The sequence below is a fragment of the Eupeodes corollae genome, chromosome 1 (assembly GCF_945859685.1).
Source record: "Eupeodes corollae chromosome 1, idEupCoro1.1, whole genome shotgun sequence".
NCBI classification, from domain to species: Eukaryota; Metazoa; Arthropoda; class Insecta; order Diptera; family Syrphidae; genus Eupeodes; species Eupeodes corollae.
In genome coordinates, this window is record NC_079147.1 from 273,327,013 (window position 1) to 273,460,013 (window position 133,001).

The following is a 133,001-nucleotide window of genomic DNA, read 5'->3' on the forward strand; positions in this document are numbered from 1 at the left end:
AGAAAATGTTGTATCTACCGAAACTAAATCATCTAATCAGTTGAAACTTCCAAAGCTTAACATTCCTATTTTTTCAGGTGAAGTTACCCAGTGGCTATCCTTTCACGAAATTTTCAATTCCCTAATCCACAATAATTCCTCATTAAGCAATGTCTCCAAGCTACACTATTTGATTTCCTCTCTATCTGGTCAAGCTGCGAGGACAATACAATCGATGACAACTATGAAGTCGCTCTCAATCTGCTTATTGAAAACTACGACAACAAACGTGTGATTGCCACTGAACACATTAAAAAGGTAATGATGTATCCAGCTATTCGAAAACCTTCATCGTCAAGTCTACGTCAATTTTGTGATGAGATCAACAGTCATCTTCGTGCTCTTACTACACTTGGACGTCCTGTAAGCCAATGGGATGACCTACTAGTTCAAATACTTCTCCCAAAACTCGACAGTGCAACACTTAACAAATGGAACGAAGAAGGACCCACCGAAAGAATGCCCAGTTACCAGGAGCTTATAAAATTTCTTACCAAACGCACCCTGATTCTCAATGACGACACTCCTCAGGCAAGTACTGCAGTTCATGTTAAAACTAACCAAATTCATCGCTCTAAAACCTTTTCTATTCAACATTCAAATAATAAAAATAACACACGATCAATTTGTTTATTTTGCAAAAAGCCTAACCATAATATTTACAAGTGTTATCAATTTCTTACTCTGCCTGTTGCTCAAAAACAAAGTTTTGTTAGCGGGAACCAACTATGTTTTAATTGCATTAAGCCCAATCATGATGCAAATAATTGCCAAGCATCAAAATGTCGCAAGTGCAACAATTCACATCACACGCTGCTTCATGACGATAACGTTATACGCATCCCTCAGGATGTTCCACAATCGGCTTCATATAACATTGCATCAACTTCAAATGGCCAAAGACCTACCTCAAACAATGTCGCAAATTCGTCCAACAGCCTGACTTCGCCGATGATCCAGCCATATCCCCAAACATATCATCTTCATGAAAATACGTCTCCAGCTGCATACGATACACAAAGCCGTCCAGCACAAGCCATTCTTGCCACTGCAGTAGTTTTTGCTCTTGATAAACAAAACACACCAGTTCCTTGCCGAGTTTTGCTTGACTCTGCTTCTCATGTCAGCTTGTTAACTGAACGATTCGCAAACCTTTTAGGCATAAGACGTAAGAATAAAATAATGTCCATCTGTAGCATCGGAGAAAATTCATTAACTTGCAAACATCAAATTAGCTTCACCATCAAATCGCGATTTAATAATTATGCTGAAAATATTGATGCTTATATTGTGGCCAGAATATCAGAGTTCCTTCCTGATGCTCCCATTAATACAAACGGTTTGTCTATACCATCCAATATTAATCTCGCAGATCCCTTATTTGGAACCCCAAGTCGAGTTGATCTGTTGATAGGAGCTGAATATTTTTTTAGTTTATTATCCATTGGACAGATTAAGCTAGGCCCTTGGCTTCCAACTCTTCAAAACACTGTATTTGGCTGGGTGGTGTCTGGCAGCATTGCACAAGGAGAATGCAAGAAAAAGGTCCATTGCTTGGTAAACGATTCTGATGAAAATAGTGAAAATGAAAATATTGCATCAATGCTTACCTCCTTTTGGGAAATTGAAAATCACGAACAAATTGAATTGCCATTCACGAAAAATGAACAAATTTGTGAAGAACATTTTCTTAAAAATGTGAAACGTCTCAGAGATGGCCGAATTGAGGTAAGATTGCCTTTTAAGCAGAATCCAGAATCATTAGGCAATTCTTATGCGACTGCCCTTCGAAGATTTTACGCATTAGAACGTAAATTGATAAAAAATCACGATCTCGCAGTGCAATATGTTTCATTTATGAAAGAATACAAGCAACTGAAACATATGGTGGAGATCAAAAATCAAGATTTTGGTAAATTGCATTATTATATTCCCCACCATTGCATAACAAAACCTGAGAGCTCTACTACAAAACTAAGAGTAGTTTTTGATGCTAGTGCCAAATGTGATAATGGTGTGAGCTTAAACGACATCTTATACGTGGGCCCAGTCGTGCAGCCTGACTTGTTTTCTTTACTTATCAAATTTAGATCACATAACTACGTGTTTACTGCTGACGTAACTAAAATGTACCGTCAAATTGCTCTCAATGAACAAGATCGAGCATTTCACCAAATTTTGTGGAGAGACAGACCAGATGAAGAGATAAAGACTTATATGAACTCTGCACTGTGACGTATGGTACGGCCTCAGCATCTTTTTTGGCTACAAGAGCGCTTTTGTACTTAGCTGAGGAAGACTGTGATAAATTTCCAGTAGGAGCATCAACAATCAAAACAGAATTTTATGTCGATGATATTCTCACTGGGGCTAGCACGTTAGAGGAGCTCGAATGTATCAAAAGAGAATTAAGAGGAATATTAGATCGTGGTGGATTAACGCTAAAAAAATGGTGTTCTAATAATAATAGCTTGCTACAAGATATACCACATGAAGAAAAGGAACAATTTTTTCAACTTAAAAACAATGATGTCATCAAGACACTCGGTGTAGTGTGGGACCCAAAGGCAGATACTTTTTTCTACAAGGTCAATGCTGGTGAAAATAAGCATATTACTAAACGCACTGTGTTAGCTGATATAGCACGTTTATATGACCCTTTAGGACTTATAAATCCTGTTACTGTATTGGCAAAGATTTTTTTACAAAGGCTTTGGAAGCTGAATTTTAACTGGGATGAAGCTCTTCCACAATCACTGCATCAGATGTGGCTACAATTTAGAATGGAATTATCAAATTTGGATAAAATATCAATTGAGAGACAGGCTATGTGGGGCAACGTTGATAAAGTAGAATTACACGCCTTTTCTGATAGCTCCGAGAAGGCATACGGAACCTGTATTTATATGCGTTCTATTCTGTCCAATAGAAAGGTTTCGGTACGACTTTTGTGCGCTAAGTCTAAAGTAGCACCTGTAAGGAACGTTTGTCTTCCACGACTTGAATTATGTGCTGCGCAGTTGATGGTACAATTGGTAAAAAGGATTCGTCATATATTCCAAGATAAATTTGAAAGGGTGTATTATTGGACAGACTCCAGTATAGTCATCGCATGGTTATCTTCAGAATCACATCATTGGCAAACTTTCGTCGCAAACAGAGTTGCAACAATACAAAATCTTTCATCCATAGATCAATGGCGTCCTGTAAGCACCAAGCAAAATCCGGCTGACATTGTTTCGAGAGGAGCATTTCCTGGTGAATTGATGAACTCAAAGTTGTGGTTTCATGGCCCAGAATTCTTATACCTTTCTGAAGAACATTGGCCTAATTCGAAGTCTGTAGATTCAGTTGATGAAAACCTTCTTGAGCGCAGACCTACAAAACATACCTTTTCATTACAAGAAGATACCGATTTTGTGATTAATTTGAAATTCAACAATAATCATCAGAGAACACTCAAAATAGTTGCTTATATTCTAAGATTTTTCCACAACTCTTTAGCGTTATATAGAAAGAAGGAAAGAGTAGGTGGGCCATTTACATTGGAGGAAATGGAGAACGCTCTTCATTGTCTTATAAAGATGATACAGCAATCGAACTATGGATCCGATATCTTACTTTTGAAACAAAAAAGATCAATTTCTCCCAAATCAAGCATTTGCTCCCTCAATCCATTCATTGATGAAAAGGGAATACTTAGAGTTGGTGGAAGGATAAATAACGCTGATGTTGGGTATAAGCATAAACATCCAGCACTTCTTCCAAAGAATCACCCGTTTACAAAGGCTTTGATAAGAGATATTCATATAAAATATCATCATGTAGGAGAACAAGGATTGCTGTCAATCGTTCGTGAACAATATTGGCCTGTGCATGTGAAGCCTCTTATACGACGAGTTATCAGACGATGTATATTATGCGCTAGAGCACGTCCACGTTTTGAGCATCCGCAAATGGGAAATCTACCAGAGTATCGTGTAATGCCCTCACGTCCTTTTACAACTGTAGGAACAGACTTTTGTGGACCTTTTATGGTTCACTCTCGGCGTCGTGGGACAGCGGCCGTGAAAGTATATGTAGCGGTATTTGTATGCCTTGTCAGCAAAGCTGTTCATCTTGAACTAGTTGGAGATCTCACTACTTCTTCGTTCTTGGGTGCTTTGCGGCGCTTCATTAGCAGGAGAGGCCTTTGCCGTACCATATATAGTGATAATGCTACAAATTATATTGGCGCACGTAACGAGCTCAGGGCGCTTTATAAGATGTTTCAAGATCAACAGTCTAAATCCGAAATTATGAAAACTTGCTTAGACGAGGGCATCGAATGGAAGCACATTCCTCCTAGATCTCCACATTTTGGTGGTATTTGGGAGGCAGCCGTAAAATCTGCAAAACATCATATGAAACGAATTTTACATCTAGCGGCTTTGACATATGAAGAGCTTAATACTCTTATTATCCAGATAGAGTGCATCCTTAATTCCCGTCCTCTTTCCCCTCTCTCTGAAGATCCCAATGACCTTAAACCTTTAACCCCAGGCCATTTTTTAACAGGTTCTTCACTTATTGCAATTCCTGAGCCAGATCTGTGCGATAAAAATTTATCCTATCTAAATCGTTGGCAGCGAGTGCAATGGCTTATGCAACAATTTTGGCACCGATGGAAGAATGAATACCTCCACACTTTGCAACAGCGGAATAAATGGAAACGAAATAAATTTATTGGGCTTCAATTAAATGACATTGTCATAATAAGAGATGATAACCTTCCTCCGTTGAAATGGAAGCTTGGTAGAGTCATGGAATTGCATCCTGGTACCGATCACATCGTTCGAGTGGTTACTTTGAAAACTGCCACTGGAATTTTTAAAAGAGCAGTTGCTAATCTCTGTCGACTACCGGTCGTTGAAGCACCTCCGGACGCTGAGGCATCTTCAGTTGTTGAAGCACCTTTAGTCTTTCAAGACGGGGAGAATGTTCAGCCTATTTTAGAAAATAATGCTGTTTTATAAAATTTTAACCATAATTGTACACTAAGCGCATTTTATATTCTTTGTGTACTTGTACTTTTACATAGCCACTGTGTTATCGAAATATAAAAGTCAAATCATATAACATCAAACCTCAAAACCACATGGCTCAAAAAGACTAAATTTCCGTCTTGCTCGCCATTATTAAAATACTTGTCCTCCAAAGAGGTTATAAATAAATTCTTTATAAATCATTAAAGACTCTATTGTTTTATTCAAAGATCAAATAAAATTAATAAATATAAGAAATCGAAAACGCTTGGTTTCAACATTTCATGTGTGAAGAATTGCAGCTACTTCTTCTTGAGTTGCTAACATATTTTGTGGTGTGTCAAAAATCATCTGGTTTAAGTTTTGAATAGTTTTGAATAGGTGTTGTCCTACAGAATGGTTTTGGGAGAAACTAAGAGCAAGAGCATTAGCCTTTTCCAAATCCGTATAATGGATTCTTGAATCGTTTTTCAGAAAAGGAACCTGTCGATGTTTGTTTTTTACAATTTTTACAATATTCCAGAAGGGTTTTGCATTTTTCTCTAAGGAACGTAGTTTATTATTCCAAACAAGATTTCTTTTGTTTAGTAATTCATAAGAGATTTGGCGATTCAAATATCTAACGTTATCACGAAAAATAGGTTGGCGATATCTTTGCCAGTTTCTTCTTTGAATGTTCCTATTTTTTATAAGTTCCAATATATGCGGCGAGAGACTTTGGTGAAATGGTTTTTTAATAACTTTCGGAACACATCGATTAACAGAGTCAATAATGTCTTGAGTAAAGTTATGCACACTGTTATCAACTTCATTCTTGCTGCTTTCACTTTCTAGACCAGTAGGAATATTACGAAGTTTACTTTTTAAAATTGACCTAAAACGTGTCCAGTTTGCATTTTTGAAATCTAGGTAATGTAGTTCTTGTTTTATTCCCGACCAAAGAAGTTCACATAATACAGGATAATGATAAGAGCTGAGCTCATTTAAAGTAATAGGTGAGGTTAATTGGCTAGACACATTTGTTACAAAAATATCGAGAACAGAGGGACTTCCACGAGAACTATTGGGGACATAAGTAGGGCTGGGAGGAAACAACACATTTACTGGTAAAGTATTGGACAGATCATATAAAATATTTCCAAAGGAGTTTGCCCTAATGCAACCCCATTCTGTGTGTTTGCAATTGAAATCACCACCAATAAGAAAGTCTCCATCCACAGCGAAAAGTTTTCTCAAGTCGTGATTCAAGCACAATCTTTTTTCCAACGATGTTGAGCGACCTGGAAAATACACGCAATATATTTTGACTGTCCTACGATTCATTAATTGGACTTCAATACCAATATTTTCTATTAATTTAAATGGTAAATGGAATATTTTTGGTTTCCATTACAATTTGCACATTTAGACATTGTGGGGTTGACGCATTCAGCAGTCTTATGTGAGCCAGCGCAGTTTGCACAATATGTTTTTACGTGGCAGTTTCTTTCGCCGTGACCAAACATTTGACAGTTGTGACATTGCGTGACTTAACCTTTAAGCTTTCTTTGATATTTCCAACTTATCTGGGTATGGAACACAGAGCGATAGTTTTTTTTTAATTTATTTAGCTTGATTGTACCATTTTCAAGTGATATTATGTAGAAGGTGTCTGTATAAGATTCATATTTTTTAGTTATGGCTTTAACATCTAAACACATAAGACCGAGTTTAATGAGTTCAGTTTTAAGTTCATTTACATTAATTTATCCCAACCCGTAGAGAATAACTTTGAAAGCTTTGGCGCATTTGAGATCATGCGAAAAATATTGACAATTTTCGTCTTTTAATTTAGCCAACACTTTTAAATACGATTCTAATAAATCACATTGAATTTTGATACCGATGGATAGATTTTGTATGCAATATTTTTTAATGTCTATGAGCTCATCATTTTGTGAACATAATCACTTGATTTTTGCAAAAGTTTAATTGGTGGCACACACAAAAATACGAGAAATTAAAAAAAGCACTTTTAATATTACTACCAAAATGATCAGCCAAATGAAGGCGCCATCTTTTTTTTGAACTTCCCTTTTTCAATGAATTTAAAAAGGGTATAGACAAACCTATAAAATTAGTTTAATTTTAAGGTTGTAGAATTAATAACCATATTTCATAAAACATTTTAACTAACTTACAGAACAAACAAATTAAATTTACAGAAGTTAAGCAAATTGATCTAAATATATATCAGGGTATTTTTAAAAGACAATTGAGAAAACAAGTAACAATATTCTTTCAGGAAAATCGTTTTTCTCTGATTTCATTTCTGAAAAAAATCAAAAATCATAAATAATACAAGAATGCAAGAATAAAAAACGGTTTTGTAGGATTTAAATTTTATTCAAAACAAACTGTTTGTTATTTTTTGTTTATTTAAAAAGATGCCAATTTCGCTGTTGCACATTTTATACGTTGATATTTCATTCTTAATATTTTATATCATGAAATTAAAAAAAATATAAAGAGTCTTTAAATTAGACAAATTTAATTTAATAAGAAAAAACCAAAATTAAAGTACATAATTTTATATGTGTATGGACTGATAAGAGACAATTAATTTATTTATTTTTTTGATAAGTTAAGTATATTTTGTTTGAAAAATTGACACCAAGATAAGTTATTTAAAAAGTAATAATTTTATTTTTATGATAAACATCTAGATTTTTTTGTAATTCATAAAATTCCATAAATGTACGCTTTATTAATATATGTTTGTCAATTTTATGGATAAAAAGGTAAAAATACAAATAGGTACTTCACATAAATATACAAAACAGAAATATATATTTTTTTTTATAAATATATAATTTGTATTTGTATAATAATTATATATTGATTTAAATAAATAAGAATAAGGTTGACTTTGAGTATTTGTTTTTTTATTTTTTTTTTGAATGAGTTTTTCATAATAATATATCTAAAATAGCTAATTCAAAAACTTAATAAGTTTAATAAGTTACAAATGCAACGTTTATACTCCATATGTGTAAACTAATATTGTTTTCTTTTGTATAATAATAATATTTTCCACAGTGGATATAATATATATATTTTTTTTGTTTTTGTTTAAATTTATAAATACATTTTTAATTTTACTTTAGTTTTATTTATATTTATATTATGGAAGACATTTTTCAACTTTAGTAAATTTCATATTTTTCTATGCATAAATCTATAATTTAATGTAAAATATTATAATTTTAATTTCATTTATATAATATATAATATTTAAACATATTTATTTATTTTGTTTTGTTTAAAGAATGAGTGTATAATATAATATGTATTTATTTAATTTATGTAGTTCTGCAACAATCAGTTTGGTTGCGTTGATGAGTCACTATTATATGCTTTAGATACTTTTTTGAAGAGCAAACTATAAGCTTCGGAATATTGAACTTTATATGTTAAATAGGTGATAGAAGCATAAAACCATACTTATTTTATTTTTTGGCAACGAAAATGTACGCATCATCATCATTTTTAGCAGAAGCAGGTACCTTTTGCTCTTGCTTAACAATATTTTTCAGCAATGTTTGTGTTCAAATAATTTTGTATAGATTTGCAAATGAGAAAAATCGTTTAAATAAAAATTTAAATCTGAACACTTCGTAGGTTTTTGAGTTAGACGCGTATACTCATTTTTAAATGTTATTTCTTTTCAGAATCTTATAAATTTAGCAAGAACTTAAAAGAAAGGAAAATTGTGCACAGTTAACAAGTTAGTAAATCATAAGTTTAAAAAAAAGGAAGTTAGTTTGTTTAAAGATAAAACTCATATTTGATGTATTTTTTTCTTTTTTGATTTAAGGTGCTGTCGATTTGAAAAGTTGTGTTCAAAATGTGTGTTTTAAGAGCTTATTAACAAAAAAACAAAAAAAAAATAAAATTATCTACTATCGAGACTTTGTAGTTTATAGTCCTGCACTTTAATATTGTGTCCTTACTCCATTGTTCCATATTGCACTTTCTTTATCTTGAAATACCTAAAAAGGAAATTACAGTATTCATCAAAAGTCTTTTATATAATTTAAGGAAACACAATTATTATTACCTCCATCCACCGTAGGCAGCAATTGTTAGTAATACTGAAATAGCAAGAGCAGTACCAACAGCAAGTGGCATTGTTTCGTCACGATATGAACCTGTGGCACTGCAATGGAACGACGGACCCCACTTGCCACTATCTTTAAACATAAAACTTTGCATCCGAAGTTCTCGTAAATACAATCGAGCTATGTGGCCAGACTTATCACCGGATTCAAGTGGGGCATACATAATTATACTTTGTTCCTTATCACATACATAAGATTTTCCAACTGGTGTTGGGAAGAACATTGGAGTCCTTGCGGGTGAATTAAGTCTAACGTCCAAATTTGGTCGATCGATATGTTCGAAGAGTGGATTTGATGATGAGTAGGATAGTTCGACATGATTGATATACCAACGTTCACCTCCCGAAGTCTGAAATTTAAAAAGAAACAAAAGTTATGAATTATTGAAGAAGATTGAAGAATTTTTTAAGTTATAAATAAATAAATACTTTTCCAGATAAGATCAAGAAAAAAAAAGAGGCTAGGATGCGACCCACGCTGATAACTTCCCATCCTGTCTGTCGATTTGTCTTGCTTAAAAGGTTTGTGGGTTTTCGTGTTTTGTTTAAAAAGGTGTCAATTGAATGATTTAAACATTAATATCAATATTTTGCATATGATGAAATAGTTTGATTTCAAAATCTATTTTTGTTTTAACAAGATTTCTTAGTCGTTAACCAATTTTTACCAATTTTAGTAGCATTTTTTTAAAGTTTTTATCCTTTATATAAACAAATACAAATTGGATGAATGAAATTGGTTTGAAGTCAATACCTTCTTTTGTTTACGAGATATCAAGAACCGAACATAATTTTTACTAAATGTTCGTACTATTTTTGGTAGAATTTATTTTTTTATGAAAAACAACCGGACTGTTGTATTTTTATCAAAAATTCACTGAATGTTGAAAACAATATTTTATATGAGATAAAATAAGTTTGAAACCAATATTTTTAATTTTTGAGAAGCTATTTGAGTCGAAAGTACATTTTTAGCAAGTTTTAGTATTGTTTTTTTGTAAGTTTTTATGTTTTGTTAAAAAACTATCAATTAGATTTTTCTCAAAATGGTATTTAATTTTGGAAAAAATATTTAAAACAAAATAAAATTAGTTTAAAGCGAATATCTCAAAGTTTTGAAAACGTTATTTGGGTCCAATATCAATTTTTACTTAATTTTATTAAATTTTTGAGGTTTTTATTTTTTGTAAAAAACTGTTAAATCGATTTTTCCCAAATTTTACCTCATATCAAAAACGTTATTTTTCGTTGCACAAAATAGTTTTGTAGATAAAACCACTTTTTGTTCATAAAATTTTCGAAGTGACAACATTTTTTTCAGGATTTTCGATTTATGAAAAAACCGTTAATTGGATTTTTTTCTAAAAATAAACTTGTTTGATATCACAATACAATACGAGTATATCATACAAAATTTAATTCAAGTTTCTAGCGTTTTTGGTTCGTGAGATATTTAGGGTTAAAAAAATTTTCAAAAAGTGTTATATTTTGTGTGGTTTGACATCAATGTCGGATACAAGGGGGGGGGGGGCTTTTGAACTCCCCTGGGAGACTATTTTTTTTAATTGTCGGAATTCCCTTGAATTCAAAACTTATCGTATTAGGTTAATGGATATGACACCCCCTTTTTACCTTTTGGCCATTAGTCTATTGACAGGAAGAGCCATAAAGCTTATACAAGTTGTATAAGTAAAGATTTCATCTAAAGATGAGTACCTATAGATTTGTAAGTAATTTAAAGACATTCACCAAAAAGTGGTTTGCAGTCAGAAACAACTAAAATTTTTGTTTTCACGCAAATTAGAATTTGGGAAAACCTTAATCATGCTTTTAATTATTTTCATAAAATTTTGTCCTAGATAAAGAGCAAATATTCAAATTCTTAAGAAGAAACCTTAAAAAAGAGATCGTCAATTTTATATTAAGGTGCCTTTAAATTCCTGAAACTGGCCTTCAATTCCATCTTATTTTTTGACGCACATAAATAGTGAACATTAAATTGTTTTTACTTGCGTAATATAGAAACTTTATGTCAAGTAATGCATTGGTAAGAAATTTCGAGCTCAAGCTTTTAATCAAACATGAAATTAACATGGTAGGAAATTCGAAAAAACTGGGTCCCCCGATTACGTCCGTCTGTATGTCTGTTCTGGCCCCTATAGCCCAAACCATTGTGTCGATTGAAATTAAGGTGTTTTCAACCGTTTTCTTAATTTTTTTAATACGAAAAATAACAGCAATCTCCATACAAACTTGTTTTTAAGAAATCGAAAATTCGTTTTTTTTTTTTCAAAAATGAACCGACTTTCTGAATGAAAAAACATTTTTTGGTATTCCTCCAAAGGAAAGGGTTCCTTTCATAAAATCGTTATTTTGTTCCTTAAGTTTTTTTTTAAAAACGGGCCGATTTCAATTATCTTCTCTTTCTGTGCAAGCTCTTGTTAATGATCAAATTGATGATGATGATGATTTGTAATGATCAAAAATGTCAATGATTAAAAAAAAAATATAAATTTTGTTTTACAAAACTATTTATCTCAGAAATTAAAGAAATCTACCTTTTAAAGTGACTTAGAACTGAGAATTAAACATGAATCTGATGAATATAAATGTCCTAACGCAAAAAGCCAGACAATTCTTGATATCAGATTTTTTCTCATTTTCTGGGTTTTTGAATTTTTGTAGCGTTTTTCGCATTAATAGAAATGGCAACAAAAAAGAATATATTCCTTTTTGGAGAAAAGCTAAGTCTCAAAACAATTTCTTACATTTCTGCGTGAAAGCAACAATACCCTGTTAACTATTTTGTTTTGCTCTTAAATATGGCATACTTAGAAAATTGTTGGAATCTTGGAATGCTTTCATGTATAAAAAGTCAGCCAAATTAAATAACTAGACTATACCTTGCTAGACAGCAACGTAGTTTAATTACTAAAGTTGTCACTTTAGCCCTTGAAATGTGTACATTTAAGGTTAAGACACACATTATTTTATTTATAATTTATTAGCATCGTTACAGAACATCAAAGAACATTTTTAAACGGTGAGTAAAAAATCGTCTATATATTTTAAGCGTGTGACTCCCCCCCCTTATTAAAAGTCTGGATCCTTCCTTGAAGCAGACTGAATTACTCGCAGTAATTGCGTTAATAGAAAATACGCAAGAAGAATACTATGGTTTATTTTCTTAAGAAAAAATATCTTTTTTTTATAGCATTCTTCGCATTTATAAAAATGCCAACAAAAAAAGAAAAAGAAAGCTTTAACACATTTCTAACATTTCTGCGTGAAATGCACTAAAAACTCTTAAACTATTGTAATTTATCTCTTGAAATTTTTCATATTTAAAAACTGTTGGAATCTTGGAATACTTTCATATGTAAGGATTCGTACAAATTATATTATAAGACCATATCTAGTGTTCTAAGATAATCTTATAACTTAAGTTGTATCTTTATCTCTTGAAATATGTAAATGTAAGGCTAAGATACACATTTTGTAATTTAAATATTGTCAGACTCCTTTAGAGAAAATTAAAGAACATTTCTGAAGTAGTTTTCAAAAACTCGACCTTATGTTAAGTGTTTGACACCCCCTGATTAAAAGTCTGGATCCGCCTTTAACTGATATAAGAATTAAAGTAATTTTGCAAAAAAGTTGACTTGATCCCTTGATACTCTTGAGGTGTATTAAAGACGGATATTTAAAGTTCTCTGCCAAAATTCAGGTTTGTGTAATTTTTTCTAAATAAAGCCATTTTTGTATTTTATTTTCCTGGACTACATGAAATTTGGCTATACATAAACCACGTTTAGTTTTTTGTTTGCCAATTCGAAAATCTCTTATATAAGATATGAAGCCTTGATTGGTTCAACGCCCTTCTGTTAAAATTCTATTTTATTTTTCAAAATTCTATTCTGTTTTTCTCTAAATAAATGTTTAGTATTTTGAAAAGCATAATTTGTACATGAGTAGGTATGATTTTAAAAAGAAGATTTACAAAAACCAATAAAAAGAACCGCTCACGAAAATATCAAAAAGCTTTCACTATTCAAATTATTTATTACTTTCCTATCACTTTTGAATTTGTTTTTATAATCCCAAAAATACACATATGTACATGTGTTTGTAGACAAACTAAAAGATCAAAAGTTTTCAACTAATTTGCAATTTATAGTGTCAAACCACAGTTCATTGCTTTTTTCTTAAAATAACATAAAATTCAAAATATTTTATTTTATGTTTACCCTTTAGTTGAAAATATGCATATTACGCACATGAGATGTTATCCATTTTCTAATTTGACAAATTTCTGGTGTCATTATAGCTCATGTTGTTAATTTGTATTAATTATTTAATTTTCAAAAGAAAAAACAAATTTAAGTGTTCCAAATTTGATTTAAACATTGACACGTGCTAAAAACTAGGAGAGACTTTTTATTTTGGAAGTAAATTTGCCGATAGTGTTGAAGGCTCGTTAAAAGTTATTCTATTATTCTGGTCAGTCTTGTCAGTATCGTCAATCGGTTTTTAGTCTCTTCAATATATGTATGTATGCACTTCTTTGTTTAAGTCAGTCAGTAAGTCTTGACAATCCTTTCAGCCTTGTCAGTCTCGTCAATCTTCCAAGTGTTGTTGAGTTCTTTAGTTTTAACAGACAAATTTGTTTTTGAATAAATTTGTAATAAGGAAGCAATGAACTATCAATCGTCAATAATAGTTTATGACGATCTGGTATTCACCCTGAAGCACTATTCACATGATCACGACCAACGAATGAACGAATATTAGTCGATTTTGACATTTCTTTTACATGAGAGTTTTTAATTCGTCCCGAATGAAGTTTGACTTTGAAAATTGTTTTTTTTTTTGTGTTTATCATTATTATGTTTTGCTTTGCAAACAAACGATTGAGAAAATGTGGTCAAAGCTATATTTGTTTAAAAAAAAAGTTATTGGTGAAGAAAAAGATTTCATGTGCATCCATTTAAAACAAATCGGAAAATTGAAGGAGAATATGTTTCCTTAAGCATCTGTGGATGTTCGCATATTTTGACTTTTATTTCACATGGGCTTTATTTCTATTCGCAGAAAATGACGAATTGAATTACCCTTTTCTCCAAATTTTCCTCAATCATGATCTTTCACACAAAAACAAAACAAGTGTGGTGTAATTTGGGGCTATGTTGCGCGCGAACAATTTATTCGTTGCAGTGTGGATGGTATGTGGAACGCGAATAGAGTTTGACGGTTCGTAGCAACCTCAGTGCAATTCGTTATTACCAAATTGTTTTTACAAAATTTTCTCATTTTAGAGAACAAAATGCAAATTTTATTATCCTAACATTAGTGAAAATTGGTTTCTTATAAATAAAATGTATTTTTGTTTGAAATTTATTTTTTGAAATGTGTAAAATCACATTTGTTCGTCCATTCGTTCATTCTTTGTTCGCTCTCATGTAAAAGGCGCTTTAATTAGACTGCTGGAAAAATGTCCAGAGAACTTCTTTACATATTTAAGAATGTCAAAGGAAACAGCCGAACATTATTCACCACCGAAACCAAGAATGATTTTTTTTCGTTGCTAGTGTGGATAATGTGAAACGTGAATAAAGTTTGACAGTTCGTATCAACTACAATTTTTTCGCGACAAATAAATTTGTTTTCTTAAATTTATTAATATGTATGTATGTGATAATGAAAAGTAAAAGTATGCATCATAAATCAAATAGAAACTATATTGCTATCGTTTTGTTAAGAATCTGTGGTGAAATATGTTTTCGAACGTATATAAACTCACATTTTGTAATTCATTCGTCGTTCGTTGGTCGCGATCATGTGAATACTGCTTAAGACATTTTTTCCGATTTAATCTTTTGGATTAGGAAACTTAAAACTGTTAAATTCCATTGATAGATCAAAACGGTTTTAGTGAATTAAAAATTCTCGGAACATTTTATAATAATTTCATTGAAAAATAATTTTTTTTTTTCAGATTTTATTCGTTGTTTTGCTTCGAAGAAATATTATAGTAGATGTTAAAATATGGTTTGTATGGCTTATTCTTGATTTATTTTACTTTAAAATCAGTTTAAAATATTCATGCAACACTTAAAATGATCAAGCAATACAAAATTATACTTAAAAAAACATAAATGAATTCTAATGCAAAAATAAAAAGGAGACAAAAATTAACTGTTCAAAAATATCAAAAGCATGAGTTGAGCTTTTCTTACATTATTAGAGCGTTTGCAAAAAGAATGAGTTTTTTCTTGAGCATATATGTGCATATATCTTAAATCGTAAAACGAAGTGTTACTGGATGGTGTCTTCAATATTTAATTAAATTTAGTAATTTATATTTTTAAAGTATTTAAACTCTTAAAGGTTTGATGTTGTATGGACTTTGAAATGTTCCAAAATCGTCTAATGAATCTAAATTTCTTGCCAGATTTAATTTGTTGCTCCATTAAGAAGCAATCTTATCGACTTAGGGAATCATTTTTGTAACAAATTAATTGGATTAGCGAATATTACATGATTTTCTATTAACAGGTATCATTTGGAATTCCCTGCAATTTAGGTGGCTATAAATCTTGAAGATAATACCTTGACAATTAACAACTAAGCCCTTACTTTAAATGTCGTATATTTACCGAAACAAAATTAAAAATATTGTATTTTTCTTTGTTGAAATTTTTGTTTGAGTTAGGTTTATAAAAATATTTTCTATAAAAAAGTTTTGAAGTGATAACGGTCATTGTTATTGTATGACATCTCGTCTTCTATTAATAACATTATTTGATTTTTAAAAACATTAATTGGTGTTTCAACTGCAGGTACGATATCATGGGATGAACTTTGATCACTGTGATGAGACGCTGATATTGAGTTAACTTGTGAAAATTGTGGGGAGCGAGAAAGTGCATCCGCTACCTCATTACTCTTTCCTGGTTTATAGTGTAACTCGTAGTTATACTGCTCTAAGATGACCTAGGAATGATCTTAATTCTTTTAGAGTGGTCGGGATCGGGAAATCGTTGATGGCTTTAACTTTATTGGGGTTTGTTGTTAAGCCCCTTGAGGATACAATAAAGCCCAAAAATTCAACTTCTTCCTTAAGGAAGTTGCATTTGTCTAATAGCACCTTCATATTAGCTTCCGCTAACGTTGGAAAAATTAAATTGACATGCTTAACGTGCTGCTCTTCTGTTTTACTAAAGACGATAATGTCGTCAATATAAACATAGCAGATTCTCCCAATATGGTCCCGTAATATATCGTCTAAGGCTCGTTGGAAGATTGCTGGTGAATTTTTCATCCCGAAAGGGAGACGGAGAAACTCATATTCCCCCTTATTAATAGAGAAGGCGGTTTTCTCAGTGTCCGATGTTTTCAAAGGAATTTGGTGAAAACCGCTCTTGAGATCTAGTACCGTAAAGAACTTGGATTGTCCTAACTGGGCTATAAGACCTCACTAATTTCCGGGTCTTCATTATTTTCATTAATAGCTAGAGATCAAAAGATCATTTCGGTAAATGGTAGGTATGCCACGAACAAAAATAAAAATTAAATATATACCAGCAGTTGAGCGGCTAGCCTGACATTCTTGCAGTATCGAAGCTGAAGAGCTGCTAGTGATAAGGCAATCTTTTAGCTCTCCTATTATCCACATTTCGGCATTATTTGCTTGACTCTCAGTACCAAATCCATTTTTTTTGAATCGTGGATCCAAAAAGGTTGACTTAGCTGCTGTTCTATTGGATGCATAAACACCAAGACGCTTCTCAATGACTCTAAGCAGGTTTCCTTTCAAAATCTTAGCTGTCTCTGAACCAAGATTTGTATTGGTCACACTGCTTTGTAGTCCCTCCACTAATGGAATAATGCATGATAATGAAGAATATGACTCTCCACATAAAATAACTGATATTTTTTGAACGGTTGTAAGAGTGCCACCATATCTTCCACTAAAATTCACTCGGTGAAGTCGAGATTACATGGTGCCGCCTCTAAAAGTGGCGATGTTGCGGAAAGAGGCTCCTTAACTTTTAACAACCGCTCAAGCATATAAAAAGTGCTGTTCCACCGAGTCCGAATATCTTGTTTAAGAATAATTGTGTCCAATTTCATATTTGTTTGCATATCGAGCAGTGCATACGATGATTTGGCACTATGCTTGAAATGCGATACTATGCTTCTGCATTTGCTCAAGAGGTGTGGCATTGCAATTGATGACGGCTCATCCACGGGATGCTCATCCAAACTAGACTTTTCTATGCAGTCCTTTACAGCAAGATTCAGTGTATGCGCAACACAGAAATGATTGCGTTTATTTAGCATTTCACTGACTGCTTTTTTCATGGATGCGGCGTTATCTGTGACAATGGCCACAACCTTTGCACCTATTTCCCATTCATCTAGTATACTTTAAATTGTTTTCGATATATTTTCGGCAGAGTGGCTCTCCTGTAAGTTGTTTCGATGTAATTAGCCGTTATGCTTATAAAACACTTATTGGCATCGGATGTCCAAATGTCTGAAGTTAATGCTATGAAGTCGATGTCCTCTAACTTCCTCTTTAACAGTCTTGTCTCAATCTTGTAACCCTCATCAAGCATTTCCGTAATTTTTTTTCGAGACGGAATAATGTAGTCAGGCTTAAGCATTTTAGAAAATTTTCGAAAGCCATCATTCTCTACTACTTGCAGCGGTTAAAAAACGAGCACTATTAAGTCTAGCAATGCATCATCTCCAAGTTTTTGGCATATTTTTGAAGGCACTGATATTCGCGTTTGTTTGTTCGGAATTTGATAACAGTGGAATACCAACACCAGATACTACTTGGTTGGTTGAAGTTGAAGGATGTGTTGTTTCGATGATAATACTGTTATTGTCTGCATCAGTATTAACAACTCCATCTGTTATGGCTAGAAACTCACCTGGATGTTTTTTTTTAATGTGCAACATCAATGTACTCGTATTCCCTGAGCATTTATATGCAGATGAACATTTTTTACAAGTTACCTTTACTGCTTCTGTTTTATCAAAAACCTGCCACACTTAAGACTTTTTTCTGGGGCCAGGCATATTCACATAAAAATAAACGAACTACAGTAAAAAACGAAATCAAAAATAAACTAACAACAATAACATCAGCAAAATACGCTAACTAAGATTTCACACACCGCCACATAAGAAGAAACTAAACAAAAAACGATTACGAATTCAAATACCTAAAATACCTAAAATGATTGCAACTCCTGAAAAGTAACTCTGTATGACTAAAACTTTTAATTCCATACAAAATCTCTTTTCGTTTCGAACCGAGTTACTTCACTGGACTTTTAAACGAAAACATACGACAATGAGTGAACTAAACCGAAACCTAATGCGCAGTGCAACTCGACTTGTCTTCAGTCGGGTTATTTTAACGCAATTTAACTTCTTACCCGAGTAGGTAAACCAAATATTCATTCAAACTGAGTCATAGTATTTAGTTACAATCTGCACATTTATAAGTTATATGTGTAGTGTATGCTTGCGCCCAATTCGCCCTTCTACTTTATATGTGTGAGTGTATTATGTTTGGTACAAACCGCAACTAAAAGAGGGTAGTTTTGATTATATTCTAGTCGGTTTGCATTTATTCATTTATTCGCTTGTCAGTTCGATTCCAACTCGGGTTAAAAAAATGAAAACCGAGTTAGCCCGGTTTGGCCTCAATTCGGTTTGATTCGGTTTATCAAACCGAGTTGACACATCACTAGTTGTTAGCTTCCCAGTAGATGTTTATGTAATCGGGCCTATTTGTCCAATTGAAAATGTAGTTTCAACGTCTCTAGATTCCAAATATGTATATGGCTTAGTAGTTTTATAGATTAAAATGTTTCATAATGTGCAGAAATGATTTTAAAAAAAAGTCCGTCATGTGGTTATTTTTTGAAAAAGAAATTCAGAAAAAGTGGTGAATTTGTTTAATCCCAAATATCCCACAAACTGACAACGCTATCATTATGATTTACTACAAAATCCTACGAAAACAAATACTATCCCATCGCGTTTTGCGATTTGTCTTGCTTAAAATTTTAACATTTATATTCATTACAATATTTTGTGTGATATGAATAATTTTAATTTAATATCTTGCTTCGTTTTCAAAATACTTATGCAAACCCATTTCTTATAAGCTTTTTGTTCTTCTTGTAAGTTTTTCGTGTTTTTTTTTTAAAAATTGTCATTTATATTTAACTAAAAAATTAACTTAAAATGTACATCAATACTTTGCCATATGATGAAATAGTTTAATTTGAAAATCTATTTTCGCTAAAGTGATTTTTAGTCAAAAGCCAATTTTTACCAATTTTAGCAGAATTTTTTGAAAGTTTTTATTTTTATATAAACAAATACAGATTGGAATTTTTGTAAAAAAAAAGCACAGAATAATTTTAAAGTCAACACGTTCATTTATTCACTTCATATCGAGAATCCAATATAAATTTTTACCAATTTGAATTTTTATAAAGAAACAAACTACTATATTTTAATACAAACTTTATAACGAATGAAATTAGTTTGAAGCCAATATTTTTAATTTTTGACAAGATATTTAAGTCGAAAATCAATTTTTACCATCTTGAAGTATGTCAATTCGATTTTTATCAAAAATTTACCAGATGTCAAAAACACTATTTGACGTTGATTCATTAAAAAAAACCTTTGATTGTTATTTTTAATTGAAATTTGATCAGTTTGGTATCACGTCACAACATATAATTTAAAATTTATTTCAAGTCACTAGCATTATTGGTACGTGAGATGTTTTAAATTTCTATGGTAAAAATACAACCGCTCATTTCTGAATCTCTCTGTGATATTATCTGTATAACAAACTTTGTGTGAATTTGATATCTCTACTGGTTCTTGAGATATGGACGGTGAAAAAAGCTTCCCGAACGTATACACGCGCTACCAAAAATCTCTCTAAAAATCTTTGATTTAGATCAGTGTTTTTCAATCCCCTAGGTGGACACGAAGCCTTTTCAGAGAGGTCGCGAAGGTTCTTACGAGGAATTTCAAAAGGTTGAGTAAATACTGCAGTTTAACAAACCAATAAAGTTAAAAAAGGTTTATTAATAAAAATTAGAAACTAAAGAAAATATTAATTAATAAACAAAAAATAAAAATAACAAAACAAAAATATTTATATCAAAATAACAAAAGGTTATTTTTAATGCGAGGGTTGCGCTTGTTTTTCAAAAATCCATTCCTCCCAACGTGGGTTCATTTTTGCTACATCGAGAATTAAATCGTTTTCCAAATTTAAGCGATTTCTTTCCTTACTTTTATCTTGGGCCCTTAATGCAAATGTCAACTCGCACAGGTACGAGGTGGCAAATGGAATCAAACACTTCAAAGCCTCTTATGTAAATCCAGGATATTCTAATATCCAAATTGAATTGCAGCATTCCATCGGCAGATAGATATAGCAGACTTTCCTTGAGCTTGATTGCCAATTTTGCCTCATTTATAGCTTCATTTAAAAACGGATTAAAGATCCACCTTGGCCCAATATTCTTCGATTAAGAAGTAATGACACATTTCTTCTTTCAAATTTTCTATCACCATTTTCATTGATTCCTTGATATTTCTCTCACATCTGACTTCTACAACAAAAGATTATGTCGAGGAAAATGAATCTAAGTGGTTTCGATCAAGCGACGATGACCAAAATTGAATTTTATTGGCAAAGTCATGGATTTTGTCTTTAGCAGTGATGACATTTTCATCCCGCCCTTGAAGACTTTTATTCTAGATATACATTATACAAGCGGAAAAGTTCGAGATGTCAAAGTAAAAATGTATGAAAGAAAAGCTCTTAAGACTGTTGCCTTATTATTTTCATTAAACAAAATTCGAGTTATCGAAGTTCGAACTATCAAAGTTCGACGGTACGGAAAAAAGCAATGGATTGGGGGGATTGGGGTTCGTTTCATGTAAAAGGTTGAAAAACACTGATTTAGTTTAAAGGGACCTTGAAACGTCGAGAAATGTTAAAATTTTCAGTACAAATAATTCTCGATTAATTTTTTATAAACAACGTTCATAATCTTTTGTTTTAAATTTAAACCATTCTATAAGGGTTTAGTAAGAGAAATTTACATTAGGGAGCGTGCTATACAGTCAAAGTTCATTGTGTAGGTGTTTAAAAATGTCAATTCAAAGGTTTCCGTTTGTCCAACTATATACAATGTGGGTCGAAAAATGTGAATAAATCTACATTCTAAATTAAATAACTGAAAATAGAAATTTGTTCAGAAAGCAATGATAAATCATAATTATTCAATATTCATGTGTGATTAACACATCGTGGGATTTTCTTGCATAGAGCCAATAATGCCCTCTTCAGATTTCTAGTAAATATTATCCTAAACTCATTAATTATACCGTAGGGAATTATGAATATAAATTATAGCCTACATGGTATTATTCCTAAAAGCCCCCAACATTTCAACCTTAAATAAACTTTAATTACTTTGGAAGGCCAGTTCAATTATCATCAACTTCATGTATGTAATTTATTATCGTCAGTTTTCTTAAACACAAACATTTTTACAACCAAATCAGACGTATGTTCGTGTTTTCCCATTAAAAACAAAAACCCTTTTCAAAGTTAATTAGCTATTTTAGAACATTTCAAAATGCAAAAATACTCTCATATTCTATAAATACATATATACACTCTCCTCGACAATGATAAATAGGTCAAGTGTCACAAATGGCGCAACACACGGGTTATTAAAATAGAAGAAGAAGACACACACGACAAAAAAAAAATCTGCCCTATTTTGGGTCGATACCGTTTAATTAAAAGGTCATATAGCAGAGCAACGTCATCTTTTCTTCCCCCAAAAAAATTTCGATAGAATCACATACCTTTTTGAAGATAATGCTCAACGTGAATCCTTTAAAGGTCATCGTGAACAATTCCGAATTTGACTCGACACACTCGCCCGAAAGGACCGGGTTATCGGGCAAATATAGGTCTGCTTCGACATCCTCGTTTAATTTATTTCGATATTTAATGCTTATAAGGCCGTCTGTGCTAATTAGGATACAAGTGATTCCATTGGTTGCATTCAATCTGTACAATGAAGTTGTCGAAGCACTTGATGCCTATATGAAAATAAAAATCCAATTTTATAAAGAATTTATTTAATTTTAAACAAAAAGAAAACTCACTGCAGGAGACTTTGTTGTGTATTTAGTGACCCTTGGAGTTTTAGTTGTAAAAGCACTTAATTGCAATCCATCACATAAACTGAGAATATGTACTGCAAGTTTGTTCAAGAAAGAAAAATCCAATTTTATTTGGGTAGGTATTCATCGATTATTTCAAAAAACCTACATAATACGATACATCCTAGTGAAAGTAATCTCCATCCTGATAGATTTAACATTTTCAACTTTAACGATACTTCTTGCGAATAAGTTTAGGATTGGAATATTTTTTAAATTATGTTTATCACTTTCTTTTACTTTTAATATTTTTTAAAAATCTAAATCGAAATCAAAATCGAATCAGGAGCTTTTGTCCGAGAAAATTTTAAGAGAAGAATAAAATGACATCGACTTATGTATACAAGTGTAACGCAAAGAATGTTACATTAAATATTCAACGATGATATAAAGAAGTTTTCTTAAAATTTAACGAAGATAAAATTTAACACCTGCGAGCTGCGACTGAAAAATTGTATGAGATTTCGTAATTCACGTGGCTTCCAATCACAATCACAATCACATATAGCTGTATAGTGATAATGAAATAAAAACACGAGGATATAAAGCCATATAGAAAAGACAATGAGTGTGATTGCGATGAGAGATGCTGAAATTATTTTGGGCGCATGTCCTTACGAAAGTCAATGCCAAGGAATCGATGAGAATATAGCTTTCTTTAAATTGTGAATCAAGTTCTGGAAACTGTGAAATGTTATTAAAATTGTGTGCTATTGTGAATGAATAGTTCAAATTTAATCTCAAGACTGTAAACAAAAATAATGTTGGTTTATAAATTCTTTTTGATGTTAGATATTAAGTCAGAAACAAACTAAATGAACTTAAGACTTTTATAACAAAACAAATATGAATATCTCTTTTTTTGTCATAAAGACTAAATTAATAGCATGTTTAGCAGTTATTATAGGCTCAAGCTGTTAGTATATTAAACGAAAGAGACAACAAGCCAAAAACCTAAAAATCCAGATTTAAACTAAACTTTCGGTTCACGTTAATATTTCATTTAATTCAATTTGTAAATTATTCAATTTTCGAATGAATATCCTCAAATTTTTTATTTACATACAAATTTCATGTTTTGACAAAACGGTATTTTTGAAAATATTTCTTAAGAGTTTTCGAGTAGCCTTTCCCTTTTGACTGGTAACAAAACACAAACTTTTTTGCAGATGAATAGAAGAAAAGATCCAAGTTCAAAATGTTAAATTTGTATCGATAGTTAGTGACGATAAAAATTAGTGGCGGCAAAATTGGCAAACAAATTTTTTGAGTTAAGGTAAGCTTGCATGATGAAATTTAGAATAAGAAGTAAAAAAAATGTACTAAACATTAAATTCCGGAAAAGTTAGTACTTTTTTCAAAAAAAAGTGGGGGTTATATTGTAATAAGAGGAGAACCAAATTCGAAATTATCAAAAAAGATGAAGGCCCTTACTTAAATTCGTGAAGGTTTCTGTTACTGAGACGGCAGATTCTACTACTAACTCAATTGCACAAACTCAAGAACAACTTGAAACAGCTGTTGCATTTGCCACTGGGCATCTGGATCCAGAGTAAAATGTTCCATCGCTTTGCAAAATTCAACTCCATCAACATCTTGTCAATTAGAGTCTGCGTCTGCATGTGAAGCCATATAAGAATATCTTGGAAATGGAGACGAAAATGGCGTTGCCTAGTTTTCAACATGGGAACCTGAACGAAATGGCCAGTAATCATAGACGAAAACATGTAATTGTACCTCATTCAGCAAGGACATGAAATAATTCAACAGATTAAATTTGATTTCGTCGACGCGTCACGTTCAGCTACGTCTACTTTATAAAAGGAGATACAAGGTGGATTATCAAAGAATGGTTTGACTGCAGATGGCCAAACGGTGAGATGGTTTTGACTCTCTCAGGAAGGCATCACTATTTTGTGTTTGATACTGCCGTTTATTCGAGGACATACAATTATCGACTGGTTCAAAGTTTTGCTCATCTGAAGGATTTATTTTAATGTGGAAATTAAATCCTAAGGTTCAAACCCATGAAAGCAGTACAATTCACCAGCAAAATTATTGTAAACGGTAGGAATTTTTGAGTAGACAGAAAATTGACTCTCAATACATGGTGGAAAATGAAACCAAAAAATGGCTGGAAATTCTTTACAAAATTTTTGACATCATCACATTTCTTTCAAAAACAATTGGTCTTGGGCAGACATTTAGAAAATGAACCTAGTACAAATAAAGGAAACTTATTGAAATTGATAAATTTAATTGCTAAATATGATCCCGTTTTTAATGAACATCTCGTAAGATCTAAAATGTTTCCACAAACTTCATGTCACAACTTAGATGTCGCCGGAAATTCAAAACGAATTTATAGCCATTTTGGCAAACAACGTTCGAAAGTAAATAATTGAGCAAGTGCAAAAAGCCAGATACTACTCTATTATATTCAACAGCACTCCAGTCATTTCACATAAGGACCAAACAAGCCAGGTTTTGAGATACGTTGTGGTTGAAAATCAGGAAGTTCGTGTAGTGGAGTCCCTAATAGATTTTATAGAATAAAAATTAATAAATTGGGTCCCACTACAGTCCGTTGATAGCTAGGGCCTATTGACTCACAACTCTCAACCATTCCTTTGTGCGAGTACTGTTGTCAGGGATGGAGGTGACCTACAGTTTTAAGCCGAATCCGAACGGCAAATTTGAGAAAGCATTTTTCATGACAAGAATTACTCTTGGAAAATTTGCCAATTCCTAGCAAGAGGCACTACCCGTGAAAAAACTTCAGATGGCATGGGCAGGGATCGGACCCAAAACCTCTGGCATGACAGTCCAACACACTAACCTTTCTAAAATTTTCTAGAAACAAAAGCTAAAATGGCCAAAGGAATTTCTACTATGATTTTTAGCAAGCTTGAAGCAGATTCATTTGATTTGAGCTAATGTAGAGGTCAAGCGTATGATAACGTTGCTGTTATGCCTGGACAGCTCCTAGAAGTTCAGCAAAAGATAAAGAATTTAAATCGAATAATTGAATTTGTGCCTGGCTCCAATCATTTGTTGAACCTGGTTTTGTAGAAGCAAGTTCAGTAAGGTCTGATAAAAATTACGGGAAAAAGCTTGAAGAGGATACAGGATACGCGATATAGTGCAAGGGCTGATGCTGTAAATAAAAAGAGTCTTCTTACCTTTGAAGAACTGACAGAAACAGGCAATTGTTTACAAAATCTTTTTGAAACAAAAAAGCTGTCTTTTTGAACAATATTATTTGAATTGACAGGCGAAAGTTTGAGCACAAGAACCGATGCAGGAACCTTGTCTAGTTGTGATGCAGTCGTTTTCCTTTCTTTGTTTTATGGGCTTGCGGAAGCCCATAAGATAAAGAGTTGGGACAAAAGCTGTTTGTATGTTTTGATGGAATTCTTCAAGAAATTCGTGAGCGTTTCAAACAACTCCACAATTTGTCCGAAAAGTTTGTTTTTTTAACACCAGCAATTTTGTTACACTCAGAAGACACCTAATGTAATCTGGACCATGCTTCTGCTGAAATACGTAGACAAGAGTTTCAACTGGAAGGACATCGGGTGCAATTCTTCTTTGATGTCACAGAAAACAAAATTAAATTAAGTAATGCTGATCCTCTTGATTTATTAAAGTTCTTTTAAAGATCAAAGGTTGAGGAATCTGTGCCACTATAATTATGCTCAGAATATTTTTTAGCAATTGCTATTAGTAATGCAAGCTGTGAAAGAAGTTTATCACAGCTTTCTTTACATACTTGTTTTTTTTTATTTATAAACTGTGCCCTGTTATCTTCACCAAAAGTTGTAAGGAATTAGTGTCTACTTATTTTCCTTTTTCTTGAAGTTCGTCATATTAGGAGCGGCAAACATTTCTTCCGCCCGGGCGCCAAATGAACACTCTATGCCACTAAAAGGAAGCTAACAAACATTGAAAGGGTAAAAAAAGGAACATTGACAAGTTGTTTGACATTGAATGCGAAGAAGCTTAAAAAAGATCTTTTGGATGACTGAGAGCGTTTCAAAAAATACAAACTTATGTGCCAAAGGAGGAAGACATTGTTTTATGAAGCAAGAGCATTACAACTAACTCAATGGAAAGAGTCAGAGGAATTCTCGAAAACCTCAAGGAAAACACTTACAAACCAGTGTTAAACTATTTTCCAATGTTTTAAAAGATTACTTTCAAAAACTTTGCAACAAAACAAACGATGCAATATGTTTCATTATGCGATGCCTTTTATTGGAAACGATATGCTGACTTTTGAAGAAGAAGTAAGTTTAGAGATGGAAAAGCTCCAGGAATGGATAGGATCGTGGTTGAGTTTCTTAAATATGGAATTGTTGAACTCATTCAAAAACTTACAAAAACTTACTGGGTATACAAAAATATACTACAAATTGGAATCATACCGAATCAGTTCAAGAAAGCGATAATATTTCCAATCCATTAAAAGGCGTTATTTCTGATATAGAAAACCACCGTAGAATGTCCTTTTTTAAATAGTTTTTATACCACCCATGGATAGTGGCATTGGGGGAGGGTTACACTTTTGCGATAGTATAGACACCGCTTTAAGTATTCGAAGCATTAAATTCAACATAATTTTATATTCCTAATTGAACAATGATGTCCAGATTGAATTGATTGACTTGAATGAGCTCATCATACGCTGCCGTTGGTAGTCCACATCTGATCTGAAGAACAAGGATGAGAATCTTAAAACGAATATGAAAATCTGAGGGTACTGTCGTCAGCGAGGCAGTTTAATAAGATCGACAAGAGATCGAAATAGAGAGGGGGGAATTTATTTCATGATTTTTTAATCCGTCGAAAATGAGATTCATCAATACCTAAAGCACGAATTTTCTATAATTTTTTGGCTTGATGCCAAACTCTATGAAATGCCTTCGAAATATCTTGCAATGTTTGATTTGTTCCACTTATCGGTAAGATAATTTAGTAGATCACCAATTCACCTATTGCTACGAAAACCAGATTTCCGGTCAATAAGAAGCTATCGTTCTTCAAGATATTTCTTAAGCTGAAAATTGATCAGCGTTTTCATGACCTTGGAAAGAAGGGACGTAAGTTCAATTGGACGAGGTTTCCTTTTATCAGGAACAAGCTGGACCAAAGATTTTATTCATCCAATCGGAAAGAGACTTGTAGAATAGGACTGGTGGAAGAGCTTTCGCAGTGATTATGCCAGCGTTGAAAAACACAAAATCTTTAAGTAATCTAGCAACTGCACGAGTCAGAAGAAAGATTCGTCCCATAGAATCGATCTTTTATGCTTTCAAGTACAGGAGGAGCCATGCCACTCATGGGCTTTATAGAATCAACAGCCAGCTATTCTCCAATCAAATTGGCTTTATCAACCGAGCTTACAAAAGAACTGTCATTGAAAACGAGCATCTGGACCGACGATGACGTAGTGTTACACACATTTTTCACAAATTGTAATCCAAAAATTCTTACACTTATTTTCTTGGACAAAATGAACACTACTGTCAATTTTATTTGCATGTTAAAATATTTGAGAATATTAAAAACGTAGCTCTTGTTATACTTCTGTTTATTATTGCATTTAGAAAAATGTACACCACTGACCGTTTTTGGATATAACAAGTATTACCAAAACCGTTGTTACTATATTTCAATACCTTAACACTATGCTGAATAAAAGATAACAGTTGAATTTCTTCAAAAAGTTTCTTATTAAACCTATAATTTGTTCGCCTTGATGTAATGCTGCAACTTGTTTACTAGCTGTGCTTGAAGAAAAGTATACTAGCTGTGCTTGAAAAAAAGTATACTACAATGACTAGCTTCAATCACGAATTAATAGTTAATAAAAATAAAAGTTTAACATGTAAACAGACAATTGATAAGAGTTTTTTATAATTGCGAAAATATTCAAGGCTTTGTGTAAATGTAATGTTATCAATAATTAAAAGCTTTTTGATTTCTAAATAAATGAAATCTTAAAAGATCGATACTTGCGATAGTGGTGTATCAGCTTAAAAATGATTAGATTTTTCAATTAAAAATTGATGACTAATGCGATTTTCACTGCATTAGTGTTAAATTGACATTAGCACATGTCAGTTAAAAAGCTGAAAGTAACCTGCTCACTTTTTACATGTTACTTCAAGTAAAGAAGAAAAGTCCCTCAAAAAAATATCATAAGTAATTGGAATTAAATTTATTTATTTTATTCACTAAAATCTACATTGTGATCAGAATTTAAGAATTAAATAAATTGCACTATATAACCAAAACAATAATAATTTTTTCAAGGTTACTTATTTTTGCTTAAATAAAAATAAATTTTAAAAATTTGATTTAAATTTGTTTTTTTCTTTTTTTTAATTTGTTTAGTAATTTTTTTATTTAATAACTTTGTAAGTAGATATATATCACTTTAAGTAGTTATATATGTTTATTATAGTTTTACCCATAATGGACCTCATTTAACAAATTTATCTACATAATTCATAAGTTTATTTATGTACTCGTAATTAATGTATGTATGTATATCAATCTCTACTATAGCTTGGACTTTTTGTTTTTGTTTTTATTTGTTGTTTGATTTTGTTTTTACTATAATTAAATTTATGTAGTATTTACAACCATTTTAATTGATTGATTTATTTATTTATCAAAAACAATAAAGAAATACTAGATAAAGGAAAATTTAATTTTTAATTTATGAAATTTTAATTTAAGGAAAAATTTAGTCCAAATGCTTGTACATATCTTCCAATTGGGGTTTGAAGTAACTTTTAAGTTGCGGCCTTTTTGTTTTGTAGGTTGGTGTAAGTAATCCGTTTTGAACAGAAAATGGATCCGGATGCAGGTAGATGTCTTTCACCTAAAATAAACAAGACAAAAATATAAACAAAATAAATTAATAAAATCAAAAATTTATTACAAACCTGTTCAAATGATTTAAGTCCTCCTTGTTTTCCCCATGCAATCATATCGTTCATGATAAGGTTCTTCACATCTGGATTATTGCATAAAACTGACAGTGTGCCTTTAACTGCGTTTTCTTGAGCCCATGTTTTAAGAACGTCTACGTCAGGAACCACTACAGCAACTATACAGCTCTGTAATTTTTGATTAGAAAACATTAAAAATTTTAGTGGAATAATATTTTGTAAAAACAAATTAAAATTTGATTTGGTTTGGGTTTACATAAATATTGTGTTTTAGATTGTGATTTTTCCATCCATTATCTTTTTAAAGCCCAATTTCCAAAATGTACGATTTCTGTGATAAACTCTAAAGTAGTACCATAAACATTTTTTTGTAATAGAATGTTTCGGAAAGAAAGTCATCTATTGCAAAAACTGACTTTATTTTTATAAATGAATAACACAGTTTTTAATATTCAAAATTTGTAATTATAGGATTTTTGTTATTAAGAATTTTTCAGATTAAATTGACGATAATCAGAATTTCGAAATAAATCCTCTGCTCTGCGCTAATTCGAAAATCAAAATTTTAACATAAATAAAAAGAAAAATATATAAAATTTAACTTACAATGAAGGAACAATTTAAATGAGAGAGACAAATAAATGTATGCTCAAAAAAAACTTCTAAAAATTCCATTTGATAAATTGTTTTATTTAAAATATTAAACGGCAGGCTAATAATGCGGATTTAAATCTTGAAACACAAACTGTGCTTCAGGCATTTCTCGCAGTAATAGAATTGGGGATAAAATTATCTCAGAAAGAAAACAAACTCTCAAAATGTCTGGAACGGTTTTCGCACCAATTTGCATGAGTTTGGACTATTATTTTAACGTAAAAAAATATACGCGAGCAGAGTTAACGAAGATCATTGATAAATTTTAATCAACTTGATCATAAATAAGAATCCAATAAAATAAATATCAACAAAAGTAAACTTATATTTATTTTCATAAAAATAAAATTATTCCTCATATTGTGAAACTTTCAATAAATATTGACAATTATTCATATTTTTTGTACTACAAATTTCTTCTTCAGTAACAGTCATTGCTGGCTTTGGGGTATAACGACCCAGGCGATTGAGAGGCGCCCGCCGGCCGTGTCCGCAAGCATTTTTAAATTCCCATAGAAAGTAATTGTAATGGGTCCGATTTGTCAAATTGAAAATTTTGACATTGCTCGACGTTTCAAGGTCCTTAGAGTCGAAATAAAAGATTTTTAGAAAGATGTCTGTGCGTGCGTGTGTACGTACGTTCGTACGTCCGTACGTCCGTATGTCCGTACGTTCGCGACGTTTTTTTCGTCGTCCATAGCTCAAGAGCCAGAAGAGATATCGATTTCAAATAAATTTTGTTATACAGATAATAAGGCAGAAAGATACAGAAAGTGCTTTCAAGAAAATTGCGTTTGTGGTTTTTTTACCATAGCAGTTTGAAAAAAGGTGAACCTTTTTGGTTAACCCTAAATATCTTACGAACCAAAAACGCTAGAGACTTGAATTAAATTTTATATAATATATTGTAACGTGATATCAAAGAAGTATATTTTTTGAAAAAATCCATTTCAAAAAAAATTTGTCAACTCCAAAATTTTACGACTTAAATACGATTTTGTGCAACGAAGAATAATGTTTTTGACATCTGATAAAATTTTGAGAAAAATCGAATTGGCTTTTTTTTTATAAAAATAAAAATCTAAAAAAAACATTAATCAAAGTTGGTAAAAATTGAATGTCGATTCAAATATCTTTTCAAAAACTTGAGATTTAGGCTTCAAACTTATTTTATCCCATAAGAAATATTGTTTTCAACATTCAGTAAAATTTTAAAAAAGTCGAATTGACAGTTTTTTACAAAAAATTAAAAACCGAAAAAAAAAATTAACAAAAGTTGTTAAAAATTATTTTCGAGTCAAATATCTTTTCAAAACTTTGAGATATTGGCTTTAATTTACTTTTATCTTTCAAAAAATATTGTTGTCAACATTCAGTGAAATTTTGAAAAAAATTCGATTTGACAGTTTTTTTTACAAAAAATTAAAAACCGAAAAAAAATTAACAAAAGTTGGTAAAAAATGATTTTCGACTCAAAAACCTTTTTAAAAATTTGATATAATAGCTTCTTACTAATTTATACTTATAAAAAATATTGTTTTCAACATAAGGACAAATTTTGAAAAAAATCGAAATGATAGTTTTTTTTACAAAAAATAAAAACCTAAAAAAAATGTATAATAGTTGGTAAAAATTGATTTTCTACTCCAATATCTTTTCAAAAATTGTAGATATTGGCTATAAACAAGTTTTATCTTTTAAAAAATATTTTTGTTAACATTCAGTAAAATTTGGAAAAAATCGAATTGACAGTTTTTATACAAAAAATTAAAAACCTAAAACAAATTTAACAAAAGTTGGTAAAAATTGATTTTTTGACTCAAATATCTTTTCAAAAATTAAAAATATTGGCTTCAAACTTATTTTATTTCACAGAAAATATTGTTTTCAATATTCAGTAATTTTTATATAAAAATCCAACAGTCCGTTTTTTCATAAAAAAAAAAACTTCCAAAAAATAGAGCGCAAATTTGGTAAAAATTGATACGAGTACACATAGACAAACTTTTAAGCAAGACAAATCGACAGACGGGATGGGAAGTTATCAATGTGGGTCGCATCCCAGCCTCTTTTTTTTTTTGTAACTTACGACCAATGGTAGACTGTAATACCACCGGCTCATCACTTAGTGCAGTGTTATTTGTTAGTAAGCAAACATAACATAACAAACACTCACATACATGAACATAAACAAGACAGTTTACAATACAATACAAAACATGGCAGTTAGAAATACACGATGATTTGGTTTCGTTAGCAGAGAATTGCAAAAACGATGCTGTGACTCCACACGAAGCAACCACTTTGGCTGAAAAAATAAAGGACTTCAGCTTAGTAGTTTGGTATGGCGTTCTTTTTGAGTTAAATAGTGAGAAAAGCAACTCAGTCACCAAAAATAAGCTTTCTCCAGTTCACCAAAATGATAAGTAACAGTTGTTCTTATTTCGAAACATACAGTCAGGCTTTGTTCATGCTCTTGTTACAGGTACAGAATTAGCATCGGCAGTTGAAACGCAACCACTTTTTGAACCACAACCAAGACTAAGGCGCATTAAACGCCGACCGTTAGAAGCTGATGTTAATGAACAGGAAAAAAAATTTTGAAGTCGAATTTTTTAATGCTCTCCTAGACACTATCCTGGAATCTACGAAGGAAAGATTTCAGCAAATGAAAGAGTTTTCGGAAGCATAGAACTTTTTGCATAATATCAAAATAAATGTAGATAATAATGAACTCATTCAACATTGTGCCTTAGTGGAGTGGATGCAGATTTGTTGTGCAGTAATATTTTAAGCATTCAACATCATACTTAAACAACATCAGTCGAAGTATTGAACTTTATTAAGGAACACAACTTTCAGGAAATATATACAAACATTTGGATTGATTCTCGCATTCTTTAAGCCACACAAGTGACTATGGCCAGTGGAGAAAAGAGTTTCTCAAAACTAAAGTTATCAAAACTTATTTGCGGTCAAGTACGTCTCAAACAAAGCTGACAAGCTAAGCTTCGCTGTCGATTGAAAATAAAATTGCAGAAAATATTGATTTCCCCAGTCTAGCTTGAGAGTTCACTGACAAAAAAGTAAAGATAGCTCAGTTTACATTTTTTGTAAATAAGAATTATAAAAATAAATCTAAAATACAAAATTTAAAAACATATAAAAACGATAAGCCCAGAATATTTCTAAAAGTTAAATTTGTTGTTCTTATTTTCTTGTTAATAGATAAAATAGATTCTGATTGAGAAAAATCGTCGAAATAAAAAAGAAAATTAAGTGCAACATAAATCTATTCTTTTTCTTTTTGCAGAAAAGCTCAAAATAACTTACAATCAAATAAGAATCTTAGCTTCTATTAAAAAGGAGAGATAGATTATTTCTCTACATTTAGCTGTTGTTATAATAAAGTAAGGATAAGAGGATGTTTCGATCGATGCGATGGTGTGTATTTGTTTTTGAAATTTTTGAAGAAAAAACAATATCAATACAAACAGAATAAAAATAATTAATATTACTGAATTATTTTTAAAAAAAAATGTAAGCAATGCACTTATCCCTAACGTGTAACTTAGTGACTGGAAACAATTTTTCGTAAATTCTACTTTTTCATCAATTTGCAATTTTATAAGTGAGATACAAGCTATCCCTTCTGATTTTGGAGAAGAAGGTTTTATATTTTTGTAATTGAAAAAAGGGAGACAAATATTTGACTCGCCTGAGGTACCAAGCTGGCTTAGGCCGGACCTGGTAACAGTTTTAAAAAAGATATACATTTTTTAAAATTTATTTGACTAATTGAAGGAAATAGAAAACAATATTCGATATTTACCAAAACTTAAATCGAATTTGACAGCCAGCCCAAAAATTTCCAGAAGAAATTCTGTCAAAAAGGAGAATTAGCAAAACTTTTAAAGTGTGGAACCACTTCGGACTTAAAATTACTAAAACTTTCAGTCTGAAACAGTTTAAAACTAGGTCTGGAACACAGCTACTATCTCATCCAAATGTCTTCCTTTAAGTTACACGCACTGTTCAAAACAGAGCCTCGTTCACGCTGCAGTAAACTTGATTTGATTGCACTGATTTCTAGACGAATGATTGCTTTTAGGTTAACTAAAGTTCAGGCATTGTTGCTGTAAACTCTTTCTTTGAGGTAGCCCCATACAAAAATCCATTGAAGTTAAGTCGGAGGACGTCGGTGGCCACAGGATGTCCCCAAAGCGAATAAGTTTTTTCAACTGATTTTATGAGGCAAGCATGTTCGAATCGCTTTTACACTTGCCGAGCACATCATATCATTATTTTGAGAAATCAAGTGATCGTTCGACCAAATCGACAGCCACTGGCGAATAAAAGTGTAGTAAAGTACCTTGGCATCTGGTTGGATCAGTTCTTGTATTTCGAGAAGCATATTAGTGCTGCTCTGGCTAGAGCTAGGGGGGCATTTGCCCTGAGAAAACTGTTGTTTTTTAGCAGCCGTCTTGACAGCAGGGTGAAGGTGATTTGCTACATGGCCCTTATCCCGCCGATGATTGCCTATGGGTGCCAAGTATAGTTCAACGTTGCCCATCTCAAATGGAAAAGATTCGGGTGTTTGAGAGACAATATCTGCGACGTTGCCTTGGACTGCACAAATCACCAGAGTCGGAGTACAAACATTACTATTCCAACCAGGTTCTGTACAACAGAGCCAACATAAACAGAATAGATAATTTCTTGCTGAAGCTTGGTAGGGGTCACATTGGGAGAACGAGTCACCGACTAAGTACCCCAAACATGAGTACTACGGGCACTCATTCCGCCCGAAGCTTTTCTCTATTGAGACAATCGAGGGCTGATACTAGATAGGGAGGGGGTGCCGCTAATCTATCAAGTCAGCTGTAAAACTATAGATAGGCGACTACAGTCGAAACGTCCTCGTACCAAGTTTTTTTTTGTATTTTCTTGGTTTAAGATTAAGTTGTTGTTATTTAGTATTAAAGTTGTTCTTAGACCGAAAGGCAGTAGATATAAGATAATTGATTAACTTAGAGCACCCGCTAGGGCCAGTAATATATATTTTTTAAGTTTTTAAAATTTACGCTAGTTTTTTTTAAGAATTTTTGTTTAGCTTAGTTAGCTTTAAGATTTTGATAAAATAAAAATAAGACCACTAAGTTTTTGAGGAAAAGCTTCCCCAAACACATTAATTGAACCTCTTGTGTCCGGTCGTATCATCATGTGAAAACAACATGTGATGTGATGAAAAAAATGGATGATTTTGCAGGTTGGCTCTGAGCATTCTCGAAAAAAAGGTCGAATAGTTAAATTGGGGCAATGGCTTTTGGTGTTTCATTCGAATGTTATGGGTCCTTGGAGCCCAGTAACGACACTTTTGTTTGTCAACGTGGCCTTTTAAATGATACAAAATGGTATTTACAATACGAAAACATCGTCCCAAAAAAATGTTTGTGTAAAACAAAATCACTTTCTTTGAATTCTTGAACGATTTGAATTTTGATGGAACTTTAAATCCTTTTTTGAAAATCGCTATGATTTTTATTTAATTTTTTGCATATAACAATTTAAAATTTTTGCTCAAAAATATTGTTGGTATTCAATTATTTAGAATATATTAACATACATTTTGTATTTGATTTGGGTAGAAAGAATTTTACTCGGTTTCGAGATATCGATTTTTGTAAAAAAAATATTTTTTTTTAATTCAAACAAAAAAATGTATTCAAAAATGATTGAAATCGATTCACGAGTTCCTGAGAAAATTCAAGAACAAAGTAACAGTTCATTGGGGATACCCTTCTGGAGCAATACAAATAATTTTTTTCTAATGAAAGAAGCCAGGTCAGGATCACAATTTTGAGAGAATATTTAATAAAAGTGTATCTGTTGGTTTTTGAAAAAATTCAAATTTTCAATTTTTGACCAACAAATTTGTATGGGGACTTCTACTATCGAGAATATGTTTAAAACTTTAGTTTCCAAGTTTATATGGGCGATTACAGACAGATAGACAGGCGGACGGAATCGGGGGACCCGCTTTTTTCTACTTATCATGACATCGTACATCGTTCTTGAATAAAATTTCGAGTTCGAATTTTTTACGCAAGCAAAACCTGCCATTTACCTCCCATGTAAGAATTTCATAGCTTCTGTCATAACAAAATTTTTAAGCAGAATAAGGGATTAGATATTTCAATTTCACATTTCAAAGCAAATAATTTTGTTTCAGTGAACGCTATGACTCTTTTTTTGTAGACAAGTACAATTAATTTGTATTTGTGTCGCAAAATAAATAACTTTTAAAATTTTTAAGATTTACCTTTAAACTTTCACCATACACAAATACTTGATTAACGTATTGACTTGTTGTGTAAATATTTTCAATTTTCTCCGGCACAATATATTCACCCTGACTTAATTTGAATATATGTTTTCTTCTGTCAATAATCTTCAGTGTTCCATTTGGTAACCATTTACCAACATCACCAGTATGATGCCATCCTTCAGAATCAATTGCTTCACTTGTTTTTTGAGGATCTTTAAAGTATCTATAGCAAAATGAGTTTTTAAAATATTATTTTTTCAATTTAAAATAAAATCAATTATTTTTATTCACCCGTGGAATACATTTGAACCTCGAACACATACTTCGCCTGTGTTTTGGGAAGCGAAATACTCCATTTCTGGAACGTCTACAAGCTTCATTCGAAAATAAGAAAATATAACAGTATTAAATTCCAGGTCTTAAGTTTTTCTTGAGACAAATAAGTTTACTTTAACAGCATTACAGGAAACTGGTGGGCCAACATGTTCTGGGACAAAGTCTCCTTGAACAGTAAGGGTTATTGCTCCAGTACATTCAGTTTGGCCATAGCCTTCTACAACGAGGCATCCTAAGGCACAACGTATGAACGTCAGTACATTTCCAGCAAGAGGTGCTGATCCGACAACCATCAATCGAAGATTTCCTCCGAAAGCTTTACAAAAAAAAAAAATATTTAAAGAGTAGAAGTTAAATGTATAAAATAGAAGCTATTGTATTTTGTTTACCTTGGTGAACTTTTTTAAAAACTAACTTATCCCAAAATCCATTTCTCCTCATGATACCTCTGCGAATTTCGGCCTCTTTGGAATTCAAAGCCATTCGGAAAAGCATTCGTTTAATTGACGAGTTTGTTATGTCCACTTGAATTTTATCATAAACCCTATTCAAGAGTCTTGGAACAGCAGGCATTACTGTTGGCTTCAAAGCCTTCAGGTCATTGGTTAACTCTTTGATATCGCCCGAATAGAATCCTACAGCCCCACCAACATAGTAAATTCCATTTTCACAGCATCTTTCGAACATATGAGCAAGTGGTAAGAATGAAATCATAATATCTCCAGCACGTATTTTGTGATCACCTTTGCAGAAAAATAACACAAATCAATACTTCAGTATATACTTTTTTTCAAATTTCAATTAACATTTCTAACATATTTTTCTATTCACTTTAAATTTTTTACTTACTTACCAAGTTGTAAAATAACTGAACACACTCCAGCCACAACATTTCCATGTGTCAACATAACACCCTTTGGATTGCCTGTTGTTCCAGAAGTATAACAAATTGTGCATAGATCCTCTGGGGTTGGTGGTACTTCTAAATGAGCACCTTTTGCTCCTAGTTTCTCAACTTCATCGAATGTAAATATCTGAACACCACGACTTCTAGCTCTTTCCATAGTCTTTTGTTTAACTCCTTTAATTGTAACCAATATCTTCATGGTACGTGGAGCCTTTTCTAATAGCATATTTGCCTTGCCATCGTCTTCTACAACTATAATTTGCATTTCTGTTTGACGGATAATAAAAGCACATGCATCTGGTCCAAGGGTATCATATAAAGGAACTACCACCAGCGAGTACGAATAACATCCCTGCTCGAAAAGTATCCATTCGGGACGATTTAATGAGTAAATACCAATTAGTTGTTTTGGTTTAATGCCTAATGAGATCATTCCGGATCCAAAATTTTTGGCCCGTAATAGAGCTTCATCATAATTCATCCACTGTAATTTAAATATACAAAATTAATCGTGTTACAGTTCAGGGAAAACATTGATAAATGTTTTCTGGCAGACTTACCTGGTAGTTTGATGATAATGTCTCTCGCCATCCAAGACATGGCCCATTGTTTGATGCGTACGCTCCCTCTCGGAAAGTCTGATAAAGGGTTCGAACATTCTCCGTAATATAACTTACGAATTTGCCGTTCTTGGATTCCTTATAGAATTTTGAAACGTGAATTTGATCAGGACCCTGTAAGTTTGAACAAACGAAAATAGTTTTTAAATATACGTTAAGACTTGAGTTAATTATCAATGATATAGGATGCCATTAAACAATACACTTGTGATCTTTTCTTGAAAGATATACATGACTTATAAACATTTATGTAAATGTAGCTTTAATGTATTTGAAGTTATAAAACTGAAGACATTGTAATACGAACATGCGAATCATATCTTAAATGGTTGTTTTTATCATAATCCTAATTCATATTCATGAACATGTTCGTGAGTCATTTGAAAGAATTGGTTTATTTTCTTAAAGGAGTTATCAAACGAGCGAACTCAACTGCAATGATTTTACACATGCTTAAATTTGAAATGAGATTCATTGTTCACAATTTTATTCATGAGGCGCTAACTTTTATAACACAATGTTAACTTTGATTAACTTAACAAAACAAAATACAATTTGGTTAATTAATTTGGTCGGTATAATTGATATGGACTGAATACTGAATCATGTTGCCACTTCTTTTAACCAAAGTTTTTTCCCCGAACATCTAGAGTTGTACAGTGATAGCGTCGACTCAAGCCTTAAGGTAGACAATATGGTCTGATACTTTTTGAAGTACACATTACTCTTTGTCTTTATACAACTATAAAACTTAAAACTAGAGGGGTAGATGTTTAAATCCAACAACTATTTCGGTTTTTCTGAACAAAAATGGTTCAACGAGGGTTTTGCCGTAAATGCCTAGTAATCCTACAAGTAACAACTTATTGGTTTTAGGGCAAAGTTATGTTGAAAGGTCTTTTATAGCGACTCTTGTAAATCTCTGTCATTAAAAAAATATGTCCTCATTGAAATTTTTGCCTGACAATCTTTCATCGGTTGTACCCGTGGTGTGATGGTTAATGCATTGGACTTATAAGTCTTCTTCCGAGCATCAGCAAAGTTTTCAAAAAGATCATCAATAGGGTTCTGACTAAGTGGGCTGCGGACAACAAAATAAAACAGATACACAGTTCGGGTTCAAGGTTTCAACTCGTTTCTGATATCCGATGGAATAAATCAAAACAACAATAAACAGGTGCTGTTCTGGTTGATTTGGAAAAGACCTTTGACACCGTATGGTTAGAGGGACTTTACCTAAAACTGTACAGGCTTGGCATAAGCAAGACCCATTGTTGTATATACTATATAATATGCTTATAAAGTTAGAAAGTTTGTTGTCATTCCCAAACAAAAATGGTCTTCAACAGGGAACGGTGAATTCGCCGATTTTCTTCAGCATTCACACCAGCTATCTGATAAGTAGTCTAACAAATGCAATTGCGTAAGCCGACGATCTAATGGCGAACGGCCCGAAAGGCTGGGGTTATTAGAATTTTCTTGCAGCTTGATTTCGGCAAGATTCAGCGATGTTGCGACCATTAGAAACTGAAAATTAACGTGCAAGAATTGGCGCAAGATGATCATTTTTGATCTTCAAGGGCAGCGATTAGCGAGCAAGTGAATGATGTACCTTGGTATCTGGTTAAATCAGTATTTATATTTCGACAGACACATAAATGCTGCTCTGACCAGGCCCAGAGGACCCTTGGCCTTGACGAAACATCTGTTTTACAGCAGTCAGTCGGCTTGACCCCAGGGTAAAGCGGGGCTCGAATCAACCGAATTGACAATTTCGTGATAAAACACGTTCGAAGTCACATTGCAAGAGTTTGACCAACAATTTCATTTGCGGGCGTTCTATAGAAACGATGAGTATTTAGAGAGTGCACGCTTGAGCGGCTTCATACCACCGGAACCATTGCTCCTCTTAGACAAATGCGGTCTGACACAGTTTTATTGTCAGTTTCGCTAATCTACCACGTCAGAAGAAGAACGGTGGATAGGCGACTTCTGTACAATCGGGAGGCCTTGGCACAAGGCGGAGCATAGCGCCTTCGGTTCAGTAGGGCTGTGTCCGAAAGGGACCGAACTGATAGGGTGAAGCAGGAGAGCCAGTTTTGGTGGCTTCAAACGGCACTTGATATTGGGTAGTCGGGATGGGGTTTTAAGCCTTGGCCAGCTTACATATTTGTTTTATGGTTTTAGGGCTTAGTTTTAAGTAGAATAGGCATGGTGGCACAAACAAAATATAAAACAAAAAAGAAAATAAAAAAAAAAACATGGAATAAGAAAAAAAAAGTTACAACAAAATATGAAAAATAAAAAATGTTTAATAGTTAGATTTTCTGGTGTGGTTGTTCTAGTTTTAAGTAGTTTACAGGTAGAATAGGTAGTTTAAGTTATCTTTAAGTTTTATATTAAGGACCTTATTTTCAGTAGTTTTAAGCACAAATAAATAAAAAAGGATATTGCTTTTAGATTTTTTTTCAAATTTTCTAATAAATACAAAAATAAATAAAACTGAATTGAAGTAAATAGATCTAAGCTCCGAAAGGCATTAGCATTTAGTATTGTTTAACTAACAGTGTTCGTATGGGACCAATAAGTTAGTTGTAAGTTATGGATAATTAAGCTAGTTTTATGAATTTTCGTTTGGCTGTAAGATAGTTTTAAGAATAAATTAATAAAATGATGAATTTAAAAAAGAAAAAAAGTGCGTTGGACTGTCATGCCAGAGGTCTTTCGTTTAGACCCTGTGCCATCTAAAGTTTTTTTTCACGGGTACTGCTTCCTGCGAGGATATTGACATAACCTCCAAGAGTAATTCTTGTCATGAAAAGTGCTTTCTTAAATTAGCTGTTCGGATACAACTTTAAAAAACTTCTAAGTCTCCTCCATTTTAATTCGAAAAAAATGAATAAACTGCTAGAAAAAGCGAAAGATTTTAAAGACCTTAGATTTAAACAGCTGACGTTACTTTTTCCCGTTACTAAGAAAAAAGCTCATTTTAAACGCTGTAAAATGCACTAAGTTCTTAAAACAAAAAAACATTATAAAACAAAATCCAAAAGTATTGAAATATTATAGAAAAAGTCCAAGTCCTCCGATCAAGATCTTAAAAGTTGAAGTTTGGACCACTATAACTTAAAGAAATAATAAGCGTAAGCAAATTATTTATCAAACTTTGTGATAAAATAATGTTTTCGACCGATTTTCTTCAAATTAATTAACTCTACGAACAAAAGTGTTATAATCTATAATGTGTTCGTACACATTTGAAAAAACTTATATTTTCGCGTAATTTACAAAATTGTATACTTGGCAGTCTTTCAGCACCCCTTTCCTAAATTTGTTTTCTCTTTTACAAAAGGTGAGGCTGACAAACTTAGTCACAATGGCCCTTTGTGATACCACATGAATCTTATTATCTTCTTCTAAGCTCATTGAAACCAGTTTGAGTCCCTTACGAAACGTAAAAACCTGATTATGTTAAAATGATTGGGATCATTTAGATCGTCATAGAAGACTTCTTGTAGGTAATTCGTGCGTTTTTAAACTAGAGCGGAGCATGTACAGAGGAGGTTAGGGACTGTTTCCTTTTCTTCCTTTTTCATACAGGACCATCAAGTTAAAACCACGCACACATAAGTAGTCGTTTTCGAAGAAGTAAGGTCCAATCACACATCCGGACCAAAGAGCGCACCAAACAGTGACTTTTTGTGGATGTAATGGCCTATCTTCAAATACTTGAGGATTTTCAGAGGCCCAAATACGACAATTTGAAAAATATGACCGAGTGAGAAATGGGCTTCGTCACTAAAGAAAATTTGGTTTGAAAAATCGCCGCCCATTGCACCGCCTGTTGTTCAAGCACCCATTCGACCTATCTACGATGACGCACGTGGTAAATGGTGGAATGGAATGGGCTCCAGTTACTATGTGATCTGGACTTTATATGGATGAAGGTGTAGATCCAAATGCAAAATACGCCATAATGTGCCTTAGACAGCCCTAATTTCTCTTACAGAAGCTTTGTTTTTGCAGTGGTATGATGAAACGATGATGCACAGGCCTTCCAATATCTGTTACCAATTCAGTATATTCAAATTTCTTCACAATTTTGACAATTGCTTGAGAAGTTGGGCAATTATTTGAAACACTTCTCATATCTCGCACGATATTTGGCTGTAGGAAAATCACCATTTTCGAAGTTAAGCGATCCACTTTCGTAAATGTCGAATTCCAGCCTTGCACTTTTGAAACCGCAAAATGAAGCCGCAGATGGGTTCGTGCGGAGCGATCCGATTATATTTACATACGTTCGCGACGTTTTTTCTTCGTCTATAGCTCATGAACCAGAAGAGATATCAGATTCAATAATGCAGAAAGATGAAGAAAGGGCTCTCAAGCAAACTGCGTGGGTGGTTTTTATACCATAGCAGTTGAAAAAAAGGTGAACATTTTAGTTAACCCTAAATATATCACAAACCAATGACGCTGGATACTTGAATTATTTTGAAAAATACGGGTTCGGAGATAATTTTTCGTACTGATTCCACATCCAAACGTTATTATTAACTATTTGCTGATGTGTTAAAAATACGCGTTTTTGACATTATTTTAATATTTTTTTGCAAGAACAAAGTATGTTGAAAACCATATAAGCATTAAGCTTTAAAGTTTCTTTCAGATTTTTGCAAAACAGATAAAATCAAACATCTTAAAAAGATTTTTCATATTATATTATATGAAATAATATAAATATAATAATAATAGATTTGTAAAACCATCACTGATTTTATTGAAGCTTCTACATGCATATCTTCAGAACCTAACGTGATATATTAATTTTAAAGTCAGATTTGTGTTAAGGTTATCAAAACCTATTGGTAAAATTTCTTTGAAAAAAATTTCGATTTTTTCTACAAAAAGTTAACACCTTCAAAAAATACGATTTAACTTTAATTTTTGTTTAAATTCTTTTTAAAGTTTATGGAATAGCAATTTTAGTTGTAAAACAAAAACTGTACTGTTCAAAACTTCTGTAATCGCTTGTATTAAAAAAAATAAACAATTTAGATGATCTCAACTGTTTACTCATAAACGCCTTTTTTCAATCTAACCTAACAATTATTTGTTCAATTTGAAAAAGTTCAAACCATGTTAACATTTAAAATGAATCAATCTGAAAAGAAAAACTATTTATAAGAATGTTTAAACTTTTATTTTTGATAAATACAAACTCATTCAAATGTCAATAATTCGAATTCAAAACAATAAAACAAATTTCAATGCAATCTAAACTTCCAATGCAAATCCTATAAATAATTATTATTTATTTTGTTGCATGAGCAAAGAATATGTAAATATTTTTAGCAATTTAAAAGTCAAATATTTTTGATAGAATGTTATTATTGTTCTATTTTCTGGAAAAATATTTATTTGTATAAAAACTGCAGTGATATGGCATTTTAGTGATGACTGAAAAAGAGAGTGCTGGTGTTTATTTAGAAACACAAAAATTAAACAGACTGAAATATCCGACACCCATTTTCTATTTACATTGCAACATTTTATCACACATCACATCAAGATAAAAACTTATTGAAAGGCAAAGTAATTTTCATCAATGCAAACAAAATTAAATATTTGTGCAAAATTTTTAAACTGTTTATATCTTTCGTTCATTCAAAATGAAGTCTGACGAGGTCAGTCAAGTGCTGAATTTTTCAAGAAACAAAAAAGAAGAAATATCTAAATCCATAAATAAAACTAATTTTCACGCCACGCCGCCGCCGCCCAGACACCATCAGGCTGCCTATACTGTCGTCCATAGAGACACAATTTTGAAACAAAGATGCTCTAAAAACTCTGCAAGCTTTTTTTCAAAAGAAGAAAAAAAAATAAGCGTATAAAATGTGGTCCCGAACAAAACGGGCGGAGACGACGTTTTCGAGATACCCACTAAACATTTTGGTATTATAAGAAAACCACGCACAAAATCGTACACTCTCTATCGCTATTAATAAAAACTGATCAACTTTTCAACTCAATACACTCGATTGAGTTTGGTCCAGTTTTTCGTTTTCTAAAAATTTACGTAATGAAATTTATTTACATGACGATTTGTTGCAAACTTTAATAACCAATAAAAATTGTTTTAAGGTTTTCTCAAAACGACCAACAATCACTTTCGAAAAATAAGTGTTTTTTTTGTTGTTGTTTGTTTTACTTTTAGTGTCCAATTCCATTTCTAATTCAAGTGGTCAATTAAAATTGTTTCGTTTGTTTTTAGTTCCAAAAATGTATTTTGAAAAATACTTTTTTGATGTTTCATTTTGAAATTCCACATCCATAAGAACCATTAACTTTTAAGTATAAACAGAATTTTGTTTTGTTTATATAAACTATACTAAATACCTATGTACAAAAATACATAAAAGTCAATGTCAATGTTAATATAAAAATAAATTTCATGTTGTCATTAGTTTTTTTATTTTTATTTGTATATTTTTATCCAGTAAAATTTAAAGTTCTTGGCAATGAAACAAAAGGAAATATACCAACCTTCAGTTTATTTTAAGTAAAATGCATTTGACATTTTATTTTTTTTTAAAGAAATTTTCAATTTTTATCTAACTGAATAAAAAACGTGTGGTAACATATTTAATGTTTATAAAAAAGTTATTAATTTTCCAAGAGAAAAGGAGGTGTGTCTGTAGACAAAAATCTTTTCTGTGATTTATGAATGTCATAAAAATACAATGTTTTTTAAAGCATTATTTACAGAAACAAATATCGCAACTTATTCATATTTTTTGTTTTAAGACAAATTTAATAATGTTTTACATAGTTTTGAATACATTTCTTGTTACATTGGTGACCTTATATAAATTGACATTGATGTAAATTTTTAGGAGCGCTATTTTTAAAATTAGAAATCGACATTTAATTTTAAGACTTAAACGTTTCAGTCGATTTATAACAGATTGTGATTTCCTAGAGAATAAAATGTTATTTTTTTCTGCAGCAGGCAGTTTCGAAATACGAAAAACTATGTTTTGTTCTTTAAACAAAAACTCGTATGGGACAGAATTATAAAATTTATTTAATTTTATAGAAAGAAAGAATTTCCTCAGACATTTCTGTAACAATTATAATTTCAATTGTTTGAATTTGTTTAGAGACGTGAATGTTTATATTATACAAAACATTTTAAGAAAATTGTATTTTACCATAAATTACAACTTTTTTAGAAGATAAACATTATTAATATAGTTGATTTGAGTTACATTAAATAAACAATAGAAATCGATTTCACATTTCAAACATGAAAATTAATTATCTACATTTTTAAACAATCTAAAAGAATTTATTAAAAATGTTTATTAAGAAATATTTGAATATCCCACAGTTATTTGTTTATTTTGATTACAATAATGAATTAACCAATCTTACTTCATTATTTGGGGTAATCAAATCAAATTTAGCAACAAAAAACACTCATACGAAAGAGTTTACTTTTTCATTTCAATAATTCAACTTCATAGAAGTATAAATAAAACATTTTTATGAAACATTTAATTACGGAAGGTGAAAAAATAAGGTGTAATAATTCAAAGTATTGAGTTAATTTACTTAAATTATGTTGAAACATTTAAATTTTGTTTTACTAACTTGCAATAAGATTTACGATTTTTTATGAACAAATTAGATCTGATTTGTTTATTTTGTTAATGTTTGTTTGAAATAATTGCTGAGCATATTTAATTACTCAAAAAAAATATAGAGATAATACATAAGGCGCCAGTTATGTCTATTATTGAAACTTATCATTGAACATTTTGAATCTCAATTTTAATATATTTAAGAAGCAAAATATGCAATAAGATAGATAGAGGCTATTACGATAGGTCTCTTCTTTTGCATAGATTATAATTTTGTTTGAGATCTGCTCTGTGAGGTATAAAATTTAGATTTAATAACTCCATCTTTGCTTTAAAAATGGTGCTTATCCCCTCAGTTACTATTGAAATATTTTTTTTCAAATAAGCAATTGATGTTTGAAATTCTACGCCACCATAAAAAAAAACAAATGTCAACATCACCCCAATACCTACAGATCCCACCGGAACTCCCAATATACCTCAAATCGTTGCCTCAGATTTAGCTTCCAATAGTGACACCGTTACAGGAACTGTAATAAACAACGTCATCCCTATCAAAGCTGTCTCGAAACCAAAAATAATTTTTATATCTCGTCTGGACCCAGTTACTACGCCAGAAGATATAACTTCCCACTTATAGTATCTACCAAGAGCATACCTTCCAGCTCATCTATCAGGTGTACTAAGATCAGTAAACCAAAAAGTTTTGTTTCCTCTTTTAAATTAATAACGAATCCAACTTACTTTGATTCTATTTGCGACCCAAATGTATGGCCCGCAAAAATTTTAGTCAAAGAATTTACTCAAAGTCAAAAACAGGGTGTTTCATTGAAAAACAAATCAAAAAACTTGACAGGCTTGCGCTGTTCTACCAAAACGTAAGGGGACTTCGTAGCAAGACTACTGACATTTTTCTTAACTCCCAATCATTTCCACACGACGTATTCGTTTTAACAGAAACGTGGCTTAATTCAAGCTTTTCCTGCACAGAACTTGTTGGTCAAGAGTTCGAAGTAAAAAATACATATTTCTCTTCTTCTGTATCTTTTACATTTGTATTATCAATTGAACTGGTATGTGTAAAGATAATGGTACAGACTAAGACTTTTTTCATTTTAAACGTTTACATTCCTCCAACAAGTTTGGAGTCTGTTTATAACGATCTATCCTTGGCATTAGACTATCTTATAAATTTAACCAGCTCTGACACCAATATCTTACTTCTAGGTGATTTTAATTTACAACACATTGACTGGATTCCATCCGAAGACGGATCCTGCCTTGAAGCCTCTCCTTCTTCTTCACAAATGGAACTATCTCTTCTCGATAAAGTCCTTCTTACTGACTTACAGCAAACAAACTGTATTAAAAACTCAAAAAATCGAATTCTCGATTTAGTCTTTTCTTCTGACGGTATTAGAACTCTTGTTCTAGAATCTAGATCAGGAATTACTAATGTTGACAAATATCACCCCCCTTTGACATTTTTTTTTTGAATTAAGTAATCACCTTACTAATCACAGTAATTCTTTTGATTGCTTATATAATTTTGATTTCAGAAGAGCCAATTTCCAGCAGTTGTCTGAAGATTTAACCATTTCTGGAATTGCTGATACACTAGCATTTTCTAACATTGACGAAGCAGTTTAAACTTTTTATAGGATCCTTAATTATTGTTTTGAAAAAAATGTACCGATAAAGAAATCAAGAAATACAAACTTTAGCCATCCTTGGTACACGAAAGAATTGCGTTTACTGCGTAACAAAAGAAATAAGGCATGGAAAACGTATCTCAAAACTCTGTCTCCAGTCAACTTCTCTTTTTATGTTGAAGTCTTTAACCAATTTAAATCTCTTTCTAATTTTTTATATGCTTGTCATGTTACTGATATGGGCACCTCTTTGAAAGAGAATCCTAAAAAATGTTGGAATTTTGTAAACTCAAAGAAAAAATCAGATGGCTTTCCAGTTAACTTCACTTACAAGAACCTTTCGTTAGATACAACTTTTGATATCTGTAACGCTTTCGCAACGAATTTTCGTGAGTCATTTGTTAATAGCCCTCAAGAAGTTGATGAAGTATGCTTTCATAATCTTCACTCCTTATCGCAAACTAGCTATAGTCACATACCTGTGCTACAGAGTACGATCCTTGAACTTTTATCTGTGTTGAATGATGACTGCTCAGCCGGTCCCGATGGTTTTCCCCCGATAGTATTAATATTTGAACCCCAAATTTCCCAGTATATGGAAGAAGTCATTTCTAACACCAATTTTCAAGAAAGGTAACAGGGCGGATGTAAGCAACTACAGGCCCATTGCAAAGCTTTCTTGCATTCCTAAAGTATTTGAACAAGTTGTTTGTGAAAGCGTAGCATATTTTATTAAAAATATCATTTGCGAACAGCAACATGGTTTTGTGAAAAAAAGATAAACCGTTATTAATCTCCTCACATTCTCAAACATATGTTCAAACGTTTTAGAACAAGGTTATGAAGTTGATTGTGTATACACTGACTTTTCTAAAGCTTTTGACCAACTTAGCCACAGAATTATTTTATTTAAACTTAAGGCTCTTGGTTTTCCACCATTTTTCTTAGCTTGGATTAGGTCATACCTTGAAAACAGATCCTACGAGGTAAAATTTAGAAATTGTCATTCTGAACCTTTTGTTGCTCAATCTGGTGTTCCCCAGGGAAGCCATCTTGGCCCTTTTCTGTTCAACGCTGGGCAAAGGAGTTCAATGATCCCTATGTTACCCTTTCTTTGTATAATTGCCATGTTCGTCCTCATCTTGAATATGCTTCGCAGGTATGGACTCCCTATTACGAAATTCATAGAAAACGTATTGAATCAATTCAACATAATTTCATTCGATTTGCCCTAAAAGGTCTTCCTTGGGAAGATCCCTGCCTCCCTATGAACATCGTATTCTACTTCTTCAAATGCAATCTCCCCATCAAAGGCGTGTTAATAATGACTTTGTATTTTTTCATCAACTCATTAATGGAGAAATTGATGCATGCACCTTATTTGCTATCTTGTGTACATTTGAATTACCGGGGCGGAACTCATCACCTGCGCACATTTGATTTTATACATATTGACTTCCATAGAACTAACTATGGGAAGAATGAAGCTTTAAGTCGAATTAGCATTTTATATAACTTACACTGTTCATCGATAGATTAAAATTTAAATAAGGTGGGATTAAAATCATTGTTTAGAACCAGTGCTCCACTATCGTAAACGTTCTCATTTTATTTTTTGTTCTGTAATAGTTAAATGCTAATTTTGTTTTGTATTTTGTGCGTGTGTTAGGCTATATTTGTATTATTTTTTACTAACAACTAACACATGCACTTATGATGAGCCTCTGATCGTAGTTTGACGCTTGCTATAAGCTTACGACTTTCTGAAATTCTGAAGTGTAAAACATGCACGTCTTGATAGTAGCGTTAAAGACTTTATTTATATATATAATATTTAAAGGCAAGATCAATGTTTGGATTTGCGAAAAACTTCGATCACATCAAGTTGATTGACAAATTAGCTTCTCTGCTTTTCTTGCAAATTTAGGTTTGATGGTAACAATACGGTATTTGAATTCGATCAACACTTCTATCCGCTCATTATTGAATCACCAAGATTCTTCCCGTAGTATTCCTGTATATCGATTTTCAAGGATTTTCGTTTTTAATATGTTAATATGAAGAGTCAATGTCTTGCAATACTTTTCTACTCGATTTATTTGTAGTTGAAGCGAAAGTGGATTATCTTGAATCAGAACCAAGCCATCTGTATGGAGAAGAACGTTTATGAAATCTCCAGCAATATCAGGTAGAATATCAGCTATATCATCAATGTACAAGTTAAACAGAATAGGACTGAAAATACATCCCTGTGGTACACCTGTAGACGCACAGAACCATTTATATCCCATATAGCTGCCCTCGATGACGACAGATATTTAATGTACAAATTAAAAAAATTTGTAGAAACACTGTTCGATGTCAGTTTTTTAATCAATGCCATCCTATTGACCATGTTGAATGACGCTTTAAAGTTTAAAAACCACACATACTTATTCTTATTCTTCTCGATATATTTTCTAGAAATGCTAGTTGTAGCAAAAATATGATTTGTGGGTGAAAATCTAGGGCGGAAACCAGTTTGGAATTTCCTGAGCTTGTTATTGTTTTCAATCCAAGTTAAGAGTCTTTCATATTAAAATGTGGAGTAAATATTTCTCAATGTACTGAGAATACAAATTCCTCTATAATTTTCAACCTAGATTGCATCTCCTTTTTTAATTATAGAAAATATTTAATTAATTAATAACTACTAAAGTTTCATCTAAGATCAATCTGCTTTATTGCTTCGTTTCCAGTTATTATATAAATCAACAACATTTTTTAACTAAAATATAAATTATACTTTATCTATTTATATTCAATGCATTTTACGGAAAATTGTTTTCGAGTTGTTTAAATAAGGCTGCACTTCATAACTTCCTATGAAATTTATTGCTTCACTCTAAAGTTAGGGTTTTAAAAATATCCACTTAAGTTCCACTTTATAAGATATTCGGCGATATTCATCATAAGATTTTAAATCGGTGTTCGAATTGATATCATTTGATATTTTTCAAAACAATTAGAGCATTTTATTTTAGATTTTTTTTTTCAAAACCACGCGTAATGTCAAATCAAATCACATAAGAAATAGAAATTTATTGAAAATATTTGAACTACATTTCTATGATAAGGATTTGTACTTTGCAAGTTCAATAAACAATAATTTTTTTGTAAGAACTAAAGAATGGTTAAATTTTGTGGGCCGATGTTGAATGTAAAGCATACCTAAACCTCAAGTTTTTTTTCTGCATTTTAATTAATATTTCTCAATTTAGGACTTATTCATTTTGAATAATGGAAAGAAACACAATTGAACGCAAAGCTTATTATGAAAAGGGGCGTTCAAATCAAAATGCACATATTGCAATTTTTTCGTTCAATTTAATCGTCCAAATTTGCGTACAATCAGTAAATTTGCAGGTTCTATAGGAAATGAGAAAAAACCAGTGCATTTCCCTTAACACGCTTACAAGCTGCAAGTGACTCAAGAACGAAAACATCTTGACCATTTCAAGCGTCATCAATGGTCAGAATGGTGGCAAGAAATGGCAACTGTGGATGATTCATTTTCGAAGAAAATCATCTTCCATGATGAGCCACATTTCCGACTCAATAAATTGGTCAATAAGCAAAATTGCAGAATTTAGACCAATGTTATTACAAGAGTGATTGTTCAAAACAACAAAGAGTGACTGTTTGTAGGCCTGGCAGAGTCATCGGACCGTATTTTTTCCAAAGTTAGGCTGGTCAGGGAGTAACTTTTAATGGTGTTCGCTATCGTGAGATGATAACGATCTTTGTATGGCCCAAGTTCGGTGATATGGATGTGGACAATAAGTGGTTTCAACAGGACCGTGTTTTGTTGGAAAATCTATCAATAGTATAGTAAAATTTTACACGAATAACAAATCAATATCCGCAGTATGGATACTATCCATAAAAGTTAAAGAAGAATCCTACTACGGATGGGTTTTTTTAGCATTTGTACGAATCTCGAATGGATCTTATGTGATTTGGCTCTCAAATTTTGGTACGATTGATATTGTATTAATTTGTATCTCGATGGCTGCGTTCGTTGAGCAGTTCTGCATTTGGAATCATATGTTTTCCATTGGGGTAAAAATCAATTTGTTACTGTATATATTATTAAGTTTTGTTAATGAAAATGCACTAACTGGGCTTATTTCGCAATGGAAAACAATAGAAAAGATAATATAGTTTTGCTATGTTTCCACCAAAGGTTTATCTCAGTTTAGATTAAATACATTTTTTTTGTGTTTCCACGACACAAGAAGATTTAAAAATGACTTAGTTTGACAGCACTTTCTAAAATGCAAATGGTGTTTCGATGTTTCTTATGAAGTGCAAGTGAGATAGTTTGATTCGTGTTTAACAATGAAGAACCATATACACGAATATGCTACCAACTTCATGTGCAATTTTTTTTTATTTGATTAAACTAAAACTATATACCAACTCCTCCACACAGGAGGATTCCGGTCGGGGATTCAAGCTTATTTTAACTCGGTTCAGGTATATAAAGAATTGAGGCGAGCTACAAGCTCGCTTCAACACCACCTGTTAATGTAGTAGTCTTCGAACGAACCCCCTTTTTGAAGTTTATAATTTATGCCAAAGCTGCAATTGTTAAATGAACTTTTTTTATAGAATCTTAATTTCCATAAGTTTTCTTACCATTTCTTCTTGAAAATTGTTCATTAGTTTTAGTTAATTTTAACTTTTGATTTTTACAAAACTTTCTTCTATTTGTGTGTTTTTTATTATTCTGATCTGGCTATTGCCAATGCGTTTTCTTGGGAATTTTCTACTATATTATTTATAGAATGCCAAAAAAATGGTTTTATTGCCCGCCAAATTCAATAGCCCTGTTACTTCATTTTATGGCTATGTCAACTGATTATTTGAACGAAAAGGTGTAACTGTTGCTGGCTTATCGACAAGCAACAGTTCAAAAGCTAAAGGATGGGATAGAAGAACCTCAATTATGCCTCAGCGTCAACGAAAATTTGGATCATCGGATAAAGGTGTGCTGCTGTGGTCGCGGCGGCCATTTCGTCTCAATTTCATTAGTTACATAATCAAACCATACAAATATAATCATAATAAAATTAAATGATAATAATTCCCTAAATAGTTTGTGTTTTATTCAAAATCAAAAGGAGGGGTTTTTACATTTTACAAAAAAAAAATAATGAACAATTTTAACATTGCTTCTTAATTTAATTAATTTATGTTCGAAATATAAGTTGCTAGCATATCTCAAAAGTAATTTTGCATCAGAAAATGTTAAGAAAATATCCAGAATGAATTGTAAAAACAGTTTTGATGGTAAATTCGTGAAGCTTAATATTTTCACAGTACCAAACAAATGAATTACTTTTTGAAAACAATTTGTATCTTAAACTAAACAATACAAATTTACAAACGATTTCTGTAAGACAATAATTTAAAAAGTTAAAATATTTGCTTAATCCATATAGCTTTTAAATATTTGACATTTTAAACTAAGATTTAGGTTTGTTTGATTAGTTTTTTTTAATAACTGTCATTAGTTACTTTACGACTACAATATTATTATTTTATATTTAAGAACTAAATATACGACAACACTTATCAAATCTTAAAATCGTACAATCATTTTGAAAAATGTGTCACAAAGTTTTTAATTTATTTTTGAATTATATATGCCTTTTATTGAAAGATGTCTTATGAGTTCTTATTAATGTTCACTCCAACACAATTGATGAATAATTTTGGTTGAATAACTGTCAAATTTGACAGTTGTAAGCATAAGGCAAATTTAAATTCAACTCAAATGTCATTTCGCTGTCACTTTATTGATGTTTATTAATAAAAAGTGAATATTTTATGCAACTTTCTATAAACATTTATTTCTCCTATCAAATCCATAAAAAAATTGTTCAATATTCAAAAACTAACTTATAAAAAAATAACAAATCATCACCTCAAGGTGAAATTTAAAAACATTCAAACAAGCACAAGTATGTGCGCTTTTGACAAATCATCAGCTCACTTATATTATTAAAAATGTTTCTGTCAAAACTTCGAGTAAATTCAAAAACCATGACGAGAGAATTTCAATATTATTGTTTTTAGAAAAGAAAATTGTTTCTTTTTGTTTTTTTTTTGGGTGGACACACAATGCGTGCGTATGAAAATATGTTGTTTATGTAAATTTTTTCCAGTGAAACATTTCGATGATAATTTTAGAATCAACTAAAACAAAACTACTTATAGAATGATATTAAAATAAGAATATAATTTATAACTATTTACTTTTTATGCTAAAAGACTAATAAAATTTTAATGAATAAACAGGCAATAAAAACAAAACCTAATGAAATTAATGTTTATGCTAAGAAACATAAAAAATGTTTTCAATCAAAAAACCTGATGACATAAACTCACACGATGATTTTATTTTATCACTCATGTTTTAAAAAAAAATAAAAGGTGCCATCTGAAAGCCTGAAAATAACGACAAAAAATTGATATACATTTTATTACAATGTTTTTTTTTAATTGGAGGAAGTAAAGTGAAATATGGCCAACAGCTGAAATCATACTTTGTCAAAATATCTATAAAAAGTTCTTTGAAATCCTTCTTCTTTATTGCCAATTTTGTATGGATACTGCCCAATGGGACCAATAAGGTCATTTGCAGGTGAAATTCCTAATCTTAGATGCAAAAAGTAAAATTTGCATCTTTTTTCTCGACATAGAAGTCGAAATCGTGAATCTCATAAATATTTTAGTACTTGGGTCAAAAAGTGTAATAAAATGTATCTCACTGCTCTAAATAACTAATTAGCTTTTGTGTTCACAATTAAAAACATTTATTCTACTGGTCGACAAGGTTTTCTTACTGAGATTAAAATTGGAGTTTTTCCAATAGGTTTTGCTGGAATTAATTCAAATCAAACTTGAAGATTAATGTTTCACGTTTTGAAATTCGAAAAACACTTATAAAGAGCTTTTTGAGGCTATCCAAATTTATGAAGTAGCTTTTTGTCAATAAAATCCGTGATGGTTTTGCAATTTTGTAATAATTGTCTTTAATATTTGAAATATTTTTATTTCAATATTAATAAAGTATTAATATTATTATTATCTATTTGATCAAAGGAAAAATAACTCTTGCTAACCGCTGTATCTTTGGGCTAGAAAGCCCTCTCTCGAAAGACCAAACTGTCTCTATATAAGACACTTATCATCAACGGACTGCAGAAGCATAGACTATGACAAAAGCGGATGAAAGCACGAGACGAGCTGTACGGGCTGTACGGGCTGTACAGCGACGTAGACTTAGCCAGAAGGGTAAAAGTCCAACGACTAAGATGGCTGGGTCACGTAGCGTACATGGAAATTAATGCTCTAGCCCGGAAAGTCTTCGAATCCACACCCATAGGATAGTGCAGTAGAGGAAGACAGCAATCAGGTGGCGAGCACAAGTGGAAAGTGACCTCACCCAACTTGGAGCACGAAACTGGAGACATCTAGCTAGGTGGAGAAGTTTGTTGGGTGAGGCTCTAGTCCACACAGGATTGTAGCGCCACCTTAAGTAAGTAAGTAATGAACAAATGAATTTAGAACATTTTGAAGCAGAAGAATCTCATTTAAATTAGAAATGGGAGTTTTTAAGAACATTCGGAAGATCATTTATAAAAAGTATGAATAATAAAGGACCCATATGACTACCTTCTGGAACACCAGACGTTACCTTAATCTCTTTTGAGAAAAAGTCCCCGATCTTTACATATTGTTTTCGACCAAGTAAATATGAAGAAAACCATTGAAGTAGCGGTCCATGGAAGCCATACGCTTGAAGAATTTTTTAAGAGAATGTGTAAATTACCTAACCCTGTGTAAATCCCTACTAAAGGCTGTTGCAATATCTGTATAAATCACATGAATTTGTTTTCGATTGTCCAGAGTTTTAATGACAAAATTCGTAGATTCTGCTAGATTAGAAATAGTAGACCAAGTTTTCCAAAAACCATGTTGATATTTACTTACATGTTGCTTTATAATAGATTTAAATTTATCTTGAACAAGGGTATCTAAAAGCTTTGGAACAACAGGTAGCTTAGTTATTGGTCTATAGTTCGTTACTAAGTTTTTTGATCCAGATTAAATAAAGATAGAGGCTTTCCATTCATTCAGGATAATACAATTGGAAATAGAGTCATTGAATAGATGTAATAGCGGAACAGAAAGAGAACTTGCACAATGACGGAAAACAATAGCGAAAAATCCTAATATGTCTGCAGTTTATTTAAGGTTTAAATTTAAGCAAAGCATCTTCAATATCAGTAGTACCCGTAGCATGATGGTTAGTGCGTTGGACTGTCATGCAAGAGGTCTTGGGTTCAATCCCTGCCTGTGCCACCATAATTTAAAAAAATAATTTTCGCGGGTACTGCCTCTTGCGAGGAATTGACAATTCCTTCAAGAGTAATTCTTGTCATGAAAAAGTGCTTTCTCAAACTAGCCGTTCGGATTCGGCCTTAAATTGTAGGTCCCTTCCATTCCTGACAACAGTTCTCGCACACAGGAATGGTTGAGAGTTGTAAGTCACTAGGCCCTGGTTCACAACGGACTGTTGCGCCACCCCATTTGATTTTGATCTTCAATATCACTTTTTTGTTTTTTTTTTTAATGATTTACAGGCACTCAAGGGGTTATTAGTACCCTTTATATGTTTATATTTAAACACAGTGCGAGCATTAGGAAAATAGGGAAGGATTTAAAAAGAGATACCGGTGCACATTGGTCTTAAAGTTCTGAACATCAAAATGGGAGAAAAAAACAGAATTGGCTAAAGCATTCCACATTCTCAATGTGCGATTTAAGAAAGAATCTCTCTACTTGACAGTACACCAGAAATTGAGCCCAAGGGTGAACTGATGAGCATTCCTGAAAGTGCAAGTATTACGGTTGAATCGTTTATGGGGTGAAATGCAGCTGGCTAGTTCGACAGAACATAGTTTGTAAAAATTTCGATAAAACAACGAAAGGCAACATTGCGGTGGTGTTCTAGCGATGTAAATGTTTCGATTATAGTTCTATCGCCTATCATTTTTAAAGCTCTTTTTTGTATTCTATCCAAGAGATTTAAACTTGTTTAAGGGGCACCTGCCCAGATATGCGAATTATATTCAAGCTTTGGACGGATTTAGGCTTTTTAAATTACAGCCAGATCAGAAGGGAAGGGGTGAAAAATTTATTGCACCGTCGGAGAAATGCTAAGCACCTGGCAGCACTTTGACAATTTCAAATATATGATCGTTCCACTGTGATACACATACCAAGTACTGACAGTTGATTAGTTTCTTGGATGCAAGTGCCACTCATAGATAGTGGCATCGGTTGTGTGTTACGCTTTAACAACAGGAGACAGCATTGAGTTTTCGGAGCATTAAAATCTACACGATTTTTGATTCCCCACTGTACAATGTTGTCAAGATCAGAATTTAATGACCTTATCATACGCTGCCGTTTAAGTTCCACATCCGAAGGACAAGAATTTGAATCGGCGAAACAGGTTAATGGATTAGAAGTGGCAGACATAAGATCATTTATGAATATAAAAAAGGAAGTTGGAGACAAAACGGAGCCCTGGGGAACACCAGCATTTATTTTATGAATTTCAGACTTGTAATCATGCAATACAACTTGTATTTAACAATTAGAAAGGTAATTTCCGTTTCTTCAAGATATTTCTTGAGCTGATAATTAATCAGCCTTTTAAACGATAGTTGGAGACAGGGGAGGATTCGCCTTTTATAGGGACAGGCTGCTATTTTCCATCCGCTCGGAAAGAGGCCTGTAGACGTAGAGTAGGAAAGATGGAAAAGTCTACGCAGTGGTTTTGCCAGCGATGAAGAACACCTCTTCAGAAAAATTGGGGAGATACTATCCGGGCAAGCAGATTTTTGTATGTCAAGGTCTTTCAGTACTCTTGCAACTGCACTAGTGCGAATGAAGATTCGTCCCATAAAATCATTTACTCTTTCAAGAACAGGAGGACTATGACAATTTCCGGCAGCGTCGAATTAACAGCAAACTGTGCTGCAAGCAAATTTCCTTTATCAATCGAGCTTACATAGGGAGTGTCATTGTGGACGAGCGTTGGAACCGACGATGACGTGGTGTTTCGTACGTTTTTACAAATTACCAGAAATTTTGACTACCTTTGGGACATTGTTGTACTTTTTGCCTTAATTTCTGGTCATGCAAAAATTTGGTTCGACGAATATAACCATTACATGTCTTTCTAGCTTGTTTGAACTTATACCGGTTTTCTTCAGTCGGGTTGGTTTTGTAAGAACGGAAACTTACATATCTGATCCTAATAACCTCTTTACAGCTCGAATCAAACCATGAGTTCTCTTTGGATTTGATAGATTTAAGTCAAATGATATACTAGAACAATCAAAAATAGATGGCAAGGAATTAACATTTTGATAATTTATTGTTGAAGATGTAGAAGAGTGGATCACTGGTTTTATTATTACCAAATAACATTGTTGTTGGAAATCCAGTAGTATTTCGTTTAGTATTTATACATTTCTAAAAGGATGTTGGAGATTCCTTCAAATTACTTTCAACAGAATGAATACAATTACAATGAAGAAATTTTGAAAGAAAAACGAAATCTTCAGAAATAAATACTAAATCTTAAAATCTTCTAAGCGAATTAGTAACATTATTTATTTGCATAAGATTATTCGACAACAATGAATCAATTAATAAAACATCAATATCCGATTGAATAGAAATTGGAACAAGGCAATTGTTATTTGTTGATGACCAAATTATATCACCGCAATTAAAATTATCAATTACACAAAATTTATAATTCATATATTCTGGCATGGAGGTAATCAATATTTGACAAATGTTTTTTGTCAAGCTAAGTTGTTAAATCAATCCTTTTTTTTCAGTTGAAAGTCTGACATTTACGAAAATGAATTGCTTAACTATTAGAGGAGATTATGGTTGCCGCTGACGTCGAACTACGCAAGCAATTGACAAAATTGTGAAGAAGTTTGAAGAGACTGGATTGGCTACAGATAAAGTAATGCCCATTTCCCTCGTACCACTGAAAATATCGCTGCTGTAAATGAAAGTGTTACCGAAGAACCAAATGTTTCAATTCCTCGTCGTTCTCAGGAATTAGGACTGTGTTACGGCACTTGATGGCGTATTTTGCATTTGGATCTACACCTACGTCCATATAAAGCCCAACTCACACAACAACTGAAGCCAGTTGACTATTTACAGCGTCGTTTTGTAGACACGTCGAATGTGTGCTGGAAAAACATCGTCAAGTAATTGGATAGAGGCCATTAAATCCACAAAAAGTCACTGTTTGGTTCTTGAGCTGAATGTGAACAGACTTTGTCACTTAATTATTATTTCAATAAAGAAGCCTTTACAACATCAGAAGTGGGATTAGTTGCAGTTATAAAAAAAACCAATACCATTTTCCGGATACGTCAAGAATAAATAAAAGCGATCTTCTTGCATGGTGTAAAGCCAAGAACGTGGAAGTTCCGTTAAGTGCAACCATAGATCAGCTGTGCTTACAAAACCTGATAGGATAAATTCCGTGGTTCCTGAGCTGTCAACAACTTCCGAACAGGATGAGAGGACAGAAAATAGTGAAATTTCTGAACATTCCGAGCAATGAGACGTTCAATCTTATATATTGATTCCGAGTAACACTACGCAATTGGATGACAAAGAAGCTTGTTATGAAAAAGAAATTCGTTTATTAGAAAAACGAAAAAAATTGCTAACATTACGCAACGAATTAAGATTGTGAGAAGAAGCCAGTTCATCAAATAATACGAACAGTTCACAAGTTTCTTTCAAAGATATGAAATATTCTATTTCAAAATATTCTAGGGATGACTCATATGATGCTAAAATGTGGTTGGATGTTTTTGAGCGAACTTGTGAATCAGTTCATGGAGATTCTACATATCGATTAAAATGTATCCGTCGTCTTATGAAACAAGGTTCCGCTGCAGAATTATTCGTTCGTATCGATGACTCCGAGACTTATGAAGAATTCCGCGCCAAATATCTCACAAATTTTGTCATAATTACTCAATTTCCGATTTAATTGACAAAATCCGGAAAACAACGTTTGACTCTTCAAAATCATCCATCATGGGATATATTTTGAATATGCAAGAACTGGCTTCCCGATAAGTGTCAAACAATTCAATTTATAATCTATGGTTTTCGCGATCGTTTAAATAACATATCTGTTTTATATCCTGCTTGCAATCTTGATGAATTAAAACAGTTATCTCACCGTTATTCTCAATTACATGATATAAGTTCCGCTCACGTAAATGTACATATCTCATTCATTTGATTTAAAACCTGCGACTTCGTCTTCAATAATTGGAATGAATATTCGAAAAAATGTACGTATACTAAACCAAATCTTTGTTCTGGTGTTGGACATTTTTCATCATCTTGTCCCGAACGAAAAAGAGAACAAGGATCGTTTTTGTCCAAACAACCATCAACAATCCGACAAGTGGCATTAATAGATGAATCTCGATTTGGTTCTGATGCCAAACAAATTGACACTAGTAGTTCCGAAGAAACTACTCATATTGATGAAATAAAGAACGTAAGTGTTAGTTTTATGCCTAGGAGTTTTGTTGCACACTGTAATACATTTGTCTCTCTTTTCGATACCGGTAGTCCAATCAATTTGATTAAACGTTCCGCTGTTCCCAAAGAAGTGCAGTTTGGACCCATTCAGCCATCTGGTTTTAGTGGAGTAGGCAATTTCCAAATCTGTACCTATGGCGAAATTAAAATAAATGTTACCTTCCGCGATGTTACTAAACCGATAAAAATTTATGTAATTCCTGGTTATTTAATTAAAAATTCATTATTGTTGGGCCGCAATTTCCTGCGAGCATTTAAAATTTGACTACCTTTTATTTCTAATTAAATCCAGAAACCGAGTGTTGAATTGAATATAGATTCTGACCTTAATAAGATTAAGATTGCCGATAAAGTATTACATTGTGCATACAGTTCGTTTTTGGGTAAAAAATCAAGATTTAATTCCGAATGTTCATTATGCCAACAGCTATCAGACGTATGTGTAATGGTTAGTGATAAACCTGATAACATTGATAGTCATTTAATGCCTGATATATTATGAATTATTCGCTCAGATTATTTACACAATGATAAAATTGCAACTTATGAACACGATTACAAGATAAAATTACATCTTACTTCCGATATACCTATAAGTTACGCTCCACGAAAAATGTCATATCCTGATCAAAATATGTATCATTCAGAATAATTTCCGAGTGAATACAAGCCACACAAAATCGTGACAAGCACATCGCTCAATTAAAACAAAAGTTAGAATTAGAATTAATTCCTGACTTTGTTTAAGAAAATGGACTAGATCATAACGGTCTTTTATTATTCTACGTTCCTCGCGAAATGGAAAGTAATTTTATAAGGCTGCTCACAAAAAATATGTCATTTGGGTACTGGCAAATGTCTTGATCAAATTAAGATGAATTATTGGTTTCCAAATATGAAGGAGAAAGTTGAGCACATCATTCAAAATTGTTTAAAATGCATTACGTATTCAATTCCGTCGCATTGTGATAATCGAACCCTACATTCAGAAGAAACCTATTTCATTCAATTGACCACTTGGTCCTCTTCTGTCTATTCGTTCGAAAAGAAAGCATATTCAGTAATTGTAGATACATTTACAAACCATGTGAAGCCTTATCCTGTAAGTTCCACTAGTAGCAAAGAAGCTCGCGAATGTTTAGATAGTAACTTTCAATATTTCAGTCGACCTAGAAGAATTATTAGCGATCGTGCTACGTGTTTCACCTCCTTGGAAATAAGTTCTTATTGTATTGATAACAATATTGAAAATGGTAAAGTAGCCACAGCCAGCGTCTCTACAGGCTAATGGTCTTAAAATCTATGCTCGCAAAGCTTTCCGAACCCATTCAACAATCTGATTGGAGACAAAAGTTGACAAACATTGAGTATGCTATAAATAATTATGTGTTCTGTAGCACCGGCAAAACTCCTTTCAAGTTAGATACTATTTAGAGTAGATCAGCGGGGTCCTAAAGTTTAGATCCTTACTGAATACTTGGATGAAAAGTTTGAATCTTTTGATCGTGATTTAGACGGAATACTCAAAAAGGCTTCCAAGCAAATTGAAAAATCTCAGTGACGAAACTCAGAGTTTATTAAAAAGAAATTTCGGCCACAAACAAAACTCTCTGAAGGTGAGTTTGTTGCAATTAGAATTTCGAGTCAACTATTGGAATACGTTTAAGGGCCCATATAAAATTCATAAAGTACTTCCGAATGACAGATTTGTAATTAGGGACATTGGAAATTGTCAACTTACTCAATTGGCATATGACGGTGTTAGTGAAGCTAGACACATACGAAATTGGGCTGATTGTCGTAGTTCATTGGATGATGATATTAATTCTGAGTAAAATTAACACTATGTGATGTCATATTTTATTAAAAATGTTCTTAAAAATGTTAACTTTTTATTATTTTCGTAGATTATGTGAATGTATGTATTTGATAAGTTATTAATTAATTTGATTAGGTACGAGTATTATCTTTATTTTTGTAATCAACATTACACTGTACTTTTATTTTTTTATCATAATGATGTTATATTTGAATTGTTATAAGTGGTTAATGATCGGGGCAATCAAGCGTCAGGATTGGCCGAGTTATAAATACTCTACTTTTTACTTGTTTGTAATCTAAAAACCCTTTTAACACCTTTTTATAGAAATTATTATTTTGATGTTTTCAATTATTATTATAATTCTTGAGCTGAATGTGAACAGACTTTGTTACTTAATTATTATTTCAATAAAGAAGCCTTTACAACAAAAGAAGCCTTTACAATACGTTTACTTTTCAAACCGCAAAATGAATAATCCTGTATTTAAAAGCTTTTAAAATAATGTTGAGCATATAGTTTTAAGGTTTGTATTCGAAATCAGCACTAGAAATCATTTCCAAAACAATATTTTTCAAAAGTACGAAAGTATTATTTTCAACCTATGCTCAAAACTTCGTTTAAAGTCCATTAAGGACTTTTAACTATTGAGAATTAAAAAAATACTAAGTAAGTCATTATACAATATATTATTAAGACATATTTTTAGTTTAAACTTAGGCTTAAAAACCACGTTTTTGGTTGTTATTTAGCATTTTTAAAGGGACATAGTATTTTAAAAACTTATGTGATAGTAAAATATAAAGTCAAGATTTCAATTAAGGACATCTTATTATTTTAAAAAAGTATTCTTTTGTTTGTGCAGGAGAGAAAAAAAAGTAATTTTGTCGACCAGTGTTTTCAATGTTAAAAGCTTTATCAATGGCACCTTGTAGATGAATTTAAATTTGATTTTTTCATGATAAATAAATTAACAATAATGAAAAAAAACACATTCCACTTCCAAGCGATTATGCCTACCCTGGAATTATCGTCTACACTTAAGTAGTCATATCGGAGCTATATATAGATAAAAACAAAATAATATTAGAGTGAAATTCATTATTAAATAAAAGCAGCAGCAATATTTTTAATTATTGTTTTTAGTCAATAAGTTAAAAACTATTTGCTTTTTCCAATTAAAATTGTTTAGTTTGTAATTGTTTAAATTGAAATTATATAATTATACCTTAAGGACATCACTTTGACTGATCATTTCGATAGGAGGCCGGATAACAGTAACTTGTCCACAACACGCCATTTTGTTACGTTTTTATATTAACAATTAACACTTTCATAAACGTTTTATAATTTTATTGAAAATTAAAGTAATCACTATTTTTTTTAACAATGAGGCAGAGATTAATTGTTTCCTGTTTTTTCGTAGAATCTTAACTTGGTTTATTGGATCTTATTTTTTAAAATATTTAAGTTCTATTTGTTTGTTATAAACCATTTTTATTTACTCTCCACAAGCTTTAAACAACAAAAAAAGACTTCATATAATCAATAATCAATTGGCAGAAAAAAGCAATAAATGTCCGAAATTGAAATAAACAAATTGATTTTATTTTGCACTAAAATTGTTAGGTTGAGTCAATATAAATTTATACTATATTATGTACTTTATACTCAAACCCAAACTAATGGTGTGAATAAATCAAGAAGATGCAAACAACAAATAAACAAAATTAGAAAGATAGAAGGATTGCGGAAATTTACTTATAGAAGATCTTAAATTCGTGTAGACTCAAGTGAATGAACCCATGTGTCTGAAACAATAAACTAATTGTAAATAAATTTAAAAGTGCAATAACACTAAATAAAACCGTCAATATACACTTTACACTGTTTGTGTCACTTTGTAAGAACCTAGTTCTAAAAATATACAAAATAACGTCGAAAATATACATATATCGTAGAAGTACTACGCACAGAAAGCCAAATATTTGTTTAAATTTTTGTCGTCTTCTGCCCTCTCGCTTCAAAAACAAGAACACAACAACATTTATCGCTAATATTTTATCAGAATAATTTGCAAATTTATTTCACTGTAACGAAAATTTAAATATATATTCAGAAAATTTTAATAATCAAAAATTAAAAAATTCACGAAACACAAAGCAAAAAGAAAATATTTTTCTTAAAAAATCATTTTTAGAAAGGTATTTTAAAATACACATAGAAGTATATTCAGCACTTTTTTTTGGAAACCAATTAAGAATAGAAATATAGAATATTGGTATCTTTTTGAACACAGTTATTGTTTCATTCACATTTTGCAAAAACAGAAATACCAAAATTTATCAAAATTTCGCAACCACTTTTGATATTTCGAACTAGACAAAAAGTTTCATCCGCGTATATGTAACGATTTTACGTAATAAAATTTTTTTGAGCAGATCAGTTTTCGAAGAATGAAAATCCTAATTATTCGCTTCAACCAAAAAACGAAAAAAAACAACAAAATTATTTATGTATTCAATTAAATTTAAAAAAAAATAAAATTAATATGTATATAAATTTAATTTTACGTTAACATGGGACACTATGCTCGTACCGTATTTTTAGTAAGATAGACAAATTTCGCGCCGGTTGAATTCGTACTGACAGAAATTTCGAATTTTTCGATTGTGCTCGGCGAATCATCGAATCATAAGACCGATCCGACCATCAAAACCACGAGCCGACCAAATACCATCTGACCAATTTCTCACGCGAGAGGAAGAGGACTATTTTCGGATTCCTAGATACGCCACCAAACCAATACCCATGATGCTCTAATGATGATGATGAGCTTTATGGGGGATCTTCCTTGAATTCTCATTAATTGTCTCTCCCGTGAGGTGTACCTAGAGCTACAAGTATGTATACTCGACTTGTATAGCTAAATCATAAAAAAAATTAATGCTCAACAATTTCGTGCACACGGATTTTAATTGAATGTGAAGCTTTATTAATTCAACTGTCAATAAGCTAAAGGCAGGTAGTTATAGGTTAGGTATATAAAAGAGATCTTTTATATGTTTGTTGATTTTTGTTTTTTTTTTTACCTGTGATGCTGAGAGAACTATGCAATATTTAATGTCTTGGGGATTTTGAAATATATTAACTTGTTGAAAACGCGCAGAAGTTTAAAACTTTACAGGGTGATTTGATGATAAAAATCTAATTCTGAAATTGTTACTATAATGATATAAGCTTAAGTAATGTTTTGCTAATAGATTCTATGTTGTTATGGCGGAAGAGAGAATTTTAAATAAAATGTATGTGTGGCCTTGTAAGAAGTTTGTTATGTACGTATTTACACGTTTTTGAAAACACATGTTTTTGTTTGCGTGTAAATTTAAAACGAAACAAAAAGAATTAATATTTTTAATCATTCCTTCATTCATGAATTCATCTTTGACTTTGGGGAAAATAATGAATTGGATTAGGAAATGACTTATGTATTTGCGTTTCTGAAATATTTATCAATAAGTGAGATCCAGATAAACCAAATAATTATACATACTCGTACATACAGCGAGTGCTGTATTTTTTGTTTCTTTCTTAAAAACACTTAATTTTTCATTCAAAATTTAAAAATAGTTAAAAACTAGTTTCTCTTTAACATATTTCTTATTTCATAATTTCAATATACATACATTTTTTAATTAAAATAGCAAATTAACAAAATAAAATAAATAATGAATATGATAACTCAAAAAATAATAAAGGGTGATTTTTTTGAGGTTAGGATTTTCATGCATTAGTATTTGACAGATCACGCGGGATTTCAGACATGGTGTCAAACAGAAAGATGCTCAGTATGCTTTGACATTTCATCATGAATAGACTTACTAACGAGCAACGCTTGCAAATCATTGAATTTTATTACCAAAATCAGTGTTCGGTTCGAAATGTGTTTCGCACTTTACGTCCGATTTATGGTCTACATAATATTGTTCAGCGATGAGGCTCATTTCTGGTTGAACGGCTACGTAAGAAGAACTGCCCATGCATCCCGAAAAATGAACTGTTTGGTGTGGTTTGTACGCTGGTGGAATCATTGGACCGTATTTTTTCAAAGATGCTGTTGGACTCAACGTTACGGTGAATGGCGATCGCTATCGTTCAATGCTAACAAACTTTTTGTTGCCAAAAATGGAAGAACTGAACTTGGTTGACATGTGGTTTCAACAAGATGGCGCTACATGCCACACAGCTCGCGATTCTATGGCCATTTTGAGGGAAAACTTCGGAACAAACAATTCATCTCAAGGAATGGACCGGTATGTTGGCCACCAAGGTCATGCGATTTGACGCCTTTAGACTATTTTTTGTGGGGCTACGTCAAGTCTAAAGTCTACACAAATAAGCCAGCAACTATTCCAGCTTTGGAAGACAACAATGCTCGAAAAAGTTACCCAAAATTGGACTTTCCGAATGGACCACCTAAGACGCAGCCGCGGTCAACATTTAAAGAAATTATCTTCAAAAAGTAAATGTCATGGACCAATCTAACGTTTCAAATAAAGAATCGATGAGATTTTGCAAATTGTATGCGTTTTTTTTTTTTTTAAAGTTCTCAAGCTCTTAAAAAATCACCGTTTACTTCATTAATATTGTTTTTTTTTTACATACTTATATTAATTTTTTAATTACTCTTTCATTGACTTTAATATTTCGTTGGATACCTTTGATTGGATAAAACTGGGTCCAGTCGCTTGGGCATGTTTTTATATTTTTTTTGCACGTATTCAATGCCTATTTTTTGGTGTTCAAATGGTAGATATGTCAAGTATAGACACAAGCGTCCACAGGTTTTTCTCAAAACCCAACTCAGTCTATCAACTCCTACTCTCACCTGCCCGCGGTGAACATCGGGTGCCTAGTACCCCAACTGGAGATTGGGTTCTAACCCCAATGGAAAGTTGTTGAGGGCAGCAAACGTGAGAAGGGGGGAGAGGTGTTTCCACGAAGGCACCTCTCCTTATCCAGGCGGCAGCAGATGAATTCTCGAGAAGGAATCAACGGTGGAGTCTACAGTTCCAGTAAAGTTGAACTACTAGTGAACACCTTATAGGGCTTCTTCGACATATTCGGAGCCCAGGCCTGTAAGGAGCGGTTTATCGGGCTTCCTTGGAGTTATACTAAAAATCTGGCTCTCCAGGTTGCGGGTTGTGCCGTCGGAGTGACTTCCTGGCCACGTAAAAAATACCTTTAGTTGCGAAGCCACGCCAAGAAATAAGGACAACGAACTTCGGATCTTTACGTGGAATGTAAGGTCCCTTAACAGACTACGTGCAGCCGAGCAATTAGCGGAAGCCCTAAACTGCTGCAAGGCAGATATTACCGCCATCCAAGAAGTGCGATGGGATGGACCGGGCAAACGCAAACTAAAAGACTGCTACCGAGAACAAAGACAGCGTCTATTTGGGTATGGATTTTTAGTTGGAAAAGGGAACACTGTGAGCGAGCGCATCACGACAATCCGCATCAAGGCTAAATTCGCCAACATAAGCCTAATATGCGCGCATGCCCCAACAGAGAAGAAAGATGAAGACACCAAAGACATATTCTTCGAGCTCTTGGACAAGACATATGAGCAGTGCCCTGGCTATGACATTAAAATTGTCTTAGGAGATTTTAATGCCAAGCTAGAAAGAGAAGACATCTTTGGTGGCATAATCAGGAGATACAGCCCACACGAAAAAAAACGGATTCAGGCTGATCGATTTCGCTGTGAGGCGAGACGTTCTGGTAGCTAGTATGCAGTTGACACATCTCAATACCCACAAGGGGAAATGGAAATCTCCTGATCAATCAACCGTCAACCAGATTGACCACATTGCGATCGACGAACGACACTTCTGACATTGACTCGGACCACTACCTCGTTGTAGACAAGGTACGGCTACGGATATCCAGATCCAAGCCAAAACAAGGAAGTACTGTGAGAAGTTTCGACGTTAGACGGGTACGATCGCAAGAGACTGTCATGTCCTTTTCCGATCGAGTCTCTAATAACCTATTAAGGAGTCCTATGCTGCCTGCATTAAGCATTGAAAACCAGTGGAAACATTGCCTTGCAGCCATCAGAGATGCCGCCTCTGAAGTGCTAGGTTTCATACTGCCACCACAGCGAAACCCCTGTTTTCACAACGAGTGCCGGCAAGCGCACGCAGCGAAACAACAGGCATACAAAACGGCGCTGCACAAAAGGACTGGAGCTGCTCACGAGCTGTACGAGCAAAAAAGGAGAGAGGAACACCTGCTTCTTAGATTGGAAAAAGAGAGCATGAGAAGCGCGCGATCGAATGAGGTTCGTAAATTTTTCCAAAAGTTAAAAAAAAAAACATCCCAAGGATACAAACCACGAACCGAATCCTGTAGAGACGATCAGGGGAACATCGTAGTAGAACCGCAGTGGATGCTGAGAATATGGAAAGATCACTTTTCCAAATTATATAACGGCGATGGCGAACCGAATTCCGCTGTAAGGGAGATAGAACCACTCAACCTCGGCGACGCAGATCAACAATTCCGCCCACCCGACCTTGACGAAGTGAAGATAGCTATACCTAAACTTAAGTCAAACAAAGCTGCTGGAGCTGACGGCATCGCTGCCGAACTATTCGAAGCAGCAGACGATGACTTAGTAGGGAGCATGCACCAACTCATCTGCAAAATATGGTCGGAAGAAAGCATGCCCGATGAGTGGAATCTCAGCATAGTGTGCCCGATACCTAAGAAAGGAGATCCTCTAAATTGCGCCAACTACAGAGGCATCAGTCTCCTTAACATTGCGCATAAGATCCTCTCTACCGTATTATGTGAACGTGTGAAGCCATTCGTCAACAACCTGAATGGGCCTTATCAGTGTGACTTCAGACCAGGAAAGTCCACTATCGACCAAATATTCACACTACGGCAGATCTTGGAAAAAACCCAGGAACTTCAAACAGATACCCACCATCTCTTTATTGATTTTAAAGCCGCATATGACAACATCCATAGGGAAGAGCTCTACAGAGCAATCTCTAGTTTTGGCATCCCTGTCAAACTTATACGTTTGTGCAGGATGACGATGGAGAATGCACGCTGCTCTATCAAGGTCGGAATAGATCTCACCGATGCATTTGGTGTCAAAAAAGGTTTTAGACAAGGCGATGCACTGTCATGCGACTTCTTCAACATCGTTCTGGAAAGAACTGTTCAAAACTCAACCGACACCACTATAGGCACAATCTTCCAAGGGTCCATCCAATTACTTGGATACGCCGATAATATGACATAATTGGAAGATCTAAGCGTGATGTCAGTGGAACGTTGTTGAGCATTGTGACGGAAGCAAAAAAGATGGGTTAGGTGGTCAATGGAACGATACCAAGCATACGCTCCAATCAAATAAGGACACCATGGACGTTGGACAGCTATAACTTTGAGGTAGTTAGGGACTTTGTCTTCCTAGGCACCGCTATTAACACAGACAAAGACACTAGCGCTGAAATCAAATGAAGAATAACGCTTGCAAATCGCTGCTTCTTTGGACTTAGAAGTTCTCATTTATGTCGCTTAGGCCTGGATCCTGTCAAAGAAAGATGAGAACGTCTTACGATGCTTCGAGAGAAAAATTCGTCAGATGATTTTCGGCCCTGAATTAAAGTCCAACGGCTAAGATGGCTAGGTCATGTAAAGCGAATGGACATCAACGCTCAAAACAAATCCCGAGGGATGGCGCAGTAGAGGAAGACCGCGACTCAGGTGGCGAACCCAGGTGGGAGAGGACCTCAACCAACTTGGCGTGCGGAACATGAGACAGCTAGCTAGGGACCGAGCTGGCTGGAGACACATGTTGGTTGAGGCCCAGGTTCACCCCGGACTGTAGCGCCACCTTAAGTAAGTAAGTAAGTATTTATTATCTTTATTTTTTCAACATATAAAGTATAAAAGTTTTAATATAAAAGATTTACGAACAATGCTTAAGAGCTGTCTGCCGATTATATGTAAAATTATTACATTACAATTTACAAACCGTAACAGTAACAAACCGGATAGGAACTTTCCAACCACACTCACCATTTAGAATTGAGTAACTCTCTTCTGTAGAAAGAAAGCTTTTTATATAATAAACGTCGAATTTCTTGGAGTATTGGACATCTTGCTAGGAAGTGATAAACGTTTTCGATTTGATTAAGGTTGCAAAGATTACAATTATGATTTATATCAACCCTATGAGGTCTGTTATTTAGCTCTAGCATTTCAGTTCGCATCTTAAATATTAAACTCACTTCGTTAACTGTGAATTCTTTTCGAAAACAATTAGCTTCCGCCAAAAAATTATTCAGTTTGCTGTACATCGTTCTTGACATGGAATCTTAAGCACGGTTCAGAGAATTTTGAAATGTTATTCAAGGCTAAATTCAATCTTTGAACGGCGTGTAACAACGCTGAAGTGCAATCATGAGTACTTTTCTTTGAAGATTATTATCACATATCTTTAAAACTTGGACAATATAGCCTGCATTTGTCTTAAAGTTTTTTAAGAAAATTGGAGGTAGTCCAGATTCGACATAAATTGCATAATAAGGTGTGTTTAAAAGGACCTTAAATACACGTTTGAAGAAATATCTCATGATAACTTCAAAGTCTTCACATACTTCGTAACCATACACACTATTCTTTCCCCATTAAGGTTTCAAGAACTGTTATTTCTGACATGAGATCAAAAACCATAATCTTCGAATGAGATATATTTATTTGAAAATCCCAAGAGTTACAATACTGGTTAAGTTTCTTAATTTGCAGTTGTAGAGCTACCGGATTATAAGTAAGAATGACAAGGTGATCCGCATATAATAGCACCTTAATAAGCAAATCACCATAATATACACCCCCTGGAACACTGTCTCCAATGTCGTTAATAAAAAGCAAGAAGAGTAAAGGACTCAAAATGCAACCTTGCGGAACACCGACTTCGTTCTTAAATTGCTGCGAAGAGATTCTACTATAAGAAACTATCGCTGTTGTATTTAAAAGGAGTTTCTCATATATTCTTAAAAATTGTGTTGATAATCCAACACCTGCTAGTTTACAAATTTTTAGTTTTCTGTCTATAGTATCAAAAAAAGCATAGACATTAGTTTTCTTATCCAAAAAACGTTTAGCGACATTAGCTAGAGTAAAAATTTGAGCAATTGTAGAGAGGTTAGCTCGAAATCGAAACCCAGCTTGAAAACAACTTATTTTGATGTTTGTTTTAACCCAAGGTACAAGTCTAAGATATAGCATCTGAGTAAACAGTTTTCGTAATGAATTGAAAACCTGTAGTTTTTGGGGAGATTAGGATCTCCTTTTTTATAGATCGCTTAAATGGATGACTCTTTTAAATTCTTTGGTATTTCTTCGTTGTTGAACACTCGGTTAAGTAAGAACAATATATCTTCTAAAAATTGTGAGCTGGCATTTTTCAAAACTCGGCTTGGATGTCATCTAAACCCGAAGCCTTATTGTTTTTTATTTTTTCTAAGTAGTTCTGGTATTAAGAACGGAGAGTGTAGTTCTTCGATGCAAATTAAAGGTTACCCAAAACATATGTAAGATTGGTTAGGATCTACTTTTGTAAGTTTTTCGAAAGTTGGAAAAACATTCGATCTGTTTCGGTAACCTAAAATTCGTACATTTTTCCAGAATTATTTAGCATCCCTGTATTGAATCATATTAAGAGCTATTTTTTGCACAAATTGTTGTTTTTTATAGAGGCATGGGTTTTTATAAGTATTATTCGCCTGCAGATAAAGATATTTCAAGGCTGAGTTGTTAGTTTTCCTAAATAGTTTCAACCATTTACAAGATATTTCTCTGTTTTTCTACAAGCGTCACCATACCATCTGCACTTGTAACAAATGCCTATGTTTACTGAGTAGGTGACACTTGAATCATTTATGGTTGTAATAATAGACTAAGTTGATTCATCGATTGTATTTTCAAACGATAGCGAAAGATCGATTGAATGTTGATTCAGATTTTGCCTATAAATATCATACTTTTTATCAATTTAGCGCAATATTAAATAACTCTTATAGTTTTGGTTTTGAAAATTTGTAATAACTACTACTAATGATGTCTTTGCAAGTTTTCATTCGACAGGATTACTTTTCCAATTGTCAGTACATATATAGATGTTTGATTCTCTTGAAAATGAGAATTTTTATCCCGAAGAGGTTTAAAAGCATACTTACTTACTTACTTAGGTCCTCAGACCTGTTAAGTCCGTTGTGGACCCCTTAAGGGACATTGAGCCTTTACTACGTCTACGCGCCATTGTGTACGGTTTCCGGAGATTTGTATCAGCTCCTTCCAACTCCTGCCTAGTGACGCTGATTCCACATCGACTGTTCTGCACCATATGCTTCTCGGCCGTCCAGCTCTCCTTCCTTCTTGTGAGAGCGGATTCCACTGCATTGCTTAGCCTGCAATGTAGTCGTTTCCTTTTCGAAGCGTATGTCCAATGCATTCCCACTTACGTCTTCGTATTATAGATTCTATAGATTCCTGACCTGTCCTTCTATGAAAGACCTCATTTGAAATAAGGTTTTGGAAAGATAATCCTTAGGATGTTACGAAGACATCTATTCGCGAAGGTTTGCAGCTTTCTCGTTATGGCTGAAGTAACGTTCAAGTGCTGCACCCATAAAGAAGCAAAGATTCGGTATTTGTGCGAAACAGTTATAGCTTAGCTTTGTTTTTAAGCTAATAGAGTTATTCCTCCAAATTTTTTGACAGCATACTGAACGCCGCTTTTACTTTGCCGATGGAGCAGGTGGCGCCTTGTTCGATTCTGCCTTCGATAGAGACGATATTCCAAGGTATTAAAATCTCTTCACTTTTCCCTCCGGTTGCGAGAAAATATTTATTCTGAAAGATGGTCCTTTGACACCGTATGGTTAGAGGGTCTTTACCTAAAACTGAGCAGAATTGGCATAAGCAAGCCATTGTTGTATATACTTTATGATATGCTTAACCGTAGAAAGTTTGTTGTCAAAAGTGGCAATGTAACTTCTACCACAACATTCTCGATTAAAAATTGTCTTCAACAGGGAGCGGTGAATTCGCCGATTCTCTTCAGCGATCTGATAAGTAGTCTTACAAAGGCAATCTTGCAGCGTGATTTCGACAAGATTCAGCGATATTGTGAAGACTGGAAACTGACAATAAATGTCCAGGAATCGGAGACAATTCTGTTCCGGACTCCGTTGGCTAGGGCCAAGCAAGATAGTGATCATTGATCTTCACGGGCAGCCATTGGCAAGCAAAAGTGTAGTAAAGTACCTCGGTATCTGGTTAGATCAATATTTATATTTCGACAGACATATAAATGCTGCTCTGACCAGGGCCATTAAGTCTTCGCTCTGACGAAACTGCTGTTTTTTAGCAGTCGGCTTGACCCCAGAGTGAAGGTAATTTGCTACATGGCCCTCATACGGCCAATAATCGTTTATGGTTGTCCTGTGTGGTTCAACGTTGCCCCTTCCCAGATGGAGAAGTTTCGGGTGTTTGAGCGGCAGTGTTTACGACGCTGTACCGGCTTATTTCGAACATCCGAGTCTTCTTATGTGCATTACTATTTCAACGAGGTCCTATACAACGAGGCTCGAATCAACAGAATTGACAATTTCGGGATAAAATTCGTTCGAGGTCACATTGCAAGAACTATGTCTTCGACCAACAATTTAATTTTCGGAGCGTTCTATCCGAACGACGAGTATTTTGAAATTGCACGCTTGAGTGGCTTTATTCCACCAGAGGCATTCCTCTTTTTAGACAATTGCGGTCTGATACAGGATAGATTGCCAGTTCCGGAGCAGAGCGTCTTCGGTTCGGTAGGGCTGTGTCCGAACGGGACCGAACTGATAGGGTGAAGCAGGAGAACCAGTTTTAGTGGCTTCAATCGGCACTTGATAGTGGGTAGTCGAAATGGGACTTTAAGCCTTGGCCGGCTTACATACTTGTTTTATAGTTTTAGGGTTTAGTTTTAAGTAGAATAGGCATGGTGGCACAAAAAAAAATACAAAATAAAATTAAAAAATACAAAAAAAAATTAAAAAATAAAAACAAAACAAGAAAATTTAAAAAAAAATAAAAAAAAAAACAAAAAAAACATACAAAAAAAGACAATAAAATATAAAAACAAAAAACGTTAGATTTGCTGCTGTGGTTGTTCTAGTTTTAAGTAGTTTATAGGTAGTTTAAGTTAGCTTTAAGTTTTATATTAAGGACCTTATTTTAAGTAATTTTTAAGTAAAAATAAAAAAGGATCTTGATATTAGTTTTTTTTTTATAAAATTTTCTAATAAATACAAAATAAATAAAATTCAAATTAAAGTAAAATAGATCTTAGGGCCGAAAGGCATTAGTATTTAGTATTATTGTTTAACTTAGTGTCCGTATGGGATCATTAAGTTAGTTATAAGTTATGGATAATTACGCTAGTTTTATGAATTTTTGTCTAGCTTTAAGATAGAATTAATACCAGAGATCTGCTGTTTTCGATCTTTATTGGTGTAGAAAAGCATTTACGTCACATTGGTATAAAAAAAACGTTTTTGACAAAATATCCGACATGTGCCCTTTTCGAAATTGCTTATTCACTTAAAACAAGCTAAAGTTATTTTTTGGTCATTATTATTATTTAGCTTTAATCTATATTTCCTCACATTGAATGCAATTTTTAAAGCAGTAAATATTTATTTTTACTTTATATCACCATAACAATTTAACCAAACTATAAAAAAGTAAAAAAAATGTATTTTTATATTTATTAAAAGTAATTTTATAAATCATTAACATGCAAGTTTGTTTTTGTTGGAAGTAGTTGCATCGTAATTTATCAATTAAGTCAGTAAAAACATAGTTTTAGATTTAATTTAGTAAAATTATCTTATGTCAGCTGCCTAGAAGACCTTAAGCAAAATATTCGAACCTTCCCCTAAAACACCTGATTATAAAAACTAAAAAGCTGTCTCTAAAATATTAATGAGTCGTTGAGATAATTGTTTCTAATTGACTTTTTGTTGAGATAAAAACTTTTAGAATATTTCTTCGATTAAATCCAATATAAATTATTGTTAAAATTTTAATCTAAAATTTGAAAATGGTAAAATAGTCTCTAAGGAAATGTTATTTGCAATTAATTAGAATTATGTTCGACGGTGATGAGTTCTATACGAATTTTTTGAAATGCTAATAAAGATCATTTAACACATTTTGTTTTTGATTTATGATTCCTCATACAAAATATTCACGCTGTCTATATACAAGCTTTGATAAATGAGTGTGAAAATTTAATTATTTATGTCCAATGTCTAACAAAAATATATAATTTTTGGACTCTGTCTTATTTTGTTAGTTAATATCTTCCAAGAAAACAAATCTACGAACTTACCTCAAGAATTGGCGATTGCTTATGAAGAGGCACTAACGGTTTTTCTGGAATAGGACGAGAAGCAAAATAATATACAGATGCAGCTGCGATTCCTGTTAATGTTAATGCTCCTGCAGTCCCTCCAAAATAATTCAAATATCCATCGATTTCGTCAACTGAAAAAAAGTAAATTAGATTATTGTGTTTTGAAGCAAATATATAAAAGTTCAAAAACACCTTCAACAATATTTGATTTAAACATGCATTTTTAATGCAAAAAATAACTTTGACATTTTCAAAATGAGATCTTTAAGTTTTAAAATATATGTTCTAAAGGTTTTCCTCAAAAAGTATTTTTTGTTTATTTTTAAGTAAGTTTTATCTTTGAATTAAAAAATTAATTAAATATTTGTATTTTACACACTTTTTTTCTTTTTGTAGGTTTGAAAAATAAATATTTGCTCAAACTTTTTTAAAAAATTGTTAACATCATTAGGGAAAAAACTTAACATCGAATATAGTTTATAGTTTCGCTTAAAAGTAAAAGCATGTTTTAAAAAACCAAAACCATTCATAATTTATGATTTTTGATTTTTATGATAATTGGAAGTTATTACATATTTTGAAATGTTTGCTTCTAATTGTTACAAAATCTAATTAAATTTCTATCAATACAAACAAAAATAAAACTGTTCTACAGCCACTTAAATTTTTTAACGACATCCACTTACAAAAATATGTCATATTGCTCATGATTAAATGATTCCAATAGGCCCAAAACGTCTTTTCTGGCGTCATATTATATTTTTAATTTTAATATTACTTTTTATTATTTTTACTATTATAATTATTAATTTTCATAGATAAGTGTTACTATGTAATTAAATATAATTAAGTGCTTTTAAGTTAACTATATTTATTTTTAGTATGATAAAGAATTTTATGTATTCTATTGCTTCCTGAGATGTTGAATGTTTTCTTATTTGTTTATTATTCAAATATTCAATTCATCGATATTTTTGTATAATTTTCCTTTTCTTATTTTTTATGCGAGTGTGGTAAAGTTGAAGATAGAAGATTTTATTGAAGTTCAATGATCTGAAAGAAAGAAAGTTATATTTACAATGTATTATCTTTTGTTATTGAAAAATGTTCGTAAACTTAAATAAATATCTCTCAATAAATAAGAATATTGATGGCTAAAAAACGAGCATGATTTTTCAATATTCAAATTTGCATTTTTATAATCTGTAAGATCTTTAATTTTGTTTATCGGAAACCACTTTTTCATTTTTTAAATTTTTTTCTATGAAAGTCATAAAACGAATAAATCAAAAATTATTTGAAAAAATCTTACGAGGAGCGTATTTATATATTGAACTTCTTTTTAAAACAACAATTTTTATTTGTTTTTGTTTTTATTTACTCCATATAAAATATATTATTACCAGCAGCTTCAACGAACTGCAACAGATTGCACTTAAACAATGAATTATAAACATTGTAATATTATTTCAATTTTTAATTTATCTCTAAAGAATGCCAGAACAGTATATGACCATTATTATCTCATTGAACCCCTTAACTAACCTTGAAATGGAATGGTTACATTTATTTATAAGCTTCAAAAATGATAGCGCTTTTTTCTTCTGAATATTCTTGTTGGAGCACATTGTAAAAAATAAGATTAAGAAAGAAAAAGCGTATATCAAGGGCTGTTAAATTTAAATTAAAAGCTTATTGATTTTACTTGTTCACGGAACTTTTTTGCCTTTGTTATGGAAAAATGTATCTTTTAAAAAACTATCCAAAAAGGAAAATAAACATAAATACAGCGGGGTTAACCAGCTAAGATCGAAGTTCCCTATAGGTCGATCATTTTCGAGTTCTAAATGACAAAATTCTGACAAAATTTCATGTAATGAATTTTCCACGAACGAAAATCTGAATATTTGGGATTATCAAAAAAATTGTAATTTTAAATAAAATTTTTTTTAAATACTATTGGAAGTTGTAGTTATCGTTTCCATCTGTAAAATCAAAAAAATTGAAATTTCTTGACCATATCCGATTAAAAAATAGAACGTTCGGGTTTCCATTTTTGACGTTTCAAGGTCCCTAGAGTCGAAATAAAAGATTTTTAGAAAAATGTCTGTGCGTGCGTGTAGACGTACGCTCGCCCGTCCGTACGTCCGTATGGACGCGACGTTTTTTCGTCGTCCATAGCTCAAGAACCAGAAGAGATATCGATATTTGTTATACAGATAATAAGGAAGAAAGATGCAGAAAGGGCTCTCATGAAAATTGCGTGGGTGGCATTTTTACCATAGTAGTTTGAAAAAAGGTGAAAATTTTGGTTAACCCCAAATATCTTACGAACCAAAAACGCTAGAGACTTGAATTTAATTTTATATAATATATTGTAACGTGATATCAAAGAAGTATATTTTAAAAAAAATCCATTTAGCGGTTTTTTTTATAAATAAAAAAAAACTGAAAAAATTCGCCACCTCAAAAATTTTACGATTCGAACCTAATTGACAGTTTTTTTTTATTAAAAATAAAAACCAAAAAAAAACATTACTCAAAGTTGGTAAAAAGTAAATATCGATTCAAATATCTTTTAAAAAACTTGAAATTTAGGCTTCAAACCTATTTTATCTTATGATAAATATTGTTTTCAACATTCTGAAAAATATTGAGAAATATCGAATTGACAGTTTTTCTACAAAAAATAAAAACCTAAAAAAAAATGTATCAAAGTTGGTAAAAATTGATTTTCGACTCAAATATCTTTTAAAAACTTTGAGATATTAGCTTTAATTTACTTTTATCTTTCAAAAAATATTGTTGCCAACATTCAGTAAAATTTTGAAAAAAATCGAATTGACAGTTTTTTTTCAAAAATTAAAAACCGAACAAAAATTAACAAAAGTTGGTGAAAAATGATTTTCGACTCAAATATCTTTTCAAAAATTTGTGATAATAGCTTCTAACTAAGTTTTAGTTATAAGAAATATTGTTTTCAACATTGGGACAAATTTTGAGAAAAATCGAATTGACAGTTTTTCTTACAAAAAATAAAAACTTTAAAAAAAATGTATAAAAGTTGGTAAAAATTGATGTTCGACTCAAATATCTTTTCAAAAATTATAGATATTGGCTTTAAGCTACTTTCATCTTTCAAAAAATATTTTTGTTAACATTCAGTAAAATTTTGAAAAAAAATCGAATTAACAGTTTTTGTACAAAAAATTAAAAACCTAAAAAAAATTAACAAAAGTTGGTAAAAATTGATTTTCGACTCAAATAGCATTTCAAAAATTCTTCAAACTTTGTTTATTTCACAAAAAATAATGTTTTCGATATTCAGTAATTTTTATATAAAAATCCAACAATCCTTTTTTTCATAAAAAAATAAAATCTACAAAAAATAGTACCCAATAAGCAAGACAAATCGACAGACGGGATGGGAAGTTATCATCAGTGTGGGTCGCATCCCAGCCTTTTTTTTAAACATACACTCAGCTTCAACTGAATACGTACACAAAATTTTGTTTTCAATTATTGAAGGGTATTGAGCAACTGGTGGTACCTTAAAATGTTAAGAATAATTTGAAAGGTACTAGTTTTTCTTTCGCTCATTTGCAAAGCTTTCTATCAGAAAAATTTAAATATTTTTTGGAGTCAAATGAATACTATAAAAATTAAAATTGTTATTTGATTGGAATAAAACAAGTTTCTGTTAAACTTGGTAGTTGGGACTTCCACCCTTACTTAACCTTTTCGTAAATAAGTTTCGGTTGGAATCCTAAAGCCTTTTGATATAGTTAAAATACAGAAATTAAGGATTCTTTATCATTGACTGTATGTATTAAATTAAACTAACTTACACATTCCTAAGTATATTTAATAATGTTTAGACCAGATGGTATCGTAGTAATAAATGGAAGTGCAAATTTTTGCTTCTCTATCCAAGCTTTAATTATGCGGACTAAGTTAATAGATACGTTATCCTATTGGTAGGCCAAGTTTATGGGTCAAAAAATGTTCGAATATTTACCAACATTTCTTACCAGTATTCCCTTATAACCAGCTGCAGTCATTTTTGCTTTAAGGACCTCAACCTTAACGTTTCAATGTCCCTAGAGTCTAAATAAAAGATTTTTAGAGAGATACCTGTGCGTGCGGTTTTTATGAGTATTGAGGCAGAGGTGGCAACAATAGGTTTATAGATTAATGAGAGCAAAATTGTAAAAAATAAAGGACCTACGACACCAATGTCTTGGTCAAAACGTCACAATCGACAGACGTAACTTTGAGGTCAAGGACTTCGTCTACCTAGGCTCCGCTGTAAACGCAGAAAACAGCATCAGCGCTAAGATCAAGCGCATAATAACTCTTGCTAACCGCTGTTTCTTTGGACTAAGAAAGCAATTGAGTGTTAAAGTCCTCTCTCGAGGGACCAAAGTGTTGCTATATAAGACCCTTATCATCCCCGTCCTATACGGTGCAGAAGCATTTACTATAACAACAGTGGATGAAAGCACCTTGGGTCGTTTCGAGAGAAAAGTTTTCGTGCGATCTACGGTCTACGGAAGATGGAACGAAAAGCTATACGGGCTGTACAGCCAGCGCCGTAGACTTAGCCAGAAGGGTAAAAGTCCAACGACTAAGATGGCTGGGTCACGTATAGAGTGCATGAAAACCAGTACTCCGGCCTGAAAAGTCTTCGAATCCTCACCCACAGGACAGTGCAGTAGAGGAAGACCGCGAATTAGGTGGCGCGCACAGATGGAAAGTGACTTCACCCAACTTGGAGCGCGAAACTGGAGACAACTAGCTAGGGACCGAGCTAGATTGAGAAGTTTGTTGGGTGAGGCCCTAGTTCACACAGGACTGTAGCGCCACCTCAAGTAAATACGTAGTCTGTGCGTGCGTGTGTACGTATATACGCCCGTACGTTAGCGCAGTTTTCTTCGTCATCCATAGCTCAAGAACCAGTAGAGATATCGACTTCAATCAAATTTTGTTACATAGATAATAATGCAGAAAGATGCTAAAAGGACTTCCAAAAACATTTAGTTTGTGTTTTTTTTACCATAGCAATTTAAAAAAAGGTGAAAATTTCGGTTAACCCAAAATATCTCAAGAACCAATAACGCTAGTTATTTGAATTAAATTTTATATTATATATTGAAATGTATTTTTGGAAAAAAAATATATTAACGGTTTTTTATAAATCAACTGGAAAAAAAATAATTGTTACTTCGAATATTTTTACGAACAAAAAATAATTTCAACACCAAAATAATTTTATGCAACGAAGAATAACGTTTTTGACATCTTGTTAAATTTGTTAGAAAAATCGAATTGACAGTTTTCTTACACAAAATTAGAACCTAAACAAAGCGTTACTAAAAGTTGGTGAAAATTGAGGCTTAAGTAATTTTCGACTCAAATATCTTTTTTAAAGTTTTAAATTATGGCTTCAAACTTATTTTATTTTATTTTATTTTATTTTATAAGAAATGTTGTCTTTAACATTCCGTAAAAATTGAATGAACAGTTTCTTTTACAAAAAATTAGAACCTACAAAAAAAAATACTAAAACTTGATAAACATTTACTTTCGACTCAAATATCTTTTCAATATTTAAAAATATTGGCTTCAAACTATTTTTGTCTCCTAAAAACATTGTATTTGGCTTTCAATAAATTTTTATAAAAATAAAACATAAGAAATTAAAATCTACAACAATTAGTACGCAAAATTGGTAAAAATGTATGATTGGATTTCAATATCTGAATAAGAGAAGACATTGATGTTGAGATTTAGTTAAATAAGAAATAGGTAATAAATTTTAAGAAAAGCTAATAAAACTGGAAAAAATTGGTTTTCGACTATTTCATCATATACAAAAAATATTGTTCGAAATTCATTTTTTTTTTAAATAATTCAACTGACACCTTTTTTAACAAAACACGAAAACCTACAAACCTTTTAAGCAAGACAAATCGGGAAGTTATCAGTGTGGGTCGCATTTTTGCCTCAGAATCACAAGAATCAGATTTACAACTTTAAATTGTTCGTCTTAAAGCTGCAGTTCTTTTTACCTCTCTTTGTGTTTTATCTGTACGAATATTTATTTTTTAAGTAAGAATAAAAGCTATTAAAACTTTGGCAAATTTTATCAGCTGCTGCACCTCCGGTTAGGTCTTGGTATCAATTCGATTCGAGACATGTAATTCAACCCATTGTTCCTACAATTTTAGATCAGAAATTGAATTTCACCTAAAACAATAAAACTATTGAATTATCTATCCAGTACTTGAAAACGCTTATAAACAACGAGTACGAGCTATTGAGTTCACTCAAGAAAGTACTTCTTCTTTACGGATCAAATACCTTACAAGTCGACGAAAACCAGACTCGCAGTTTTATGGGGTTATTTTTTTTTTCATTTTTTTAACATCTTAAGGGAGTTAGTTAGAATCGACAGGTGTCACAAAAACCCTCAATATTTGGGAAAATGTACAAACAATTTTCGAAAATGCTTGTATGTATTAATTAAAATTAATTAAAACTTTAATTTTTTTACTATTCGAAACAAAATTAAAAATGTCGAACGCAATATTTTACTTACAAAAACTTAACTTAATAAATAACATTGTTGATACATGATAAGATTTATAGAAACTTTCAGTTGACAGTTTTGTACAAAAATAAAAACCTACAAAATAGAACTAATAAAAATATGTGTATATTTAATTTTGCCTCAAATATCTTGAGAATAAAATAAGTACATTGAACTTAAACCTATTTCATTTTAAACAGAATATTTTTAGAAAAGTTGATAGTCATTTTCAATAAAATTAATAACATTCCAAAAACACTACTAATTTGATTTAATAACTCGAATATTTCAATAAACTTCAATTTTTAACTGCACAATTTTCAATTTCTTTGAATAACAATTCGATAATAATTTGTTCCAAACTTATAACAACATCCAGTCATTCATAAAAAAAACCGCTGTTGTGTTCGGAAACGAAATTCTTCAATTTTAACGTTCAGCACTTTTAAAACATAAGATTAAACAAATAGATGAATTGAATTTCTTAAAAATAAATTTGTTTCAAAAATATTTGTTAATTCTGTAAGCTTAACTTTGGTTTTCAATAATGAAAATGTTTGACACGAAAAAACCCATTTTTCAAAATAAATCTCTAAATTATTCCTTCACAAAAAAATCAAGCTTCTATAAATTATTTAACCAGTCAAAATTAAGCCTTTAAACACTGTCACTACCAGCGGACTTAGTCTTAATTCTTAATTCATAGGTTCTTTCAACCCGTATACAACAGATAAAACAATCCGGTTTGATTAAAAGGAAACTTAAAATAAAATGTCATGTTTTCAATAAACATTGTAATTAAAAACAAAACAATTTCCGTCAGGTTAGTAGCTTAAAGTGAGCAATACACGGATAACCGTCTTTTAATGTAAACGTTTAAATTCTGTATGTGTACAATACATTATCTTCAATAAGGGTTCACAGTTCAAAAATCTCACTTAGCTTTTCAATCTTTACAAATTTGAAAAAGAATCTATTCCATTTTTTGGGTCATTAACCAACCAACCAACCATTTACCTATGCGGCAAAAGTTCAAAACAATGTTATACATACCTTCCTCAAAAAAAAAAACAAATCCCTCTAAGCCCACACAGCTTACAAGGGCCTCACTTAAAAAAAATAACAAATAAATTTTCCTCAAAGAAGAATAAACTTTTCATATTTCTCATTTTCTTCGATGTAAGTAGGTACAAGAAAACAAGGAAAATTAATTCACGTGCCAAAAAACGTTAAGAGCTAACCAACCTTGGACTTGGATGGAATCGCATGCAATCTCATAAAATCGTCGTCGTCACAATGAATACAAAAACAAAATATCCGCATTGAACATTATTTCGTCGTCCATGTAACAAAGCCATGTAACCCACTTTCTCACTCCCAACATTTTGTAAAGTTGAACACCACAGTTTTTGTTTGAAATACTTTCCCACGCGTCATGAACCTTTTATTTCATCAATAAATTATTTTATAGTTATTTTTTTTTTACAAAATCACACAAAACCTCAACAAAAATTGAAATGATAACATTAACTCACGAAAATATTAATATTTTATTTATGAAAACATTGTAAACATGTCAAACCAGGACAGAAGAACATAGGTTCAATGTTACGACACTAATTCCTTGTACACAGAAGAGAAGAACCTACCTACGCTACACCCCAATGTAAAATATGGTGGCGTAGAGGTATTGATTTTTCCTCAAACACGATACCCGAGTTCTTCGAATTTTTAAGTGCCGATTTAGCAGTCCACTTACAACTGGGTCATTCCCTGATATTTTATTAATGTACCTACCAAATGTAGGACTATTTTCAACTTACATTTTTATTTTTATATCTGTAGGTAGTGTTTTGAAAAAAAGTAGGATTATTTTTATTTATGAATGTGGAAGGTTTGAAAAAATTGACTGCACTGTTGTCGTTGGTTGTTTTACCAATAAATTTATATAATTTTTATATTTTAATTCTTTAAAACTTTTGTTTAATATTATAATGATAATTATTTTAATTGGCTTTGATTAACTTTATTGATATAACACTTAAACTATCTCGTCGAAATTAACTAATAAAAGGTGTTTTTGTTTTAAACAAAATCAATAATTTCGTTTGCGGGGTTTCAACAAACAGCACCTAACCGGCTTCCGACTGAGCACAGTGTGGTAGATTTTTTGTAAATGGAGGAACTTATAAGAATCTTATATTCCTTTCCTATATTTACCACACCCCCAGCACAATAACACAATTCAATGTCAAAACTTCAGCCCGAATCAGAAAGGATATCAAAAAATTGTAAGTGTAATCAAAAAGAGCTACTTAATTCGTGAGAAAACACGAGAGAGAAAGAGAGAAAGTGCGCTGAATTCAAAAAAGAAAAAGCTTTTTTATTGAATAAATGTTTTTGATTGTACATTTAGTAATTTTACCTCATTCAGCGGAGCCAGCAATCATTTTTGGAGGTAAGCTTATTTTGAATTTATTTATCGCAGAGGTAAGTCAAATCCTTTGTTCGGAGGTTGGGGGAAGAGGACTACATTTTTACTTTTAAAAAATCAGAGGAAAATGAGAGCGTATAAGGAATGGACACGTGCAGGAAACATATTATGATTATATTATTAGGGTATTCAGTACATATTTCGAAATACTCCTGTTTTACAAAAACTGGGGGAAATCACTTGTTTTAAAATAATAGATTCAGAGGGTTTGCGGGTACAAAATTTACAAAACATTAGTGCCTACGTATTTGTAAGTAAGGTGCATATTCACAAAAAGGTATTCTACTTATCTTAAAAATTCTTTATGATTTGTGAAAAGTGAAGTTCAGAAAATAAAATGCACGACTTAGTCGCACGCACTTTTTCATGTATCCAAAGAGTCTGTTTAAAGATATTTCATGTGTTTTAAAATTTTAAAATTTAGCTGCAAAAAAAATTTGATTTCAAAAATTTAAATGCTGTTTTATTTAAAAAATTCAATTTGATTTTAAAAATATTTATGGTATGTAGTTAATTTGAACATATTAATATACGAGTACGTCTCACATTTGAATTTCGTAAAAAAATAATGGCCCATTTTCGAAATATTGAACTTCGAAATATTTTTTATTTTGGTGACATTCGTCAAATCTTTTGTTTATTCTTCAGTTGTTTATGCCAAATAATCATGACAAGTAACACGATTGAACAGCACGTTGAAATGATAAAACTTTATTATCAAAATGATTGTTCGTTAGCGCAAACGTTTTGCGGTAGACGTGGTGGCACTTCACAGTCAACTCTGCAACTTTTGGTGGCCAATTTTGTGAGGCCGGTTCAATAAACAGATGTTCAAATCGTAAACATCTGCATTCAAAAGAACACAAGCTTCCACAGGTTGTTTCAAAACCCACCTCTGTCTATCAACTCCTACTCTCACCTCCCGTTGCTGCCACCGAACAACGGGTGCCTAGTACCTCAACTGGAGATTGGGTTCTAACCCCAGTGGAAAGTTGTTGGTGGCAGCAAACGAGAGAGGGAGGAGAGGTGTTTACACTAAGGCACCTCTCCTTATCCAGACGGCAGCGGAGGAATTCCCGAGGTGGAAACAACGGTGGCGTCTACAGTTCCAGTAAGGTTGAACTACTTAGTGAACACCTTATAGAGCTTATTCGACTTATTCGGAGCCCAGGCCTAAAACGAGCGGTTTTATCCGGCTCCCCATCCTTGGAGCTATACCTAGGATCTGGCCCTCAAGGTTGGGGGTTGTGCTTTCGGGGTGACTTCCTGGCCACGTAAAAACTTCATACTTGCGAGGCACCAACAAGCCTCGGATACGGACGGATTTATTGTTGACAACCTACGCAAACAATTTAAGGACAACGAAATTTGGATATTCACGTGGAATGTTAGGTCTCTTAACAGACCGCATGCTGCCGAAGAATCAGCGGAAGCCCTAGACTGCTATAAAGCAGACATCACCACCATCCAGGAAATACAATGGGATGGGCCGGACATAAAGAGGATGAAAAACTGCGACATTTACTATGATGACTGCTACCGAGAAAATCAACAGCGCTTATTTAAATGCGGCTTCTTCATTGGAGCCAGACTTAGGCAAGAAGTCTTGAGCTATAGGTGCATCAACGAGCGCCTCATGACCATCCCCATCAAGGCTAAAAAAATAATAGACAAAACATATGAACACTGAACAGTGTTCTAGCTACGATATTAAAATTGTGCTGGGCGATTTTAATGCCAAGCAAGGGAAGACATCTTTGGAGGAATAATCGGGAAGAACAGCCTGCACGACAACACTTCCGACAACGGATTCAGGCTCATAGATTTTGCTGCGGGCGAAACGTCATGGTAGCCAGTACGCACACCTCAACACCCACAAATGAACTTGGAGTTCTCCAGATCAATCTACCGTCAACCAGATTGACCATATTGCGATCGACGGACGCCAGACACGCTTCCAGCATCATGGATGTCCGAACTTTCCGAAGAGCTAAAATCGACTCGGACCACTACCTCGTTGTAGCCAAAATTTCATTCGGGTTTCCAGACCCAAGACAAAACAGGGAGGTGCTGGGAGAAGCTACAACGTCGAACGGCTACAATCGCTATAGATCGCCAAATCTTTTTCCGACCGAGTTACAAGTAACCTCTTTAGAAGTTCTCTGCCGCCAACACAATGTATCGAAAACCAGTGGCAACATTGCCAAGATGCAATCAGAGAAGCCGCCTCTGATGTGCTGGGTTTCAAGTAGCCACCAACAAGGAACCAATGGTTTGATGAGGAATGTCGGCAGGCAAATGCAGCCAAACAACAGGCAAGCAAAGCGGAGCTGCATAAAAGGACGAGAGCTGCTAATGTGCTCTATGAGCAGAAGAGGTGAGAGGAACACTGACTTCTCAGAAGGAAAAAGAGAGGGCATGAGAAGCATGCGATCAAAGATGTTGAGAGGTAAAGTTTTATGAACAGGTGAAACGAAATACACAGGTACATAAACCTAGAACCGAAGGCTGCAAAGACGAAAGTGGAAACATCATAGTGGACTCGCATTCAATGCTGAGGATATGAAAGGATCACTTCTGCAGACTGTATAACGGCGACAACGAATCGAATTCCGCTGTCAGGCAGGCATTCAACATAGACGGCGAAAGCCAACGTTCCCGTCCTCCCCACTTAGACGAAGTAAAGATTGTCATATCTAAGCTGAAGTCTAATAAAGCCACTGGAGCAGATGGTTTGAATGCCGAGATCTTTAAAGCAGCTGGAGATACGTTGGTTATGAGCATGCACCAACTTATCTGTAAGATATGGTCGGAAGACCACAATATGTTTTATGTGAACGTCTAAAGCCCATCGTCAACAACCTGATAGGTCCTTATCAGTGTGGTTTTATAGACCATCTTTTCATCGATTTCAAGGGCGGATATGACAGCATCTACAGGGACTAGTTTTTTTGGCATACCTGCCAAACTTTTCTGTTTGTGCAGGATGACCATGGAGAATTCACACTGCTCCATAAAGGTGATAAACAGCTTAACAGAACCCTTCGATGTCAAAAAAGGTTTTAGAAAAGTGCAGAGCTTCCAGGTCAATACTATCTTAAAAAAGTCTGTCCATTTACAAGCATATGTGTCATAAATGGAAGAGCTCATGGCTTTTGTGGGTATTGAGGAAGAGTCGGTAAAAAGTGCGGTTTAACGGTTATTAAGGGAAAAACAAAGTACATGCTGTCAAAACGTTAACATCGACTAACGTAACTACTCTTGCTAACCGCTGATTCTTTGGACTATGACAGCAATTGAGTAATAAAACCCTCTCTTCAGCGGTCGAAGTGTCGCTATAAAATACCCTCATCATTCGCGTCCTGTTATACGGTGCAGAAGCATGGACTATGAAAAAAGCGGATGAAAGCAACTTGGGTCGTTTCGAGAAAAGTTCTTCATGTGATCTAGGGTTCCGTATGCATAGAAGGGGAGTGGAGGAGAAGATGAAACGACGAGCTGTACGGGCTGTACAACGACGTAACCTTAACCAGACGGGTAAAAGTCCAACGACTAAGATGGCTAGGTCACGTAGAGCTTCGAATTCACACCAACAGGACAGGCTGTCCTGGACAGCGCATGGAAAATGACCTCACCCAACTTGGAGCGCGAAACTGGAGACATCTAGCTAGGGAGAAGTTTGTTGGGTGAGGCCCTAGTTTACACAGGACTGTAGCGCCACTTTAAGTAAGTAAGTAAGTTTCATTTATCAAAAATAAACTTAATTTAACTGCATTTGATTTTGAAAATATTGTTGATATTTAGTTGATTTTTAAACATATTAATAAACGTTTGAAATTTAAATTTGGTAAAAAATAATGACCCTATTTCAAGAATAAAACAATTCAATTTATGATCATCAAATAGTAAAGGGTTTTCAATTGGCGCGGATAGATTTTGACCCCCCGTGGTATCCATTTTATTTTGGTGACATCTGTAAAATCTTTTGTTTATGCCAAATAATCATGGCAAGTAACACGATTGAACAGCACGTTTGAAATGATAAAACTTTATTATCAAAATGAGTGTTTGTTAGCGCAAACGTTTTGCGGTAGAAGTGGTGGCACTTCCCAGTCAACTCTTCAACGTTTTGTGGCCGATTTTGAGAGGCCGAACTCAAGATCGGCCGAGAACAACGCCGCGATTCGTAAAAGTGTAAATAACCGAGCACAAGAACTCGGTCTTTCGCAGACTTTAACTTTTCGAACTTTGCGTCGGGACTTGGGCCTACACCCTACAAGATCCAACTGACCAAGGAGCTCAAAGTTCATGACTATAGACAATGCCTGTTGTTCGCTGACTGGGCCTCAATTTTGGCTGAAAAATCATCTTTAGTGACGAGTCACATTTTTGGATGAATGTCTCTGTCAATAAGCACAATTTCCGTGTATGGGATGACATTAAACCACGCGAGGTTCACCAGGTGATAATGCATCCTCAAAAAGTAATCGTTTGGTGTGCATTCTGGGCCGGCGTGGCGGCGGACCGTCACCGTCAACAGCAAGCGCTACATAACGATGATAACTAGTTTTTCAAATTGAACCATATGGACCTAAACGACATGTAGTTCCAGCTGGACGACGCGGTGGATTTTCAATTGACCAAAAAACTTGTATGTGTAATGGGTACTATACTGTGAAAAAAAAAACTCCTAACGCGAATAAACGAAAAACCTTAATTTCCAGCTTTCAACTCAATTGATCCTACCATCGTAATGTCATGTTTAAAACCAAGAGTTCGAAAATGTGTATGGTAAAAATTAAAAATATTGACTTATATAAGCTTATTTAATCTTATATAAAATATTGTTAACGAAATTTAGTAAAATTTTTATAAAAATCCGACTGTCAGTTTCTTTCATAAAATTAAAAATCTAGAAAAAATATTACCCAAAATTGATGAAAATCGATATTCTATTCCCGATATCTTGTAAATAAATAAAGGTGATGACTTCAAAATGTTTTCATTCTGTGCTAAGTTTTTGAAAATTCAGCTGACTACTTTAACAAAAAAAAAAACGCGAACACCTACAAAAACTGATAAGAAAAGATTTTCGACTTAGGGGAAAAAAGAAAGATTGATTTGAAATTATCCATCTCACCTAAAACATTTGTATGAATATTTTATTAAAGTTTTAAGCAAGACAAATTGACAGGTGGGATAGGATTTTTAGTGTAGATCGCATCCCATCCTCTTTTTATAGGAACTGGGGAAATTATATTTTTTTTTAGAAACAGATTTCGAATGTTTGGGGGTACAAATTTCGTAAATATTGGCCTCTACGTATTTGTTAGGTGCATGAGGATACGCACAAAGACTTAATCAACTCGTGTTCAAGATTCTTTATCATTTCTGAAATTTAATGCCCAGACAAAAATTTCATAGGTAATCTTATGAATGGACCATTTTTAAAAATTAATCTCTTATAGGGTGAGTTAGGGTAAGAAAAACTTTTTTTGTTTTTTTCAAAATACGTTGTTCTTTTTGAAGGAAGGATGAAATATTTGGTCCGTTTTCTTTTTTAAAGAAAAAATTTGATTTTCAAGCATCATTTTGCTGATCAAAAACATTATTTTATTTGATTGAATTAGTGTAAATTATTTATTTTAAAAACACGTTTGACAAACATTTTATAAAGCTTAACAAACTAATAAATGCACTTTAAAATCTGCCACGACTACATAATATATTAAACTATGTTACACGTTAAAAAATGTTATGGAATGGGAATCATTTTGTTTACATTTTTCCTTATAATTCTAATTTTTAACATAAAAACATTTATATTGCGATTCTGATTTTGTAGAACAAACTTATACAAAACATTTCAACAAAAATAAGAAACAACTCAATTCCAAGTCTATCACAATCTTGAAATTCAAGACTCAACCTTAAGACGAATATTCTTTCTTGATAGCCTTTGCAATAGTACTCAGCTGCATATTGGTTGTTCCCTCGTAGATTGCTCCGATCTTAACATCGCGGTAGAATTTTTCTTGTGGGAAATCACGGGTAAATCCAACACCACCCATCCAATCGATGCACTTAATTGTGGCTCTTTGGGCTACCTCAGATGCATAGTATTTAGCCATAGCAGCTTCCTTCAAGAAAGGACGACCTTGTTCTTGTAAACGGGCAGCATTGTATGTCAACAAACGGGCAGCTTCAATTTCGGTGGCTACAGTTGCGATTTGATGTTGCATCGATTGGAAATTGTAGATTTCTTGACCGAACTGCTTGCGTTCCATCAAATAGGGAATGGTGGCGTCAAAACAGCCCTGAGCACAACCAATCATTTGAGCGCCAATACCAATACGACCTTCATTCAAGAAACCAGCGGCATATTGATAACCCTTACCAAATTCACCCAAAAGGTTCTCCTCAGGTACGCGAACGTTATCGAAGTTAACCATACAGGTACCCGATGCACGAATTCCTAACTTGTCTTCCTTCTTGGCAACGCTAAGACCGGGAGTATCACGGTCAACGATGAATGTGGTGATACCTCTGTAGCCCTGTTACAAAAATTAAATAAAATATGAGTTTGCCTTTCGTGGTAACTTAAATGGTCTTACATCTTCTGGCTTAGCATTTGCGAAAACTAAGAAAACTCCAGCAACATCTGAATTCGAAATCCACATTTTTGTTCCATTGATAACATAGTGATTTCCGTCCTTCTTAGCAACAGTCTTTAGAGAAAAAGCGTCCGATCCTGAAGATGGTTCAGTCAAGGCGAAACTACCAGCCTGATAAAAATAATATTTGTCATAATTAAGTATAATAGGAAACTTTGCTTATCTTACATATTCCTGAGCTAATTTAGGAAGATATTTCTCTTTTTGTTCCTTCGAGCCTACTTTGATCATCAAAGAATTAACAAGAGTATTGTGAATATCAACAAAAGCACCAACAGCTGGATCAATTTTTGAAAGCTCTTCAACTACCAAAATTGTTGTGAAGAAATTACAACCACTTCCTCCAAGTTCTGTATCGATTTCCATGCCCATTAATCCATTTTGAAAAACAGCATCTACCACTGAAGGATCGAATTGATGTTCTTCGTCCATTTTCTTCACCAATGGACCAATAGTCTCTTTGGCAAGTTTAGCAACTGGAAATGAGAAAATTAGATGTATATTATTTAGAAATCAAGAGGATTGTGTAGGATAGTTGATTCAAGTCCCTACACCTTGGGATAGTAAAACAACCATGTAAGCCAGATATAACCCGCAATAAAGCTTTGAATATATGTGTAAGTATCAATAAAGTCAAGTATAGATTGTTTGATCTTACGAAACTGTCAGATCAGTCATTACTTTGACAACACCTGCCAACGAGCTGACAATTAACAATTCATTTTCAATACAAAAATTGTCTGTCCACAAGATTAGCATGATTTTATCCTTAAGTTATTTTTCTTTGTTGCATTTAAGGTATGTAAATCTGAACAAATTGACAGCTTACATGTTTCAAACGTCACCGTCGGTCGTCTTAAAATGGCTGACAATGACGTTTCTGTCAGTTAGTTTTCTCAATTATTACACGAAAAAGTAAGTTCAAGCGATTGAAGCGGACATTTGAGGACCAATATTTTTGACAGATCTGTCAATATTTTAAGTCCTGACTTTTTTATCCCTAGAGGGTTCAGATTGATCTTAAAATTCTTCGCTTTTTCTTTTCTAATCTAAATTCTTAGTAAGTTTCTTTCTTATTTAAATACAAATCTAAACAAACGCTCATATTTTAAACAAATATTTGCATAAACTAATTTTATACATTAAAGGTATGTACCTACCTATTCATATCTATACTATAACTAGCAGAAAGTAACTCCAAAAGAATATTCAATTAGAAGAACAAGTTTCAATAACAACATCCAAGACAGACAAACACTACAAATCTTGAATAAATCATTAAATAACAATCAGAGTAAATTAAACTTGAATATTGACACAATGACATATGAAGAGACTTCGAGTATGTGGGTATAGTCGTAAGGTATTTATTTAACGCATATTCAATTGAAAGCATGAATCTTTTTTCCTATTGCTTTGCAAATAATAATAAATTAATTGGAAACAAATTAAGTAATAATGAAACTAAAAATAAAAGGAAGGTTGGACTGATACTTTTTAGCTTGTTTATAGCTCTTTATTGATGGCAACAAAATATTTAAGTTTAGCGAATTAAATGTAATATTTGACAATGAATTTATTAAGTCGAAAGTTATGTTGACACAATAAAGGTATGACACCATTCATCTTTCTAACAAATTGATTTTTGTATTTTAAGCTCCTACGAATAAAGTAAGAATTATTTGTACCTCTTCTACATACAAACTTTAATACGTTCCATTTGGTAAATTCAGATTTGGTTCAAAAATTGATTGTTTTTCATCATTCAATTTGATTTTATATTTACATATGTCTATTCTTGCCATTCATGTCTGTGAATACAACTGGTGAAACAAAATGTCTTTTATGCTTTGAAAAAGTCTAGGGTGGATTTGATTAAGGTGATTTTTGGCAAATTACAGTCAATATAAACCAATTTGATAACAAAAATGTGATATTCATTTTCCATGATTTTCTAGCGAAAAAAGAACCGAAATATTAGCGCATGGCAAATGAAAGTTGTTAACTTCAAACTCCAAAAGAAGTTATTGTATTTGACATTTCTCGGCGTTTTAAGATCCCTAGAATCTAAATCAAAGATTTTTAGAAAAAAGTCTTTGAGTGCGTGTGTACGTACGTTCGTGCTTTTTATCCTCGTCCATATCTCAAGAAACAGTAGAGATATCGACTTCAAATAAATTTTGTTTTACAGATAATAATATCCAAAAATACAGAATGCACTTTTAAAAAAATTAAGTTTATGGTTTTTTACTACATCAAATTAAAAAAATTAGTTGACTCTAAATATCTCACGAAGTAATAACGCTTGTGATTTCAATTAAATTTTATATTATAAGGGATTATCCATTTTTCAAAAGTAAGGGCTGGAATTCCACATCTATCAAACTAAGATGTTAAACCCATTTGTTTTGTTAGTTGAAAGTCTGACATTGACGAAAATGGATCGCTTTGCTTTCTCACAACGTCTGTCTTACTGACTGATCTACACCTACATCCATATAAAGTCCAGCTCATACAACAACTGAAGCCAGCTGACCATTCACAACGTCGAAGATACGTCGAAGATACGTCGAAGGGATGCTTGAATAACAGGCGGAGGACGGCGATTTTTCGATCAAAATTATCTTCAGCGACGAAGCACATTTGTCACTCAGTGGGTATGTTAAGGAACATATTAATAAAGTTTCTGGGAATCCTCAAGTAATTGAAGAGATGCCTTTACATTCACAAAAAGTCACTGTTTGGCCCGGAGGTGTGATTGGACCTTACTTCGTCAATTCGGACCGTTGCTTGTGGTCATATCATAACCGACTTTTTTTGCCTGCTATTGAAGAATACGACTCGGCGATTGATTTCAACAAGACGGTGCCACATGCTACAAAACGAGCGAATATGGCTTTATTGCAAGAGCCGTTTCCTGGCCGCGTATAATTTCTCGTCATAGCAATATCAACTAGCCACCAAGATCATGCGATTTGACACCAAAAGAACGTGTTTATGCAGATAAACCTTTAACTCTTAAGTACTTAAAAAGCATACATTCGTCAAGTTATGGCTATGATGTCGCCCAATATGTGTTCAAAAAGTGGTCGAAAATTACCTTAAAAGAATCGATGCTTGCAACAATTCGCGTGGTGGTCAATTAAATTATGTTGTATTTCACACATAATGTGAACACTCAAACTTTATAATAAAAAGAGATATCATGAAAAAAGTATTGTATATGTGTTTTATTTACGTTTACTTCTGAAACCGCAACGTGTGTAACAATCTTAAATTAAAATTTAATTCAACTCACTAAAGTTATTGGTTCGTGAGATGTTTAGGGTTAAACAATTTTTTTTTATTTCTATGGTAAAAAAACCACCTGATATTTCTACTGGTTGTTGAGATATGGACGACGAAAAAAGCTTCCCAAATGTACGGAAGTACGAACATACTTAAATACGCACGCACAGTGATCTCTCTTAAAATCTTTTATTTAGATTATAGGGACCTTGAAACCTCGAGAAATGGTAACAATTCGACAAATCGGAACGACTACAATAACTGAAATTGTTTAAAACTCCGGTATAAATTCTGTGATTTAAAATGTTCAAATAGGCTGAAGTATATAAATTGAAAAAAAGTGGGGGAGTTAGTATGTTTGAGTGACTTTCTAGTGTATTCTGGGCTTAATTTCGTTCGGAATTTTCTAAAGAATTGATACGTCAAGTTCTAAAGAAAGCTAGGAACAGAGTTACATCTATCGAAATACAATTTGTCTTGGTTGATGTACGTAATGAAATAGGAATATACAGAAATTGTTTTTGTTGTAAGCTACATTCCTCTTAAGAGCTCTACGTTAATTCATGAAATGCATTGAAATAACATTGAATTTTTATTGGAAAGGTTACATGATTACCAACTGCCTTGTATTTTAGAAGATTTCAATTTATGTGATATTCATTGGAACTATTCCGGAGATGATAAATGCTTAATTCTTTATAATGTTAAAAAAAGATTTTGAAATTTTATTTATTGATTCGATATTGTCTCTTATCTTAATTCAAGTAAATTGTATGTGTAAGCAATTCTATGCAAAGAAATCTTATGAAATTAAAGAATCTTTCTTTCTAATTGTAAAAAATACTATTCATCATACGAGAAGAATGTTTAATAACGCTGTTTCTAGTTCAATTAAACATTTCCGTTGTAATGATCTTAATTTTTAAAAAGGAGAATTGTAAATTCGGCAAGCAGCTGCCTTAAACTGCGAGTATAAAATTTTATACGAAAACTTCAATGATTACTTTTTATCAATAGACTGGTCATCATATCTTTTTGGAACAAATTTGGAGGCTATTATAAAATTTGTTTAGAATGTCTGTTTGATGTTGTTTTGTCTATTTATTCCGAAGAACAAAAATAGGCGTAATTCAAAATGACCGTGGAGTAACAAAAAACTCCATAATGTTAAAAAATATAAAAAATAAAGCTTTTAAAAGGTTTAAGAAACCCAAGTCTTATATTGATAGAGATCGATACTGTCAGATACGACGTGAGAGTATGATTTCTTAAATAAATGTTTATACAGACAATATATCTTGGATACTCAATTTTAGATATCAAGAGACCCAAAATCATTTTGGGATTTCATAAATTCTAAGAAGCAGAACTCAGTTATTTTCAATAATATGGAGTATAACGATCAATATTCTTCAGATTTAAATACAACATGTGATTTTTCATGTTGTAATTATTCCAGACAGTTTAAATTATCCGTTATCTGTTTCTAAGTACATATTTAAGGGCACATTTTTTATCATTAAAAGTAGTAAGGAAGGGATTTTAAATGTTAACTAACTCCAGCTCCGGATGGTATTCCATCCTATTTAATTAAAACAATGTTTTTCTTTAGTTCAACTTCTTCAAATTATTTTAGATGACTGGAAATTTTCGTCTATAAATTTAATTTTTAAATCAGGTCAAAAACATAAAATTTAGAATTATCGTGCAATCACCAAACTTTCTGCTATATCGAAGCTTTTTGAGTTGATTGTAAGAAACAACATTTATTTTCATGTTAAAGAATTCATTTCTTCATGTCAACATGGATTCGCGAGTGGTATCTACTACAACTAATTTGTTGCTTTTAACTCAACATTTGTAATGTCCTGGTTGTTTTCAGGTTGATGTAATTTATACTGATTTTCGGAAAGCGCATGATAGTATTTGTATACCAACCACTTCTTGTTCAAAAATTCAATAGATTCGGTTTCCATTTTACTTTTCTCAATTGCATTTCAAGCTATTTGGTTAATAGAAAACAAGTTGTGAACATTTTGAATTCGCTGTCAATAAAAACAATATATGTACCATCTGGTGTTCCACAAGGGAGCCATCTTGGTCATTTCTTGTTTTTGATTTTCATAAATGAATTACCATTACACTTGAATTTTATTTGCGGATGATTTTATAATATTCGCAACTGTTAAAAGCATTAGTGATTGTGTATTAATACAGAATGATATTGATACTATGAACGATTGGTATAAAAGTAATCATCTTTCGCTTAACATCAATAAATGTAGCTGTATTTCTTTTTCTCGATGTCATTATATTATTATTATTATAGTCAAAATATTTCAAACGTCACGTAGTCTTATGTATAGTTTCAGAGATTTAGGACCTCGTTGTAATATTCAATGAAAAATTAAATTTCTCTGGGCATATGGATTATGTTATTGCTAAAGCGAATGTTAGGTTTTCTTAAAAGAAATTGTTCCGAATTTTCGAATCCTTATGCAATAAAATCCGTCTATATTTCTCTTGTACATCCTTATTTGGAATATGCTTCAGTTGTATGGGATCCTCATTATACAGTTTCAAAAAATCGTATTGAAAAAGTTCAAAAGTTTTTAAAAAATTTGTTGTTTGACAAATTAAATGGAATTTATATTCAATCTTTTAGAAAATCGGAGAATTGTTAATTGTTAATATAAAATGCTCCTATTAAATTTGTATGTTCCTCAAAGATATATAAGATCAAAACAATTGTTTTATATACCATATTGAAACTTAATTATGGTTCTAATGAACCAATTTCAAGATGCATTAAATCTTTTGATGTATTTAAACTATATTTAGATATACGCCTAGAAAGGAATGTTTTTAAGCAATATTTAAATGATAAATTAATAAGTATGTATTTAAAAGCAATCTGTAAAAGCTAACTCGATAGATGAAGTAAAAAAGAGGCTGGGATGCGACCCACACTAATAACTTCCCATCCCGTCTGTCGATTTGTCTTGCTTAAAAGTTTGTCTGTATATACTCGTATCAATTTTTACCAAAATGTTGGATTTGTATATTAAAATTACTGAATATTGAAAACAATATTTTCTTTAAAATAAAATAAGTTTGAAGCCAATATTTTTAATTTTTGAAAAGCTATTTGAGCCGAAAGTAAATTTTTACCAAGTTTTAATATTGTATTCTTTTAAGAGTTTTATTTTTTGTAAAAAAAACTGTCAATTAGAATTTTTTAAAAATATTACCAAATGCTGAAAACAATATTTCTTATAAGATAAAATTAGTTTGAAGCCGATATTTAAAATTTTTGAAAAGATATTTGAGTCGAAAATCAATTTTTACCAACTTTTATACATTTTTTTTTTTAGGTTTTTATTTTTTGTAAAAAAACTGTCCATTCGATTTTTTTCAAACTTTAACTGAATGTTGACAACAAGATTTTTTGAAAGATAAGAGTAAATTTAAGCCAATATCTCAAAGTTTTGAAAAGATATTCGAGTCGAAAATTAATTTTTACCAACTTTTATACATTTTTTTTTTTAGGTTTTTATTTTTTGTAAAAAAACTGTCAATTCGATTTTTCTCAACTTTTTTCAAAATGTTAAAAACAATATTTATTATAAGATAAAATAAGTTTGGAGCCTAAATTTCAAGTTTTTGAAAAAATATTTGAATCGATATTCAATTTTTACCAACTTTGAGTAATGTTTTTTTTAGATTTTTATTTTTTATAAAAAAAACTGCCAATTAGATTTTTCTCAAAATTTAATCAGATGTCAAAAACATTATTCTTCGTTGCCCAAAATTGTTTTAGAGATGAAATCATATTTCAGTCGTAAAATTTTGGAGGTGACAAATTTTTTTTTTCAGTTTTATTGATTTTAATAAAAAACCGTTATATTGATTTTTTTCAAAAAATATACCTGTTTGGTATCATGTTACAGTATATTATATAAAATTTAATTCAAGTCTCTAGCGTTTTTGGTTCTTAAGATATTTAGGGTTAACCAAAATGTTCTTTTTCAAACTGCTATGGTAAAAATACCACAAACGCAAATTTCTTGAGAGCCCTTTCTGCATCTTTCTGCCTTATTATCTGTAAAACAAAATTTATTTGAAGTCGATATCTCTTCTGGTTCTTGAGCTATGGACGACGAAAAAAACGTCGCGAACGTACGGACGTACGGACGTAGAAACGTACGTACACACGCACGCACAGACATCTTTCTAAAAATCTTTTATTTCGACTCTAGGGACCTTGAAACGTCGAGAAATGTCAAAATTTTCAATTTGACAAATCGGTCCAATAACTTCCTATGGGAAGTTAATAAATAATTAAAAAATATATATACAATATTTTTAAATGCAGAACTTATGTGTATGGTTTATGCATTATGACGAAATAATATCATACAGAATTTTCGAAATACCGTTACTCGGCACGCTTTTATTTTGAAATAAATTGTATTAGTTTCAGTCAATTTTATAAAACGAAAACTTTTTGACTTATGGTAATATTTTTCGAAAAAATAATTAGGCAATTTTTTGATTAGATATTGACTTGGGAATAATATAGACTTACTCTTAATCATATGGTCTTACACCTCTACAACGTTCTTGTGTCCGTACTTATTAATGTTGCGTTGTTATCCTTTGACTTTCAATTAAAAGCAAGACAAAAATTAATTATTTTCATGCTAAGTTGAAACTATCCAAATTTAGTAGTCTTCATTTCAACACAATTTGAGATCTATAGCAATATTAACATTCGATTCAAGACCTTAAAGATGTAGTTCTTGAGATTATCAAGGACATACAGCTTAATGGTGCTGCAACCATAGCCATGGCGGCCATTTAACTGATATCTATTTTCAATGTCAATTGCATAACCTTTTCTTTGCAATGAAATATACCTCCACTGATGTTTCATACAAAATACCCAAAAAATCCTGGAGGTACTTTAATTTTTTAACTTTTAAGACTTTTCAATTCTAATGTTTTGAACTTTTTTGTGTATGTACGCTCCAAGCCTTATATAATTTTTTCAAACCCCATGCAATTTGTTACCCAAGCGTTGCAATAAAAATTTAATCAAGATAGTATAACAAGGACTTTTGGCTATTATGTGTGTTTCTAGTCAATAATACCTATGAGTACTGAAGGCTAAATTTATAAAAGCGAAATAATATTTGTTTCAACTCTGTCCTAATTCTGCGTAATCATTCCTTGGGGTAAATATTTTTCTAGTTCAAATAATATTTAAAACAAGTATCATAAGAATATAACCTTGTAAAAAAAAAACATTAATTATTTTAAAACAGATAACATTTGATTTAGAAAACAATAACAATTAAAAAATAAATTTAATTGACGTTAATCGAATAAGTATACAAAACAAACAAAAAACACTGCACCTAATCAGGAATAAGTAAAACCACATGTAAATAATGCAACATCAATCTCAAAAAGTATCCGTGAGGAAGTGCATGATATTATTACAAACCGATTACACTTTCATCATATTAATTTCAGTAATAAATTAATAATATGATTAAGTAAGAATAAAAAACTTGTTTACAATTTTCTTTTTTGATTGACGGCTATCGAGCACACCCCCAAGATCCATAAATATGAGCAAAATAACAAAACAGAGATAACGTTAAGGCTGTGACGTGTTTGTGGCTAAACACGCGAAAAAAAATATAACTATGTTATCGTCAAGTGCCACACAATTTGAATAATATTATTTTAATACTGATTTGATGAGATGATTATTATAATTTTTATCAGCTCCAATAATTTTTCAAATGTTAACAAAAATATATGTTATCTTTTGATAAAAACATCCATTTCTTATAAAGTTTATTGATTTTATGTTTTTCTTTTATAAATAAAGAAAATTAATGTTTCACTATTTCAATCTTTACGTTTTTATCTTTTTCTTCAATTTTATCTACCTGCATAAATAAGATCAAATTTCTTACCTGTTTCCTTCATCATTTTCTCGTCTTCGGTGAGGAAAGTCAAGGGCAGCATACCAACTCCTTCGGAATAGGCAGCACATTGTTGACGTTGCACAGCCTGGATGATCTAAAAATTAACACAACAAGATCATCAGAAAACTTCAAAAATTAACATTAATTGTGAAATTATGTACATACCGACCGCATTGGTAATTTTTTAAGGAAACTCATCTTAGAGCTGTTATCAAAATCAAAATAATTATGATTTAAATCGAAGGGGAAACAATAAGATCACGACGACAACGACGGCGTAAGAAGAAGACGATGTTAACGCCAAGAAGATCGAAGCACAAGTGAAGTGACACGCGTAATAAAGCATTCTCAATTTCAACTTCTTCTAATAAATAAAAATTCTCTATTTTGGAAAACCGGATAGATTGCTTTTAGCATATCAATTTTTTTGATATTATTCTGGTTTATGTTTTGTTTTTTGTTTGTTCTCTTAACATTCTGAAGAGAATTGTTTAAACATTTTTATCATACTTTGATGAATGTGATAAAACAATTGAAAAACAAGAGTTAACAACAAATATAGTTTTAGAAGACTTTTATAACATAAGGCTTCATAATGGAATATTTTATAGTAAACAAACTTATTATTGTCAGTTGAACAGATTTCTTAATGTATTGGTATTTTAGTTAAAAAAGTCAACAATGTAACACTTTTGTTTTTAGAAAATATAAGGTCTGATATAACTATGATAGATAGTGTTTATTCCTAACTTATAACTAGGTCCTATTTTTGCTATTTATTTAAACCTTTGAACCTTGGCCTTAACCTAGAACCTGAACTATTGAAGAAATCTTTATCATTTTGATTAAAGAATAATAGGGATGATTTGTATTTTAAGTCACTTAGTTTTATTCTTTGTATATTAGGTCGTTTTTTTATTATCAGTTGCGATTCATATAATACCTACCTCGTAGGTTAGCAACAACAACACACATGCGGTAAGCATTACCGAATAAGTATGTACAGTAAAACCCGGAAAGGTGCCTTTTCAACCATATTTCGACTAATTGTTACTTAAGACATATAGGCACTATGCATATGGCAAGTTATGCCATTTGAAGAGATATCGGCTTTATATAAATTTTGTTATATGCATAAAATAATGCAGAAAGTTACTGAAAGAGCTCTCAAAAAAATTGCGTGGGTGGTTTTTTTACCATAGCAGTTTTAAAAAAAGATGGAAATTTTGGTTAAACCTAAATATCTCACGAACCAATGACGCTAGAGACTTGAATTAAGTTTTATATTATATATTGTAACGTGATACCAAACAAATATATTTTTGGAAAAAAATAAAATTCACGGTTTTTTTTATAAACATTTGACATCTTGAAAAATGTTGAGAGAAATCGAAACAAAAAATTAATAAAAGTTGGTAGAAAATTTTCCACTGAAACATCTTTTCAAAAATTAGAGATATTGGTTTTCAACTACTTATATCTTTTAAAAAATATTGGTGTCAACATTCAGTTGATTAAAAAAAAAAATGAATTAACAGTTTTCTTACATCAAATAAAATCCTAAACAAAAATTTAAAAACGTTGTTAAAAATTTATTTTTGACTCAAATATTTTTTCAAAGATTTGATATAATGGCTTCTAACTAATTGTATCTTATAAAAAATATTGTTTTCAACATTCGATAAAGTTTTGAGAAAAATCGAATTGACACTTTTTTTACAAAAAATAAAAACCTAAAAAAAACAATACTTAAAATAGGTAAAAATTTACTTTCGATTTAAATAGCTTTTCAAAAATTAAAAATATTGGCTTCAAACTTATTTTATTTCACAGAAAATATTGTTTTCGATATTTAGTATTTTTTTTTTACAAAAATCCAACAATCCGGTTTTTCATTAAAAAAAATCTACAACGAATTGTACGCAAAATTTGGTAAACATTAATGTTCGGTTCTCGATATCTCTGGAATTAATTTCATTCATATAATTTGTATTTGTTAATGTAAGAAATAAAAAAAAGTTAAAAAGTGCTACTAAAATAGGTAAAAATTTGTTTTCTACTAAAAATCTATTGGCCAAAACTAGATTTTGAAACTAAACTATTTCATTATATGAAAAATATTGTTGCTAATTTTGAAATTTTTAAGAATAATTCAATTGACAACTTTTTTAACCTAACACGAAAACCTACAAACTTTTAAGCAAGACAAATCGACAGACGGGATATGAAGTTATCAGTTTGGGTCGCACCCCAGCCTCTTTTTTCTTTTTTAGCCCAAAAACAACAAATTCAAATTTTCTCAAAAATTAACCAATAGATTTTTAATATTTTCTCTTAAAATTGTTTTCTTAATTTGACTTCTTTCAATGAAAAAAAAAATAGTTTTGTATTGCTGCAGAAGGCAACCCCTTTTAGAACCTTAATTTTGTTTTAAAGTTTTCTTAGCTCTTTTATTGTCTCAAAGATATTTGACGATCAAAAAAGTCTTTGTTTTCATTTTTGATTTTTAAACTGCTTGCTAAAAATATTTTTAACCTAAAATTGAAACATTTTTTATATAAACAAAATTAATTTAAAAAAAACGCTCTGACGATTTTTTTAGAGAAACAAAAATTTGTTTGCAGGTACATTTTTAATTTTTAAAAATACGCAAAATGTCTTTGAATACATATTTGAATTTTATTTCAAATAAAAGTCATTGTAAAAGAACCTTACACTTAACTTTTTGGTGGTCATGCTGAAAACTTGTTGAAAATAAGAACAAAAATAATTTCCTGAAAATTGGAGTTGTTTTTTTTTAAAACATGTAATTATAACCTGGCAGTACTTTTTTCGAAGTCGGTCTTTTTGACAGTTGTCACTTGATTTATACTCAGTTTGAATTGTCATTTCATTACTGAACAACATTTGGAAGTCGTGCACATTTTATACCAAAAAAAGAGCCTGGGATGCGTCCCACACTGATAACTTCCCATCCTGTCTGTCGATTTTTCTTGCTTAAAAATTTGTCTATATGTACTCGTATGAATTTTTACCAAATTTGTGTACTATTTTTTGTAGATATTTATATAAAAATTACTAAATATCGAAAACAATATTTTCTTTGAAATAAATAAGTCATAAGCCAATATTTCAAATTTTTGAAAAGATATTTGAGCCGAAAATCAATTTTTACCAACTTTTGTGAATTTTTTTTAAAAAAACTGTCAATTCGATTTTTATTTTAGTCTTAAAATTTTGGAGACGACAAAAATTTTTTTTAGTTTTTTTGATTTATAAAAAAACCGTTAGTTGGATTTTTTTCAAAAAATATACTTCTTTGATATCACGTTACAATATATTATATAAAATTAAATTCAAGTCTCTAGCGTTTTTGGTTCGTAAGATATTTAGAGTTAACCAAAATGTTCACCGTTTTTTCAACCTGCTATGGTAAAAAAACCACATACACAATTTTCTTAAGAGCCCTTTCTGCATCTTTCTGCCTTATTATCTGTATAACAAAATTTATTAAAAATCGATATCTCTTCTGGTTCGTGAGCTATGGACGACGAAAAAAACGTCGCGAACGTACGGACGTACAAACTTACAAACGTACGTTCACACGCACGCTTAGACATCTTTCTAAAAATCTTTTATTTCGACTCTCGAGAAATGTCAAAATTTTCAAATTGACAAATCAGACCCATTAAAATAACTTCCTATGGAAAGTTAATAAATCATGTGGCCGTGGAGAACTAAAGCCTCAATACTTACAACTCGCAACCATTCCTGCATGCGAGTATTGTTCTCAGGGATGAAGAGGACCTACAGTTTTCAGCCGAAACCGAACGGCTAATTTTTATGACAAGAATTACTATTGGAGGATTTGTCAATTCGTCGCAAGATGCAGTACCCGTGGAAAAAACATTAGATGTCACAGGAAGGGATTGAAACCAAGACCTCTGGCATGACAGTCCTGCGCACTAACCATCACGCTTCGAGTACTACAGACGTCTAAGAAAGACGTCATCGTATTGGAAAATCTGATGAAATTTTGCATTACGAACGGATTTCGTGATATGGAATTTCGGAATTCGTAAAAGTTTCGGATTACGATGAAACAGGTGAACTTAGTATTTGGTACTCACTCACATAATTTTAAGACTTCCCATATAAAATACACGTAAACTATGATAATTCTTCTTTAAATGTCCATAGATCAGATTTCAGATATCTTTTCCAGTTTCATCTCGGCCACGAAAAAAAAATATATTTTTCAGAATTAAACACTCTACTAAGTGTCCATTGCGGCTTGTCCCTGGCAGTAAACAAAGGGATGACAAAAGCCACTAAACTAATTTTTTCAATAAAATTCTTGTTTTTTGTCATTATTTGGTTAATGCCAATGTTCAACTTTACGAGATATTTTTTTAAATTTATTTTGAAAATGTATTTAAATTCATTTATGTAAAACGACATTTCCAAAAATTTTTCAGAAGGGATAGAAAACAAACTGTCAGAAAAAAGCACCCAAAAGGCTGCATTTAAAATTAGTCAAAAAAAAGAAAGAAGAGACTATTTGTATGTAATGCTAACAGAAAATTTTTGATATTAACATTTATTTAGTTTTTTTTAAAATAAAGAAATAAGTGCACTTAAACGGCATTGCTCTGGTTTCACTGTACATATACAATGAATGCAGTTTCGATTTATTACTAAATTGGTTTTTGCAATTTATTTTAAATCATTCAATTAAAATGACATTTTTATCAATGAAAAGAAAAAAAAGTGTACCATACATAAAAGTCATACGCGGTCGTAGAAAAAATTTCTAAGAGGGGGTTAATTTCCAAATCTAGTGGAAATTTTTTACCTCTGTCAAAAATATGATTTACGGAAAAAATAATCCAATTTCCGACATTCTGTCGAGTGCAGATATTCTTTCTTTAGCCGTACTGCAAGAATGTTTAATGCCTCACCCACCATGATCAAGATCCCACTTAGTAGAATATTTAATCAGTGCGTCTTTTCAAAACTTATCCTCCCACTTTCCTAATTGGTGGCAGATTATTAGATAAATTATTAGTTTTTTCTCAAAAGTACCCCTGGCATGATGGTTAATGCGTTGGACCGGCCCGACTCCACTCGAGGGGGCGGTGTCACTCTCTTTATACGAAAAGGCATTAATTATAAAGTCGTATACAACAATGAATTGCGAAAGCTCAAGACGCTAGAAGTTTGCGTTGTATGCATCTCTCTCACTGAAGGGAAGCGGATGTATGTATGTATATGATTGCGGCTTATGCGGCTGGAGCTCAGCAGTTTACTTACTTTGCATCAGAGCTCGAGATTCTTTTTAGGGAACTTAAACTGAGTTTGGAAGAAAAATGTTTCATCTTGGCCGGTTATTTGAACGCAAAACATGAAGTTCCCCAATCTTCAATCAACATAGTAATCCCAGAGTTAACCATCTTTTTAATTTGATTAATCTTCACAGCGTTGAATATGCTGGCTACTGAAAAGCCATAGTATCCAAGAAGCGGCTCCTTTCTGGATCTTTTGCTGTACGACACCAGACCAACAGTTGGAGACAAAGTCGGTAATCGCCCCCGAAGCTGCTTACAGACAGTCCAGTACGACAGTGATCACTGCGGACTGGCTGCTGTAATACAGATTCAGAACGAACGCGTGGAGTTGCAGGAATACGTTGCAACGCACTCTTACAATTACAGTAAGATGTGTTTGCCGCATTTCACCAACGCCTTAGCGAGAGAACTTTGTTCGAGTGACATAGACCGACCAAACAACAGAAACCTAACAAATACAGAAATTGACCAACAGATGGACGAAATAATAAAACGAACGATAGAACGGACAACAGGCACAAGATTGGCTTACTTCTAATACTCAAAAACTTGTACAGACGACTTACAGACCCACACGACTTGGAGGTTAGGACACTGAAGTCATCAATAAAAAATGTCAATCTGTTGATTAAGGAGAACTACAGGTTATCAATTAACAAGTAGTGGACCACAAGATCCGGTCAGGTAATTCCAATGACCCAAGTATGTTCCCCAAAATCAACAAGATATTCAGAAAAAAGAACGATAAAGACCTTCCGTGTCTGAAACTCCAAAGAACTGAAGAGAACAGAGACGTACTCAGGACAGCGCAAATAGATCCAGAAGAAGCCATCTTTGACGATGACCTTTACATAATTGAAGATCCGAAGGAAAAAGTAGAGTTGGTGGGAGCTGACGATTCCTTGGCAAATGCCTAATAGCCGAGCAAACGGGAGCAAGTCCCATGTTAGTGTAGAAGGCTGAGCTTCAGGTCATCTTCAATTCAATACAAAATAAAAAGTTAGCAGGTGTCGCTGGTATATCCAACATTGTACTAAGACATTTACCGATGGAAGCAATTGACATTTACACCACACTCTTCAACAATGCACTGAATAATGCACATTTTCCAGTGCATTGGAAGACCGCTGTGGTTCATCCTCTCCCGAAAAAGTTAAAGGACAACTCGAACCCGTCAAATCTTCGGTCGATAAGTCTTTTTCCGAGAATCAGAAAAGTTTTCGAAAAGATCATCAATAGGGCTCTGACAAAGTGGGCTGTGGACAGTAAAATTATTCCGGATAAACAGTTCGGGTTCAAGGCGGGTCATGACACAATTCAAGCTGCGTCTAAACTCGTTTCTGATATCCAATGGAGTAAATCAAAACAACAATGCATAGGTGCTGTTCTGGTTGATTTGAAAAAGGCTTTTGACACCGTATGATTAGAGGGTCTTTGCCTAAAACTGAGCAGGCTTGGCATAAGCAAGTCATTGTTGTATATACTTTATGATATGCTTAACGGTAGAAAGTTTGTTGTCAAAAGTGGCAATGTAACTTCTAGCACAACATTCCTAAACAAAAATGGTCTTTAAAAGGGAGCGGTGAATTCACCGATTAGTCTTACAAAGGCAATTGCGTACGCCGATGATCTAATTATGTACAGAACGGCCCGAAAGGTTGAAGTTATAAGAATTCTCTTGCAGCTTGATTTCGACAAGGTACAGCGATATTGCGACGACTGGAAACTGAAAATAAATGTCCAGAAGTCGGAGACAATTCTGTTCCGGACTCCGTTGGCTAGGGCCACGAGGGATCTTCTTATGTGCATTACTAGTCCAACGAGGTCAACAACGGGGCTCGAATCAACAGAATTGGCAATTTCGTGATAAAACTCGTTCGAGGTCACATTGCAAGAGCTATGTCTTCAAGCAACAATTTCATTTTCGGGGCGTTCTATCCGACCGACAAGCATTTTGAAAGTGCACGCTTGAGCGGCTTCATTTCACCAGAGGAATTCCTTTTTTTTGATAGATGCGGTCTGATACAGGATAGATTGGCAGTTCCGCTAAACCACCATGTCAGATGACAAACCGTGAATAGGCGACTTATGTACAAGGGGGACGTCATGGCACAAGGGGGACGTCATGGGACAAGGGGGACGTCATGGCACAAGGCGGAGCAGATCTCCTTGATGGTTCAGTAGGACTGTGTCCGAACGGCACCGAACTGATAGGGTGAAGCAGGAAAACCAGTTTTGGTGGCTTCAATCGCCTTGGGTAGTCGGGATGGGGTTTTAAACCTTGGCCGGCTCACATACTTGTTTTATAGTTTAAGGGTTTAGTTTTAGGAAGAATAGGCATGGTGGCACAAAAAACATGGAATATAAAAAAACATACAAAAAAAAGACAACAAAATATGAAGAACAAAAAATGTTAGATAGTTAGATTTGCTGCTGTGGTTGTTCTAGTAGTTTATAGGAATAATAGGTAGTTTTAGCAAGCTTTAAGTTTAATATTAAGGACCTTATTTTAAGTAGTTTTTAAGTAAAAATAAAAAGAGATATTTAAATTAGTTTTTTTATAAAATAAACAAAAATAAATAAAATGAATTACATTAAAATAGATCTTAGTTTAACTTAGAGTGTCCGTATGAGTCCAATAAGATAGTTATAAGTTATGGTTAATTCCTAGTTTTATGAATTTTTGTCTAGCCTTAAGATAGGTTTAAGATTGAAGTAATAAAAATGAATTAAAAAAAAATTGCGTTGGACTATCATTCCAGAGGTCTTGGGTTCGATCCCTGCCTGTGCAACCTAAAGTTTTTAGAGGAATTGAGAAAATTTTCCAAAAGTGATTCTTGTCATGAAAAAGTGCTTTCTCGAATTAGCCGTTCGTATTCGGCGTATAAACTATAATTCCCTTCCATCCCTGGAATTACTCGCACACAAAAATGATTGAGAGTTGTAAGTCGCTAGGCCCTGGTTCTCTAAGGACTGTTGCGCCACCTAATTTATTTATTTATTTCTCAAAAAAATACTTTGTGTAAACATATCTAAATATCCTTTCAAAAATATCCAAATTGATTTCCATGATAGCTATAACTTGTCCCTGAAACGGCTTTATTCCGGCTATAAAACAATGAGACGTGTAAATTCGGAATAATTGTATGCCGTATATAAAGCAGGTTAATAAATAATAAGGCTTTTAATAGCTAGCAATTCTAAAATTTGAATCCCATGCTTACTTTTAAACACGTGAAAAGATTGATGCAACAAAAAAAAAAACAAATCAAACAAACCTTAAATACGCCCAAATTTGAAATTTAAGGGTGGTACTACACGGGGCATGAATTAAATGCGCTATTTTCGCTTAAACGAATACTTTTCTGATTTTTTACTGTTGCTCATAATTTGACAGCTATTTTCTATTTTCATTGCCTTAAAAAGTAGTTAATTTTTTTGTTTCTATTAAGAACTTTACTGGCAGCCTAATCATTTAACCCTTCTCTGGGGTTTGGTCTTTCATCCCAAAACCATACCGACCAAATTAAAAATGTCATAGCACCCGAAACAAATTTATTTAGATTTTGTAGTTGTATGATTTAGGCCATATTAACGGACCCTTTATGGTTAAATCTTTACTATGTTTTATGAACTTCCAAAAGAAGTGTTCGGACTTATTGCCCAATAAAATAGCGCTAAAGTATTGAAAAATTCATATTGCCCAAAATGGTTTTATCCCCCAAAAACTTTCTCAAAAAAAGCCACAAAACGCAAAATCAATGTAATATTGCCTAAATGTTTTTAAATATCATAAAGAAGATATTACTAATTGACTATCTTCCAAAAAATGTCATGTTTTTAAACATTTGAGCATTCTGATATATTGTTGGGAAAACTGAAGTTGCACGGTTTGGCTCTATCGATCTATTTGGATTGTCTGTAAGTCGAAAATTATTGAGGCTGATAAAACGAACCAAGTAGTTTTGAATGTTTACACAATCTTATCTCGCTGAAAAGTAATCAATCTGTCAAAGTGGCTGTAGCTCGGAGTCAATTGGCTCGGTCGTGTATGTCCACCTTCAGTTCCAAATCAAACAAACCTACATCTGAAACTGTTTGAAATTAAATATCAGAAATTAAGAATTACGTAAATATCTTAAAGTTCAAGTAGCCATTTTGTTATTATAAATTTATTAAAATTTAAAAAGATATCCAGGAAAATACTTAAGTAAATCAGCGTCATTGATTCTCCAGATAAGTGTACTCTCAGCTCAACATACTTTTATATTCAGCGGATATTTATCCGATACACAAACCACACAAACCGAATATAACTTCACGCTGAAGTGTCAAAAACGAAAAAAAGTGGGTACTTCCGACAACTCAAATGTCAAGTTCTTTCTTTTCGTTGTTTTTACGATAGTTGTTTGATGTGAGTTTTTGTAATTTTAAATCTTTCGAAATCCGTGGAAATATTAATGAAAATTTACTCAAACCTATGAAATAATTACTCTATGCGTTATCCTCTACACGCATCCATATTAATTTTTAACAAATTTTTGTGATTTCTGTGAATTTTCATCCATCTTTCCACACGAACGAAAATGATTAACACGAATTTTAAAAAATATCACCGATCTCCGAACGACTGATTCTAATGATGTGTGTTTGCATTATTTTTTGCTTCTCTATCTTCACAGAAAACAATTAGAATAAAATGAAGTGCAACAAATTTGTGAGTTCATCCCGCAGGAAGAATCGCAAGCGTCATTTCCAAGCCCCATCACACATCCGTCGGCGGTTAATGTCAGCACCCCTATCCAAGGAGTTGCGCCAAAAATACAATGTACGCTCTATGCCAATCCGCAAGGACGATGAAGTGCAAGTAGTACGTGGTCACTACAAGGGTAACCAAGTTGGAAAGGTTGTACAATCCTATCGTAAGAAGTTCGTTGTTTACATCGAGAAAATCCAACGTGAAAACGCCAGCGGTACCAATGTCTATGTTGGTATCCATCCTTCCAAATGTTTGATTGTTAAATTGAAATTGGACAAGGACCGTAAGGCTATTCTTGAGAGGAGAGGCAAGGGACGTTTGGCTGCTCTCGGCAAGGACAAGGGCAAGTACACAGAAGAGACTGCTGCTCAACCTATGGAAACCGCATAGAGAAGGGGGAGTACGTACTTCTGTAAATAAGAAACATTTTTATTAAAAATAACAAATCTAAAAAAATCCAAAATACAACGTTTTCTCTTTTTTTAATGATGAAATTCTATTTGTTTCTTATTTTCTTCGAGTTCGTTGTGCTTAGGATGAGAGACTCATCTTCGGTGATCTGGGGAACAGAGTGAGAGTCATCTTTAGCAAACTACGAAGGGAATTGGTGTGTACAGGAAGTGTGGGTAAATGGAAAAATAGTTCCTACACTTGGAAGTCCATCTATCTAGTTCTTATAGGTTTAACTATAGGAGCCATTTTTCTCGGTTTTACTAGCTTTTGGAGATTCTTCTTCGAGTATGCAATCAATTATAAGCTGCTTTTCACAGTGATGAAGGCATAGTTTGGCATTTTTTTCCATCCTAAAGGAATTGTCATCTTGGAACGAAACGTTTTCAGAAAACATAACCTAGTTTCGATTTCCTAATAGGTATATTGAAATTAAAAGCTACTAAGTGACGGAGAATGGTTAGTAGTCATAGTAGAGGTATGGGTTCAATGTCACTCGGTGGTACCTAAAATGTTGCTCTTCTCTTTGAACAAGTCTCCATGAATCGTGAATATACCTACAACGTCATCCAGTTGAGCGCCGCAAGGTAACTAGTTGCCGGCTGAAGAATTCGACACTTTTCGACCATTAGTTGGTTGCGGTATCATATGGATCTTGTTATGAAGCTTTTGAGACAATGAAAATCGGAATTTTTTAGATAACTAGTATTCATAATAGAAGTATCTTAGATTGGTTCTTCTTTGTTATAGGGCAGGTCATGAACATAGTAGGAAAATGGGTTGGAATCTATAATGGGATACCCCATGCATAATGGTTTTTGAAATTTCTGCACGTTGTAATGTGGGAAATATTGAGTCGGGTAAAGTATTTCTTGTTCGTGCAGTGAAGAAAAATCTGGTACTTGACAGTGAGTTTGAGTTGGTGTCCAGGTTATTTTTTTAAGGGGGGTAATGGCACTAGAGCATTCGTTATCATTTTATGGCGGTGCAAAAATGTTCAGTTGGAAAACGGTCGCAAATCATATTAAGAAATCTCTTGAATTCTGTCTAGGGGGGTTATTATGAATAAGGATAATCGTTTTTAATACGGAGTATTTGTGAAATTGCGATTGCGAAAAACGATTGCAGAAGCGCGTATTTGTAAAATTGCGATTACAAGAATCGTAATTAAACGATATTCGTATTTTTATTTACGAGTGCCTTCAAGCTCTCATATTTTTTCTAGAGTGACCGATAAAGTTGGTTGTGCCATACTAACAAGGAAATTCTATCCGGTTCCTCTTTGATATCCACCCTCTGCTAGAAACCGAAGTGTTGCAGCTAATTTCAATACATTTGGTATATTTATGTAGAATTAAATATTGGAAGGTGTAAATCAATCGTATCCAATACATATTTAAACGCTTCCTTTTTCGGACGAAAAAGTTGCTTGAATGAATCTCTTAAGAGTGCCCTTGTTACACGCATTTCTCCTTCGGATTCAGATTTATCTTCGCTTTCAAGAAAGTAATCGCAATGAAAAAACATTTTATCGAACCGAATACAAATCAAATTTGTAAATATGTGTGAAGTTAGTTGTTTTTAAAAACAATACCATTTTTCATTTTTGTTGGCAACATTTTCTTGATTCCATTTTCGTTTCTCATAATTGCTTTACGTCAAGAGTTTTGTTTTTCTTGCCGTTCGTTTCGTATTTCATAATAAGGGCCCAGATATAAGAATTTCGGACGAAATAAGGATTTATAAATTATATACGCATTTGAATAGATAAAAAACTTTATGCATCAGCAAAGCTAACCTAAACGGTTAGCAGCACTTTTTGAAGATGTCTAATCTAATATGTGAATACTATACAAAGACTGTTATAGTGTAATGCAACGTAAGACGATTTACGAAGCTAATTTGCAATCTACCACCATAAATTTCGTTGGGCGATTTGATCTATGCTATCTCTCCAGCCCAAACACGTTGTAGCCTATCGCAGTCGGTTGCTATAAACTCTGACTAGTGTTATCTTTGCTTGTGAGATATTCAAATTGTATCAAAATAATTCCTTTCGTACCAAATCTATGCTAGATCAGCTTTAGGTACGATCTGAACACTCGAGTGTAATACAAAGCTTCTCTACATTTTTATTTTATCGTTAATGCTTAATATCTGTAAGATACTATTTGGTAGAGCAAGCGAAATATTGATGAGAATTTAAAATGTTTATGTGATGTTTGAAAACTAATCTTTTTGAGCCTTTTTATTCTTGCATCATTCATTTGTAAGACTTTGAAAATAAGTTGAAATACATGCTAAGAGTTTCCAATATCATGGGAGGCAGCCCTGTTTCCAGATACAGCATGTAGTTTGGGGTATTTCTTGGAAGCCGGAAGATTCTTTTAATAAAGTGTCGGAGAAACTTTTCGATTGCTTCAAAAGAACACTAACCCCAAACCTGAGCTCCATACAATAAAATCGATGCAGTTGAGGAGCGGATAAGTTTGTGTTTTGTACTATGGTCAATGCAGTCACTTTTGAAGCAGCGTTCCCACACATTTGTTTTAGTTCCTAGATGTTTTTCTTATTTAAATTCGAAGTAAATAGAACTGCCTCGTTATTGAATGTCCACTTTTCGTTTCTTGCAGTCCTGCGGCCCCCGCTCTAAATATCATTATCTTGGATTTTGATAGATTTATGTCAAGATTCCAGCGATTACAATAGCCGTTAAGACTATTCAACGTCATTTGCAGTCGATCCACAATCTCTCCAAAGAAGACTATGTCGTCTGCATACAAAAGTGCATGTATGGTAGTTCCTTCGAACACAATTCCGCCTTTGACCACATCTGTTATGTCGTTTATAAACAATATAAAGAGCAAAGCACTCAGTATACACCCTTCCTTGAGACTCATTTCCGTGCGAAACTCTGCCGAGACAGACGCTCCATCCCATATGTATGTTGTATTCATTGTGTACAAGGCTTTTAGAATGTTCATTGTTTTACTCGACAGTCCAATGGCATACAGCTTATAGAAAAGCGCTTCACGAACGATAGAGCCGAATGGTGCTCTAAAGTCAACAAAGAATACATATAGTTTTCTTTTTCTCCCGATATATAAATCGGCAATGTTGTACAGTGAGAATATGTGATCCGTTCTTGAATAGTTTGTCCTGAAACCGGCCTGATATTCAGAGAGTATACTTTTTCTCCTCAAGCATTCGGACATTCTATTCTCAATAAGCCCAGCGAAGAGCTTTGCATTTGTATTTAAGAAAGAAATACGTCTATAATTCGATAATTCAACATAGTTTCCTTTTTTGAAAAGCGGACAAATTATTGATTTTCTGAAACTTTCGTTAACTTTAGCATTTTCGAAAATTCGGTTTAATTCTTTAGTAAGCAACAATAAAATTTCATCAGTTGCGTGCTTATAGTGCTCAAAAGGAATACGATCATCTCCTGGCGCCTTATTTACTTTAGCTTTCTCAATAACTTCTTTTAATTCATTTTTTGAAAACGGTCCATCTAGAATGTCATCTGTGATTAAAGGGCCTGCGTATAGTTCCAAGGGTGATCTTATCGTTGCGTTCAGAAACTTTTTGAAGTGATCGCTAATTTTTTGCACTTGTAATCCTAGAGCAATGATATTCGTGGTTCCATTTAAGGTTTTCACAGCCTTCCAGAATTCGGCAGAGCTACGGTGCGATTGTTAACCGATACTGTCTCTTACTCAAAGGCAGATTTTTTTACTGCACACATTCTTTTGAATTCAATATTTGCCTCGGAGTACAGTTTTCTAAAAACAGGCAAGTAGTTTCGTGACTGGAATAGCTTTGAAAATTTGAATGATAGACTATCATAGCTTCAGTTACAATATAATTCACAACCATATATTAAGATTGGCACTAACAAAGTGTTGGCAAGCAACATGTGTTTACTGGTATAAAATATTAGGTTACCCAAAATGTACGTAAGGCACCATAAACTTTGCCTGTAAACCATGATATGATTGCCCCATTTTAGAGAGCGGTTAAAGTTAACGCCGAGGTTTTTAGCACTTTTTAATGGCGGCATTACTTAAAAAAATCAAGGGAAAGTAAGAGAGATCAAGAATCTTTTTAGAAATAATTACGCATTCTGATTTTTTAGGGTTCAGGAAATGACCATTTAAATTAAAGCAGTTTGAAATTTTGTCAAGGTTTTCAACATGCTCAATGAATCCAAGAAGACAACTAAAGTACAGTTAAAAGTCGTCGGCATACACATGACAAGAACAGTTTTTGATCAAACTTGAATGCTCATTGACATAGATACCGAAAATCAGAAGACTCAATATCTATATCTATCCTTGAGGAACTACGGACGAAGTAGGTATAAAACTGGACAAACAGTCACCAATTTGAGATGCTTGTTTCCTATTCGTCGAATAGGACTATACAAGCTTAGTGGAACTTGCAGTTAAATTATATTCATGTCCGCAAAAATATAACTGAGCTTTATATTAGACCAACGACCTATTTTTGAATCAAATAAGATAATGAGATTGAAGGAAGTTTATGACATATGTAGGTTCTTTTTAAAAGGAACATTTTAGCTTAAACTTGAAGGAATACTCTTGAATTATTGTTCCATTCAAAACTTTTCCACAGGTTAATTGTTTTTTTTTTTATAATGTTTTTTCTTGAAAGGGGTGTTTAGTGATCGCCCTTTGTATACCATGGATTGAAAAGAGTTGCACATTGTGTTCTGAATATTGCAAAAACAAGGAATGACAGAATGAAATAAAGCATTCCCACAGTACGGCTTAAGAAGGAATACTTGGATTATGGACCCAAGGATATGTTTGAGGGCACGAATATTGAAATAAACTTGCTTATAGATAAGAGACTATTTCACTTTAGCATAATCCTAAAAGGTAACGTACAAAAAGGGTAAAAGTAGAGACATTACGACCGAGTTTTAGGCCCGTTTATTGATTCTTACCATAAATCTGGTTCATAAAATCACACATACATTTTAAGTTTTACATTAATTTGTTTATGTTGCACCTACAAATCTATGTATGTGGAACTTCTGGGACAGTGTGATATTTGCAGACTAATCTTAATTTAACATTTACGTCTGGCGACTTAAAACGAAGTAACTGAAATCTACAGTGAAGCATGGTGGAGGAAGCGTGTTTGAATGGGCTTGGAAATTTTAAATTCATTGAATGGACGATGCAGAATAGTTGGGTAATCTTCCAAATTTAGGATTTTATTAAGATAATGACCCGAAAAATAAGTCAGGAATCGTGCAGACATAGCTCATTTGGAATTGTCCTCACTTGATGACTATATGAACGTGATAGAAAATTTGTGGGCTTTGTTGGACATTAAGACCCGTTTCCTGATACGAAACTTAAGCGATTATGTTGAACATAACGTAGTGACACATATTGCTTTGTACCAAACTCAAACCTAAACGTGCAAGAGGAAGTGTAATTATTTAAGTAAGACATAAATGATTGAATCAATCGTTATAGCAATTTATGTCATGTCATGTTCGATATTCATCTGATATTTTTTTGCAATAGCTTCTTCTTTCAAAGAATCGTACTGCAATTTGGCAAGATCTATTTTAATTCTAGAAAGTTCTGAATACTGTTCAGATATTTTGTTGCTTGGTAGACTTGAGGCAACGGGTATTCTTCTAGTAAACCATGGTGTATTCACCTCTAGCGAACTACTTTCAAATTGTTTTTTGAAACCTTTTGACAAAACAACTGTTGGTGAATTTTTAAATTTCAGGCAAGTTCCTTTTTTAATTGAGATCCTATAAATCGGTGTCACTAATCGTATGAAGTGGGGTTCTTAATAGATAGAGGGTTTGTAGCCACCCCAGTCGTTGTTCAAGTTTTTTGCAATCTAAGAAGTGAAATGTTTTTCTTTGAATTGATTGTCACCGTCAAACTCGTTCTCCAAGCCATGAACAGTTTTTGGGTTCATAATGGAGATAGCCAGTTCAAAATTTGGGTCTGTCTGTTTGAACGGCTTCCCATCACCAGTTTGCCGCTATACAAATTTTTCTTGAGCAGCTTCCTTCCGGGTTTCGGCTTTGTAGTTTTCATACAGCCTTTTTTTAAAAAAAAAAATAATTTTAGAACACAATAAGAACCAGCAATTAACAAAACACCACCGTTTCAATTTTGAATTTTTTTCACGAATTTTAATATTTTGATGTTTTGTGTAAGACGAAGTGAACTTAGATGTGTTTTAAATGTTCTGCTTTGCTAAGTTCAACATAAGTTTGTGTGTGCAACATAAATAAATGTATGTTTTACTTAAAAGCTATTTGAAACTTAGCTAGTAACAAGATTTATGTTTGGTATCAGCAAACGGCCCTAATATACTAAGACATACAATTTGTAAAAACAAAAATTTGATCTGAAAAAGTCCCTTCTATACAAATGGCAGAAAATTACACCGGAAATAACAAAGAAGCTTGTTGATTCCATGCCAAAAAGATTACATGCTCTTGAAAAGGCAAACGGGTACTACACTAAGTACTGAAATGTTAAGGATTCTTTAAACTAGCAACTTTTTTCTAAAACTAATGATCTTGCATCAAATAAGCTGTGGAGTGAAATTAATAGCTATTTTAGTTTTTTAGTTGTTACTTTCTTAAATACCAATATTTTAAAATAAAATCTTGTGCTTTGTTGAATTATATTTGATTTTCTTTAAAATAAAGTTGAATTTTTTTAGTTAATCCTTTTTGTTTGCAAGCTATGCGAACTTAAATTATAAATCTTTTACTGTATCAAATAAGCTGTGAGCCACTGTATGTAATAAGTTAAGGAATTTTAATTGTAGTTTTTTCTAAACTTTTATTTTATTGTATAACCGTTTGAAATTGAATTAAAAACAGTGACTGTATTTTGAAAATAACACTATCAAAATCTTAACTTTCAGGAGGGTCATCAAGTATGTCGCTTTGTCTTTAAATGTTGTGCAAGGGACAGGTTGCAATAGTAATGGTCAAGACAGTACTCAATTTTAAATGGATTTCGTAGGCCAAAATTGGTAATCTTTGTTTTAACATCCGAAAAGCCTTTTTGATTCGAAGCCCATGGTTTTCCTTTGCTGATCAAATTGAACTAAAATTACAAAGAAGACTTGCCAATTTAGTAATAAGGCCTTTAAGTATTTAATAAAATTTTGGTCAAGGAATCAGTGCATGTTTTTCGAAAAAAAGTCACAAAAGAGAAGAAAGTACCTTTGCCAATATACGTGTGCATTCTAGATTGAAGCTCTTTTTTATAAATAAGTCGAACGTGGGAATGAAAGTGAAGATATTTAAATTCACTCATTTTTGGGAATTCCATTTTACTGTTTCTACTTCAAAAGTTACATTTTTTCGGAGCGTTTGATTCGCTAGTCAAATAAGGACCCACACAAAATCATTGTTTTCGAGATTTTCGTTTAACTTATGATCTCCTTTCGAACGTAATTTTTGTTACCTATAAACTATCGATTCAAGAAAAACTCAAAACACAAGTCTCCTTTGCTATGCCCTTAAAAAATATCTATTTATCGTACTAAATCTAAAAAATGTATAAACAAATTTTGTTACAATTCGAGTTGGTTGAATAATAACAAAAGAATATAAATAAACTATGTTGCTTTTTCTTCAAGAGGTGCTGCTTCTGCTGCTGTTGGTGGTAGCGGTGTTGTTGGTTTGGGCAGGACTTTAGGCTTAAACTTTTCTCTCACCACATCATTCAATCCCTCGCGATTCCGAGCAATTTCAATTGCCAAAAATTGTACTCGCACAACAAGCAACGAATTCTCGGGTGAAAATTCTTTATCAGCCTCAGATCTCAGCAGTGTACCATAGGAAAAGTCTTCGAGTTTATTGAACTTCTCAATAAAAGCTCTCCATTTGATTTTTTGGTCGGGTGTTTTCAAATCATCATCTTGAATTTTGTCAATTTTTAAATTTGGAAAATCCTGTCTGAATGTTGTGTAGATTATATCATCGAATGGTGATAATTTAACACTTCTAGGATCGATGTTGCAAATAAGCTAAAAATAAATAAGGCTGTAGTTTTTAATCCAAGAGAGAAAGTCATCATCATTAAACTCGGGAGGGTCAAATTACATTGAAATACACTTCAGCATGTTCCATGGCTTTCATGGCCCACATTTCTTCGACAAGACCATCGTTGACGAATTCGTCGGCGGGTCTCTGTAGAACATCCTGTTAAAGTACAAGAGACCTTTAGTCTTAAGCCAGGAATTACAAAAATTGGTGCAGAATTCGCTTACCATTGCTTTTGGAGCAAGTTGAAGGTTTAAAGTTACTAGAGTAAAAGCACGTGTTGCGAAAATGTCAGAAATATCAACTTTTTCCTATTAATTTATCATTCATACAAGTCTTTTAGATCAATAGTTAATATATTACTTCAATCTTATTAATAATTGTCAAGCTTCAATTGGTTTTTCTTTATTTATAAATCCGGCTTTTCTGTAAAAAAAGATGTAAAAAAATAACAAAAATTTTTCTGTCAATTTAAATGAGCTGTCATGTCATGTCAAAAATGGAGCCTTTAGTTGAAAATAAAATAGAAGAAACATGGGAAAGTATTGTATCATTCCAATGTACGATTTAGTGCTGGTTGTAATCCAATCCTTATTTTGAGGCAGATAACATAGAGAGTAATTTATCCAGTGTCTTTAAGGGATTTCCAATAAAAAGGTTTTAATTTAAATAGCTGATTCTTTTTCAGATGCCATCTTTTGACATTTGTCAAGCGATAACAACACCATTTGAATCGTAAAAATTCACTAAAAATTTAGAAAAATTATCAATCTCATTTAAAAAAAACTAAAGCAAATTTGGGTTGTTGTAAGGCGCCTACGTAAATGAGCTGGAAACTTTTTTGATGTTGGGATAATATTGTGATGTAAAAAGTCAAAATTTATTTTATTATGCAGTTGATTCAAGTCAAGTCATAGTCAAGTTTCTTTCCGCATTTCATTTGAATACATTTCATTCAACTTCAGACTAACTAAATTTAAACTAGAAGTGTGGTTATATTTTAAAGGCAGATGTTGAACATGAACCACACCCAAACGTTAAGATTTTTTCGTGCACTTCGTGATTTTTTTCTGTCTATTTAATCGTCAAATCTAGGAAACACTAGTACATGTTTGCACTGCAGAAAATATTGATGCTGTTCACGATAGTGTGGCTGAAGAGCCGTCAAACTCAACTGGTCTTCGGGTCGTGCCCACCAATAGCACCACTTAAGGCCGAACTATAATAGACCTAACCGAGCTTAAGCCAGCTTAACTGCTGGAACACAATGCAAAATCGGAGACGGAGTCGTAACTGGACTCGAAAAATCTGTCACAAGTTGTCGTACGTTTCACAAAAAGTACGCACACGGCTTTTTGATGATATTTGGTATATTTGCAGTTTATAACCACATCAAATTTCTCAGGAAATATTTGTTTGTTCACTTTTATTTCTTATTTAAATATTTTTCCACTTTTTTATTAGAAAACTGTTAAAAAAAATAATCCAAGTTATTCACTTCAAAAATGGAAACATCACATGTGTCGTACGTCAAAGTTAAAAGTTGGTCAACTCTTCCGACTCCAGCTGGTGCTCTGATTCTAGTTGCGTCGCGTTGTGTTCGTTACTTTGACACCTATTTCAGTTACGACTCCGACACCATTGTGTTCAAGCAGTAAAGGAACGAACCAATACGCAGTCTTATATGGCACTAACTATAATAGACGTTCTGATCAGTTTCGTTAAATTTCGCTAACTTTCGCGCAATTACTCAAGAGCTTCGTTAGCTGTCATGCTCGTCGTTTGTGGCGATGTTCGCGAACAAATTCTCATTTCTTATATGAATGGCGTCGAGGGAACATTGCGGAAGATGTAAACTGTGAGTCATACTTTTAAAGATGAAATTTTGTAATTGCTGCATAACGAGGTTGCTATCTGGAATGCCCCAAAATTGAAAATATTGAAAAAAAACAAAACTTGGAAAAACCACTTACAAAAATATTGACGAAAGTGCCACTTTGGACATCGTTAAAAAAAATACAACACACTTAGATACTCCTACAGAAGGGAGCTGAGTTGAAAAATCGGGAGTAAGTCCCGAAGAAGTATATGTGCCAAATGTATGGTATTTTAATAAGATGGATTCTCTGGAGCCAGTCTTTCATTAACAACCTTTGTTTGTTTTTTTTTTATTTTTTCACATACGAATATTCCTAAAACAATGCGTACACCAAACTATTTTAGAGTTTTTTTTTTGAAAAAAAGTACTAGGAATAAGAGAAAAAGTGGTAATATTGAAAAAAAGGTTAGTTTCGACCTTCATCTATTACCCAAATTTAAAAAAATTGTAATTGAGATTTTCAAAATCTGTTTTTAATACATTGTTATAATACTTTTTAGACTATGTGTAAATAAATTACCATGAGGGCAACTACTTGCACTTGTTTTTCAGACATCCTTCTTTCTTGAACAATCGTCTCGAAATGAATGTTCGTCGTTGTGTTTGTCGTGTGTGGGCTAACGCAAACGAACATGTTCGCTGAGCATGTTTATCGTGTATGCCTAGCTTTAAGCAAATGTCAAATTTGCCTAAGTTACTTGAATCCATTATGGTTACTTTTTGTTTTGACGATAACTTTTCGTTCGGTTTTGATATTAGCTTACTTTTGTTAAGTCTATTATAGTTAGACAAAGAAAGAAGACCAACGGTTACAAATGACGTGATCTTGGGGGCCAATTTACATCGCCACCACGTGAGATAACACGGCTTTGAATTTGTGGCGCAAAATAGACAGTGTTTTTGTTAGCTGTGTGGCAAGTGGCACCATCCTATTCAAAACACATGTCTTCCACATGAATATCTTCCAATTTGAGCCATAAAAAGTCCGTTATCATCTCACGATAGCGAACACGATTCGCAGTAACTACCTGACTGGCCTTGTTTTGGAAAAGATCGGACCCGAAAATGCCGCCAGCCCATAAACCGGACCAAACTGTCACTAATTGTGGGTGCATTGGTTTTTCGACAATCACTTAGATTATCATTCGCCCAAATGCGGCTTTTTGACGAATCCACTGAGTTGAAAATGTGCATCATCACTGAAGACGATTTTCTTGGAAAATTAATCATCCACAGTGTCCATTTTTTACCACCATTTTGAAAATTGATGCCACTTAAAATGGCTGTAGTTCTTAAGTCAATTGCTAAACGTTCGCTTGTTAATGTAAGTCTTTATGCATAATTTTCATCAACGAAACTTAAACACCCTTAAATTATATTTGAGGTGATCTTTCTCAAATTCCGTATTGTTGAATACATGTGAGTGGTGGAAAAAAGGCAAAGTGTCTTGTCAAAAATGACAGTTCCACAATTTCGCAATAATTTTTCAATTTTTGAATTCTAAGGATCTCTTTTTTGAACGGCTGAGTTCACCTCAAATTGTTTTCCCCCTAACTGTGCATACTGAGCCCAAAAGCCCATAACAACGACATAGAGTTTGCACTTTGCCATAAGAAATGCACGGGACAACTAACACATGCTTATGCTAACGGGCAAAATGTGTTTACTAGTGCTTGTAGCCCTTGTAGGTCGAAAGCGAGCAAACCTCATAAGTCGTTTCTCTTGGTAGATATCATAGAGGAAATATATTATCTAGAGTCCCGACCGGTACCCGTCCTACCTGAAACACCCTCAAATTTTATTCGAGGTGAACTCTCCCAAATTCGAGGTGAACTCTCTCAAATTCTCTATCGGTGAATACATGTGAGTGGAGAAAAAAAAGCAAAATGGGGGATTGGGCTAAAAAGAAACTTATGGAATTTTTGTGACCCGTCAAAAATGACAATCAATTTTGCAAAACAAAACATAAACAATGGGTTTCGGATTTTTAAGAGTAAGTTTTTGTTAATTGTTTTGATTTTTAATATAATTTGATATTTTTCAGACCAAAATTCTTTATAATGAGGGTATATACAAGTTCACTTCATTGAATAAAAAGTAAGTCAAATTGCAGTGAAGGAGATTTATTTTATAGTCTGTCTTTTCATTTTAGATATTGCCAAAATGCAGGAAGCAATTTCCTTTAAGTAATTTGGAAAGCATACCAAACAAGGCGCTGATTTGCTGGTAAGTTTTTTGTATATTATATTTCTCTTAACAAAATAATATCAATGTTTTTAACTACAGATGCTGCCCATTGTTTTTGTATGTACTTCTCAATGGCAAGAGCTGCCGCAGGCGTTGACGGCGGAGGTGTCACCATCAAAACCATTAGAAACAACACCACCAAGTCAATGATGCAAGTGGAAGTTTTGCCATATAATAGTCGACCGCTGACGCCCTTCTCCATCAATTGTGTAAGTACGTATCGAAACATTCATATCGTAGTCAACTAGCTTAATCTTCATCTTCTAGATGTAAAGAGTTTACTACCAGTCTGCAGTTCTGCAAGAGACGCAAGAAAAACAAGAATACAATCGCATAATAATATATATAATATATTTCCTCTATGGTAGATATAATGTATTTCTCTATGGACGAGAGTGAGTGTTCTGAATGTATACGAAAAAAAAATTGACGTTTAGGTGTAATTCACATTCAACGTCGGACTTTAAAATTTTAACCAAACATTTTCAAGCCTTATTTAATCCTGTTGTACTGCAAAACTTTTCATCTGCTTAGTGAATTAAGACATTTAAACTAAACATATACGAAGGAGGCAATTGACTCCGAGATATTTGGGCCAGAGACACTTTGACAGATTGATTATCTTTTAATTTTTCGTTTCGTTAAGAGCATAAGGATTTTTATAAAATAAATCAAAAATTCTTTGACCCAGAAAAAATTAAAAGAAGGAAAGAATCATTAAATATTTCTTTCTTAAATTATTGTACGAAATAGCTAGATAGTTGTTTGATTATGTAAATAGACTGAACGACTTTGCTCGTTGATTCCCACGCGTTTAAAAATATAGACCAATTATATATTTATATTGAAAATATAAAAGGTTAGATTTGATGATTATTGTATTTAAGGAATGAGTGAATGGCTTCAAAGTTACTTTTCTCAAATTTATACCAAGACACAAACATCAAAATTGGCATTTGATCTCATTTGGAGTGAAATTGGGCAGGTTCAGACGACATGAGGGACTTGAAAGTTAGGCAGGTTTCTGGTATCTGATTGGCCAGCTGTCAAAAAAATGATTTTCCAAATAAGGCAACTTTAATGAAAAATTTACTGGAAAGTTAGTCAAGTTAAATTTCATTAAGGGGTCAGTTATAGCTATCATTGAATTGAAATCGATCCGGAAAAAAATTTGAATCAACATAATATGATGATGTTTCCCTTTGGTTAGAAAGGGAAATTATATACTGATTAATCGGAAATCACACAAAGATTTTTTTTGAGAAAAAAAGTGTAATTGCACATTATTTTTCTCTAAAAATTAATTTTTCTATTTTCCGGACGGAAATTCATATTCCTGAACAGCTGATATTATTATGTTCCAAAGTGAAAGGAATCGTTCCACTGATTTATTATCCAATGACAGATTTTTGTCATTCGGTGGATTTCAATAAGAAAATTTTGTTCAATGACATTTGGAAAAGAAATAATCTTTACAATCGTGATTTACTTTTAGCTTCCCTTAGAAGTGTTTTGTAAACAATAATATTTTTGGTAGTTTGTGTACTATGAACTTAAAGTACAGGTTTGTGAAGAAAGATTCTGAATTTCAAATTAATGACACTTCAAAAACTACTTAGTTGCCTTGGCCAAAATTTACGTTCAAAGAACGAATTTGTGCCCGATTACACGAGATGTTTTTTCGGTTGTCTTCTCTTTCGTCTTTTTACAGATCGGTCGTCTTCTACAGAGGGGTGTAGAAATGTAGGGGGAAAGAAGTCGTGAAAAGAGTCTTGAAAATTTATGGACTTTTTTGGTTGAACTTTGACGTTTATGCTTTGACAACCAATAAAAAAAAACAAAATGCATAATTTACAGATATAAGTTCAGTTTTCCAGAGTACGGTGTAGGAAAGGAAAATATAAATGTGAAATAATGTAAATTTAATTATTTATTTAAACAATTTAAGAAAAGTGGACAAAAACTCAAAGGGACGTATTATTAACGCTGTTTCAAAGTTGGCCCAATTTGTATAACAAGCTGAACAAAAATTTTAAAAAATCAATAAAAATTATTCCATAAATTTGTTTTATTTTTCACTAAATTATTGCCACAGAAATCCAATTATAATTTGTAGGTACTCTCTGATTATTACTGCCCGGACAACGAAACAAAATTAAATTCTTCCTCCACAGTTTTTTCAGAAACGTCAAAAAGAGGAATAACGAAAGGAACGAAAAAAGGAAAGGTGTAATCAGGAGGGTAGACGAAAGACGAAAATGAACGAAAAAACATCCCGTGTAATCAGGGTCTTTTTGACTGCAAATGAAGTCCCGTATGTTGTCTGAACCCGCCCATTTTACGTACATTCTTTTGGCAATAGTTGACAAATATGCCATAAGTTAGTTTAAGGGTTCGTTCACATTAAAAGTTAAATATCTTTTCATTTTTGTATTACACTTCAGTTGGTCCATCATATTAAATCTGTGTTAAATTCCACACACTTTATTATAGCGCTAATCAATCCACATGATCAAGAATTAAATATGCAGGTTTGTCATGTAGTGAGTAAAAATCATTCATTTGACGTTAACTAATAGTTTGACATGCAATTTACGGTCGAAGCTAATCAGCCGCTTTTTATTGAGTTTCGACATTATTTATACAAAAATTAAAATTATAAACAATGTTGTTTTTTTAAATGTAATTTATTGAAAAGTATTGTGTTATCATTTAGTTTATTATAATTATTTTTTGTAAATGAGCGTATAACGCAAATGAATTTTTATGAAGAATTTATCCATAAGTAGGAGTATACTCCTCCTTTTTCTGTAGTTTCTTTTTTAAATGTGGGCTTCATTAAATTTAAGACATTTTACTTCTTCTTTGTTTTATCAGAATCACCACCGCTCTTCTTATCTTTGTCCTTGTTGAGAGAACCGACAGCATCACGAATTGCTTCAGATTGAGGATCTACTCCGGGCAGATTTTCTAAAACGCTCTAAAAACAATAACAGTTACATTAAGTTGGAATTTACAACTTTTTTAAAAAACTAACCTGCAAAAATGCTGGATCTCCAATAACTTCGGAATAATCTTCATCAACTTCCATAGGTGCTGCTTCGTCAGTTTTTGGACGTTTAGCTTGTTGTGTAACTGTTTCATCTGAAATAACCCAAAGAACCAAAGATTTGTAAGTCGTAAATCATATTCTTGAGAGTTTTAGGACTTACCGGCATCTTGCATCGACATTTGCATTGCAAAAGCGATTTGCTCTTCCTCGGTCATGTTTGCAAAGTCTGGCATATTATCTTCAGGCTGAATAAAAAACAAATATAAGACACAATTTAAAGTGAGACATTATTGAACCTACCCCTTCAGTGCATAAAGCCAAAGCACGCTGCAACATTGCCTCTTCATTGCTTGGCTCTTCGATAGTTTCAGTAGCAGCAACGATGGCAGTAGTTTCAGCGGGTTCATTTTCGTTAGTTCCAGCCACATTAGAATCAGCAATTGCACGTCGTTGTTCGTCTTCCTGGCGTTGACGTTGTTCCTCCATGGACACACGCAAGGCCAGAGCCAATTCTGGATCTTCATTGGGATCAACACCGAACTCAAAGCCAGCGCCTCCCAATCCAGCTCCACCCAAACCGTCTTCGCCTTGGATAATGGGCGACGAAAGGAGGGCATCTGAGAGCACAGATCCCCGGGGTACACTGACCAAGTGAGATGAGGTACCATCTTTGCCATTTAGAGCATTAACGAATGTAGTCAAGAGCTCGTTGTTATCACCATGATCCCCGAAACTAACAATGTCTACATTGACTTTTTCCTTTTTCAAGCGTTTGGCCAATTTCACGAGTTCTCCCTCCTCGTTGTTGATGGGGGAACCAACAAAAACAACAATTCGCATTTTATGGTTTTTACCTTGACGATGTTTGAGAACCAACTAGAAAAATGGGCAGAGAGTCTAAGTATGGCTTTGCGGAGAGGTCTAATGGAAGATACTTACATGAGCAATGCGAATTCCGGTTAAGAGATTAATTTCCCCCTTGGGTTGGATGAGATGCATTTTGGAGAATATACGACCCACATCGCTTGTTAGAGTTGCTAGAACTTCTACGGTGCTATAAATATTGGAAAATAAGAAACCCAAAGTTAATGAAACAAAGAAAAATATGTGTCAGGGAGCACCTACTTTGAGTATGTCATCAGTCCGACATTGTTTTCTGGATTCGAACGCACTTTGGTCAAACAAACTAAATTAATTCCATCTTTTTGGACATTGAGACGCGTTGGAAAGTAATCACCATTTCTTTGGTAATCACTGTTATCAAAACTAAAGAAAGAAGAAGAAATATAAAAGGTCCACAGTTAATTTCTTTTGAACAAAAAGAAACAATGACAAAAAATGTTTCACAATCCGGTAGATATTAATGAATTTTATTAATGCAAATATGGGTTAGCATTATTGAAATTTCAATGAAACAACATTTAAATAGTTCAAATAACATATTTTTGGTTTAATTTATGAGTTTTTGAAAGATATTTACCAGATCATTGTACTTTCCAAAACCATTTTTGTATTTTTTAGCTATGTCACTCTGTTTTACACTGCTGCAGACTTTTTATTCCGAGTTTTCTGACGTTTGATTTTGATTCATGGCGACCGACATGAAGTTGGAGCAGTTTGAATGAATGCGTTCAGTGGTTGAGTGGGTAAGAATTATGACGGCGAATTCGATGGTTACGTTTAGGTGTAAAAGTTGTGAGTGTTTGGTTTCGTGCAATTTAATGAAAATTTTCACAATGAAGTTTCATCTTTTCACAGATACTTTTGCATTGGTAATGTTCTTTTTGCATTTGATTTCAATTTGTTTCTCTTGGAGTTTATAAGTTGATTTCACTTTTGTTGTTAAATGTCATTTTAAAGTCAGAAGTATTTTGTTTGTGTTTCCATTTCATTTCTTGCACAAAATTCGTGAGATAAATGGATCTACTCAGCAAACAGAATTTCTCATACAAATTTTCAAAATTCGTTTTTGCGGAGAAAATCTACCTTTTTATGGTCTCAATCGAACAAATTTAGCTTACTTTTACTTTGTGTACTTTTTCCAGTTAAAAGTTTACAACCCGTTGAAATATCCTGGTGTACAGGTTTTAGGGTTTTTTTTTGAATCCAAACTTTTAATCATTAACACACTTAACATAAAGTTGAGTTTTTGAGCAACGCTTAAGAACATAAAGTGTATCTTAACCTTACATTTACATATTTCAGGTGACAACTTTAGATATTAGATTATCTTAGAATACTGTCAGACAGGATGATCCATTTAATATAGACGACGAAAGCACACAATCCCGTCTTCCAAACTTAAAAGAAGTAAAGATTGCCATTTCTAAGCAGGGGTCAAAAAAGTGGCTTGAATGCCGTGCTTTTCAAAGCATTTGGATATAATTTGGTGAGGAGCTAGCACTAATTTAATGTATGGTGGGATGCAATCATGTTCGATGAATGGAACCTCATTATTGTCAGGCCGATATTGCAAAAAGGAAAACCCCTAAACTGCAAAAGCTTTGGAGGAATCAGTCTCAGTGAACGTCTACAGGCCATCGTCAATAACCCGATAGTATATTTTTAGACTTTGAAAGTCAACAGTCGATCAAATATTCACATAATGGCAGGTCCTGCACAAAACCCAAGAACATCAAACCCACCATCTCTTTATCGATTTCAAGGCCACACATGACAGCATCTACCGGGACGAACTGTAAAAAGCCATGTCTAGTTTAAGCAGTTTCGGAGAAGAATCTCTTGAGAGATTCAAAGCTTTTATGTTAAATAAATAGATATAAAACGTTAATTAGATGTTCAAATGGTAGACATGTGCATTCAAGAGGACGCGAGCGTTCACAGGTTTTTCTCAAAACCCACCTCTGTCTATCAACTCCTACTCTTAACTTTCCGCGGTGAACTAAGGTTGAACTACTTAGTGTACACCTTATAGGGCTTTTCCGACCAGACAAATGCAAACTAAAATACTGCGATGTATACTACCGCGACTGCTAGCGAGAACAAACACAGCGTCTACTTAGGTGTGGATTTGTTGTTGGAACTAGACTCAGGCAAAAAGTCTTGGGTTTTAACCGTGTGAGCGAGAGCATCACGACAATCCGCATCAAGGCTAAATTCGCCAACATATATTCTTCGAGCTCAAAGAAATATTCTTCGAGCTCTTGGACAAGACTTATGACCAGTGCCCTGGCTATGAAAGCCTGTGAGAGATACAGCCTGCACGACGACACCGAGGGGCCAACATTGATTCGGACCACTACCTCGTTGTAGCCAAGGTACGGCTACAGTCCAAGCCAAAACAAGGATGTACTTTGAGAAGATTCGACGTTAGACGGCTACAATCACAAGAGACTGCCATGTCCTTTTCTGATCTGAGCTGGCTGGAGACGCATGTTGATTGAGGCCCAGGTCCGCCCCGGACTGTAGCGCCACCATAAGTAAGTAAGTAAGTAAAACGTTAATTAAGTTTTCCAATTAGTAACGAAAGTGTCACTTTTGCCGTTTTTAGGACATTTATATTCTAGAAATCCATGTTTAAAGAAAATCAATTTTAAAAGAAAAAGCGCTTTAATAAATCCTAACACTATTTATTTGCGTCAAAAAAATATAAGATGGAATTGAAGAGGAGTTTTAGGAGTTTTTACAGGCAACTTAATATACTTTCCAGAAAACTTGCTATTTCTCCCAGAAAAGGTGTTATAAAAAAAATTCAAAGCAATACTGAAGTTTTTCCAAATTCTAAATTGTGTGAAAACAAATATTTCAGTTGTTTTTGAAAGAACCCTCTTTTTGGTGAATTGATAACTCATCTTTAAATTAAATTTGTTGTTATACAACTTAACTGTATAAGCTTTAGGACTCATATGATCAAGGGCAGCCTTGATCGTTTATAGGTCGAAAATTGATAAATTTGTGCTGAGTGATTGGAATATTGCTGGATTTCCTATTCATCTTATGCTCTTGATGCAGATAAAAATGAGTACTTTTAGTAACAAAATTTAAAGGGGGTGGAGGATCTTATCCGCGACGCAATACAATAAGTTTTGGATTCAAGGGGATTTCTACGAAACTTAACTTTTTTGATTTTCTGTTGTAGAAATATTGAATTTAATGTTGTATTCCTTCTGCAACAGGTGTGAATTGGAATTCTTGGGTTACGTAAAATTGTCTATAAATTGGTTAAGTTTGCAGTCATACCCAAAACACTGTTAGCAGATAAGCAACTGAAAGTTTTTCGGAGTCAACAAAAAAAAAACAGTCATATTTTGAGCTAAACCCGAAATAGTTCCATTTCACGGTACTCATTCCGTGAATAATGCATGATTGATCCTCCTCTACTATCCATAATTTTATTAAAAATTGGTCTCTGTCCAAGAATGAAACGTTTTGTTTATATTTAGTTATTTGAGGTTGTTTGAAACTTTATGGCTAGTTCAAATTGAAATTTCGTTCAGATGAAATTCAGAAAATCTTCAAAAATTCCAGGACAACATAAATGATTTAGCACACATATTTTCCAAAAAGAGTTTATAATAAGCCTAATAATTTCCAGCAGCAAAAAAAATGTTTTCTGAGCTTGAATTTCCAACTACACTTCCGTCAGCACTTTTAAGTTTCCAGCAACCATGTTTCCTATTAATCAAAGAGTTTCATAGTGGTTACAATGAAATGGGCAATCTTTTATTTCTTAAAGTTCTTTTAATAGTCGGAAAATACAATTATTTCATTCTTTGATCATAAAATTGTGACCCGCGTAATTTTATCCTTCTTTCTTAAGAAAAAATCAGTTTTTTGCTTAAAAGAATCTTCAAAAATTAAAACGTTTATGGCTTTATCATTTGTATCCGTTAATTAGAAATTTTAACTAATTGGCTTTGATAGACTTTGAATCAAATGGATATTAAACAAATGTTAAATATCAACTAAATCAAAGAAATCGGTGAGTTAGAAATACTGATCAAGTGGTGATCTGCGCAACTATAATTTTTTGGCTAAAACTAAGTCACATTTTTCTCAATGAAACTGTTACTGAAAATTTTTAAACCGTAATTTAGTTTCAAAACTTGAAATTTTGGACCTATGTAGATTGTGATTACCTTCATAATTTTCATAAGCTTACCATCGAAAACCATTTTGGTTCACCAAGAGGGGGAACTTTAATCTTAATAATAAATTTTGTAATCATAAAATAAAACAAAAATTTAATCAATATTTTCTAAAAATTGGGTCTTCTTTTTATTTTGTTTGTTTTCTTTCTGTTATTTTTAATTTTACAACTAAAAATATTTACAAAATATAAAATGTGATTTGTTCTTCGACGTAAATATCATGGCTTTTAAGTTTTAGTTGCTTATAACGTACTGGCTTGCACCTGTTCTTAGTAGCTAGCTATATCTACTAACTTTTTAATGTATTTTTTGTTTTTTTTTTTAATTTATTTTTTTTTTTAATAAAATATAATCAGCTCAATAAAATACAAATAAGATCACTATTCAACAACAAAGGGGATATCTAAATGTACACATTACTACTTAAAAATTAAAAATATATAGATTTAAAATTATAAATAGTTTTTTTTTTTCAAAAAATCACATATTTATGTACAATATTTATATATAAATAATTAAAAAAGAAGAAAAAATAAAACAAGAAATAAACAGGACAATGTTTAGGTATAGTTTGTGGAGTTAGATACTTTTTTTTTTAAAACTTCCACTTAAGGACTTTTACGCAGTAAAAGGTTGTTGAAAAAAGAACGGGAGGAACAGGATGAGAGGATACTTTCATAAAAATCCTCTAAAATATTACTTATATTTTTTTATGATTTTTGTTTCTTATTTATTCACACACATTTACGAATGATTATTTTTAATTTATTCGGTTTAGTTGATTTTTGTTTTTCAATATTTTGCTTCAACTAAATAAATTAGTTATAAATATTTTGTTTGTTTTTTTTTTATTTTAGACTTTCTACTGTTTTATTGCTTTATTTTCACATTATTATTTTTGTTTGATCAAGTGTATATATAATATTTATATATATATACTTTATTTGATATTTTTTCGCACCTATGAAAGTATATTAGGTACTAAAAATAGTAAACGATATATATATTTATAAATATAGGTTCCTGTATTTTCTATAACTGCGCTACTATTTTTGTTTTTATTTTTTCACAAATTGCTACATACCGTTTCAATGATTTTTAATAATATTTTCATATTGTTTTTTATACATTTAAGAAATTTAGTAAAAAAAAAACAGAAAAAGAATATGTAAATTTAAATGAAAAAATGAATTAACAATCAGAGATATGAATAAATTAACATAAGATAGTCGTCATATAGAAAAATAGGCTATTAGTCCACCACTTTTTAATTATACATCCTATCAGCAAATACTCTCGAAATTAAGTTTTATACTTTAAATATAAAATATACCTTTCCATAAAGCTATTTTGAGAAAAAGGTAGATA

At 32.7% G+C, this 133,001-nt stretch overlaps 6 protein-coding genes and 1 long non-coding RNA gene across 16 annotated transcripts; 2 read left to right on the forward strand and 5 right to left on the reverse strand.

The window, feature by feature from the left end:
* Positions 1-8,353: 8,353 nt before the first annotated feature.
* Positions 8,354-28,279, reverse strand: LOC129942412 (lysosome-associated membrane glycoprotein 5). Of its 2 annotated transcripts, XM_056051328.1 has the most exons (6): positions 28,264-28,279; positions 22,631-22,810; positions 22,465-22,556; positions 22,159-22,398; positions 9,163-9,572; positions 8,354-9,094 (listed from the first exon to the last, which is right to left on the reverse strand). In XM_056051328.1, exons 2-6 carry the CDS (start codon positions 22,680-22,682, stop codon positions 9,052-9,054), a joined length of 837 nt encoding a protein of 278 aa, XP_055907303.1. In that variant the 5' UTR covers positions 22,683-22,810; positions 28,264-28,279; the 3' UTR covers positions 8,354-9,051. The 2 variants fall into 2 exon arrangements, with proteins under 2 accessions (XP_055907303.1, XP_055907302.1); XM_056051327.1 differs by lacking the exon at positions 28,264-28,279 and having other exon boundaries at positions 22,631-23,178.
* Positions 28,280-28,729: 450 nt separating this feature from the next.
* Positions 28,730-84,430, reverse strand: LOC129954156 (long-chain-fatty-acid--CoA ligase 1). 7 transcript variants are annotated; one of them, XM_056067875.1, is made up of 11 exons: positions 84,082-84,430; positions 76,353-76,719; positions 75,643-75,797; positions 38,269-38,442; positions 37,655-38,192; positions 37,191-37,544; positions 36,915-37,117; positions 36,757-36,839; positions 36,460-36,688; positions 29,478-29,651; positions 28,730-29,413 (listed from the first exon to the last, which is right to left on the reverse strand). In XM_056067875.1, the coding sequence occupies exons 2-11, from the start codon at positions 76,417-76,419 to the stop codon at positions 29,276-29,278; spliced, it is 2,115 nt and encodes a 704-aa protein (XP_055923850.1). In that variant the 5' UTR covers positions 76,420-76,719; positions 84,082-84,430; the 3' UTR covers positions 28,730-29,275. The 7 variants fall into 7 exon arrangements, with proteins under 7 accessions (XP_055923850.1, XP_055923852.1, XP_055923851.1 ...); XM_056067877.1 differs by lacking the exon at positions 84,082-84,430 and adding an exon at positions 83,504-83,709; XM_056067876.1 differs by lacking the exon at positions 84,082-84,430 and adding an exon at positions 76,979-77,072.
* Positions 84,431-90,360: 5,930 nt separating this feature from the next.
* Positions 90,361-101,047, reverse strand: LOC129954158 (short/branched chain specific acyl-CoA dehydrogenase, mitochondrial). The gene is made up of 5 exons (XM_056067883.1): positions 100,882-101,047; positions 100,705-100,810; positions 91,595-91,902; positions 91,367-91,537; positions 90,361-91,306 (listed from the first exon to the last, which is right to left on the reverse strand). Exons 1-5 carry the CDS (start codon positions 100,912-100,914, stop codon positions 90,683-90,685), a joined length of 1,242 nt encoding a protein of 413 aa, XP_055923858.1. The 5' UTR covers positions 100,915-101,047; the 3' UTR covers positions 90,361-90,682.
* Positions 101,048-110,397: 9,350 nt separating this feature from the next.
* LOC129954161 (60S ribosomal protein L26) lies at positions 110,398-111,291 on the forward strand. Its single transcript, XM_056067886.1, has 2 exons — positions 110,398-110,478; positions 110,747-111,291. Exon 2 carries the CDS (start codon positions 110,764-110,766, stop codon positions 111,211-111,213), a length of 450 nt encoding a protein of 149 aa, XP_055923861.1. The 5' UTR covers positions 110,398-110,478; positions 110,747-110,763; the 3' UTR covers positions 111,214-111,291.
* Positions 111,292-118,803: 7,512 nt separating this feature from the next.
* On the reverse strand, positions 118,804-119,838 carry LOC129954160 (protein PBDC1). Its single transcript, XM_056067885.1, has 3 exons — positions 119,572-119,838; positions 119,405-119,503; positions 118,804-119,328 (listed from the first exon to the last, which is right to left on the reverse strand). Exons 1-3 carry the CDS (start codon positions 119,572-119,574, stop codon positions 118,918-118,920), a joined length of 513 nt encoding a protein of 170 aa, XP_055923860.1. The 5' UTR covers positions 119,575-119,838; the 3' UTR covers positions 118,804-118,917.
* Positions 119,839-122,962: 3,124 nt separating this feature from the next.
* LOC129954162 (uncharacterized) lies at positions 122,963-123,804 on the forward strand. 3 transcript variants are annotated; one of them, XR_008782651.1, is made up of 5 exons: positions 122,963-123,216; positions 123,268-123,320; positions 123,376-123,449; positions 123,510-123,683; positions 123,738-123,804. It is a non-coding gene; the product is annotated as an uncharacterized LOC129954162 (long non-coding RNA). The 3 variants fall into 3 exon arrangements; XR_008782650.1 differs by having other exon boundaries at positions 123,510-123,679; XR_008782649.1 differs by having other exon boundaries at positions 123,510-123,798.
* A 2,334-nt stretch (positions 123,805-126,138) lies between these two features.
* LOC129954159 (26S proteasome non-ATPase regulatory subunit 4) lies at positions 126,139-128,128 on the reverse strand. The gene is made up of 7 exons (XM_056067884.1): positions 128,003-128,128; positions 127,648-127,788; positions 127,462-127,576; positions 126,823-127,398; positions 126,683-126,767; positions 126,508-126,614; positions 126,139-126,450 (listed from the first exon to the last, which is right to left on the reverse strand). Exons 1-7 carry the CDS (start codon positions 128,026-128,028, stop codon positions 126,325-126,327), a joined length of 1,176 nt encoding a protein of 391 aa, XP_055923859.1. The 5' UTR covers positions 128,029-128,128; the 3' UTR covers positions 126,139-126,324.
* Positions 128,129-133,001: the final 4,873 nt, after the last annotated feature.

Bases quoted from the DNA above. Each gene is read 5' to 3' on its own strand.
- LOC129942412 (XM_056051328.1), bottom strand. From the start codon at position 22,682: ATGTTAAATCTATCAGGATGGAGATTACTTTCACTAGGATGTATCGTA. The intron at 22,399-22,464 runs GTGAGTTTTCTT...ATTTTCATATAG, and splicing joins ACACAACAAAGTCTCCTGCA to GCATCAAGTGCTTCGACAAC. The intron at 9,573-22,158 runs GTATGTGATTCT...TTTAAATTTCAG, and splicing joins TGAGCATTATCTTCAAAAAG to ACTTCGGGAGGTGAACGTTG.
- LOC129954159 (XM_056067884.1), bottom strand. From the start codon at position 128,028: ATGGTTTTGGAAAGTACAATGATCTG. The intron at 127,399-127,461 runs GTAAGTATCTTC...CCATTTTTCTAG, and splicing joins CCGGAATTCGCATTGCTCAT to TTGGTTCTCAAACATCGTCA. The intron at 126,768-126,822 runs GTAGGTTCAATA...TTTTTTATTCAG, and splicing joins TGGCTTTATGCACTGAAGGG to CCTGAAGATAATATGCCAGA.
- LOC129954160 (XM_056067885.1), bottom strand. The intron at 119,329-119,404 runs GTAATTTGACCC...ATTTATTTTTAG, and splicing joins ATGCTGAAGTGTATTTCAAT to CTTATTTGCAACATCGATCC.
- LOC129954158 (XM_056067883.1), bottom strand. From the start codon at position 100,914: ATGAGTTTCCTTAAAAAATTACCAATGCGGTCG. The intron at 100,811-100,881 runs GTATGTACATAA...GTTAATTTTTAG, and splicing joins AAAAATTACCAATGCGGTCG to ATCATCCAGGCTGTGCAACG. The intron at 91,307-91,366 runs GTAAGACCATTT...TTTTTGTAACAG, and splicing joins CAAATGCTAAGCCAGAAGAT to GGCTACAGAGGTATCACCAC.
- LOC129954161 (XM_056067886.1), top strand. From the start codon at position 110,764: ATGAAGTGCAACAAATTTGTGAGTTCATCCCGCAGGAAGAATCGCAAG.
- LOC129954156 (XM_056067875.1), bottom strand. From the start codon at position 76,419: ATGACGCCAGAAAAGACGTTTTGGGCCTATTGGAATCATTTAATCATG. The intron at 75,798-76,352 runs GTAAGTGGATGT...ACTTTTTTTCAG, and splicing joins GAGCAATATGACATATTTTT to TTGACGAAATCGATGGATAT. The intron at 36,840-36,914 runs GTAAACTTATTT...TTTCGAATGAAG, and splicing joins TTTCCTGTAATGCTGTTAAA to CTTGTAGACGTTCCAGAAAT.